Source organism: Pristis pectinata, chromosome 5 (genome assembly GCF_009764475.1).
Source record: "Pristis pectinata isolate sPriPec2 chromosome 5, sPriPec2.1.pri, whole genome shotgun sequence".
NCBI lineage: Eukaryota > Metazoa > Chordata > Chondrichthyes > Rhinopristiformes > Pristidae > Pristis > Pristis pectinata.
The window spans coordinates 100,661,264-100,805,442 of NC_067409.1; the positions used below are offsets into that span (position 1 = coordinate 100,661,264).

At 40.8% G+C, this 144,179-nt stretch overlaps 1 protein-coding gene across 4 annotated transcripts; it reads right to left on the bottom strand.

Annotated features, from left to right (window-relative positions):
* Positions 1 to 34,801: 34,801 nt before the first annotated feature.
* lars2 (leucyl-tRNA synthetase 2, mitochondrial) lies at positions 34,802 to 102,905 on the bottom strand. 4 transcript variants are annotated; one of them, XM_052016164.1, is made up of 21 exons: positions 102,868 to 102,905; positions 99,996 to 100,246; positions 98,792 to 98,920; positions 91,768 to 91,859; positions 85,420 to 85,480; positions 82,909 to 82,998; positions 81,317 to 81,460; positions 78,961 to 79,068; positions 78,531 to 78,690; positions 74,145 to 74,249; positions 73,002 to 73,117; positions 71,792 to 72,075; positions 66,681 to 66,779; positions 64,730 to 64,867; positions 60,761 to 60,864; positions 59,010 to 59,192; positions 57,728 to 57,897; positions 53,911 to 53,988; positions 48,089 to 48,200; positions 40,298 to 40,425; positions 34,802 to 36,194 (listed from the first exon to the last, which is right to left on the bottom strand). In XM_052016164.1, exons 2-21 carry the CDS (start codon positions 100,227 to 100,229, stop codon positions 36,015 to 36,017), a joined length of 2,715 nt encoding a protein of 904 aa, XP_051872124.1. In that variant the 5' UTR covers positions 100,230 to 100,246; positions 102,868 to 102,905; the 3' UTR covers positions 34,802 to 36,014. The 4 variants fall into 4 exon arrangements, with proteins under 4 accessions (XP_051872124.1, XP_051872123.1, XP_051872126.1 ...); XM_052016163.1 differs by having other exon boundaries at positions 34,821 to 36,194; positions 102,873 to 102,885; XM_052016165.1 differs by lacking the exon at positions 48,089 to 48,200 and having other exon boundaries at positions 36,062 to 36,194; positions 102,873 to 102,885.
* Between the last annotated feature and the right edge of the window lie 41,274 nt (positions 102,906 to 144,179).

The following is a 144,179-nucleotide window of genomic DNA, read 5'->3' on the forward strand; positions in this document are numbered from 1 at the left end:
ATGCATTAGGAAATGAAATCTGCAAAGTGAAAAGCAAAAATAATGTGATGTTGGAAATCTGAGCATGTCAGACAATATCTCATCGCATCATACAGCACTGAAACTGACCCTTCAGCCCAGCAAGTCCACGCCAACCATCAAGTTCCCATTTATACTAATCCCATTTTATTCTCTCCACATTCCCATCAACTTCCCGCAGATTCTGACACTGCACTGTACTCACCTACACACTAGGGACAACTTACGGTGGCCAATTAACCTACAAACCCACAAGTCTTTGGCATGTGGGAGGAAAGTATTTTCTGTTTTTAAATCTGAAATTAAGGTTGACTCTGAAGTGGCCCAGAAAGTCAGTCGGTTCAAGGGGAATCATAGAGTCGTAGTATGACGGTACAGAAGGAGGCTATTCAACCCATCCTGTCTGCACCAGCTCTCTACCAGAGCAACTCACTAGCCCCTTCTCAGTAGCGTCACTAATTTTTCTCACCACGTAATAATCCAGTTCCCTCTTGAAGGCTGGAATGGGACTTGCCTCTACCACTTCTGCAGACTGTGCATCCCAGATTCCAACCACATGCTGCATACAAAGGGCTTTCCTCATCTCACTCTTAATTCTCTTCCCCTTCATTTATTCCTTTGACCTCTTGTCCTGAACCCTTCCACCAAAGGGAACAGCCTCCCACAGTCCAGACCCCTCTATATACTTCTATCAAATCTCCCCTCAGCCTTCTCTTCTCCAAAGAAAACAGTCCCAGACCAAGGGAGTAACATTCACCACTCTGGCACCACTCTTGCATCCAAATAGCACTGAAAGACTATGGTCAAGCCCTGTTGACTTGCTCCAGTTCTCCCCTCAAAATCCAAGGATTTATCCTTTTCACTTGCCTATTTTAAGTTTAGCCACCATTTCTAATGCCTCCGTGCTATCAAATTTAACATATCTCAACTATTTCAACCTTCACTAGTCCTTTGGAAGCAACCTCCTCTGTGGTGAAGACAGATGCAACATACTCATTTAGTACTTAACTGTGCCTTCAGAATCCATCTGCAAGTTCCCATTTCTGTCCTTAATAGCCCCACTCCTCCATGTGCGATCCTTTTACTATTTATGTGCATATAACAAACTTTTGGATTTCCATTTATTTTGACAGTTAATTTTTTTGCATATGCTCTCTTTGCCTCTATTCTTTTAGTTTTCACTTCACCTCTGATGCCTTTGTAATCAGCCTGGTTCTTGCTGGCAAGCAAAAATTTAAAAAAACTGCAAATGCTGGAAATCTAAAAACAGAAAATGCTCGAAATACTCTGGAGGTCAGGCTGCATCGGTAGGAAGGGAAACAGAGTTAACATCTTAGGACAAAGACCTTTCATCAGAACTGGGAAAGCGATGAAAGAAGCTTGTTAAGCTGCAGGGAAAGGTGGAGATGTCTCTGATACGGTAAAACTGAGGTGACTATGGCTCATTATATTAGCTCAGCTTGTTATTTTGCCCCTTTTTTTTAATCCTCTGGGAGTCTGTGACTACACCCAGCCTGATCTGCCGGGCACAACTTCCTGCTCTGTGTTTTTGGCATTTTCTGTTTTGCTTTGACATGATAAAGAGTCTTCTGCTTTATCTTCCTCTGCATCTCTTCCATAAACCAGGGGGTTCTGGATTTGTTTATTCTTCCTTTGCTCTTTGTGTTGTATGTGCTTTAACTGTACCTGAACCTTCTCTTCCTGAAAGGCAGCCAATTGTTCAGTTACAAATTTACTTGTCAAACCTTGGTTCCAATTTACCAAGGCCAGATCCACTCTCACTTCATTGAAGTTGGCCTCATCCAATTAATTACTTTTATTTTGGATTGCTCCTTCTCCTTTTCCACAGCCAAGCTAAATCTTACTTTATCACAGTCACCATCTCCTAAACGCTCCCAGCTGAAACTTGGTGTATTTGACCCACCTCATTTCCAAGAACCTGATCGAGCAATGCCTCCTTCCTTGTTGTACCAGAAATATATGGCTCTAGAAACATATTGTGAAGACATTTTAGAAACTCTTCATCCTCTCCATCCTTAACACTATTACCAGTCCTGTAATATTCCTTTTAATCAACACAGCCACCCCTCCCCCTCTTTACTTTCCTTCCTGAACATCTTGTATCCAGGAATATTTAATGCCCAGTCCTGCCCCTTTTTGAGCCAGGATTATGTTATTGTCAGCAAATCATATTCCCATGCAGCCATCTGTGAATGTAATTCACCAACCTTATATACTGCACTCTGCACATTCACATACATGTGCAGTAAACACATTTTGTGATATCACTTCCATTTTTATTGACCCCACTAAATCCCTTAAATTGTCCAAGTCTAGTTTGAATTGTCTCCCCCATTTTCTTTTTGCTTTTTTGCCCTTTACTCTATTATTTTTCCTGACTCTAACTCAATTTGCTGCTGGCCCCTTATGCTTGTACATACTGCCCCTTCACAATACGCTCTGTGATTTCCCTGCACTATTACCTTTTCCTTTACGAATATGCACTCACTTCAACCCTTACCTTCTGTTGACACAAGAAAGACTGCAGATGATGGAAATCTGGAGCAACACACAAAATGCTGGAGGAACTCAGCCGGTCAGGAATCATTCATGGAGGGAAATGGATAGTCAACGTTTCAGGTCAAGACCCTTCTTCCCCTTGTTTTTTACTTCTACTACCTCAATGCACTCTGTACTAATGTATCTGCACTGTGTAATGAATTGACCTGTACGAATGGTATGCAAGACAAGTTTTTCACTGTACCTCGATACAGGTGACAATAATAAACCAATACCAATGCTGCCTCAACTGCCAAATTCCTCCAGCATTTTTGTGTTGCTTATCTTCTGTTTCTAGTTGAGCTTTTCTCCCATCTGATTTGAACCTCAGGATATTGGTTTCCTAATCCCAAAGTTATTAATTGAATTTCACGTTCTCATCCGCAGTGGTAGAATTTGAAATCCAGATCATAGTTCCATGCCTCTGTCCACCAATATGACCACCCTGTTCCCATAGCTACATTTGAGTAGACACGGTGAATATCAGCTGGTTGCAGGGGTTTACTCTGTTCAATAAGGCCGAGATGATATTGACTTTCTTCCTTTTCTTTTTAGTGTTCTCTTTTGTAAACTTTTGAGTGATTGGGAGAACAAAAAAATGTGACAATGAAGGGTTATGACGAATGCTAAATTTTCTCCTCGAACTTCACACCCTTGCAAACCCATCAGAGCAGTATATTCTCTCTTCAGAATCTGAATGCAATAATGGGCAGATTTGTGGTTGTCAATCCTCAGTATGCTTGTAGAGATCCCAAAATCCAATGTAAACAGAATTGGATTTATTCAGATAGCCAAATTCATTAGTCCTGCAGTGATGACATGCAAAGAAAGGAATGTCTTTAGTTGCCAGTGATAAATATCTGTGAGATTATTGACCATTTGTTGTATTCAGCTCCCCCACATCCAGTTCAGCTGACTTCAGAGGGTGTTTTTCTCCCCTGAATAACCTCAGTTGCTCACCATGAATAACGCCACAGAGCTTCTGCTTGATATTAGCAAACTGTGCATTGTCACCCATCCATTATACTCCTGATCCCACACAAAAGAAGGTGTGCTTTATCACAGATGAAAAAACAATCAGAAAGAAACCTAAGCAATCCTTGACCTAAAACCTAAGCAATCCTTGACCTGAGGCCTCATTTTAACAAACATTGAAACACACATATGAATTAGGAGCAGGAGTATGCCACTCAAGCCTGCTCTGACATTTGAATAGATCATAACTGATCTGATTGTAAACTCAACTCTGCATTCCTGTTTAGCCAGGCAACCTTTCACCCCCTTCCCTATCAAGAATCTATCTACTTCTGCCTTAAAAATGTTCAAAATACTGCCGCCAGGGCCCATTGAGGAAGAGAATTCCAAAGAATCACAATCTTCTGAGAGAAACAAAAACAGCCTCATCTCTTTCCTAAATGGACAACCCCTTACTTTAAACAGTGACCCTAAATTCTAAGCTTTTCCATAAGAGAAAACAGCCTCTCCTCATCCACTCTGTCAAGCCTCCTCAGGATCTTACATATTTCAATTATGTCACCTCTCACTCTTCTAAACCCCAGTGGGGAAACTTACAAGCTATTATTAAATGCTAATTGACCTCAGCCAGCACTTACTTAACACCAATTAGAATTTGTGGTGCAAAAGGACTGCACCTTTACAAGAGAGCAGTTAACCCCTTTGAATTGCACAGTGTTAAGTGCCAATCCTTATAAAAACAGGTGTTAGATAGCATTACATAGAACGTACAGCACAGAAACTGGCTGTGGTTCAACTTGTCCAATAATCAGCGTTGATGCTCTTTGAAGCCTCCTTTCTCTTTATGTCATCTCCCCAATCAGCATAACCTTTCATTCCTTCCTCCCTCATAAAATTGTCTAGTGGACCTTAATAGGAGATTAAGTTTGGGGAAATCCAGTGAAATTTAATGCAGATGGCATTTAATACAGGGAAGAGTGGGATTTCATTCTGACAGAAAGGATGAGAAGAGAGACCATTAATTGAATGGGACAGAAAGTCATCAGGGTATATATTCACAGATTATCAACGATAGCAGAACAAGTTGAGAAAGCTTATGCTAAAAATGTAGGATCCTTTACACTCTGGATCAACTTTGATAATAATTTTCAAAAAGGATTTCAACATCATTGGATAAACGCTCTTGATAAGGAATGTGTAACATGATGAGGAAAGAGCACAGAATTAGGATTAGGATATGTCATTGAAAGGGCTAGCACAACTATGGTGTACAGAAGGGTCTCCTTTGCTTCTTTACGTCAATGCTATCCTTAATTGCATTTATGTTAATCACCCCAGCCATACCTCAGGGTAGTGAGTTGACCTTAAATTCCTTATTGGACTTAATAGTCACATAACATTTATGGATTCAATTTACCATAACCTGTCTCGTTCAACTTCAATATGAGGGATCAATGGGGGTGGGGGTGGGGGTGGGGGCGGGGAGGGGCATTAATGTGAAGCAGTCTAAGGTGGTTTTGGAGTGCTTTACATGACTGCATTGAACATGGCAAGTCATCACATAGCAATAATATGTAATAGCAATAACAGAGAACCAGCTCAGGGAGGAGGATGGGGAAATTTATATTCCTGGATAGAAGATACTGGAAGGTAATAGTGTTCGTGAACAGTTGAGGAAAGAATCTACTTGCTTCAAGTTAAGGAACATAAAAGCATCTATAACCCTGGAGCAAAAAACAAACTGCTGGAGGAACTCAGCAGGTTGAGCTGAGTCTATAACCCTAATGGGTATATACAATAGGGTAGCAAGTAGTGGGAAGGAGAGAGAGGAAAATTGCAGAAAAATACCAGAACTACAGAACAGTGTTAAGAGGAAACTTCAATTATCCCTGGAATAGTAAAGAGCAAAGCCTGGAAGGAATTCCTGAAATAGATGGAAGGGAATTTTTTCCACTCCAGTGACTGGATCACAAAATGTCGGGTAGAGCAGTAGAGCACTGAGACAGTGCAGCATTGTCAGAAGTGCCATCTTTCACTTTTGATGTTAAACCAAGGCTCTCTTTTCTCTCTCAGATGAATGCAAAAGATGCAATATCAATGTTTCAAAAGGATCTCTCTCCAGTATCATGGCTAATATTTATCCCTCACTCAATGTCACTGAAACAAATTCCATTGCTGTTTGTGAGAACTTGCTCTGCAAATTAGCCACATTTCCTATGATGTAGCAGTGATCACACCTGACCACAAAGTGCTTTAGGATGACAGGATAACCTGAAAAGAACATGGAATGCACTATATAAATGCAAGTGTATATTCTTTCTCTTGATCAACGTGTTCACTGGAATATACCTCACTGGATGAGCAAAAAAAACACAAAGGCTTATTGGTCACCATCCCACTCGAGGTCTAGCATCACTGGTTGATTTTGGCTCAACTCCCTACGTGTTAATTTCACCATGAATATAAAGTGGGTTTCTCATTTTGCAAAAGGAAACAATGGACAATTAGCTGCAATTTATCACCCCAAATATGATAAATCAAAATCAAGCTGCTAAATCAGGAATGAATTTTGTATTGGGGTGAATGGAAGAACAAAGCCCACAAGTCAATACAAATGTACAATATTTCGTGCCGTGGAGTACACAAAGAATTCATTAAGAAGAGGGACTGAAGAGTTTAAATAATCCAAAGATGCTGGAGTGGAATGTGGAAAGAATGTCTCAATGACAACGAAGGACCCACCATCATCAGGAGTGTGCTTCTAGCTCTTGTTGGGAGGAAGCACATCCACTGGTGATTCAGCTTTCAAATAGCACAAATTCTACATGGCAGTCATCGGAAATTCTACATGCATGTGATAAAAAGCAGAGTGATATAGAGAACAGAAGGCCATTCAGCCCATCATGCCTGTGCTGACTCTTTAGTAAAGCCATCCAATTAATCCCACTCCCCTATGTAATGCTGATTCCATTGCAACTTCTTTTTATTGATTTCAAGTATTTATTCAGTTCTTATTGGAGTGCTATTACTGAATATTTTTCCGCTGCTCTTTCTGGCAGTGCATTTCCAATCATAACAACTCTGGTCCTTACCTATTCCCTGGGTCTTCTGGCACTTGGCACTTCTGCCAGCACTATTCAGGATTTTGAGTAATTTGAACAAATTTCTTAAGCTTTTCCACTCTAACAGGACAAGTCCTGCTTTTCCAGTATCTTGACTTAACTCAAGACTCATAAAATTTTAGTAAATCTACATTCTATCCACCCAGGGGATGCTAGAATGACATGAACAACTGTCCATATGACAATCAGAGAAATCTTCATTCACTCCTTCAATAGAAAAACTTTGTGAGAATCAAATGTCAGCTTGTACCCTAAACCTTCTACCTTCAAAGCAAGAGTGCCTCCCATTGAGTCAGACAATCAAATATCAACACTGGTTAACAAAGTCATTTAAAAAAAGCAAAAGGATTCATTTCTAGAGGGATCAAGACAAAAAGAAATTGTTAGATTTCTATACTTCAGAGTATTGGTTAGATCATGCTTGGAGTCCCATCCATTGACCTAATCTCTGTATTAGAGGAAAAGGATATGGAGGCATTGGACAGAGTGGGAAAAGATTTATAAAGTTGATATCAGAACTCAAGCTTTAATATCAGATAAAAACAAACAGACTGGGATCCTTGCTCATGAAAAAGAGAAGGCTGAGATATACATTAACGAAGTTGATTTCTGAAAATATAAGTAGTCAGTGTGAGCTATGGTGACCTGCTTATTTGGTATTCCAGCTAACGATCTTCTCAGTGTCTCTGGCAGTTGGTCATTTGTAGGAGATAGTGACCTTATTTGAACAATATAACAAATGAATACAAAATTCCTTTGAGGCCCAGTGTGTTAAATACCAAACTGTTACATTCTTATCACTAAAGCTCACTGGAAAGATGACAATTCTGCAATCTTTATCTTTGCTCAAATTGACACGATATTTGGTAATATTTAGATAGCTGACAAATCATAGAATTTTAATCTATCTACTTGACAATATGCATGATTTTATGACTGATTAACAAAAACTCAAGGAGTAAGTACTGAGAATAAGATTGTTCGGGAAAGACTTGCAGGCTGCATCAAACTAACCTCTGTCAGGAAGTACAAAAAGTACAAAATATTAAGTGGAATAGATGGAGTGGACAGCCAGCGCCTGTCTCCCAGGGCACCAATGCTCAATACAAGAGGGCATGGCTTTAAAGTAATGGGTGGGAAGTTCAAGGGAGATATCAGAGGAAGGTTTTTTACTAAGAGTGTGGTGGGGGCATGGAATGCGCTGCCTGGGGTGGTGGTGGAGGCAGATACATTGGTCAAATTCAAGTGATTGCTAGATAAGCATATGGAGGAATTTAAAATAGAGGGATATGTAGGAGGAAGGAGTTAGATAGTCTTAGGTGAGGTTTAAAGGTCGGCACAACATGGTGGGCCGAAGGCCCTGTTCTATGTTCTTACAAAATAGCATTAGGATTTACTAGCTTCTCTGTCGTGTAATTCCCTTTTATCCATTGTGGTTCAGAAATAGCCCTTTTGCCTCAAAGTTAGAAGATTATGGGTTCAAGTTCCTCTCCAAGGAGCTGAGCACAAGAGCCTAAGCCAACACTCCCAATGTTCCTTAGACAGCAGCTTCTAACCCCACAACCTCTACCAGCTAGCGGGACAAAAAGCAAAAACATGGGGACCCCACCACCTGGAAGTTGCCCTCCCAAGCCACACACCATCCTGACTTGGAAATATATCACCATTCCTTCACCTTCACTGGGTCAAAATCCTGGTCCTCCCTCCCTAACGGGGAATACCCACAAGGACTGCAATGGTTCAAGAAGGCAGCTCACCACCACCTGCTCAAGGGCAGCTAGGGATGGGGAATTAAATGCTGGCTCAGCCTGTGAAGCCCATGTCCCTTGAATGAATAAAAAATTTAAAGTGCTGGGGATGCCTATTCATTGTGTATGTTCACCACTCAACTTGATGGGTTTTTAAACAATAGGGGATTGAAGAGATATGGCAATTGAGCAACAAAGCAGCATCGAGGTAGGGAATTGGTCATGACCTTGTAGGAAAATGAGTGGGCATATGAGGCTGTATGGCCTAACACTGTTCTTGTTTCTTGTGTTCTCTCTTTCTCTTTCTTCTTCTTTATGTGTAGATATAATGGCACTCAGCTCACATTGGATTGAAAATGCAGAGCACCTTATCTCTTGGTGAAGCATTTGAGGAAACAGTTGTGTCACACACCACACACATGGGTGCCAACGAGAGCTGTTAACAGAGTGCAGACTGGCCAGCTATGTCTTGAATCAAAAATCTCCCCCTTAGTGACATGTGGCCTGTTTGCCGAGAAACTACAAAACATTATGAAGAGAAACTACTCTAATTTTATACTCAATTTCCTCGGTGGAATTTCTATTGGGTGAGTAACTGGCTGACAAAGACAGTTCCAAATGGAATCATTGGCTTTCAGCCATTTGAACTGAAGTAATTTGCAAGCTTGCACGAATGCACTGAGTTCCAAACATGTTGGCAGATTCGAAGGCTGAAATCTGTTAGTTTGCTGGCTTCCAAGGTCCAGATTTGCTGGGATTCCCTTATACAGGATCTGAAATCCTGCTGATTTCAATAAATATTCTAAGGCCTGGAAAGGAGATGACGTTATTCTTGGTTTTAAATTATCTTGCTTCAAAGTTCTTAATTATCTCTAAGTGGTTTTTAAGTGTTACATTTATCTGATGTTTTCATATTTTAACTTTATATGAATATAGTTGTTGTGAGAAAGGTTCTTTTGGTATCTTAAAGATAAAGGTCTGGACACAGTCTTTGTAATTTAAAAATGGTTTATTAACAAAGACAAACGCGGGGACAGAATGAATGGGAACAGATGCACACGCACACACTCTCAAGCAGGAGATCATGAATGTGGAGGGAAATCACTACAGAGTGTGAGGTGCACACACACACACACACAATAACTGGGTACAAATGATCAAGGAATAAACAATACAATGTTTGGACACCCTGATTCTGGACAAACATTGGCTCTTTGGTCTCGGGAGTCACAGCTTACCTCAACATCCTCGGAGACAGAAAGAGAAAGAAAAACCAAACATGCAGCACTTTTATGCTGCTGGGGGGCTGGGTGGCCCAGCAAGGACAAAGGTGTTTTAAACGGGCCAATAGTAGATGTGCTCGAACAGACCAATCCGAGTGGTCCAGCAAAACAAAGGTGTTTACCTAATGGGGCGGAGCCGGGCCCCTGATTGACAATGGTATAGCTTCCGACCTGATAGGCAATGCTATCATCCGACCATGGGGGTCAGTAGTGTTGTCACTGTCATCTGACCCCTGGCCTTTCATACTACAATAGTACACAGGAACAGGCCCTTTGGCCCACAATGTCTGTGCTGATCCCGACACCAATTTAAACTGCACATCTGCATGCACATCATCCATATCCCTCAATTCCCTTCCTGTTCATGTGCCTTTCTAAATGCTTCTTAAAGGCCACTTTCATATCTGCTTCCACCACTTCCCCTGGCAACGAGTTCCAGCTACCTACCACTCTCTGTGTAAAAAACTGGCCATGTAAATCTCCTTTAAACTGTCCCCCTCTCACCTTTAAGCTATGCCCTGCAGTAATATGACATTTCCATCCTCGGAAAAAAAAGACACTGACCGTCTACCCTTACAATGCTTTTCATAATTTTATATACTTCTATTAGGTCACCCCTCAGCCTCTGACACTCCAGAGAAAACAATCCAAGTTTGTCCAACTTCTCCTTGTAGCTAATACTCTCTAATCCAGGCAACATCCTGGTGAGCCTCTTCTGCATCCTCTTTTGAAGCCTCCACAAGTCCTGTAACGCAGTGACCAGAACTGCACACAATACTCCAAATGCGGCCTGACCAAAATCTTATACAGCTGCAAAATGACTTCCCAATTTTTATACACAACACCCCGACTGATGAAAGCATTATTTTTTTTTAATTTTTCAAAATAATTTTTAAAATTGTTTACATACATTTTAATATATTTTAAATGTCTATATGTCAAAGGCATTTAAAGTATTAAAGTGACAAAGCTCTGTTACCAGCAGTCTGGGGCTGTCAGAGTGTTTCAAGCACAAGGCCTCCACACTTCACTGCCATTCAGACCTCGCTGCCAAACGCAGGCCCTCTCCATCCTGCTCTGGGAAAGGTGGGTGTGCAGGGACTGTGGGCAGCAATCTGGGTAGCAGGCCAGGTCCAGCTCCAACCTGTTTACTACATCGTGGGTATTGTAGCACACTGAGTATAATACTGGATTAGTAATCCAAAAGTTTTGACTAATGTTGTGGAGACATGAGTTCAAATCCTATCAGAACAGCCAAGTGCTTCAATATGTTAATCATTTACTTTGTTAGTTAAATCTTGATAAGACTGTCATTAAATCTCATCTGGTCCACTAATGTTTTTGGGGAAGGAAAACCACTATCCTTGCCTAGCAATTGAAGTGGCCTATTGGGTTCAAGAGCCTTTAGGAACAATAAATGCTAAAAATCAAGACTACAGATGCTGGGAATCTGACAATAAAGGCTAGCCTTGCCGTTGGTGCACAGATTACTTGAATAAATAATTTGTGAAAGACTTATAGCATAGAAACAGAGCATCCAGCCTCACAGGACTCTCCATCAACCTTATCCCCTTTATTTTAGCCCTACATCACATTCCCTTTTCTCTTATGTAATTATTGAGTTTCCTTTTGAATCAGTCTGGGCTCTCTGGCTGAACCACTTCCTGAGGGGATGAATTACACATTCTCACAGCCCACATTCTAAAAAAAAGTGCCTATTTCTCCACAGCAGCTACCTTGTATTGATGGCCCAAGCTTCAGATTCTCCTGTATAGAAACATTCCCTCCGCATACCACTTCCAACCTAGTCACATATAAAAACTTGCATTTCTGTAGAAAACTACCATGACCTCAGCATGTTTCAAAGCACTTCAAAGAAAATAACTTCCTCTAAAATCCAGCCACTGTTCTAAGGTCGGAAACACAACAGCCAACTTGCACATAGCAAGTCATGTGATGATGACCAGATGATTGGTTCCAGTGACATTGACTGAAGGATACATATTTGCCAAGACACCAGGAATAACTCCCCTGCTTTTATTCAAGATCATGCTGTCTGGTATTTTTTATTTTCATCTCAAAGGAAGACAGGAACTTACACTAGCATCTAATTCAAAAAAGTGAGCCCTTTTGACAGTGCAGCACTCTCACAACACACCACTGGATTTCTGCATTCATGCTTGGAGCAGAACTTGAATCCAAATCTTTTGACTCAGAAGCAAGTAGACTAACCAGAGCCCTCTATAACTGCATTCTTTCCTACCAAAGTAAAGGGCACAAAGCTCTTCAACCTGTCAAGATTGAACACATCTCTGTGCATTGAATTCTGGAGTGCAAATTAAAGGGAAGGTGGCAAAACTCCACACTAATTTCAGGGATTTTCCAGTATTTATGCACCAGTTGGCATGGCATGCTTTGCTATTGTCCGTATTATGAAGCCTATGACATAGATTGAATTTCAGTGTAATTGTGTTATGCTTGGTTATAAATTGCATGTAAAATAAGTTTGCCTAATGTTTATAGATAGTCCACTATCCAGAAGAGGCATGTTAAAAAGTGCATCTGCAAGATTACAGCATCTAGTAAACACATGAAAGGCTTCACTATCTGGTTTTTGGTTCATGACATTGCATGATACAGGTGAAATCCTTACTTTAGGGGATGCAAGGTATATTAATGGCAGTTTTTGGGACATGGAAAATACTTAATTCATACTAAGGCATGGGATCCAGGGAAACTTGGCTGTGTGGATTCAGAATTGGCTCGCTCATAGAAGACAGAGGGTGGTGGTAGATGGAGCGTATCCTGCCTGGAGGTCGGTGGCCAGTGGTGTTCCGCAGGGATCTGTTCTGGGACCCCGCTCTTTGTGATTTTTATAAATGACTTGGATGTGGAAAGGTGGGTTAGTAAGTTTGCTGACGATACAAAAGTTGGTGGTGTTGTGGATAGTGTAGAAGGTTGCTGTAGATTACAACAGGATATTGATAGAATGTAGACCTGGGCTGAGAAGTGGCAGATGGAGTTCAACCCAGAAAAGTGTGAAGTGATACACTTCAGGAGATTGAATTTGAAGGCAGAATACAAGGTTAATGGCAGTACTCTTAGCAGTGTGAAGGAACAGAGGTATCTAGGAGTCTACATTCGTAGATCCCTCAAGGTTGCCGTGCAGGTCGATAGGGTTGTTAAGAAGGTGTATGGTGTGTTGGCCTTCATTAGTCGGGGTATTGAGTTCAAGAGCCACCAGCTAATGTTGCAACTCTATAGAACTCTGGTGAGACCACACTTGGAGTATTGTGTTCAGTTCTGGTTGCCTCATTATAGAAAGGATGTGGAAGCTTAAGAGAAGGTGCAGAGGACATTTACCAGGATGCTGCCTGGATTGGAGAGCATGTCTTATGAGGATAGGTTGAGTGAGCTAGGGCTTTTCTCTTTGGAAGGAAGGAGGATGAGAGGTGACTTGATAGAGGTGCACAAGATGATAAGAGGCATAGATTGAGTGGACAGTCAGACACTTTCTCCCAGGGCGACAATGGCTAACATGAGGGAGCATAACTTTAAGGTGGTTGGAGAAAGGTATAAGGGGGATGTCAGGGGCAAGTTTTTTTACACATAGCGTGGTGAGTCCATGGAACGCACTGCCAGCAGAGGCTGTGGGGGCAGATACATTAGGGACATTTAAGAGATTCTTGGATAGACACATGAATGATAGAGAAATGGAGGGCTATGTGGGAGGGAAGGCTTAGATAGAGCAGGATAAAATGTCGGCACAACATTGTGGGCCAAAGGGCCTCTACTGTGCCATAATGTTCTATGTTCTATGCTCTATATCTGAAATTTGTAACTGTTTCTGCTCATATGATTTTGGATAGTTTTAGAAACATAAGTTGAAGGAGTTTGAAAAAGAATAAATTTAAACCAGTTCGTATGAGTATGTGTCCATGCAGCATAAAATAAAAATGATAGAACAGTTTATCAGAGCTCTGGACTTAAATTATGAAAAGGCATGCTTGGGGCAGATTGATATTAATAAAGAATCAAGTAGTATCAGTAAAATTCCTTAGTTTTGGCTAAATTATTTATTAGGTCTTTTGAGATCACAAAGGCCAACAATTTCTGGGGCAATTCCCATTATTTTCCTACCTAAAGCTATCCATCCAGTTTTGCTTTGCATTGAAACCAACATGAATGATAATACTCCTGTCTTCTACATTAACAGTTTACATGAATATATTGGATATGGGTGTAACTTCCAAGGCCAGCAGTCATTGCTTATCCTCAATTATCCCTGAGTTGGTAGTGGAGAGGTGCTTTCTTGAACTGTGCAGTTGTTCAAGTGAAGTTATTTTCACAATGCTGTTGGGAGAGAGTCCCAGGATTTGGATGTAGAAACAATGGATGAACACTGATTTAATTCTAAGTCAAGATAGCATGTGAATTGGAAGGAACTTGAGGTGGTGGTGGTGGTGATTATATCTGTCTGTCTTCTTTGTCTTTCTGCGTGGTACTAGCCTTGGGTTTGGAGTTTTCCTTGCAGAGACTTTACCAAGTTGTTGTAACTCATTTTGTAAATGGTACACAGTGTAGTCATGGTGTGTCAGTGGTAGAGGGTGTGTACTTTTTGAGCAATGGATAGGGTGCCATTTAACCTGGTCACTTTGTCTGGGATGGTGTGGACTGTGTGTGTCATTGGAGCTGTACTCATCCAAGCAAATCAAAAGTACTCTATCACATGTATAACCTGTACCTAATTAATGATTTTGGCCAGCAGAAGGCAAGTCACTTTCTGCAGGATACCCAGCCCCTGACATGTGCTTGCAGCTTGAGCCTTTCTGCCATTCAGTACGGCTGATCGTTGATCCAATTCCATGAACCTGTTTTTGTACAAGGTACTTTAAGATCTTCGGTTCTTAAAAATAACAAGTAGCCAAGGATCAATTGTCATTTGTGGAAAAAAGTTCCATACTTCAACTACCCTGTAGGTGCAGAAATGCTTCCCTAACTTTGTTTTTCGAGTCAATACAGGACACAGGGCATTGCTGGTATTTATCGCTCTTGGCTTGCCGGGCAGTTAAGAGTCAAACACATTGCGGTGGTCTGAAATTACATATGCTCTGCTAATAAAAATCAGCATTGCATTAACTTTGTTTCTTATTTTCTTTTCCTATCAATGACATTTTAGTCATTCATGTAGGTGGATCCCGAATCTCTTTGGTCCTCCATTGCTTTGATTTTGTTAATGTTGGTCTCCAAAGAACATTTTAAATTGCCAATGAAAACTATGTAAAATACTGTTATTTTATCTGCTCTTTGAACTTGCTTCTGTCCCTCTTTCTTTAAATAAACAACTCATAGTTCAGTCTGAAAAATGTGGTCTGTTAGCAACATGTTTTTCTGCCCGCTGGTGAAATCAGGAACATAAAGTGATCATTCTCTGCTGCTTTCAGTAAACCTTGAGCAGTAAACATGGGGAGTCATTGCCCTGAGGCACAAAACATTCCATTCAAAATGTGTATACGCTTTGATTCATCTGGGACAGGGGTCTGCTCACAGAAACTATCTTGCAATAAGCACCAATAATGTGTATGGGGGAAATGATCCAAATTTCAACAATCCTGAATTTCTAATGCCAGCTACCTAGCCTGCTGAACATACACATATAGGGATGTAGATGTATAGACACTGGAGGAATACATACCACAATCTGGGCGACATGATGACAGCATCACCACAATCATTTCCTCACAGGCTGTTTGGAAAAATAAACTATTATTCACAATTGAGAATAATTGCAGTTGTAAGTAATTTTGGGAAGGTTGTGGGTGGAAGGCAAGTTATGTTCACTGACAGTGAGCGATGTAAGGGGTTTCACATCAAGCTTTACATCTAACTCATGCATATTTTTAAATACTGGGGCTTGAATCTAATGTTTAATTTTAGTCTAAGTTGTGGCTTGCATTTGACATTATTTTTCCTTCACCGCTAATGATTTTAAGATTTAGAACTCACCTCTTTGTTCAGTTGGGCAACACTTCAGCTGTAAAATTCCCACCCTTGTTTTCAGATATCTATATGACCTTGCCACCTTGCCCCTCCCTCATTATCTCCTCCAGCATTTAGACTCAAAGTCATAGAGAGAGGCCCTTCAGCCCACCCAGTCCATGCCAACCATCAACCACCCATTTAAACTAGCTCTACATTAATCTGACTTTTATTCACCCCACGTTCCCACCAGCTTCCCCCAGACTCTATCTACACACTCGGAGCAATTTACAGTGGCCAATTAACCTACCAGCCCCCATGTCTTTGGGATGTGGGAGTAAATCAGAGCATCTGGAGGAAACCCATGTGGTCACAGGGAAAACATGCACCAGACACCACCCAAGGTTGGGATTGAACTCAGGTCTCTGGCACTGTGAGGCAGCAGTTGTACTAGCTGTGCCACTGTGCTGCTCACCAGATTATCTGCACTCCCTTCTCTTTGCTTAATCTTTTTTATATCTTAAGTAGCTTAATCGTATTTGCTAATCCTCCCATGAAGCACTTGGAATGTCTTGCTACAGTAAAAGCACTATATAAATAATAGTTGCATTTTTTGTTTCAAAAATCAATGTGAAACACTTTCACTGCATTTCCCTGATCTCTTACAAGGTTTCTGTCAATAGCATATAGATCTTCTCTCTCAATTTATTAGATTCAAGACAACTGCTCTCTTGAAAGGTAGGACATCAAAATCAGTTTGCTTTTCGTTTTGTCTTTTACATCAGAAATCAGCCCGATAATGCAATTGGTATAGTGACCAGAGGTGAACTGAGGAAACACAATGAGATGCATTGGTCTGGAACACTCTTCCCGTAGGTGTATTGCAAGGAGACTCAATAGCTTGCGATGGAATTGGATAAATACTTCAGAAGTTATGAAGAATAAGAAAGGAGTGGGACTAATTGGATTGCTCTTTCAAAGAGCCAGGACAGGAACGATGGATCAAATGCTCTCCTCCTATGTTGCATCTTTTTGAACTCCATGTGTCAATGATTATGTTGGATTCTTCTGTCTTGTGAAACTTAGGATAACTAAGTTAAACTCCACAGGTCACCTTTGGTATATCCCAGCATATGTTTCTGAAGCTCAGTTTTCATTGTTTGAGAACATGAGTAGAACTAGAAGCAATGGGCCACCTGGTTCCTCTGGCCTGCTCCATCATTCAATAAGATCCACTTTAGTCCCATATTCCCACCCATATCCCTTGATTTCCTCTGTCCGAAAGCCTATTGATTTCAGCCTTACATATACTTAATGAACAAGCATCAACATTCCTCTAGAACAGAGAAATCCAAAGATTCACAACCCTTTTAGTAAAGATTTGTGCAGCATTTCAGTCCTTTATGCTGATATTATACTCCCTCGTTACAGATCTCTGGATAAAATTAATTCTATCTGTAACAGCTCAAAGTAAGTGTGCTATTTTTAATTGTTCATTATTTACTTGGTCCTGGTCAAATCACGTAGAAGCCACGGCCAAGAAAGCTCACCAGTGCCTCTACTTCCTCAGGAGGCTAAAGAAATTTGGTTTGTCCCCTTTGACTCTCACCAACTTTTACAGATGCACCATAGAAAGCATCCTATCTGGATGTATCACGGCTTGGTATGGCAACTGCTCTGCCAGGACCGCAAGAAACTGCAGAGAGTTGTGGACACAGTCCAGCGCATTACGGACACCAGCCTCCCCTCCTTGGACTCTGTCTTTACCTCTCGCTGTCTTGGTGAAGCAGCCAGCATAATCAAAGACCCCATCCACCCAGAACATTCTCTCTTCTCTCCTCTTCCATCAGGTAGAAGATACAGGAGCCTGAAGGCACGTACCACCAGACTTAAGGACAGCTTCTACCCCACGGTGATAAGACTATTGAACAGTTCCCTTATACAATGAGATGGACTATGACCTCACGATCTACCTTGTTGTGACCTCGCACCTTATTGCACTGCACTTTCTCTGTAGCTGTGACACTTTACTCGGTACTGTTATTGTTTTTACCTGTACTACATTAATGCACTCTGTACTAACTCAATGTAACTGCACTGTGTAATGAACTGACCTGTACGATCAGTTTGTAAGACGTTTTTCACTGTACCTTGGTACAAGTGACAATAATAAACCAAAACCAATACCAATACTTATGGAATGTGAGCATTGCTGGCAACATCAGCATTTACTGACTAGGCCTAAATGCTCAAGAGATGGTGGTGAGTTGCCTTCTCAAACCAATGCTGTCCTGGTGAAATACTCTAACAGTGCTGTAGAGTAGGGAGATCCAGGCTTTAGACCCAGCAATGAAGGAACAGTTTATATTTCCAAGTAAGATGGAAAGGGGAATTCTATGTATACTTGTGAAAGTGTCACCGATGACTTGGAGTGCGGCTTTCAAATTGCATATTTGTAAACTTATGTAATGTAAATGGTGACAGGGAGTGCAGGTATCGGAGAGCAGGATCACACACTTCATGTTGCAGTTTAGAGTCACTATCATCAAGAAGTGCACTGGACACAACCTTCACTGTGTGACAATTGCAAGGAAAATGTAGAGGGCTGCACCAATCACTGTGCGTGGCCTTTGTCGATCTTAATTTCCTTCAAACAAGAGGTGTTATGGAGAATCCTTCAGAAACTTGTTACCATTCTATATTTGCTATACAATGGCATGAAGCTGTGATCCTAACCATTGGGTCTACCAGACCCAAACCCCAAACAAATTGGAACTAAGGCTGTGACATTGCACCAACCCTCTTCTTTACCTTTCTTGCTGTAGACAGTAGCTCATCTCCAATCAGCTCCTCACAGGAATGGAGTTAATCTACAATATAAACAGGAAATTGTTCAATCTTCATCATTTCCACTCCAGGGCCAACATAGTTCTAACCTCAATCAAAAATTTACAGGATGTGGACAATGCTCACATAATTGCACATTTGAAGGCTGAGTTCCAAGTCATCATTGAGTCTTTCACTGAAGTATGCAAGAGAATGTTGTTACTCTAAGCACTTGGTAGACACAGGTCATGTACCAAAGTGCCACCAGTGATTAATATCCATAAGGAGGCCTTTGAAAATATGGACCACTTTCTATATCTTGGGAACCAACCCTCGGTGGAGGCAGACAATCGATGACAACATTTATAATCACTTACAGTGCAGCTACCCAGCCTTTGACTGCCTCAGGAAAAAGGTGTTTGAAGACCAAGACCTCAAAATTAGCGGCAAGTTCGTGGAGCACAAAGCAACAGTTATTCCCATTCTGCGTTATGCTTCGAAGACATGGACAACCTACAGTTGTGAACATCTCCCAGGGACAGACTCTGTTCTTGCTCAACCAGCTCCAGCTCATCTACATACCTGACGTCAGACTTCTTCATCAAACCCTCTACTCCAAGCTTCATAGTGGCAAGAGATTTTCAGGAACACAGAGGCATTCTCAAAATCTCCTTGATGAAATGCAACATTCTCACCAACTCATGAGAATCCCTGTCTCATAGATACTCAAAATGGAAGAACAATATCCAGGAAATCACTACGCATCTTGGTTCTTTGTGAGAGAAGCACATGGAGGCCAAATGAAAACAGCAAAGGAGTGCACGTCATTGCAAGCTCCCCACACGCCAGCCCCATCGAGCTGCAGCTGCCCCACTTGTAGAAGAGACTACAGGCGGCACATTGACCTTGTCCGCCAACTCAGAAATCAGAGAACTGGATTGGAAGCAAGTTATTCATTATTCCGAGTGACTACCGAAGAAGGGTATCCAAACTGACTTCTATATCATATTCCCAAAGACTGTTGTCAAAAGCATCTGTCACAATTGACATTCATCAGTTTAAGAAATGTGACCATATAATAAAATTTCAGAAGGCAATAAGTTGGTTTAATGTTTGCCTGGAACACCTCAACCCAGGGTTAGTCCACACACAAGGTCTTTCAGACACAGATGTTTGTAGCTGATGAAAGGCAGTTTTTGCAAAGGCCACCAGAAAAATAGTATTTAAGGAGCACCAGTTTCTACTTGTGCACCATGTTTAATGTGGCAAAATGACCCAACGGTGTTCCTCAGGAAATTTATCTGGCCAAAAGGGATGGTGACCCACATGGAGTTATTCAGGCAGGACAAAACCCTTACTCAAACAGATTTTGAGGAGCACCTTAAAGGCAGACCTAAGGAGAGGATTAGGGATGGAACCCCAAAGCTTAGGGCCACGGGAACTGAAAGAGTAGCTTGTGAATAGTAGAGCAATTGAAGTCAGGGAAAATAATGAGCATAGAGTTGGATAAGCACCAATATTCCAGAAAGCTGAAGGGCTGGACCAGAGATTACTGCAGAACATTCAGCAAGAAGAGACTTTCCTGTAATGCCCCACACAGTCTAATAACCTGCTGCTTCCTGCCATCGAACTTTATCAAGAGTGGCCATGGAACCAAACCAGAACAAATAGTCATTGCTTTTGGTGGGGGGATTAGGGGCGCAGTGGAATAGGACAATATTGATATAGAGCAAAGGAAGAGATAGAAAAATGCACAAACATACTGCCGCAGAGTACATAAAAAATGTAAGAACAATTCCTAGATGGAAATGGAAATGTATCCCTGGTGATATATTATTGCTCATAATCAATTATTACTGATTGCAGCAGCCTGAGCGAAGTGAATTAACTAATGTTTCTGTTGCCAGTATCCTATTTGTTTCTGCAGCACTGATAGAATTAGAACATAGAACAGTACAGCAGAATACAGGCCCTTCGGCCCACAATGTTGTGTCGACCTTTAAACCTCACCTAAGACTATCTAACCCCTTCCTCCCACATATCCCTCTATTCTAAATTCCTCCATATGCCTATCTAGTAATCTCTTGAATTTGACCAATGTACCTGCCTCCACCACTGCCCCAGGCAGCGCATTCCATGCCCCCACCACTCTCTGGGTAAAAAATCTTCCTCTGATATCTCCCTTGAACTTCCCACCCATTACTTTAAATCCGTGCCCTCTTGTACTGAGCATTGGTGCCCTGGGAAAGAGGCATTGGCTGTCCACTCTATCTATTCCTCTTATTATTTTGTACACCTCTATCATGTCTCCTCTCATCCTCCTTCTCTCCAATGAGTAAAGCCCTAGCTCCCTTAGTCTCTCCTCATAATGCATACTCTCTAAACCAGGCAGCATCCTGGTAAATCTCCTCTGCACCCTTTCCAATGCTTCCACATCCTTCCTATAATGAGGCGGCAGAATTCTTTTCTGGAGTTTCAATGGAGTTTCAATGCGGGATGCCGCTGGAGACTCACTGCAATGACCTTACACAGTTATTTTGTAGGCAAGACAGAAAGGAACAGAGTTCCTTAATCTTCCACTGGAATATAGCATCTGTTTAACAAATACTGCAATTCTCGTAAAGGAAATGGAGTTTGGCTAAATACCTACCCTTAAATGTAACTGTAATTTAAAATGAAGAGTGGTGAAATGCATCAAATACTGTAATATAATAACAGAGGGAAGTGTGCAAAGCATGAGAGACCTCTGTGAGCTCCAAAATGTGTTGAATGAGTGAATGTGGAAGTTACACTGGCCTGTTGCTGTCTTTTGCCACATCCTATGGGACATTGTGGGGATATTCCATCAGCTTTAACTCAAAAATGTCTTTGGGGGGCAGAAAATAGATGCTTATCTTATTCTAATTGACTATTCACTACTCTGTCATGCATCTAATACAACTCAAAATAAACAAAGATAAGATTCATGAAAAAAAACATCTCTGACCATCAAATCTGAGTCATTTCTATGTACGGAATTAAACCTGCATTTTATGGACAAAACAAGAGACAATTTTTCCTTTTGGTTTTATCCCATTTGACTTGGTTTTAAAAATAAGCTTCAACTCTATAGACATAGTTCAGTACAAGAGGTATTTCATCCCATCTAGTTTGTGCCTGTTATTTTAAAGAAGAAACCAGCTGCTCCCACTCCACTGCTCTTCTCTCATAGCCCTAACTTTTTGGTCTTTTTCAAGTATTTCTCCAATTCCCTTGTTAAAGTTTCCATCGAATCAGTGCCCACCAAACATCAAGCAGTTCATTCCAAGTCCTAACCACTTGCAAGGCAACAATGCTTTGCTCATGTCTGGTTCTTAAATAAGCACCTTCAGCTAAACTTCAGCCTGGAACCATCTAAAGACATTATGGTATTGAATGGCTCTACCAAATCTCTCAGCCTGCTCTGCACCACAGAGAACACCAGGTTCTCCAACTGATTCCAGCAGCTGCACATCTCTCATGGGTTAGGGAGAAAATCCACATTCAGTAATTGCTGCAGTTTGTTTTGTTTTGTTAAACGCAAGAACTTCAAGGAAAAAAAACTCCCCCATTAATGCTTCTCCCTGGGTCCAACAAAATTCTTTTAAAGAACATAATATTGAAATTTCAAGTCATTCCCTAATCGTGACTGAGATGAGTATAGTTGATCTGTTCATTTGTGGGAGCATTGCAATTGAATTGCATCTGTTCTTACTCAGTGTCCACTAAATCTGTCTAATCATCTACAAGTCAGTTGTGATTTCCCCCTTTTGACAGCATTAAAAGAAAAACGTCCATTCTTATTGTATATTTTGTGTCCCTTTTAGAATGACCGAAGCTTTTCCAGACAATGTACTTAGCAGGATCCTACAAATAGCAATGTGACAAAGACCAGATAATTATGTTTCAGAGATGTTGATTCAAGGATTAAGTATTGGCCAGGTCAAGGGTGTGGGGGGGGGGGGGGGGGGGGGGGGGGGGGTGGGAGGGGGTGGGTGTAATCTGCCAAGTGAATTCTTCAAGCAGAACTCTTGTGAGCCACTTAAAAGATTGATCTACAAAAGAGGCTCAAGGAATGGGAGGATCAGTATTAACATAGATAAAAAAAAGCAGCAAGTCATGGTAAATGATCCAGCATCATTCCTACTTGAGCCCAGAACAAGGAAGATCTCTTGAGTAGTGAAGCTTGGTTGATAATATTGATTCCCAAGCATACTAGAATACAGAGTAAAATGACAAAATTTGCCCATGTTGCCAAATGTGTAGGTGATACCAATATATGAAAAAGGATGCAGACAAGATTCAGCCCACAACCACCTGTCTCAGAGTGACATGTAGTGAGACTGGGCAGATGGAGAGAAATGCAAAATGATATATTTTGGCAGAGCAAATGGAGAGAGGTAGATATAGAAGAACTTGGAGGTTCAGGTATATCTGGGAAGTTGACAGGAAATAATGAGAGAATAATTGGGCTTCAGAAATATAGGGTATGGAACTGGGTACAAAACCAGGGAAATAGCACTGAACCTTCACAAAGCTCTAATTAGACCACAACTAGAGCAACTGTCTGGTCACCACAATTTGGGAAGGACATGAAGATCATTGAAAGGGTGAAGGGGAAATTTATCAGAATACTGCCAGGGATGAAGGACTTTAATTGCAAGGTCTTTTTGGAGAAGTTGGGATTATTTTTCTTGAAGCAAGGAAAATTGAGGTCAGATTTGATGGAGGTGTAGAAGATTATAACAGGCTTGGATAAAATAGACATGAAAGATTATTTCCATTAACTGATGGCACACAGACTAGGAGAATTTGATTTAAGGTTTTACACAAGGGAGACAGAGAGGATGTGGAAGAATTTTTTATGTAGCGAGTGGAAATGATTTGGAACCTGCTGGTTACAAGAGTGCTGGGAATGGAGATGATCAATGATTTCAGAAGGAAATTGGATAGGTGCTTGAGGGAAGTAAATTTGGAAGACTATGGGAATGGAGCTGGTGAATTGGATTGTCTGGATTGCTTTATAGTCCAGTACGGACTCAATGAACCAAATGGCCTTCTTTTCTGCCACAGTGACTCAATGAGAACCTCTCTGTTCTCCTTCAAAATGAAGCAATATGATCTTTACGTAGACATGGAAAGCATTCAGACCCTGTATTAACATTTCATTTGGCATTTCCAACAGTGTAGCACCCCCTCAGTCCAGGGGTGACAGCCCAGGACACTTGTGCTTAAGTCACTGAAGTTGGACCCACCCAACAACTCTCTGACTCAGAATGGCATGAACTGAGCAATAGTTGCCACTGGATCTTTATCCAGGACTAAGTGGCAGCTAAACAGCAGAAATATAAACATTGGACCTTTCTGAATTGCAATGCTCATTTCTAATCGGGTAGCTAATCCAATGTATCTGTGGGGTCATTCAATGACTAAAAGGTGTTGGGCTGTAGATCACACTTCTGGTTCAGGCATTTAATGAGATCAAAGCTGATCTGCCCAGGTGCAGTCAAAGAACTGCCCCATGGGAATGTGAGAAAAAAAATGAAAAGGAGACTATCTCACCAGCTTAATAGTTCAGGATTTTAATTGCAAGGTCTTTTTGGAGAAGATGGGGTTGTTACTTGTGTGCTGTTAAGAAAACATCTGGAGGGAACTGAAGTCTTGTTATAAACAGATTTCTTACAGTTCTGAAGAAAATTGGGGAGGAACGTTACTTTCAAAACTCAAAGCTTTTTTCAACAATCCTGACACGTGCATGAACAAAGAAACCAAATAAGAAAAAAAGCACTAGCAGCTTAGAGTTCTGACAAAGTTAGATGTACTGAAGATTTGCTCCTGAGAATTATGCTGTGACCATATAGTAACACAACTCGCTCCATTCGTTTTATATGAGAGGTGCATTCCTTTCTGTAAGACTTCAGATTTTCCGTTATTTTGTGCAACACACATTTATGGCATTCTAAAACACTCCTCGCACCTTATTTGGAACTCCTCTCTAACATAACTTACAAATGGCTGCCAAACAGCTCTGTAAAGCTGGCATCCTCAGTGTCTGGGTATTTATCTGGATTTACTTCATTAGTCATTGTAATGATTTTATAGCCTGTTGTTGCACTTCCCAAACTATTAAGTTCAGCATTTATAGAAAGCAGACTGAATATTAGCCCATTTCATTGAAATCCTTTGGACCTCATTGATACTGATTTTTGAAGGGAGAATTGTTTTGCCTACAGATATACTACTTACACTTATTTATAATATTATTTAATGAAACCCCTCCATTTTGACTCTTGGAGACACAAGAGACTGCAGATGGTGAAATCTGGAGCAAAAAAATGATTTGGAGGAGGAACTCAGCGGGTCAGGCAGCATTTGTGGAGGAAAATGGACAGTCACCGTGTTTTGGGTCAAGACCCTTCCTTTGGACTGAAAGGGTAGAGGGGAGATGGCCAGTATAAAGAGGTGAGGGGGAGGGGTTGGCCAAGAGTTGGCAAGTGATAGGTGGTTATTGGTGAGGAGGGGTTGATGGCAGATGGAGTCAAATGGGGGAGAGAGGGGTGGAGATAGCGACTGAAGCTAGGAGGTGATGTGCAGATTATGAACTCTGATAAGAAAGGAAGGTGAAGCATGGAACCAAAGAGAGGGATGGTGAGCAGATGGGAACACTGGGGGGGGGGGGCAGGGGGCAGGGAGGGTGGAAAACAATGGTGTGTGTGGGAGGACCAGAAGGAGAGAGAAAGGGACAGAGGGGGAGTAGGTTACCGGAAGTTGTAGAATTCAATGTTCACACTATTGGGTTGAAGACTGCCCAGGTGGAATATGAAGTGATGATGAAAAGGACGTTGACCGCCTGCTTTTCTCCACGGATGCTGCCTGGCCTGCTGAGTTCCTCCAGCATCAGAGTGTTTTTCATCCAGATTCCAGCATCTGAAGCCCCTTGTTTCTCGAATATGAAGTGATGTTCCTCCAGTTGGCATTTGACCTCATCCTGGCAGTGGAGGAGGATGAGGACAGACAGGTTGGTGTGGGAATGGGAAGGGGAATTAAGAGCTGGAGGAACTCAGCGAGTCAGGCAACATCTATAGATGGAAATGGACAGTTGATGTTTCGGATCAAGACCCTTCATCTGGAGATTCAGGGTGAAATAAAATGGCTTGGAACTAGAAGCTCCAGATTCCCTTCCCACCATCCAGGAACCCAAGCAATCCTGCCTGCTGAAGAAATGATTCACTTGCACTTTTTCAATCTAGTGCATCACATATGGTGTTCATAATGTGGTCTCTGCAGTGGAGAAACCAAGAGCTGGTTGGATGACTGGTTTATGGAATACATCTATTTAGTCTACAGTGGCAACACAAAGCTTCCAGTTGCCTGTCACATTAATTCTGCATCTCACTCCTGCTGTGTCTGTGCCCCCCTGCACCATTCCACAAAGACCCAATGTAAACTTGAGGAATGGCACCATCCCTTCTGTTTGAGCATGTTATTGTCTTCCAGATTTAAAATCAAATTCAGCAATTTCAGGGAACTCTTTTTTTGTATCAAAATCATCCACTTCTGCTGTAAATGCTATCCATCTGTAATACTGGCCGAGCTCTCCCATCCACAGTCACTGCTTGATGTACTGGGCAATTCCAGCATTCTCCTTTTGGTTTTAATTCCAGCAACAGCTCCAACCTCCATTTCATAACTTTATCATGTCCCTTTGTTTTCTTTCCGAGTGCTCTCAATTTATTAATCAAATGGCTCTATAAACTTTGGCCTCATCAGAATTATTCCCTTTCTTAATTCCATCCCTCTTCCAACCTCTCTGCAACCACAAACTGTTTTTTCACTTTCCCAATTCTCTTTACATGGGAACCTGCTGAGTGCTTCCAGTGTTTTCTGTTTTTATTTCATTTTGTCACGATCCAGTTCCTGCTTTGCATTGAATCTTGCTGCTTCCAGTTTGTCACATTGTTTATCCAGCAATCAGCACTGAAGGAACAGAAATCTTTTCCAAAGGGAAAGGGGGAAGACCAAAGCTGTCCTTTTTGGACACACACACTGCCCTCCAGGTACTGACTCCATCCTGACAACCGTCTGAGCTTAAACCAGACTGTTTACAACTTTGGTGTCATGCCAGATCCGGAGATACATTTTGTGCATCACATTCATGATATCACCTCAGCCATCTATTCCCACCGCCATAACACTGCCTCAGCTCATCTGCTACTGAAACCCACACTCATGGTTAGTGCCTCCAGAATTAACAACTACAGCGCAATCATGGACATCCTCCCTCCTTCTATTCCATTAAACATGAGATCATACAAAACTCTGCCGCTCACTTCCAACACCCAGCGAATTTTGTTCTCTCGTCAACCAACACTCGCCCTGTTGAATGGTCCCTTGATTTTATAATTCTCATCCTTAATTTTAGCTCATGTTCTCAACATCATCCTCATCACCATGAAAACACTGTCAGTCCCCCATCAGCAGCACCAATACCTTGTACTACCTTAATGCACTGTTGTAAAGAATTGATCTGTATGCAAGACAAATTCTTCACTGTACCTCGGTACATATGACAATAATAAATCAATTTACCTACCCCACACCAATCTTCTCCTCCAGCTCTATGACCCTCAGAGCTCTGCAGTGCTGGTTTTTTCACCATCCCTAAATTTAATCACTGCACCATTGGTAGCCATGCCTACAGCTGCCAAGGGCCTAAGCTCTGAAATCCTCTCTGTAAACCACCCTGCCTCTCTAACTGTCTTTTGGACTCATTGCAGCCAATTTCTATGACCAGGGTTTTAGTTATCTATCTCCACATCTTCTGAAAATCAAGAAACTGCAAATGCTGGAAAACTAAAATAAAGACAGAAAATGCTGGAAACTGTTAGCAGGTTAGGAAGCATGCATGGAAAGAGAAACAGAGTCCATATTTCAGGTCAAAGACCTTTGGGCAGAACTTGACCTGAAACATTAACTCTGTTTCTCTTTGTACAGATGCTGCCTGTTACCTGTATTTTCAGTTAATATCTTCTGACGGCATCAATTTCTATGTCATAACATTCCTGTTACTGCATTAAATGCACTGCACTAATGGAATCAGCTGCTGTCATTATCTTACTTGGAACCTCTACTGTATAACGTTCGATTCACAGAAATTTCTAGCACAGTTCATTTCGCAGTTAAGATACTCTTCTGAGAAAGATGCCTACAGATGGGAAATGGTAGAAAATATTTTGTTGAAAGAAGGGAATTACATTTCTGTTACCAAGAGATCCTAAAGTGGTTCACAGCTAATTAGACAGCATTAAAGTATAGTGACTGTTGTACTGTAGGAAAGACAGTAGCTAATTTGCATCTAGCAAGCTCCAGTAAACAACACTGTGATAATAGTCATAAAGTCTGTTTTGGAGATGCTCATGGAGGGATAAATATTGCCAAGGAAACCAGGGAGAACTCTTCTTAGAAATAAAGCCTTTGGATCTTTTACACCCATTGGAGAGTAATTGAGGCCTCAATGCAATGTCTGATCTGAAAGACAGCATATCTGACAGTCTAGCACTTGCCCACCCTCCCCTCCTCCCCCCACCCCTACACACACACACACACACACACACACACACACACACACACACACACACACCCCCCAACCACCACAATGCTGCACGGGGAGCATTAGCCGAGATCTTTGAGCTCTAGACACTAGAGCGGAATTCAAACACACAATGTTCTGACTCAGAAGTGGCAATGTTACCCACTGAATCACATCAGTAACTGGTAACAACAGCATCAGAGGCAGCTGTTTCTGTCAGTATTGTTCAACATTTAGCTTGAAATATATTAGGTCTGTGTCATAATTTTTAAAAAAAGTATGACTGTGAGTTCAAAAGTTATTGTAAATACCATGAGAGACTTTGAAGTTAGACATCTGCATGTAATTATATTTGCATGACTAACATTACAACCTTACAATGCAGTGTTTTGCTTCACAGTAAAAAAATACACAAGCAATGCTCACTAAGTGTGGTTTATAGACTGGTGTCTACTTTCTGACAAACAGGCTGGAGGCAAGGGGGAAATTGCAATGACAAAAGGGATCAAGCATCTTTTGAGAAGGGTGTTGGGGGTAGTGATGGCTTTCTTTGGAAAGGGATGGGAATGGTATCCAAGGAGAAAGTATCATTTACAAGATCAGTTTGCAGGAAAAGGAGATGAGGGATCAGCAGCTTTAATGAAAATGTGTTAAGGAAGTAGGAATTGAGTCTCATGGACAAACAGAGTTATGAGAGAGCATGATTTTATTCTGTTCAGTGTTGGCTTTGCTGACTTTAACTGTCTTTGAGAAGGTGGCAGTGGGCTGCCCTTTCTTAAACCTCGGTAGCCTGCATATTGATGGTGCAACCCCTTCTGTTAAAGTGTCCCAGGGTTTAGACACACCAACATTAAAGGAGCAGAAACGTATTTTCAAAACACCCTGACCTATCTAATGCATCTTATAGCGAAGCCCAATGTAAGGGACAACATTCCTCTTCTGTCTGGGAACTTTGCGGACTTTCAGATTCATCATCAAAATCTACAACTTGAGGTAACTCACTTTCTCTCTCTGCGTCACAACTGGCAATTTCTGCTTCCACCTGTGCTACTAGGTCAGTCTTTATCTTTCCATTGATGTTGCCTAACCCGATGGTCGTATTACTTAGTCCTGCATTTCACACCTTTTCAGGTTCCTTTGTACTCTTGAGGAAGTGAAGGGTTAAGAATTGCAACCATACCTATAACTGGCAAACAAAATATATATATATGCATTTATATTTCTTTAGCAAGGACTGGCAAGCTGCTGACCCACTAGTTAGGTTGGAATGTTAAGTATGTTAACTGCCTTTGTTTCGGGTAACGAACCATTCCGATATGTCAGACGGTGGTGATACTGAGTGTAATTAACATCGAGGTGAAGACTTGGTCTGAACAATGAAGGGTGATACCTGCCTTTGAAAGCCTTGATTATAACTCAATTATACTAAGACAAAAGGTGTGATAGCTGTCTCGGGATCTCTATAGCTTGACCGAAACTCACGGCGCCATTTGCATGGGATGTACGTGACAATTCCTGTATAAATGCCTGTCTGCCCTTTGTTCGGGGAGAACTCGGGAAGCGACTCTTAGTGAGTGTTGAAGAGAATTCTCCTAGCGGTGCACTGCTAATAAAGGTATTTGTTCGAATCGACCTTGTGGCACTGTGTTATTTACAGCAGACGGAAAGGGAAAATTGATTTTGGGACGACACTCTCATTCTCTGACAGCCTTCGTGTCATACCTTTATAATTTTCTCTCTAATCTCCCCATTAATCCATCAAACTGATGATCTCCACAACCTGTCCCCATAGCAACCATGGCCTCATCCAACCAAAGATATTCCCTTTGTGCTATTTATCCCTCCCCCCCACCTTCTCTCTTTCCCAGTCCTGACCAAGGATCTTTGATCTGAAATCTCATCTCCGTTCCTCTTTCCACAGATGCTGCTTGGCTTTCACCTTGCTTTTTATTTAAAATTTCAGATTCCGAGTATTTGCAGAAAATATGGAGATAGAGAATATGGTTTCCAAAAGAACAAGCAAAAGCGGAAAGATAATGAGGTGAAAGGTTGTTAATCAAGGAAAGTGCCAGAACATTGCTGAGTTGCAAGATAAAGAGGCAGTGGACAGTAACATGGAATTGATTTGGGATGAAATCATGAACAGCAGGGGGTGGAAGACGTGGCTGGGAATATCGACCCCCAAAATGTGACATATCAAATGGGAATTATCAAGGGCATTTCTCTCTTCCTAACTTCCCCATTTGGAATTCTATCAGATTGTTAGTCACTACCCACTAGGAGATCTTTAATCATAAGATCCCCTATTAATCCTTCCTCATTACATCAGACCAAATCTAAAATAGCCTGTTCCTGGGTAAGCTCCACAACGTACTGCTCTAAAATGCAATCCCTTACACATTCCACAAATGCCTTTTCTACTATGCCCTTGTTAGTTTGTTTTGCCCAATCCATATGCAGCTCCCTTCAAACACACCCTTGCTATTTCCCCATTTATGCTCTGATGTATTGAGAGGTGACATTTTGAGGGTCTACAGACAATAGCTAATCATTTGGTAAAACTGAATATAATTAAACCTAATCAACATAGATTTATGGAAGGTAAACCACGTTTGACAAATCTGCTCAAATTCTTTGAGGATATACGTAACAAGGAGAGCTGATAGAGGAACTTGTAGATGGAGTGCACTTAGATTTCCAAAAGGCATTTGACAAGGTGCCAAGTAAGAGACTGGTGCACGAATTAAAAGCCTATGGCGTCAGAGGAAGTGTGTCAGAGTGGATTAAAAACTCACTGATTTATAAAAAAGTGTTGGAATAAATGGGTCTTTTTCAGATTGGAAGGAGGTAACTAGTGGAGTACCTCAGGGATCAGTTCTTGGCCTGCAATTGTTCACTATTCACATTAATGACTGGGAGAAAGGACAGGTTTCCAGATTTGCTTATAATAGGAAAGTAGGTGGAAGACCATATTGTGATAAGGATACTGTGATATAGATTGATTAAGTGAGTGAGTGGGCAAGAGACGAGCAAATGGAATCTGATGTGGGAAAGTGTGAGGTCATGAACTTTGGGAAGAGAAATCATAAGGCAGATTATCTAAATGGAGAGAGACTGTAAGTGAGTGAAGTGCAAAGTGATCTAGGTGTTCTAGTGCAGAGGTTTTCAACCTGTAGTCCACAGACCCCTGGGGGTCTGTGACGGGTTGTCAGGGGGTCCGCGAGCAAGCCAAGAAAAAAATGGAAAAGCGACCTGTTACAAAGACATAGCTTACTCCAGTTTTCCACTATTCAGAAAATCAGCCATATCTATTCTATCTGTTATAGTCGACAATCTTAGAGACTTAGACAGTGTTCCCTTCTGGTAAGCTGCCGCTTAATATTCGATTTGTGTAGTCAAGAGTAGTCAGTAGTGTTCACTACTCACTACTATTCTGTTGTGCACTGTAGTGTTAGCGAGACTGAGTGACGTTGTTGGTGTGCCTTAATAATATTGCTTACTTACCGTGCATTTACGCCACAGTGACGTCACTGTTAAACGAAAAGTGTGCAAGCATGTAAATTTGAGATTAGTTTTGATAATTTTGTTTATCAGTAATAGTAATTAAACTGTCCAGCGTGTATTGCTGAGTATGGAGAAATTTCTGAAGAGAAAAGCTGACCAGAAACGGGAAGATTCTGATGACGAAGGGGATAAGGGTGACCGAAAGAGAAAACAACGCAAGTACAATCCAGAATACATTTCATATGGCTTCATCGCAGTGGGGACAAATGCGGACCAACCTCTCTGTGTTGTGTGTTTGCAAACACTGTCCAATGATGCAATGAAACCAGCGAAATTGAAGCACCATTTAACAACAGTGCATCCAGATATTGCCAGTAAGCCGAAGGAATATTTTGAGTGGCAAAAGGAGCTGTACCTCAAGCAGAAAGGCAAAATGACAGCCTGCACCACTGTAAATGAGAAGGCTCTTCGAGCATCATATTTGGTAGCATTACGAACAGCACGTTCCGGAAAGCCTCAGACAACTGGAGAAGAGCTTATACTGCCTGCAGCAGTGGATATGTGCGAAGTTGTATTGGGAAAAGAATCCAGTCAAAAACTGAAAAGCATTCCACTGTCTGATAACACAGTAAGCAGAAGAATTGGCGATATGGCAGAAGATATACAGAGCCAGCTGATAGCACGTCTTCATCAAGTCAGATTTGCGATTCAGCTCGATGAAAGTACTGATGTTGCCAGTGCTGCGCAGTTGTTGGTTTATGTTCGATATTGCTGGGAAGGAGAGGTTTTGGAAGACTTTTTGTTTTGCAAGGCGCTCCCAGGGTGTACAACCGGCGAAGAACTTTTCCGTGTGCTTGACACTTTTTTTGTACAATTGTCATTGGTGTGGACACAGTGTATTGGAGTATGCACGGATGGTGCTGCCGCAATGACGGGACAGAAGTTGGGTCTAGTCGCACGAGTGAAAGTAGCTGCTCCACATGTAGCAGCAACCCACTGCATGATTCACCGTGAGGCTTTGGCTGCAAAGGAAGTGGATGAAAATCTTGCGGGTGTGTTTTCCACGTGCATTAAAATCATTAACTTTATCAAAGCCAGGCCGCTCAATCATCGTTTGTTTGAAAACATATGCCGTGAAATGGAAGCCGAGCATAAGCATTTGTTGCAGATGGCTGTCACAAGGCCGCATTGTGCAGTGTGTATATGAATTGCTAGATGAACTGCTCATTTTTCTAAATGAGCATAACGGATCATTGGTACAGTTCTTGACAGATGAGATGTGGGTTGCCAGATTAGCTTATCTTGCAGATATTTTCAATATTTTGAACAGCTTAAATCTATCATTGCAAGGACCTGGCTCAAATGTTCTGAAAATGCATGACAAAATCAACGCCTTCCAGAAAAAACTCCGTATCTGGAAGGGAAGATGCGAGCAAGGCGTCTATGATATGTTTCCGTTGCTGGCTGATTTTCTGACAGTGAACGAGACTAAGACGGAGGCCATTGTGAGCACCGTTTTGAACCATACTCAACAGCTGTTACATTATTTCCGTGAGTATTTCGGCGACCATGACACGAGCATGTTTGATTGGATTCGAAATCCGTTTGAACGCATGCTTACTGATTTAACTGGACGTGAACAAGAAGAATTGGCTGAACTGTCATCTGACAGGACTTTGCGCTTGCAGTTCAACCAAATGTCACTATTGTCGTTCTGGAAAGCATATTCCCAGGAGTATCCACTGCTGTCCGGCAAAGCCGTCAATGTTCTGTTACCATTTGCAAACACTGACTCGTGCAAAATAGCATTTTCTGCAGTCACTGCCATGAAAACCAAATACAGATCAAGACTGAATATTGGGGATGACATACGCGTATGTTTGTCGCACGTACCACCACATTTGGACAAACTCTGCAGTGTAAAACAGGCACAACCTTCACGTTGAACTGAACACTGAAAGACACCGCTGGTAATTATCGGTGATTGAAATAGTCACTATTTAATTTTTAATTTAAGTGCTGTATGCACGAATTATCGATTGTTTGATTTTGTGGGCTTTGGGGGTCTGCTGTCTAACAAGGACATGTTCTGGGGGGCCGCAGCATGAAAAAGGTTGAAAACCACTTTTCTAGTGCATGAATCACAAAAAAGTTATCAGGCAGGTCCAACATGTAGTTAAGGTGGCAAATAACATTTTGGCTTTCATTGCACAGGGGATGGAGTTTAAAAATAGGGAGGTTTTGTCGCAATTGTGCAGGGTGTGGCAAGGCCTCACCTGGAATACTGTGTTCAGTTTTCGTCCCCTTGCCTAAAATAAAATATAGTAACATTGGAGACAGTATAAAGGAGATTCTCCAGGCTCGTTCCTGAGATGAGAGAGTTGTCCTATCAAGACAGACTAAATAATTTAGGCCTGTATTCCTTGGGGGTGACCTTATTCAAACATACAATATCCTAAGAGGGTTTGACAGGCTAGATGTTGGGATGTTTTCACTCGTGAGAGAGTCTTGAACAAGGGGACATAACTACAAGAAGACAGTCACTTAAAACTGAGGAATGCAGACATTTCTTCTCGCAGTGTGTGGTGAATCTCTGGAATTCTCTGCTCTGGCAGGTGGTGGAAGTTGGGTCATGAGAAGTATTTAAAGTGGGGGTGTATAAATATTTGATAGGTGGATGAAGAGGGATATGGAGAAACAACACAGAAGTGGAGCTGAGGCCAGCATAGATTGGCCATGGTCATGTTGGATGGTGGAGCAGGCTGGAAAGGGTCTGATGACCCACTCCTGCCATTTTCTTGTGTTTTCTCTCTTTCACAGTTCTGATGGTCTGAACCCTGAAATATTAACTCTGCTTCTCTTTCCACAGATGTTGCCTGACCTGCTGAGTGCTTCCAGAATTTGTTTTTTTAATTTCAGATTTACAGAATCTGCAGTTTTGTTTCATTCTCACAATCATGCTTTTCTACACAATGCTTGTATTTAGAATGAAACTGTATTTAGAATGAAACGTGTGATGAGTATTTTAAATGTAATAATTGTAGGGTTTCATTTGTAGCAGAGTAGAAGGCTCTAAAAATTAGAGCCATCACTTTTTGGTGTGAAATTAGGAAACACTTTTACACAGGGGAGGGTAGTAGAAATTTGGTACAGTAACAAATTGGGTTAGAGGATCATGTTCAGTGTTCGAGAGATTCCATAGAGGTTTATTGGATCCACAATAGTGATCAGAAAATGAAATGGTCAGATATACATCAATAAAAAAATGTTTATCTTCACAGTTTTCTGATAATGAAATAGGATCAAATAACATCAAACAACATTGGAAAAAAAAGTAGTAGGTACACTTAGCAGGTTACGCAGCTTCAGTACAGAGACAAAAGGGATTAATGTTTCAGGTCAATGCCCTGACCTCTGATGATCACTGACCTGAACCGTTCTCTCTTCACAGATGCTGGCTACGTGTTTTGCATTTTGAGATTTTCTGGTTTTAATTCTGATTTCCAGTATCCATTACTGTTTTGGTTATGTACAACACACTCGGTTACATAGAACTACCAAATTTAATCAGATCAAACAAATGATCACAGCAGTTGTCTCTTCATAGATTGCAGAAACTGGGGTTGGGGAAGAGGTTTCATTCCCACTCATAAACTATGACTTTGCTTAACATGTAAAAAAAAAATGGACAGATGCATGAACAATTAACAGATATATAATTTTAGTAATATTACTTCTTAAAACTCCCTTGATTACTATTTAATTACCTCATCATTTAAAAAAAACCTAGTATTTTGTTTTACTTAAAATGAAGTTCATTGCGTTTACAAAATAATTGAAGATGATTAGAATGTAAAAACTGGAGAACATTGGTTTGGAGACTGTCTAACCTTGTTAAATAATACACCCAAAATGCTTTGATTACACAAACCAACAACTTTAGTCTCATATAAAAACAGAAAATACTCAGCAAAAGGTCATTGATCTATAACATCAACTCTGCTTCTCTCTCCATGGATGCTGCCTGATCTGCTGAGTTTATCCAGCCTTTTCATTTTTATTTCAGATTTCCAGCATCTGCAATTGTTTATTTTCAAATTTCAGTCTCCTGCTCAATGCAGCAGACTGTCTTCTATCACATGTCCTTTATTCCAGCCTGGAGGAGTGAATGATCAACATCATTTGGTTTTGTCAAGGAGATGAGGCATCTCACTGCCTTGTAGGTCGCAGCCTTAACTGAAGGTTTCCAGGCTGAAGAAAGCAGCTAATAGCAGCAAAATACAACCCATCAACTCAACTTTCTTGGTTAATTTGAGGGCGCAGCTCTCAATATCCTTCCAATATTTAAAGTGATGATTTTACTCACACCTGTGGCAAGGCTTCACTAGAAAGTTTATTCTTCCACTAAGAAGTTGATGAGAGTGGCCCTGGGAGACAGGATGGCTTTCTTGATGGGGCGCCCCCGCAGCTGCCTGATCCCCAGTTCGCTCTGAAGGATCAGCTCCTGCACCCGCTCTGCATCCTTGACAACTTGCTGGGGCATATCTACCGATCCGCAGACCTTGTTGTTGATCTGTTGGGGGGAGAATTGGGACATAGCTGAACAGGACAATATCGGTCACAGACATGCTTACACTGCATTACCACTCTAATATCAGCAAATATGAATTAGATGCTAAAGATTCTTTCAATATTACGGTCCTTTGCAGTCAAATTCCTCCAGAGCACCTCAAAGTGACTTCCAAGATTCCCACAGTAGGGCCTTGCCCACTCCTGATTTCCTCCCCAGTGTCACAAGATCATAGATATTTAAGGTACAGAGGGAGACCATTCAGCTGTCATGCTCATGCCAGTTAAAGAAAAAGTTATCCAGCCTAATCTGCCTTCTCGGTGCTTTGTCTGTCACCTTGGCACATCGAGAGCTTTTAAAACTGGTGAGTGCCTGACTCCTTTCAAACAGTAGATTCTGGACCCCACCATCTTTTCTTTAATTACCCTCTAATCCTTTGAATAATAAGCATAGTAGTAGAAGAAAAAGGTCCTTTGCATTTTTATACGCCAATTAAATCTACCCTCAGTCTGTCCTATTCCAAATCTCCTGTTTATATTAAGTGCAAGCATTCCAAAGCTTCACTTATTACTGCAAAGAGAATATGATGAAAGTACCACAGTATTTAGTTAATGCTTGGCCCTCTGAAATCATGCTGGCATATGTCCTGTCAGTACATCTCCATCATCTATGATTAAAACTACACGCAGATTCAGAATATGCCACAGGACATCCTGTTATCCACTATGTTAATACCTTGCAGCTCAACAGAAATGTGGATCCAAAAATACACAGACATGCACAGATGTGCTGTCCATATTCGGTTCTCTTCTCACCTCCATCTCTCCCATTTTCTCCCCATATTATGTTGTTTCTATACTAAAAACTGTTCCAACCTCTGGCATTCTGCCAGTGTTCATCTGTGAATTTAGGCAGTGACTGACAGATTACTCAGTGCTGGGGAATTTCAGCCAAATCCAGTCCTGCCCTTGTTCAATCTAAATTATGCCTGCAGTTCATCACAGGATCGGTGGGAAGCAGGCAGAGATGAGGGGGTCAGTACAAGTAAGAAAGGAGGGAAAACCACGCTGGTGCAAACATTCCCTAAATTGAGGGGATTCAGGTAAATTGTTGCCCGCAAACTATATCCTTTACCCACTGCCCAGTCCCCAACTCCCTGCAGCCTTGGCCATGATCAGCAACCCAGAGTAGGTCAACAATTAAATCAGGTTTGTAGCTAAATTCAGCAATAATGTCACCACAATGCCCGCCCAAAGCAACGACGACAAGATAAAGCTACATTTTGTTCTGAGAATCTCATTCCTCTGAGATCAGTGTGGTAAAAAGTGTGCGGTTGTATGTAGAACTCCATCTGTTTGGTTGAGGTGATAGGTTAGTATCATACATTTAAGTCCAGTGTTGATCAACACTTGATTCACTCAGATGTGAGAATAGAAAAATACTCTGATCAGACTGCATTTGGGAGTATTGTGCGCTGTTCTGGTCAACACAATATAGGAAGGATCCGGTTGTGCTGGAGAACGGAGAGGAGATTCACCAGGATGTTGCCTGGATTGGAGGACTTTAGCTATAGCGAGAGATTGGACAAATGGGCTTGTACTCCCTGGAGCAAAGGAGACTGAGGGGTGACCTGATAGATGTATATAAAATTAAAGAGGCATAGGCAGGGGTATAGTCAGAATCCTTTTTCTATGGTAGGGATATCAAAAACAAGGTGTCATAGGTTTAAGGTGAGAAGGAGATTTGAGGTAAACAATTTTTTTTTAAACATAGAGAGTGATCACTGTCAGGGGTGGTAGAATCAGACACAATCATTACATTTAAGAGACATTTAGACAGGCACATGAATAGGCAAGGCATAGGAGGACTGTGGGCAAATGAGATTTGTGTAGATAGCAAAAAGGTCAGCATGGATGTGGTGAGCTGAAAAGCCCATTTCTGTGCTGTGTAACCCGATGACCCTATGAAGGTATGCAGGGATAGGAAAGAGTTGATTATACTCTGCAGGATTGAATCCAAACATGGGACTAAGTTATGATTCACAAACAAATTTCTTGTGTCTCAACAGGGCAGGGTCACAGGATCTGCTGAGGAATGTTGGGTGTGATTGGAGTGGATTGCATTTTCTACTTTCAATAGTCTTGAGGGATTTCAACAAAGCAGAAATCCGCTGACAAGTTGAGACATGGATAGATGATAGTTACACAGATTTAGGATTTCAAGTTCAACTCTCGAGAGGAACAGAGACTCAAGAGACTAACATGAAAGGAGCCTTATCCAAATGTCATGTGATGATGCAAAAAAGTAGATTTGTGAAAAATAAAGTCAGATGCACATTTTAAGAAGCAAAGTTCATCCAATGTCCACTTATTTTGAAACAATAACTTTAATATGGGATTATGCTATTGCAACCACACACAGAGTGAAAAATCCTCCAGACATAAAAACATCCATAACTCTTGATTTTGAGATGATGGTCTATCATACGAGGAGAGATTGAGTAGACTGGGCCTCTGTTCTCTAGTGTTTAGAAGGGTAGATGCCTGGAGGAGTATCCCATAGCTAAAGAGTCAAGGACCAGGGTTCAGTTTCTGAATAAGAGGCCATTTAGGACTGAATCATGGAGCAGTCTCTTCATTCCAAGTGCAGTGAATCTTTGTAATTGTTTACCCTGGTGTGCTGCGGAGGCTTCATTATTGATTGCGTTAAAAGATCAATAGATTTTAGAGGGATCAAGGGATATGAGGATAGAGCAGGAAAATAGCAATGAGGTAGATCATCAGTCTTGATCTTATTGAATGCTGATGCAGGCTCTAGGGCCCAAAAAGGTCTACTCTTGCTCCTATTTCTTATGTTCCTTCAAAACCTTATGCCTAGAAAGTCAAATTCTGCTGAAGCAATGCCACCGCTTTGAAGAGCATTGACTTGTGTGAGAGAAGACCATTCTAGGCAAAGTTTTTGGCATCACAAGAAATTTCTTTTAGGAAGCAATTTGGACATGGCAAACTCTCACAAACAGTAATGAGATAATGACCAGATGGTCTGTTTCTGGTGATGTCTCAGGTTCAAATACTGGTTAAGACACCAGAGATTACTCCCTGATCTTCAAATAACCCCAAGGAATCTTTTCACATTCAACTGAGAGGCCTGAATGAGCCTCGGTTTAAAATCTCATCTGAAATACACCATTTTTAACAGTGTGGTACTACCTCAATACTGCAACAGAGCTTCTGCCTAAATCTTGTTCTCAGATCTCCAGAGGGCATCTTGAAAAAAGTATTGTTTTGATACACATGAAGATAGTCACGGCTATTTATTAATTAACCCAACTAGTGTTTCTCTGATAGTTTCAGCACCTCAAGGTTCTGACAAAATGTATTTATTGCAACAGTGTGACCAATTGTGCAGGCCATTAATATGGTATCTGATCCCCATGTACGGAAGTAGCAAAATCTGGAAATAAAATCCCAGATCTACCAAGACCCGGAGAATACTCTGACCAAGGGAGGGGACACTGTTAGTCATTATAAGCTAGAGCCACAACAGCAAAACCACATTCCCTTCCTCTTCTGGGAGGAAAATTTACACTTGGGAAAGAGTCATCTCTCTTCTCACTTTTCTCCAGATGAGATGATTATGATTCAGACCATGGATAGCAAAAGGCTGCCTGCTCCATATTCTACTTTCAGAATCAAATGATGAATGAGAACATAAAAAAATCTATCTACTGTCCCTTGGAATCGGGGAATTATGACCCACTCACTGATGGACCTCTGCCTCCAACTCCAGGTACATGGATTTGGGCCATAGATCAGCCATGGTACAGAATGGAAGAAATTGCAACTGAACAGCCTCTGCCTGTTACTTCAAGACAAAACTCAAGTCAATGGCTTGTAGCTGTTAGCATAGGGCATTGTATCATCCAACTTGGAGATGCAAGGAGGTTTCCTTGGGAACAAAATAAGTTGGAACACATCAGATAGACTTTAAAAATAAATAGCAACAAATTCAGTGGTGCAAGAAATATAACAGAGGAATGGTGCAGGAATTAAGGGCTATACATGGGTGTACTGCGTGGAAGAGCTGTTTCACACTTCTGCTCTTACCCTTACTATCATCTGCACAGTGTCTGGCTGCTGCAGATACTTTGGGTCCAGGCTTGGCCATTGTTGAAGGAGCACATCTGTGTCCCACTGATAGTGAGAGATAAGTTTATTTTGAACACTGGAGAGACCTGCAACACAAAGAAACACATTCATTTGTGCATCAATAGAAAAGCAAAATTGTAGTTTCCCAAAAAGGCTTCAGCTGGTGGTGGTAGCAGCAACACCTTGAAGGAAATAATGTTTATTTCTCACAGAACTGGATTTTCAAGCTATGAGACTATAGAGTATCATGGTACCATTCCCTTTCAACATTGTTCAATGAAATCCAGTTCATACAGACTCTGAATGGTGTGACTTTAATGTGTACTTCTGAATGTTTACAACTTAAAAAAAGAACTTACTTTCCTTTAGCGTCTTTCACGATTCTTTACAGCCATGAAGTACTTTTTAAAGTGTAGTCATTGCTGTAGATGTAGGAAAAGTAGCAGCCAATTTGCAAAACACAAGCTTCCACACAAAGTTTAATTTGTATTGGTCAATGGTTACCCATTCTTCAAGGATATTCTTCTAATTAATAAACCACACTAACTGGAAGGATTGAGCTTTGCATTCTAGCGAACCAAATTTGGATATAGTACTCATATAAATATAGTAGTCACTTGTGTTACGAGCTATGTTTTAGGATTCAGGTAGATAGTGTTGGATTCGACTGTCTTAAGTAGTATTTTTTTTAACACGTATAGTGTTTAATACACCTCAAGTGGCTTACAAGGAACGACTGCTTCCTAGCTTATTGGTTCGTCCATCAGGTAAATACGAGTTTTCTCATTGGTTGGTTTTGCCACAGGTAACTAATAGGTTTTCCGATTGGACTATTGTTAGCTAAGGAGTACCTCTTATCTCAGGTATAAAAGGTGTCATTTTTTTGTCAATCACTCTCTGGCTCTCTTCCCCCGCTGGCCCTAGCTCATTTTTAGTTCCTTTGTCTCGGCTCATCTCCCAGTAGTAAAGCCAGTGCCATGTGCTCTGTGACTGTTTCTTTGTTTTAAACTTTTCCAATAAAACTTTGTGAAGTACCAAGTTGTTTTCAACTCATTCTTAGAACCCTGAAAGAACCTGTGGATTCGAAAATAACCAGATCCGACAACAGGTTTAAATGCTGGACTGGGATAGCATTTAAACAATTCTACTAAAACCTTTCACTCCACACTCACTCAATCATGTTTCTCTCCACCTCACACATTAATTTCCTTGATCCTTTTTGTCTTGTATTTTTAATTTTTCTTTTTCCACTCTTTAGAACTTCTCAGGTCTACTGTGATGAAGTTGGCACTGCTGGCAGGTAGTTTCAAAATGTGGACATTGAAGTCAGATGTGGTAAATGTAGACTTCTGCTGCTTGAGTATTTCCAAACCTGGTGTCTAGAGGAGTATCAGGAGGCAGGGGACAAGGCTTTGCTGGAAGAGTCAACCATCACCATAATTGTGGGTTGGCAGGTTCTTGCCAAGTACAACATTAGTGAACCATTTGGGAAATTTTCATAGCCAGATTTGATCTGGATTGTGGCATGCAGAGGGTACCATCAAACTTACAGTACAGACTAGAACTATTAACTCTGGAAAATACGGCAACCTTGTGCAACTAATGGAGAGAGCAAGTTGGCATGGTTGCCTCTGTGAAAACATCTCATGTTACCAGAAGGCCTCTTCAAGCAAATATTATCAGAAGGTTAAGGAGGCAATTAGATCCAATGCAGAGGAAGGAAAAGGTGGTGTGTGAAGTAACGTGAGATTCCACGGGCAGCCTTATTGGATGAAATCGGTTTGCTTCAACAGGTAAAAATTATATTCTTGAACCCAGATAGATTTATTGTGTCTTGTAATATCACCTAAGCTCAAGAATGTTTCTGAGCAAAATCTCTTTCAAAATACCTTGCTGAACTCATTTGCAAAGCAGGACAGTGTGATTATATAAGGAACAGGACATGAGATAATTCAAAGGAATGGGCTGTGTAAGCACATGTCTTCACTGAGTAATTCAGTAATTTGCTGCAAATAGAAGCACTAATACATCCTGCAGAGTCTTGTGGTGATCCAGCTTGTTGTGTTCGACAATCTTGGGGAATGATGCAACACTTTCAGTTTCTAAGTTAGTCACTGTGGGAAGGTAGAAGTTCATGAAACCCAAACGTCTCCGCAATAGAAGACACAAGAAACTGCAGATGCTGGAACCTAGAGCAAAAAAACCAAACTGCAGGATGAACTCAGCGGGGTCAGACAGCATCTGTGGAGGGAAATGGACAGTCGATGTCTCAGGTTGAGGCCCTTCATCTGGACTGAAAGATAGAGGGGAGTCATCTGTTATAAAGACGTGCAGGGAAGGAACAGAGCAAAAACTGGCGGGCAATAGGTGGATCCAGGGGAGAAGGGATGATGGACAGATGGAGGAGGTAAGAGTGGAAATAGCGACAGAGGCTGGGAGGTGATAGACGAAGGCAACAAAGGGCTGCAGATGATGGGATCTGATAGGAAATAAAGGTGGAGCATGGAACCAAGTAAAGCAGGTGGGGTGGGCAGATGGGAACAGTAGGGAGAAGGGGACCCAATGGGAGGAATGTGTGGGTGAGGAGCAGCTGAGGTGGGTGGACGAGGGGAAAGAAACAGGTTGTTAGGGGGCTGGGTGTAAGGTGTAGTGCCAACTCATAACATGTCGTGTTGGCATGGCAGCTTCAGAGCTTCCTGCAATGGGACGATACATCAAGAAATCAGGCTTATAGTTCAGTGTGATTTTCCATCTATTAATTTGAAATTTTATTGGCCATTGTAACTTCCATGCCAGCAATGTTCACTAGGCAACCAACTTGTCAACCCAACCTTTTATTCTATCAAACTGCAACTGTGAACAACAAATGATTAGGAACAGACTGAATATATTTTATCAGATAGACTGTTGGCAGATGCAAGGGAAGACAGAACAAGTTGAGGAAACTTCATTTTTAAAACCCTGCACAGTCCTCAAACTGTATGGTGCCCTTTTTCATTATTACGTAAATAAATCCAACCCATTTAAATTAAAATCAGCTGTTGCTCAATGGGAAGCACTCTTTCTTCTGAGTCAGAAGGCTCTGCATTCAAATCCCATTCTAGAGTCCTGCAAGCAAAGATCTAGGCCGACACTCCAGTTCAACAGTGAGGAGGTGCTGCAACGCTGAATGTGCTGTTTCTCAGGCGAGATGTTAAACAGTGGCCCATGTGCTCCTTCCTTCAGGAGTGCACGACACAATTTTGAGAAGAAACCAAGTTCCCTCAATTCTTAACTCCCAATCAGCATTTCTGAAACAGATGATCTGGCCATTATCACAGAGCTGTTTTGGGAGCTTGTGTGCAATTTGGCTGCTGCATATCCTACAAAACAACAGTGATACATCTCCAAGTTGGGAAATTGGGGGGGGGGGGGGTGTGGGGAAGGGGGAAAAACAACACATTTAGAACCTCTGCAAGTACCCTGTTACTCTGCTGAAAATTTGCTTTTCCCTATTCAAAAACCTACTCAATACTGAACAACAACTGCAGAAGCATCGTCATCTGAATTCTGCCATTGAATGTCAACAGTCAAACATCCTTACTGGAACAGCATTGAGAGACAAAAGAGAAAGGATGCCACACACCCTCCACATGATCACACAGTGCCAGAAAAATACTCAAAGTCGTTCAGGAGCTTCCCCATGTTAACAGGCAGCCAGTCCAACTGCTCAATTACCTGCAATGAAGTATGGCAGGTAAACTTGCAGACCTAAAACACCAAGGGAAGCATGGGCATTAGGAAAATTAAAGTACCTAGAAAGACCTAAACTTCCTCTCGACCCAAAGTGGCCAAGTGGGGCAATACTACTCGTACCAAGAGCTACAATTGCAGTGGGGGCAGATCATGTAACACCTTTGGTCTGCCCATTTTTCAATGACAGGCCATGCACAGTCGGGATCTAGCCCAGGCCAACTCTCAAGCTTTGAGAGTTTAGTTGATGGACATGAGGAGAGGACCTACACTTCAAATGGTACTTATCTGGTTGTGAATCATTCTGAAAGGGATGTAAAAGGCACAAGAGAAATGTCTTTTTTACTCATTCAATATAGTGAAAATAGATCAGAAGGATTACTTCCACGAAATATATTTATATGTTTTCTAAAAATTAGCAATTTCTGCTTGAACAATTACCTGAGAGATTAAGGCTAGACTGCTAAAAACAGATTGACCCAGCAGACTTTTAACAAAACATTTAACATGGCCATTTCAAAAGAACTGATAGTAATAATGGACTAATCAACACTAACTGGATAGAGTTAAAACAACTATGTGGCCAAAGGCTTAACACCTCTAGTTATTTATTGCCACAGGCTCCAAATATTACTTCACAAGTGTATGGCTACATTCTTGTGCTCAATTTTTGTATTTTGGCTTTCAAAAATTATTAAAGCTCACTCCAGGAGAGTCAATTTTATTTAATTATTTTGTGAATGAAAGGTTAAACCTTGTGTTCTTTAATTTTCATCCCTCTAAATTTATTAAATAATCTCCAAAGAATTAAAGCACAATTAGTGGCCAGTAAATTACCAGATTATTTGTGTAACAAAAGAACAGACCATAGAAATATCACTAAATAGAAAAGCTGATTCAAATATGACAGTCTGAAGAAGAGATTGGGTTAACAAAATTGTCTGTTAATAAACTACTGCAAACAATAAAAACAGGGCCTGGATTTTGCTGGCAGTTTATCCATCTTAAATGGGATTAAGTTTTAGAACATGAAGTTAGGGGTTCTGACCTTGCTGGCCAAGCACTGATGGTTATTTCCTGGTTGCACTCTGCTGCTGGACTCCACAGTTACACTGGGGAATATTTTCTCAGATACTGCTCCATGCTAAGATCTGGAGCAGGATTTGTGAGCCCAATCATTTGAATGGCACTTGTATGGTTACAAGAAAGAAAGGTAAGTTGCATTCTTCTTCTTAATTATTTCTGTTCACTTAAAAAGGATTTTTTTTAGACAATTTGTATTTCAACATTTTTAAAAAAATAACTGTATTTTAAATATTGTATCAGTTTTAGAATTCTTAAATGTTCCTTTATATCAGGAAACTTCAGATGCTTTTTAAACCCTTGACAGCTTTGACAGAGTTGGGCGGCGTGGTCTTTTCATCTGTCGAGTTTTGTAGTCAGGCCTTGTTTTGGCCCATTCACATGACCCGATTACACTGATTGAGGTCCATGAGCCACACAGGATATTGCCTTCCAGCTCTAGTACTGTCTGAGCCTGCAAAATCCATACAGATCTAGACCTAATATGTTTGGACTATTTAGGAGTGCGAGCAGTAGGCTCAAATCTGGGTCACATCTTTTGAAGCCACTTCTATATGGGAAATAAGTAACTTTACTGAAAGGGGAAGAAAGAAGGTCTCTGGCTGTCACACTTCAGTGATGTCACATTCAGATTTTCCACTTGTGCTAATTTAGTTTCAGAAGAAATGCCCCAACAGTGTGGGTGGCTGGGACTTGTGATGAGGCTGCTTTCTCAACTGTATTTGGACTTCAAAAATAATAAGAGAAGGAAATGTAAGATAAAAATAAAAGAAAGCAATTTGGAGTGAAAATAACTTGAAGTTCATACTTTGCTCCAAGCAGCAAGCAAGGGAAAAATACTTCTAAACAGGATCTGATTACACTCAACCAGCAAGCAGAATCAAAAAAGTAGATTAAGAAGATTTTTTTTTTACAGCAGTACAGCCAGTGTACTAGTTGGATATGTCTGGTGCTGCCTTCTCTAGAATTTAGCAAGCTTACTGACAATATAATTAAATAACTTACATGAAAAACATTACAACCCTCTATTGGGGCTAGGGATGTATTATTATGTATTGACACTGCACAATGCTTGCTTTGGATGCACAATTACTCCACCTCAATTTTTATTCAATTATTTACATTACAATGTTTTTATCTCCAAAAGTAGATTTGCTTTTGAAGTGGAATCAATGTGTAGACAGCAAGCTGACAAAAACAGCTATGTTGAACAGTAATGTGATAATAAGCATTTCTATTGATATTAATTGAATGATAAACATTGGTCACAGCTCCCCTGCTCTTCTTCAAAAAAGTGCCACAGGATATTTTAAATTTATCCAAGAGCCGATGGACCTTGGTCTTACCTGAGAGACAGCACTGCCATGAGTGCAGCAGTCCTGGAGTCCAAAGGACTGGACTGCCCTGGTGGGTCAACCTAGATTTTCCACTCAACTTGAGCCCAGACAGAAACAAAGGAATGTTCACAAATGAGCCTCAGCTGACACCTAATGGTGGTTGTTGCAGAAAGCAAGAACAATAAGATGTGCAATGTAGAGGTAACTGTTGTCCTGCGATTTGATTAAACAAATTGTCAAGTTGAGGCATAGCAGACACTAAAAATGACCTTCAGTTAGGAAGGAGGAAGAAAAGAAATAAAAATGCATCCAGATTTCCTGTTATTGTATGCAAAGCAGCAGCTGGAAGTCATCTGGAGAAAGAATAACTCACGATTGATCAACTTTAAGATAGCTTGGCTCTCTGATGAGGAGTTCAATAGGACATGGGAAAATGACAAACATATGAATGTACCTCAGCACAAATCACACATCAAGACACACACCCTCTTGACTTGAAACATATGTTCATTCAAGATCATTGGGTCCAAATTCTGGAACTCCCGACTCAATACCTCCAGTGCAGTGATTCAAAAGGCAGCTCGTCACCTCCTCCTCAATTAGAAACTGAAAATAAAGCCAGCCTTAGCAACAACACCTACATCCAATGAAAATTATAGATGCCTGGGAGCAAGAAAAGGCTACCATTTAGTGAAAAGGAGTCTTGACTATTAACATGTGTCTTCTAGTTTAATTTAGGCTATGAGCAGGCAAGTTTACATTGCAACACCAGCACAAGCAAGTCTAAGTAGGGCTTTCCCCTTTCGACACAGCATTCTTTATGATCAGAAGCTGGGCAGACAAGAATTCAAAACACCTGGCAGCAATGACAAGACCTGCGGGAAACCAAATCTCTGTTGCTGCTGACAACATGAGAGCTAGATGCAAGGTCACACTTATCAAATCACTTATAGAATATCAAAATATCTATTCAAAACAATCAGAGATTAGGCATCCAATTTTCCAATATCTCCCAATGACTTTTCACCATTTACATGCAACAGGTCAGAAGTACATTGGAATAATCTCTGCTTGCTTGGCTGAGTGCAGTTTCAACAACACACAAAAGGCTCATCACCATCGAAAGCAGCTCCCTTGATTGGGATCTTCTTCAGCATCATTAACCTTCACTCCCTTCAGCATTGCTGCCAGAATGAAACAATAACAAAATCTACAGCATCAGCTCTTTAGATCATCACACAGACTTGTGACTTTGATCACCTAAAAGGACAAAGGCAACAGCGCAAGGGGACTCCATCACCCTCAAGTTACCTTTCTTGTTGCACACCATCAGACTTGGTAAAATATTAATATCCTTTCATTGTCACTGGATCAACATTCTGGAACTCCTTATCCAATGGACGGTAGGAGTACCTTCACCACACCAACTATAGGAGGTCACGAAGGCAGCCCAGTAACACCATTCCAATAGTGGAAATATAAATTCAAAACACTCAATGATGAAGTCAATATTACACTCATGGACTGGGTTTATAACTTTTCTTGACAAACACAGTGCTTTCTTGTAGAAACATAAGAATTGCTTTTTCAGCTTTACCTTTCCATAACTCTGATGCCAGATGTGGAGCCATAGGAGCCACCATAATGCACAAGGCAGCTAGAGCTTCTTCATATTCACTGCTATGGAGAATTACTCGAGGACTAGCTTGCTGAAAGAAAGGTTAAGAGGAGAAGAAAAATAAAATCTTCAATTACTGTATGAACTTGGAACCAATTCTTTCAAGAACATAAGAAATCAGAGGAGAGGGCCATATCACCACTCAGCAAGAACACAACTGATCCTCCACTTTCCTATTCATTGCCCATACCCTTTGATTCCCCTATCGCTTAAAAACTTATTAAATGCAGAAATGAAAATGATCAATAACTGAGCATTGATAGACCTCTAAGGTAGAGATCTCCAAAGATTTATGACTCTTTGAATAAAGAATTTTTTCTCATCTTTGATTCCAAACAGCTAACTTCTTAACCTGTGATTTTTCCTCCCGATTTCTAGAACTTTCAACCTGAAGAAAGACCATCTCAGCATTTGCCCTATCAATCACTCTCAGAGTCTTATATATTTCAGTAAGATAACCTCTGATTCTTCTAAACCTAAGTGAATACAAGTTTATCCTGTTCAATCTCACTCCATAGGATAATCTCTTCATCACAGAGAAGACTCAAGAGAATGAAATACATTTCAGCACATCACATCATCTCCATATTTCATAGCAATTCACTCGTGGGTTTCTTTTTACACAACACAGCTCCTGTGCATTACTGAGGGAGTGTGCTGTCGATCAAGATCCAGGCTGGGCAAGGATAGCAGATTTCCTTACTAATTATGTCAGTTCAGTAACTCCACTATTGCTATTAACAATAATAGCTTTATATTCCATAGTAATTCAATTATGTGGAATATGTAAACTTTTGCTGTGGTGGGATTTGAACCTTACCCTCAGATTCTGAATTACTAGTTCCAAAACAATACTACCATAATACTGCAACCTTAATCTGTCCTGGTGTAAACAAAGGCAAGCCAGATATTATCATCATTTTTTTTTTGATTCTTAGAATAACTTCTGCACAGCAGATAGCGATTCTTCATTTTTGTAAAACAATCCAATCAATCACATTCTTTCACTCTTGGAGAGCCCAGCTAAGTTCTGTTCTCCATGTGCCTGTCCAATTTCCTTTCTAAGGTCTTGATTTACTATGTCTTTACTATCCTAGTGGACAACAAGTTCCAAATCATAACCACTCACTTTTCTGCATCCTCCATTGGACCTTCATATCCATCCTGAAGTGACCAGAATTAGATACAATCCTTCAGTTGTGGCTCAACCAGTGTTTTATAAAGAATCAATATATGCTCTTTGTTTTGTATGCTGTCCTCTGTGTAGTCCACAATTCCAAATGCTTTATTAGTTCTGTCTTCTCCAGGGCCTTTTCTTTTGGATAAGTGGGAGAATGTGGAGAGGTGGTGTCAGAAACTACCTACAGTTGCTACTGATAGGTTGGGTTGCAGGGTAAATACAGCACTTAGTCACTCTATTTTCACATTTCACCACCCCAATCAATCACATTACCCCCGACACCACAACTAATACTGTCAGGTCCCTTGTCCCTTAACCTTTCACTGCCTTTCTTTGCAACACTTCATTTCAATGACCCTTAGAAAGCTTATACAATTTTTCCTAATGCCTCCTCTGTCACCTGTCTTATACTTAACCAAGCACAATCCATCACTCATCTACTCATGCCATATTTTATTGCAAGGATGGAAGTGTCATCAGGGGTTGCTTCCTCCCTCAATAACTGCTGTCTTCATTGAAAGTCTGCCAAAATTCAATTTTATTATAAGTTAAAGAAATCAGAGAAAAAAATTGCTCTTCTGCATTTTTCTCTTGCATTGTTCACCTCTACAGACCATGTTTCATTTCAGAAGAGCATATGATTTGAAATGACCTTTGCCAACTCAGGTGGAGATAATTAATTGACTCTGATGTTAAAATTTAGCTGGTGTTTGCTGAAAGCTGAAGTAACATTAAAAGACTGGTTCCCACCTTTCTAGACAGTCTCTTTCTCACCCACTAATTCATTTATCATTCCTTTAGTTTAATAAATTACTTATACAGATTTAGAACATAAAACTTACAACTGACATGCAATGGGAATATTTATATTCTTTTTCACAATATAGCCTCACTTGTTATTTAAACCATAAATTTGTCCTCATTTCCCCAAATCATCTGAAGAGGAGCTGAAGGGCTGAAAGCGCTTTAAAGTAAAGATGACTGAACGGTGCAGCTTCACCTTGGAAACTCAATATGTTACCAATGTTCTTACTGCACAATCCAATTTTGTATCAGTTATGGTTCTGAGCAAAAACATTAAGCCCCATTCTCACTCACTGAAGACAGGATACAAAAAAATACAATGGCTTGATTAAAATTATATTTTTTAAAATTTCATCTGTAAAGGAATTCTGGATATTTGAAATTATTGTTACTGAGATAGAAATGGAAACAGAATTTTTTTCCAGGAAGCATTTTGAGTCATACAAGGGAATTCTGTGGCCAGGTTAGACAATCTCAAAATAGCCTATTCATTGTAAGACCACATCTATTTAGGAGTCTCCGTGTGATAATTTTAGAACAAAAGTTATCGATCATGATGAAATAGGCTCTACAGATAGAGTTTTTAATGAAACAAATGCCTCAGGGCATTTTATATGATCAGGAACATCAAGCCAAGTAACATGCAAAGAATAATTGTTCTATTAAATTGCAGATATGCATTGTCTTAAGGCTAAAGAGTTTAATTGTTAAAGAAACCATGAATGAGTTCTTACTGAGGTCAATTAAATGGGACAAAGACGTCTGATGAAATCTCATTTTTATCCATAACTTATCATGCATTCTGCCCACATCAAGCACCACCTGCCTGATGTCTCAACTTTGACAATTTCCCTTCACTTTCTCCCCCTCTCTCTTTCCCCACCTCCAACATAAATTTCAAAGTCTTGATTCCACTCACTTCAGGTCTACTGGTCTCTTCCTGTGCAGAAGGCGTCTTACAGTGATTCTTATAAGGAGGGAACGTGCAGCAGAAACTGAGCAAGAGATGAAAGAGGAAATGTACAGAGGACTTGCAGAAAGCACAGAGAGAAAGTCAAAGACACAGCTGAAAATAGGCTTTAGGAATTTGGTAAGAGGAAGTAGAAAAGCAGAGGGAGCTTTGCAGTGAAAGCTGGAAGAATTTAACTTAGTGCCTTTAAAGCCTTGACCACCAGTGATGAAGTTCAGAACCAAGAAGAAGCCAAACGTAGAGGAATGCAGGAATACCAGGTAGACAAGAGATCACAACCATGGGCGATCACAACTGTAGGGCAGGATATAGCCCTGGGGGTGGGGAGGAGGAATGAGGGTTGTGAAGTCAACATGTTGGGGGTTATGAAGTACAGAGGGAACAACAGACAACACAAATTGTTGTCTAGAATTACTTACTGCAACGTTTGCGCTTCTCAAAATCAGTTAAATACAAAACAACAAAAAAACTACCATGTTTAAATTTGCACTTTCACACATAAGAAATATTTTCCAAGTTTAACAATATATTGAAGATATTTCCAGCAAGATAATGAAAACAGCCCTAATAACTGGGACTTAGAAAAAGACTGAGAGGTTTGGCCTTGGGGAATGAAACTTGCAGAAATTGCATTCTTTGAGGAGCTCCTTGAATAGAAACCAACTGAGGAAACTTAATGAAACATATCAAAGGAGATTAGGACTAACTGCATCCATTGAAAAATGTCATCAGACATCATATAAGGCAACATGTCAGTTGTTAATTAGCTATAGCTTTAACATTTTCAAGGCCAGAAGTTCAGTGCCTTGGATATTTGTCAAAGAGGTTCCTTTAATTATTGTTGAAAAATATAGTCCTTATTCCTCAAACAGAAGCTATTCCCAAAAGACTGCTTTCCCAAGTCAAAAAATACTTTCACAGACTTGTTTATTCAACTGATGTGGAAATGAGTGGGAAAGAAGACAAGAATGCAGAAGACACCAACATCTTCCTCATTACCTAGAACAGAACTTGTGTTGCAGTTTATTGCTAAGGCAACTGCTCGAGCAACTTCTTTTTAAAGTGGTTCCTTAAGAGTTGATAACTTGCAGCTATATTATGCATTACTCATAATGGAAATCAAAATCTGGAAGGTTAAGGGGGAGAATTAAGGAATGAACAGGACAACGTAGAGGAAGGAGAACAAAGTTGTATATGAAACAAACAGTGCGTGTTTCCACCTTAAGCTGTTAAATTAGCCCCTGAGAGAACTTCATGGAGTAATTAATTGGAACAGGATTCATTCCATCTGTTGAGTTACAATTGGATACCCATCAAAATAACAAAACTTCAAATATGGCCACTAAATATGGCAATCACACCTGGAGGCAGGTACCCGAAAGGAAAACAAAGATAAACAGAATCAGGCAAACTTTAGAAATATGGAGGAACAGGATGCATTAAAATAACAATAATAGAAATTGTAAACTGTCTTTTGTGATTTCAAAGCTGAAAATCAATTGAAAGGCTAACAAAATATAATGGAAATCGCAATAGAAGTTGAATTAAAGATAGAATTTGCTAATTCAACAACAGTTGTGCAGTGTTATACCTTGAAGAAACCTGCTGCAGAGAAGGAACTGACTAATAATTACTAATATTCTGCATGTAACTGAAGTTTAAATCAGCAACTCAAATACTGAGCAGACAGTTATAGAAAAGATACTTAGCCCTTCGGTAATATTTCAGAAAAAATCCTCAATTCTCTATTCTCGCCATTTTTTCCTGTTAGGGTTAGTTTCGAGAGGCGTGTTTGATTTGAGGTGGGTGAAGGGAGAGGTGGTGCAAGTCGGTTTCAGCTCGTAGCAGCTTCACTTTCAATTATTTGTGCCTTACCTACCACCTCACTACCACTGCACTTTCCACCCTACGATCCTTGCACCATTCTCCGATTGTTATCCTCTCCTCATTCCTATCACTACCGCTAGCTCCTTTAATTTGAGCTACCTACTTAATTCAATGGGAATGAGGAGTGGATTATCTGGAAGACTTTTTTCTGAACATGTGTAAACCTCTGCATCCTCTTCTTCAACAATGTTACTCACATTTATCCTCCATCTACTAACTCCAACCTCAGTGGCCTTGGACCAAGAGCAAGACAGATGAAGGGTGTGGTAGGGAATGTGGGGAGAATGAAATGGGATTAATGTAAATGGATGCTTGACACTCAGTGTGGACGGTGGATTGAAGAGTCTCTGTGCAGCATGAATTGATGTGACCTCCCTCCCCATCTCTATTCCTACAGCCCTCAACGGTTTTTATTTTCTTAAAAGATTAAACTTACTTGTCTCCCTAAAATTAATTCTGATTACGTGCATTTTGTACCTGCTACTCTTTATGCTTTTAACGGCCTAGCTAAACACAGGAGAATGAAACCAGGACTTGCTTCATGTCCTCTTGTAACACTACAGCAAGAAGCTCTTCATCTTCTTTTCCTCCCTGTGGGGAATTCCTGGCTACCATCTGGCAGACAAACCATTGTTTATTAAACTTCACTTTCAAAAGTGCAAAGGATAACACCATTCACTACTGAAATACAAGTTATTTGAAAACCATAAAAGGTGTTAAGAATAAATTCATTGAAATTTAATTTCAATTCAGCATTAAATATTTTAGTTCTTAACAACATTGAAATTCAAAGCTGCCTGACAGATGTTGTGCCCTTCCTCTGACTGAGATACTTACAGTCAGTTGTACTCACTAACTTCCTGCTTCTTTGCGCTTAGAGATTTGTGGAACTGCACTTACTGATAAAGTGTTCGTGAGGCCCATTAGCCGGGATATTGCAGCATTCAGCAGGAAATCCTCGGTCATGTAGCTGGTTACCTAAACATATTTAAGTAATGGAAACACAATTAAAAACAATTGTTGCAATGCTTGGCCAGCTGAGTGGAAATTGCAGCCAGCTCTCCTCTGCTCTAGAAACGGAGACAGACATTTAGTGTAGTTTTACCCTGGTAGGATGATTTAAAATAATAGTTGGTTGATGTCAAATGTGGCACAGTGTGCCATCTTTTGGAGGAGACATTAAAAAACAAAATTGAGGCCCTGTCTGGACACTATTTCAAAGGAGTTATTGTCAGTGTTCAGGTGAATATTTACCCTTTAAATTATCTGAACACTATTACACTACTATTTATGGGAACTTGCTGCATGCAAATTGTAATTGTCTACTTCTTTTCTACACTACCATAAGATAAGATAAGATCTTTATTAGTGACATGTACATCGAAACACACAGTGAAATACATTTTTTGCGTAGAGTGTTCTGGGGGCAGCCCGCAAGTGTCACCACGCTTCTGGCGCCAACATAGCATGTCCACAACTTCCTAACCTGTACGTCCTTTGGAATGTGGGAGGAAACCGGAGCACCCAGAGGAAACCCACGCAGACACGGGGAGAACGTACAAACTCCTTACAGACAGTGGCCAGAATTGAACCCGGGTCTCTGGTGCTGTAAAGCATTACGCTAACCACTACACTACAATTCCTAAGTCATTACTTGGCTGTGAAATGCACTGTATCAGCCTATGGTCACAAAAGACATTTTAGAAATGCAATTCTTTTTTTTATGAATATTGCAATTCAGAATGTGGGGTTAAGTTCACAATGATAATAACCAAAATAAAACTTGAGCAGTTAATCATCACTCACAAGAACACAGAGATTACCATTTTGGCTTGCTTTAAATTTTTGATGCTATTAAGTTCTATTTTATGTCATTCACGGAGCAAGCTTCATCACTGATAGGCAACTATTCATCCAGAATCTCCTAGCCAAAGGATTAATGGTTACAAATGATCACCGATTACCCCCATTTTTCCCTGTTATGCTGGCAATTTTCTCCCTTCTCATTTCACCTGAAAACGGCAAGAATTAGTTGAGCTTTAATTTCAAGGGCATCCTTGAACTGGACAAGTACAAGCAGAGATATCCCAGCTATCTCCAACTCTCAATCAATGGACATAAATGCTTTTAATAACAGTTCCAGTAGCAGAATTATTGGTAATCAGAAGACACAAACTTTCTCCAGATACATTCCCACATTGAATAATTTCTTCAATTCCACTTATTTTCTCCAGACCTAAAGAGTAGCTATGGGAACTCACAGGAGTTCAAGCTATGCTCATCTGTTTGTGGGATATGTCAAACACAGTCTGTCTTTTGATCCTGGAACGTCAAAGGATGAGAGGTGACCTGATAGAAGTATATAAAATCATGAGAGGCATAGATAGGGTAGATAGAGTCTTTTTCCCAGGGAGGAAATGTCAAATACTAGAGGGCATAGCTTGCTTCAGTGCTGAATTATTCCATAACTATTAACAACATTCCTTGTCATAAATCCTCCACTGTAAACCAATAGCTCAAAGGCTAACTATCAGGCTGCAATGGAGATCAGCCATTTCCGGTATAGAACAAAAATAACTGATGATACCTCCACAGTATGAATGTTTTTTCTGTAAAGTGCAATGAACAATCTTTATTTCCATTCTTCCCTCTTCCAAGATCGCTCCCATCTGCTTTATTAGACCCTTCTAACAGTTGTGGAAGGTTACTTGTGTCCTTTCTAGTGAGGACAGAACCAAAGTATTTGTTTAATTGCTTTGCTATTTCTTTGTTCCCCATTATTAATTCCCCTCTTGTTGACTGTTGAGGGTCTACACTGGATTTCTTTAATCTTTCTTTTTCTGTATTTGTTGAAGCTTTTCCAGTCCATTTTATGTTTCTTGCAAATTTACTTTCATGCTCCATTTTTTGCTTTCCTGACCAGTGTTTTTGTCCTTTCTTGCTGAAATCTAAACTGCTTGCAAACCTCAGGCTTGATACTTTGACATTCTCATGTGACTCATCTTTGGATCGCATGTTCTCCTTAACTTCTTTTGTTCACTGTGGTTGGTTTGCTTTTCCTTTTGTATTTTTATGCCAGGCATGAATGTTTAGATGCTACTGAAAATCAAAACAAACTAGATGCTCAAAATCTGAAATAAAAACAGAAAATGCTGGAGAAACTCAGCAAGTCAGGCAGCATCTGTGGAATGAAAATAAGTGTTAACCCTTCAGGTCTGAGACCCTCCATCACATAACGTAACTGTTGCAGCATTAATTCTTTAAATGTTTGCCATTGATAATCCACTGTCATGCTTTTTAATGAGTCTCCGCAGTCTGTCATAGCCAACACACTTCTCATCATAGTTTCCTTTGTTTAAATTAACGGTCTTAGTTTTGGATTTATCTACTTTACTTTCTAGTTCCACTCTTCCCTTTTAGACCTTCTCACATAGCACAATACTCAGTCTACGTTACCTCACAGGCTGCTCCACATAATGAAGAATTCTGGAAGGCAAAAAACTAGGAAGTAAAAAGCTTCAATTCTTATGAAGAATTTCAAACATCTTTATAAGAACATTAAAAACTTAAAATAACCTAAAAGTTAATTACTTCAAAATCCATAAAATTTTGAAATAATTATCATGAGGTAGACAAGACTCGAAATGTAGAAATTAGCATGCAATTGCCAGAAAGGTTAAGTTATGACTTGGTAAACCTTTTAAAAACACAGTTGCATCTGAGCTAACATTGCCTTGAATTTTCACATCACAGTGGGAGCAGTTTCTAAGTTCACATCATATCATTTACTTCTGAAGGTTGAACTAGAGGATCCTGCGACAGGGAACCAAGTAGAGGAGCAAAGTATCAATGAAAGCATCTTCCATGTTAAACTGGATTTGTGCACAGTCCAAGAGACGCTGTCAGATAAATTCATAATAAAATGGTTCCTAGATTTTGCTATATACCTGATTTTCACAATCCTTTATCCATAAGGTTCCAGTTCAAGTTATCTCACAAGTACCATTTTGTGCTTTGTATTCAAGAGCAGATTGATTCACGGAAGGTCTCATTTCAGGCTTTGGTAATTTTTATCCCTTTTGTGGGGGCATATTTGCTTGGAAAGATGGTAGGGAATAGTTGAAAACAGCATGGAAGCAGCAAATGCACAAGTACCCCACACAGCACCAGCTTGTGCCTCATCACTGAGAATTCACCGGCAAGACCGAATTGGTCAGTCCTAACCACAAGAAATAGAAGCCATTGTGCCTTGAACCTACCCTACATCTCAATAAGATTGGGGCTGAGCCAATAACTCCATGCTATTTGCCAGCCTGATTTCCAAACATATATCAATCTCAACTCTGAACATAATTAACAAATGAGTATCCACATATCTTGTAGTGAAGATTCCAAAAAATCACAGCCCTGAGTGAGATTTACATTGGAACATTAATATCAATTTCATGTTAACAAATTATTTGCACTCAAATTATCATTGTGGGGAGTGGAGGAAGGGAGAAGAATAAAGGGTGGAGAGAAATTTTGGAAGACATTTCATAGCTTCTTTTTCTTAACTATTTACAGGCTCTTCAGAACATAGAAATAATTGATCATCACAACAGGACAGTTTAAAGTATCCATTTTGAAGGAGGGATTCCTCAACAACCCCAATCATTCGATGTTTGAGACAAACTATATGAACTGGTAGATAACCCAGTTAATCACACATGCTTACTTGTGAAACTGTGTAGTTTTTGCTCTGCCATAACTTCTTGGCTTCTGATTTCTCCTTTTCATTGAGGAGGTCCGGACAGGGGGTTATTCCAGCACTCCGAGCATCAATCAACTTTGTGACCAGGGTCCAGAGACGCACTTGCCACCTCAGCACACCAGGAATGGCATCCGCTGAGGGTAGAGAAGGACAAACTAATAAGTATTCTGCAGGGTGCAGCATCCAGCGTCCTCAGGTCAGCTCAACATGCTTGGCTGTCAAAGCATTAGCACATATTAGTTTCTACTTGTGACTCTGTGACTTCCTCATTCTCAAGAATCTGTCTGATGTCCTTTTAAAATCATTGACAGAATCAGCAGCTTTTCAGGTTGAGCATGCCAAGTCCTGACAACTCCGAGAGAAGAAATTTTTCTTCATCAGTCACCGATTCATTGTCTTCTATTTGCTCCAATCAGATCACCTGCAAATAATGAGGCCTTCACCATCCCCTCTCAGCCAGCACTGCCACCATTGTGTTGTTTGGGCTCGCTGCCCAATCAGAAACATTATCTTTGTTCTCTCTACCCTCCCCCTTCTCTGCAACTTAAACCATGTTTGATTTCTAACCTTTCTCAGTCCCAATAAAATGTCATAAATCTGAAATGTCCGTTTCCCCTCCTGCTGTCTGATCTGCTGAGCATTTCTAGCATATTCTATTTCGATTTCAAACTTTCCAGTATCTGCGTTTTGTCGACTCTATGAGCCCCAGTGAATCATTATACTCTCAAATCTATATAAAATCTGCAGTTTTTATTCCTAATTCCCAGTTTTTATTCCTAGGAGGGGAGTGTCGCTGGCAAGGCTGGCACTTTCTGCTCATCCCTAAATATTCTCATGGTGGTGGTGAGCCACCTTCTTGAACTTCTGCAGTCTGTGTGAAGACTTACCTACACTCCTGTGAAGTAAAAATACCAGGTTTTGGACGCACTGATAAAGAAATAAATGGTAATAAATGGTGATAGATTTCCTACTCAGGTTGGTGTGTGACTTGGAAGACAACTTGCAAGTGATAGTGTTCCCATTCCAATGCTTCCTTTGTCAGCTTCGGTCACAGAGATCATGGATTTTGGGGATCCTATTAAAGAAGCCTTGATGAACTGATGCATTTTGTAGTCAGTACACACTACAGTCATACTGGTGGAGGGAGGGAGTTTCATTTATGGTGAGAGGATGCTCTGTCCTGGAAGGTGTCACACATATCAACAGCAATAAGATATCTGTTGGCTGCTTGAGCTGAGTCACTTACTTTTAATGTCCCATAGAATGTCCTGCTCAGGAGGGGCAGCGTAGAGAATATACAGGCGCACAGTATCAATCCCATACTGCTGGACGACCACTGCTGGGTCAATGCCATTATATTTGGATTTGCTCATCTTTTCCCAGGTGATCTGGAGTTTCTCTGAGGTCCTAGCATGAACTGGATCAGGGCCTTGTAAGAAAAATGAAGACAGCAAAATAGAAATAAATACATTTTCTGAGGTCAGTCTGTCACGTCCAAATATTATGCCAAGTTTTTGGTTTAATTCTTTACGAGATGTGGGCGTCACCCTCAAAGCCATTATGAGTTGCCCATGAACAGAGTGGCTTGCTGGGCATTTTCATATGTTTGAATCAACCATATTGCTATGGGTCTGGAATCACATCAAAGCCAAACCGGCAGGGGTGATAGATTTCCTTCATTAAAGGACATGCGCGAAACAATTAATTTTTGAGATAATCCAACTGTTTCATGGTCGCTGTCACTGACACTAATCTGTCAACCTAGATATATACAAGTAATTAACAGAAGTAGAATTTGCCAGCTGCTGCGGTGGGATTTCAGCTTCTGACCCTCGTTCCAGTAACATAACCACAATGTTGTACTCCATCTTTTCCTGATAAAAGCAGAACTGGGCTGATGAATTACCACAAAGCACAGACACTGTAAAACACACATCTTAACTGATACTGATCAAAAACACTTGAAAAATATATAGGTTTTCAGGAAAAGTCAATTAAGTTGTTTGCCTCATTACTCTTCTAGTTGACATAGTGATCATTCCCCCCACCTCAAAGCTTGTTCCTCAAACTGGAGCAGACTAATGATGGAAAATATCTATTCCATACAATAACCTTGTAAAATCCAGCAGATGTCAGCCAGAGTAGCAACAGATATCAGAGGTGCCGGATACAACTATATGGACAAGACAGGAGGATGAAACCAGCTTTGATGAAACAGGGGAATAGATCTTGGTCTCCGCATGAAATCTGTACCATAAACTGAATCCAACTGCCTTTGCTCCATAGGCATTTATAAATTTACCCAGCAAAAGTCTGTCAATCTTAGGCAGAGTGGGGGCAGCCAAGGGAGAGGGAATTAGCATTTACAACAAAATATATTCAATAAAAAGATATGCTATAGTCCAAATTGTTCAATACAAGCCCAATGCACAAGGCTCTTGGTTGAGCAGCAACTTGATTTAAAGTTCTCACCCTTTTTTTAATAAATTCCTCCATTAATTCCTTCTTGTCTGAATTCTCCTCCATCCCTGCACTCTCCGATCTTCTAATTCTGGCCTTTTAAACAACCCCGAATTTAATTACTTCACCATGCTTTCATGGTGATAGCCATGCCTTCAGCTGCAAAGGCTCTAAACATCGGGATTTCTTGCTAAAACCTCTGTCCCTCTACATCTCCTTCCTCTTTGAAGATGCTCTTTAAAACCTACTGCTAATCTAATCCTTTGTACATCTGCTCTGGTAATATGAGGCGTGGCATCAAATTCTGTGTTTGATAATCTACAGAAGTGCCTTGGAATGTTTTTTCTTCTTTACCTGTGTTATATAAATTGAAACAGTTATCAAAATAACCTCAAACTATTTGGGCAAAAGGAAAATGTATGACAATGTGGACCCAGTAATTTAACGTGCAAACATATAGTTCAGGATCCAAAGCAGGTGGTTTTCTTTATACATCCACATAAAATCATTGGCACCTTTCCTTATCCAACCACTTACCACTGAAACTTATTTCTTCTTTCTTCAGATACTGGCCATTCGATGGCAACCGATAGGTCTTCCCCTTGATAAGTCCATGAACGAGGAGTTTGTGGAAAGGTTCCCTGCACCCAGACCAGAGAATGGGAAAGCTCAGATTATGCAAAAGAAATCAAGTGACCAGAGAGTGACAGATGAATGACATTTATTGCAACACTATAGCAACTTTTAAGTAGGAAAACGGATAAAAAAAACAAACGATTATCCTCACCGGGAATAGTTGGCATTGCAATCGATTTTGCATTAGGAAGAGCAGAGACAACAGAAATTAAATTCAAATCAAATTAAAATGCTAAAAGGAAACACTTCTGCCAGCTGCAATCTCCAGCAATCCACCCTCTCAGATCTGCCCTTGTGCTTTCTCCTCTCTTCTCCGCATCTTAAAAATGGTTTCACCACTCATTTTTCCCAGTTCCAATAAAAAGCCCCTGTCCTGAAACATTAATTCAGTTTCTCTCTCCACAGATGCTGCCTAAACTGATGAGTATTTCCAGCATCTGTATTATTTTCTTTCATACTAAAAGACAACTCTGCTTTGGCTTTCCTCTTGATACTACATTCTGCAAAGACTCATTTATCAGTCTTGGTAGTGGCCAGAAGAGAATGGACAAGTTCTTTTCGAGCATGGAAGAAAAACAAGTGGTTCCAGGTGTAACTTGGTCCTCAACCCTTTTATACACAGATGCAGAAAAGGCCTAAGATTATGTGGCTAAAACAGAGAAGGTAACCAAGATTTTATTTTTTAAAAAACCTTCAACTGTTTCACCTAGTCCAGCTAAACAAAAATATAACTCAGCTGAAAGTGCAACTTACTGTAAAGTTAAACTCACACACGACCATACACAAGGAAGTTGGAGCAGGAGAAGGCCATCTGACTCCCTCGTGCCTGCCCCACCATTCAATATAATCATCGATGATCCGCCTCAGGCCTTCTCTTCTGAGCCAGTTCCTCAAAGCCTTCCATTCCTGATGTGTCAAAAATTAATCTACCTCCCCTGTAAGTGCCTCCAATGGCCTGGCCTGCACAACCCACTGGGGCAGAGGATTCCAGAGATTCACCATCCTCTCAGAGAATAAATTCCTATACATCTCAGTTTTAAATGACTGCTCCCTTGTAACTATGTCCCTACATTCAAAATTCTCCCACATGTGGAACCATCTCAACATCTACTCTGTCATGCCCCCTTAAGATCTTTTACATTTCACTAAGATCACCCCTCATTCTACTAAACCCCTAAGCTGTCTGTGATAAGAAAAATTAGCAAGGAGAATCTCTTCTGCACTGCCTTCAATGCTAGCATGTCTTTTCTGATCTAAGGGGACCATAGCTGTATACTTTCCTGTACAAATGGAACAATATTTTTCTATTTTTAAACTCCACCTCCCTTGCAATAAAGGCCAATATGCCATTTGCCACCTTGGTTACGTTCTGCATCTTTCTGCGTTTCATACGAGAGCACCTAAATCCTTCTGTACTCAACTCAATTGCAGTCTCTTTCCATTTAGATAATATTCTGCCTTTTGATTCTTCCTGTTGAAGGACATGATCTCACACTTGCCTGCACTAAATTCCACTTACCAAGTTTCTACCCACTCACTCAACCTTTCTATATCGAGTCTAAATATGCTCTTTGCCACATGCTCTCCCTCCTGTTTCTGAGTCATTAGTGAGCTTGAATAGTTTGCACTCTGCCCCCTCCTTCAAGTCATTAATAGTGACAATAAAGAGTGATCCTTGGAGCACTCTTATGAGTTACATTTTTCTAGTCTGAAAAACACCCATTTAATGCATCCCCCTGTCTCTTCTGTGTTAACCAGTCTTCAATTCATGTTATAAAAACCAAAAATGCTGGAAAAACTCAACAAGACAGGCAGCATCTTTAGTTTCTATTTCAGATTTCCAGCATATGCAGTTTCTTTTGATTTCCAATTCACATTAACACACTTTCCCCAAAACCATGGGTTCTTAGCCTGTGCATCAGCCTTTTATATGGCACCTTTTTGAATGTCTTCTAAAAATCCAAATACACTACACCTACAAGTTCCCCTTTATTGACACTACTCATTATATACTTGAAGAACTTAAACAAAATTTTCAGACCTGATCTTCCTTTCTTAAAGCTGTATTGACTAGGTTGATTGCATTAAGATTTTCTAAATGACTAGCTATTTCTTCCATGATTATGGTTTCTGGCATGTCCTGAACAACTGATGTTAAGGCCACATCTGATTGGTCAGATGAGGGATGTATAGATTGCACTCCAAAGACTTGAGCCCAAATATTTGGCTTACGTATAGTGCCAAGGGAGTGCTGCACTATCAAAGGTGTTGGTGTTTTTCTGAGCAGGAGCCCTGTCTGTTCTCTGATGGATCACGTAGCATTATTCTGAAAATGAGCAGGGAAGTTATCACTGGGTCCCTGGTCAATTTGCTTCCTTCTAACATTATCACACAAAGACCTTAATTCTTCATTATCACATTGCTGCTTGTGGGAGCTTATTGTAGGCAAATTATCTGTTGCATTTCCTAATCTTCAAAAAAATACTTCAATGGCTTGAAAAGTACTTTATGAAATATCTATCTGGCAAGCAAACTCCAACAAACAACAACACGATAGCTGATTATTTGTTCATTGTTCCGTGATATTGAGTGAAGGATAAATTTGACCAAGACGTCAGAGGTAACACGCCTGTTCTTCAAAATAGCACTAGATCATCAGTTATGCATAACCAAGGATGGTGCAGTCGCACAGTTAAGTAGAGCTACTGCCTCACAGCTCCAGTGACCCAGGCTCAATCCTGACCTTGGGTGCTGTCTGTGTGGAGTTTGCACGTTCTCCCTGTGATTTCCTCTGGGCACTCCAGTTTCCTGTCACAACCTAAAGACATGCGGGTTGGTAGGTTAATTGGCTACTGTAAATTGCCTCTAGCACGTAGGCGAGTAGCTGAATCTGCAGGGATTTCATAGGAATGAGGGGAGAATAAAAATAGGATTAGTATAAATGGATACTTGATGGTCAGCATGGACTCAGAGAGCCTGTCTCCATGTAGTATAACTTTGGCTCTTTAAGACAGCAGAGTGACCTCATTTCAATATCTCATCTGAAAGAAAGTACCTCCTGCAGTGCAGCAGTCCTTCAGTGGTGCTCTCAGGTCAAGAGTTTTTTGCTAAATTTGCAGTCAAGTGCAGCCCTCCTCCACCAGAAATTCATTCCAACCAACTTGTACATTGTCAACAGGTGTTCAACTCATTCTTCGTTCAGTTTAAAAATTCATAAAAGTTTATGATGGCCACAGTCACGGCTGTTGAAAAAGGCACACCCGAGGTTTATTTTATCAGAATTGAGAAGAAGGTCACTGCCAAATCATATCCTGAAGGACATCCTTATAAAACTTGTGATGTCATTTATAAGCTTCTTCCCACTGGAGAAAACATAGGGGCATACAGCTCAAATGCCCCGCCTAGGGACAAATACCTGCTACTGCAGCTGATGGTTGAGAATCTGGAACAATCAAACCACAGCAACTCACTCAATAACAAATATCCTCTCCACACATCATGGCACATTAAAACAAACACACGAGCTCAATTCCAATGGCCAAGTGTGACATATGGGTTAAGAGACTATGAAACAGTTGGGGAAAAAAAAATTCACAGGAACACGAGAGACTACAGATGCTGGAAATCTGGAATCACACACAAAATGCTGGAGGAACTGAGCAGGCAGCATCTATGGAGGAAAATGAACAGTTGACGTTTTAGCCCGAGACCTTTCGTCAGGACTGGAAAGAAAGAGGGCAGAAGCCAGAATAAAAGAATGGGGGGGGGGGGGGGGGGGAGGACCACAAGCTGGCAGGCGATAGGTGACTCCAGGTGTGGGGGGAAGGTAGGTAGGTGATGCTTACATTTTTTGAGTAGAGATGAACTTGCCTGTATTTGACCATGTTTTGATCATTGCAGAAGTGACTAATAAATCTTGCATAGTATAGATGCATAACAGCGTGCTCTTTCCCTCCAATGTACAGATCTACAGGCATCCAGAAGTCTGCTAATGAACTGTCAAAGGGCCTTAAAAATAAGTAGTTACAGACAGTTAGCAGTTATATTCACAGCACAGGCATGGTTTTAGAAGTATACTTGCATTCACACTGCATATGTATTCCTTGGTTAAGCCAAACATTTTTGTTTATACACTGCCCAACCTCAATTTTCTGGGATGACTCGTTGCCAAGCAACTAGATGAGAATTTACAACACATATCAGATTATTACTGTTGTTGTTATCTTTAGTGGGATACCCATTTACAGCCACATGTATTGTAACTGAAAACATTTTACTGCCTTGCCATTATCCTTAAAGGGATTTCAGGTGGTAAAATCATCCACATCGAATAAGACTTTACTTACACACACCATGAAACCAAACTGCGCAAATGTGCCTAACCCATTCCCTGACCAAATACATAAGAATGAATTACTCCCCTATTGCTGGTTCCAGGGCTTAGTGAATTATGGTGCTTTCTTTCAAAATAAGTACTCAAATACTGGAAGAAGAGGAGCCATTCAGCCATTTGTTCAATGAAATCATGGCTGATCTGTAACCTAACTTCATATAAGCCCCACAAGTCTTAACACCCCACTTAAAAAAAAACTAACATGGAGTTACTATTAACAGTTGGCACATCATCAGTTATGAGTGGAGGAGGAGACCCCAAATTCCTACCTTTACTCCTGGCTTTAATTTTTAGATTACGATCCAGAGTCCCAGATTACCCGACAATGGAAAGAGTTACTCCCTCCTCTACCCCATCAGTTTCTCTGAATGCCTTCAAAGCTTCGATCAAGCCATCTCTTCTATATTCCAGGACACAAGCCAACTCTGTGTAATCTTTCTCCTTATGTTAACCTTTGAAGTTGAGAGTCATTCCAGTAGAACCACTCCAAACACACTCCAATGTTAATATGCCCCCTCTTTGGTCTAACTTTGCACTTATAACAGCATGATAACATTGAATTGTTTGATACAAACTAAAAAAAAGTGCAAAGATGCTCTATGTGAAGACTTGCATCCAAATTTAGCCGGTATATAAAGGGACGGAGGTTTATAGAAGTTTCAGACTACATTTGGAGTTCTCAGCACCACACTTTGGAAGCTAAAGGGTTAAATCATGAGGTCAAGTTGCATAGACTAAACTTGTATTCCTTTCTGTACAGGTTATGGGGTGATCTACTTGAAGTGTTTAAGATGGTTAAAGGGTTTGATTGGCAAATGGAGAGAAACTACTTCCCTTGATGCCAGGTCTAGAACAAGAAGAGATTCCTTTGAAATTAGAGCAAAGCTGTTCCGTGGTGATGTGAGGAAACCATTCTGCTCAAGGGATAGTGCAAGGCCTTAACACTCTCAGAAAAAAATCTGAAATCTGGGATAGATAAGTTGTTAGGCCGGGGTCTAAAGGGACACAAAATCAAGGCAGGCAAATGATGGAAAGTACAGATCAGCTACAACCTAACTAGGTGGAAGAACAAGATACAGAGGGTCTGCATCTTTTCTAAAGATAGTGGGCAGACAAAGAAATTTTCTTTCACTTCGGGACCGGTGGGGGTTGCAGGGATGGGTTGGAACTCACGATCTGAAAGGGCATGGAGGCAGAAACTCTCATGACATTTAAAAAAATCTCAAGAAGCATTTGATGAGCAATCACTTTCAGAGAGCCAGAGCTGAAGAGCAGCATTAGCCTAATAGCTTTCTTTTGTGCTGTAAATTATTATGACTCAACACTGCCCCAGACTCTAATGGAAGTTCATTCTAGCAAAGACTGTGGCAGAAAAAGGAGGGAAATATATTCACTTTATTATATAAAGAAAGTCATTTTCAAACTCACTTCTGACTGTTATGAGGATCAGTATATCTGTAGTAATACCAGGCTGAATCCACAAAGGTATCCATGGTGTCGGTCTCCCGTTTGGCAGGGCCCTTACACCTGCACAGGAATAGACAAGTTGTAAACTCTGCAAGTTTTGCAGCCAGCAGCTAAGCAACATTACAAGCTAAGCTGCAGCAAGCACCATAAGAATGCAGCAACTTCACCAACTGCAAGCAAATGATTGGGAAGAGAGAAATCTATCAAGAGCCAGAATAATCTCCAATAAAGACCCTTTATTTGCTACACTCTTCAAATGCTGCTCAGCAATCAAGTGTACTCCAAGAAAACAATTTATATTTACTGTAAAACTACAATAACCTGTTATCCAGAAATCCTGATGGTTTGGCATCTGGCTCAACGGATGCTGATTGCCACAACCTCTTTCACTCATTGGGGCCCCAGTCGCACGCTCCTTTCCAGTCACCCGCGTCCCAGTTCCCTTCCACTTACCAGGGCTCTGCTGCCACACTTCACCTCATTCACCAGGGCCCTGATTCCTGCGCTCCCTTGAAACTTAGCTGGTTCTATTATCCGCACTTCCTTGAAACTCACCTGATTCTGTTTCCCACACGTCCCTGAATGTTTCCCATGCTCCCCTTAAACTTACCGAGTTCACTGGAAAAACTTATTATTAAACTGTATAAAATCTAAAAGGTAGTGAATTCAATGTGCATTGGAGTATCAACAGAATAACATCCAGTAGTCAAGAAAATCTGCTTGTTTGGCACAAATATCCCAAGTGTGCCAGTATAACAAAGTTTAACTGTATATGGTGCACGTGACATAGTAAAACTTGCCCCGAAGCATCATGGGAATCTCTTTGCACAAAACTGATACTGAGCCACATGAGCAGGTATTATGGCAAGGGAACAACAACACGATCAAGAGAGTAGACTTAAGGGACATCTTAGAAGTAGAAAGGCAGCAGCACTTAGGGAAGGAACCCCAGACGCTAGGATCCCAGCAGCTGCAAGCACAGCAGCCAAAGATGGAGCAATTAAACTTGGGATGTGCAGAAGTCTTGAACTGGTGGTGCAGAGAGGGTTAAAGGGCTTGAGGCAGTTACAGAGAAAGGGAGGGACCAGATCATGGAGGTATTATGAAAAAGTGGGCACGATATGCAAATAGGAATTGGTGTAAGTTTGAACAAAGGCAGCACAGTTTTACAGTATATGAGGCAGACACTACTAAATCTAATATTGAATTCAGAAGAAACTTTTACACCTAGAGAGTAGTTAGAATGTGAAACTTACTTCCACCAAGAGTAATTGGGATGACAAGTACAAATACATTCAGCCTGATAAACACAAAATGGTATATTCAAGTCGAAAGAACTTGCTGTCATAGCAAGTTTCAGGATGTCCCAAACTGCATTGGAGCCAGTGATATGTATTTGAAGTGTGGCCACTGAGCAGAGAACACAGCAACCAACCTGCTCACAGTGTGAAATTTACCAGATAATTTCTTAGTAATATTCAGCGAGGGATAAGTATTGGTCAGGACATCGGGGAATAACTGCTCTTATTTGAAATAGAACCTTGGCATCATTTGTCTGCACCTGGAAAATCAAATATGGTCTTGGTTTATCATCTCATCTGAAAAGGATCCAACTCTTACAGTGTAGTGCACCCTCAGTACTGCCAAGAATTTTGTGCTCAAATTTCTGGGATGGAACTTGAACTCAGTCTTCTGACTCCAAGGCAAGAGTGCTACCCATAGAGTTATAGATGACACTTGATAGGAATGAAAAATATTACAAATCTTTCAATGATCCACCTCCTGTTCTTTACTGGCAAATTTGTCTATAAATTATTCACTCTGCTAAAAATAATACAATTTCACAACTTTGGATGCTACTTAGCCTACCACGTCAGTTTTAGTTCACTACCCAACCCAAAATGAGTCTCATGGGGTCCGACTACATGAATCCAATTCAGGTCAGGTCATCTTTGAAAAAATATTTAGTTCCTCAGACTTCAGTTGAATTGAACTGGGCTCAGAGCTGCCTCTTCTTTATACTTAAATATTATCTTGCTAGTGGATTGGGACAAGTTTTAAAAGAGAGAAACTCAGAGGGGTCAGGAATTCCCAGTGCTTGCTTGAGTAGGAGCATGTTGCATTTGCAAGGCAGTCCAGGAGTCCTGGTGCTAGTCAGGTAGCAAGATAATTATAGACACTGGGGCTCAGGTTAGTTGTCAGTCAGGTTTTAATTATGTACCCAAACTGACCTCTAATCCACCTAACCCTGTTCCCCTACAACTATTTAATTATTCTGGCACCAAAATATTTTTCTGCAAAAATGCTTTTAAAATTGATGAAGGATTTACATCCAACACAGTTTCTGGTAGGGCATTTCATTTGCTAACAATCTTGAGTGTTTAAGAATTTATCTGATTTCATTGTTTCATCTTTTGATGAAGATGTTAAAACATTATATCCTCTAGTTAGTAACCACTAACCAGTAGGAATACATCTCTCCATATCTTATGATGTTAGTAACCTTAAGGACTTATCCTTAAAGTCCATACTTTTAAAATGTTATAGTTAAAAATTAAGTAAGTTTTTTGTTAATGTCCAATGAGGCAGGATGGCCATAGTGACAATGATTGTGCTTAGCTTTGAACATAGAACACTACAGCACAGTACAGGCCCTTCAGCCCACAATATTGTGCTGACATTTTATCCTGCTCTAAGATCTAGCTAACCCTTCCCTCCCACATAGCCCCCTATTTTTCGATCATTCGTATGTCTATCTAAGAATCTCTTAAATGTCCCTAATGTATCTGCCCCCACATCCTCTGCTGGCAATGCATTCCACGCACCCACCACTCTCTGTGGAAAAGAACTTACCCCTGACATCCCCCTTATACCTTCCTCCAATCACCTTAAAATTATGTCCCTTCGTGTTAGCCATTGTCGTCCTGGGAAAAAGTCTCTGACAGTTCACTCGATCTATGCCTCTTGTCATCTTGTACACCTCTATCAAGTCCCCTCTCATCCTCCTCCCCTCCAAAGAGAAAAGCCCTAGCTCACTCAACCTATCCTCATAAGACATGCTCTCCAATCCAGGCAACATTCTGGTAAATCTCCTCTGCACCCTCTCCAAAGCTTCCACATCCTTTCTATAATGAGGCGACCAGAACTGAACACAATACTCCAAGTGTGGTCTGACCAGAGTTCTATAGAGCTGCAACATCACCTCGCGGCTCTTGAACTTAATCCCCCGACTAATGAAGGCCAACACACCATACACCTTCTTAACAACCCTATCAACCTTTGGTTATCAACTTGATTTCCAAGCAAGTATTCAGCAGTAAACCTGATATTAGACGACATACCCAATACGAGGTAACACTTTTAACAACATAAGTGATCTCTTACAATCAACAAATCTACCAAAATACTGTCTTGGCAACATAAACACAATAGAGTCCTTGTTTTTACTCCAAACTTTGTTGATAATATTTTCCCATCTGTGCAGCTAAGTCAGTACAAATTAAACAACTTACTTTCACATGCTTAAATGGAGAAGAAAAAAGAATGATGAATACACACTGGAATTTACTGTGGATTGCAATTTATAATGCTTTTCACATCAAGTGACTTTCCAAAAATTTCCTTTTGTGATTGCAAACTATCAATGAAAAGTCATAGGGTTATATAACACCGAAAACAGGCCCTTCAGCCCAACTCGTCCATGCCAACCAACTTGCCTAATTGAGCTAGTCCCATTAGCTTGCTCTAAACCTTTCCTATACATGTACCTGTCCAAGTGTCTTTTAAATGTCATAATTGTACATGCCTCTACCACTTCCTCTGGCAGCTCGTTTTGTACAGAGGAATCTTGGGGTCCAAGTCCATAGCTCGCTGAAAGTGACTGCACAAATTGATAGGGTGGTAAAGAAGGCATACAGCATGCTTGCCTTTATTAGCCGAGGCACTGAGTTCAAGAGTCAGGAAGTTATATTGCAGCTTTATAAAACTCTGGTTAGGCCACATTTGGAGTATTGCATTCAATTCTGGTCGCCTCATTACAGGAAGGATGTGGAGGCTATGGAAAAGGTGCAGAAGAGGTTTACCAGGCTGCTGCCTGGATTAGAGGGCATGTGCTATGAGGAGAGGTTGGACAAACTTGGGTTGTTTCCTCTGGAGTAGCAGAGGCTGAGGGGGGACCTGATAGGGTTATAAGATTATGGGAGGCATAGGTAGAGCAGACAGCTGGTATCTTATTCCCAGGGTCGAAATGCCTAATACTAAAGGGCATGCATTTGTGAGGGGGGAAGGTTCAAAGGAGATGTGTGGGGCAAGTATTTTACAGAGTGGTGTGTGCCTGGAATGCGCTGCCAGGGGTGGTAGTGGAGGTAAATACGATAGAGGCGTTTAAGAAGCTCTTAGACAGGTACATGAATATACAGATAATGGAGGGATATGGACGAGTAGGCAGAAGGGACAAGTTTAGTTAGGTGTTTAATTACTACTTTAGTTAGTTTGGCACAACATCGTGGGCCGAAGGGCCTATTCTTGTGCTGTACTGTCCTATGTTCCTTATGAGCACAACCCTGTGTGTAGAAAAACTGGTCATCAATGAACTGTTAAATCTACACCTCTTGTCACTAGTCAGTTGTGGCTCTGTTGGTAGCACAATCACCTGAGTCAGAAGGTTGTGGGTTCATGCCCTTGTCCAGAAATATCCAGAGTTACACTCTAGGGAAGTATAGTACTGTTGGATATTAAACAGTTGGAGTTCTCTTTTGAAGAAGTGACAAGAGGTTATTTCCATGTCCGGGAAAATGATTATCCTTCAATCAACATTACTAAAACAGATTATCTCGTGATTATCACAAGGCTGATTGTGGGAGCTCTCTGTTCACAAATTTGGCTTTCTTATTTCCAACATTACAATACTTCTACAACATGTGGGGTTGACTAAAAGTTGTGAAATATATCACAAACACGCAAGTCTTTCTTTACTTAATGTTCAACCTGCTATGTATTCTCTTTTTATTTCAATAAACTATTACAGCAGCTTTGAAGCTAACCCGTTGAGGAAATTAAAATTATTTACTTACTTGGGACAGGTACAATTTAACCATTCAGAGGCTGCAGATAGTGGGGAAATTCCTTTGGCTGTAAATGACTTAAGCTTAGGTAAAAGAACGGGCAGATCTTCAAAAGGGACTGGCACAGTGCCGCAAGACAGGCAATGGATGATAGGAATGGGTGTTCCCCAGTAACGTTGCCTGGATATCAACCAGTCACGCATTTTTGGACTTGTAAGATAGCCACCAATTCCAAGGTCTCTTGCACGCTTCAGTATGGCTTGAGTTGCAGACTGCCTCTCTAGTCCTGTAAACTGAAAGATTACACAGCCTGATTTAATATTAAAAATAAATCATCGTGATTTAATTTTTTTTTCCAGGATCTTATGTTGCCCATTTGTTTCCCATCTCTAATTGGCCTCAAGAAGGTAGTGATATGCCACCTTCTTGACCTGCTGCAGTCCTTCTAGTGAAGGTACTTCCACAGTGCTGTTGGGTAAGGAGTCCCAAGATTCAGACCCAATAGCAATGAAAGAATGATGATATTTTTCTAAGGTGGAAAGGTGTGCAATAAAAACAGAAAATGCTGAAAATACTCAGCAAGTCAGACTGCATGACTGCAAAGTGCTGTGGAAAATCCTGAGGCTGAGAAAGGTGCATTAGAAATGCATTATTGCTTATTTTTGTTGTCAGAGCTCTAACTTCTAGAGTAAGAAAACACCTTGAAGACCATACTCTATTGACCAGAGAAGACAATTCACTTATTAGCATACCATGGGCAGGACAAGCATATACCTGCCATCACTCTCTGCCAATGGAAAACAGCAGGTTCAGGGAAAGTACATGCAGGTAAGTATGCAACTGGATTTTCCACCAAAGCCTGGCAGCACCACGCTGACATGTTAACTAGCTTGACATGTTCAGCATTCAGTAGCCATAGAAAAGCACAGGACAGGAGTCACCAGTCAGCACGTCAAGTCTGTGGTGGCTCGCACAAAGAGCAATCCAGTTAATATCATTCCACTGCTCTTTCCCCATATTCCCCCAATATTCTTCTACCTCAAATCTCTTTTGAAGGCTGCTAATAAATCTATTAGCAATACCATATCAATTGGTATCTGTAAACGCATATTGTATAAAAGGTATTTCCTTTATGGAAGCATTGGAAGCAACGAAAGCATTCTAGTAAACTTCTTCCACACACGGTCACAAAGACCCAAAAGGCAGCTCCAGCACTAACCTCACCAGAATTCTGTAACTGTTCTGTGCCATCAGGTGAAGTTTCAAAGACCTCCCGCCACGGCAGACCCAACTTTTGTGCAACTGTTGCATCTTCTGGATTAACACTTGGAATACCTTTGTTAAAAAAAACACAAAAATGTAGGAAAGATTAACAGCACAATATTAAAGAAACATACTTGCTGCCATAATTTTTTTCTATTTAAACAGCTGCCTAATTTCTTCCCTTTGAACCACTTCAAGTCAGCACTGGTTGAGAGCTGTGGCTCAGTAGGTACATGTAACTAATACAGATATCTTATCTTGATCTTTAAGTCAGAAGGTCGTCACTTCAAATCCTATTCTGGAGACCCAAGCATGCGAGTCTCAGCCGAGTACTGAAGGTGCTCTGTTCTATCAGAGGTGCGATGTTGTGAGATGTTAAAATGGGACCCTGACAGCTTGCCAGGTGAGCTGAAAGATGCTATGGCATTATTTCAACAAGAGTAGGGGAGTTCTCACTAGCATCCAGGCCAATATTTATTCCACAATCGATATTTCCACAATTACCTGATCGACATCACGTTGCTATTTACTAAGCACAAATCATAGTTGTGGTTCCCACAATACAGTTATAAAGCTATTTGTGGTGACTCAAACAATGCTAAAGGAAAGTAAATCCCTCTTTTTCATTCCAGTTCCCCCTCCCTCCCCAGTGTAATTGAGGACCATGCAGTTACTGGGATGAGGCCATTCGCTCTATACACACAAACCAATATGGTAACAAAGGATTATACTCTTTCCTCCAACCCCCAGCCCTGTCACAATGGAAGTATCTCATTGTACTTAATGCCTACACGTTCTCAAAGTTGTCACAAAATGGAATAAATGGGCATTAGTACTGCAAACAGACCACTCATTCTTGTTTTCAAATCCATCCATGGCCTGCCCCTCCAAACCTCTCTAATCTCCCAATCAGGACTTAATAGTTTATCTCCAAATTTAACTGCTCCGCCACTGGAAGTCGTACCTTCAGTTGCTAAGATAAAGTAAATTCAAAAATCACACAGTTTACCTAAGAAATTTACTGATTTACCCAGGAGATAAAACAATCTAGAATATCTCTCCCTATCAGGGCAAGTTAAAGCAGAAATATATGCTTTACCTATGACAGTGTCGAGATGACCTTCAAACTCTTTCTTGGCTGAAATAACAAGAGGAATCTCTTGACCATTTAAAAGATTCACACCAGTGACTGGAGTTTGACAATCTGGAAATCAATTAGTAATGAATCATGGTTAGGCTCTTAAAACATCAATTTCTTTTCAATACGTATGCAACTGTTTTTCTGAGTGGACTTCATCTCACACAATCAAGAAGTTCCAGCTTTCAATAAAAACCTTGCCTTTACATTTCTGGACAGAGCAAAATACAACTTGTACTTCAAAAGAAAACTCCAGTTCTAAACTATTAGCTATAGATAGCCATTATAACATTCACGATTATACAATAGTTTAACTGACCCCAAAATTATGGTCATTGGCTTTTCGGGAAAATGAAAGCCAATGCACAACCGGTCATCAAAAAGAATATGTAATCAAAATGGAATTTGATCCATTTAGTCACATTGAGGCAGTAGCTCAGATTACAGGAATAACAGATCTTTTGTACGTTATAAACAAAATGGCTAGCTTTCAAGTGCCAACAAAACAGAAAGTATCTTGTAATGAGATGTATAAAACACCAGCAAAATTCCTGCAGTCCAATTCAGATGTAATGAATGTAGTTTGTTAATGTGTGGATAAACACAATTTAGTAGATCACACCATAAGAAAGACTACTGAAAATATTTATGGGCAAATTTCACTTTGCTAACAAATAAATATTCTGACATGATGTTTTCATGGTAATTCACAGGAGGAGAGAAACTTTAAAAGGTAGAGTCTGGGAAAATACCTTCCAGATTGTTTAATTTTTCTGCCTGAATCATTTTGCTGGGACTGGAAAATTAATGCAGCTCAGCTGGTTATGGGAAACCACACTACAGCACTTCCTTCTGATGACATAGAAGTATTTTTCTATTACAGGCACTTCCTGATGAAGGTACCTTCTGACAAGATTTCCTTGATAATTTTTGAACATTAATTCTATTATAGGGAAACAGACACAATTGGAATTTCCTAATCAAACAACACTGCTTCACAAACATAACCCTGTTTTCAATTCTGAACGGTATGGTATGGCATTGGGTTTCTTGCATTAGCAGCATTACTGTTCTATGCTCAGGCAAAAGTTGACTCAATGCAAAACAACTTCTCACCTACAAATCAAGTGTCAGCTAAGAGTCAGTTGCTAGTATTCTAACTAAGTCAGTCCCTATTACACTCCCAAGAGCTGTGAGCAAAATCCCAGCCTGGTATTCAGCACTGAGGGTGCGCTACACCGTCAAATATATATGAACCAAGCTGAGGCCGTTTAAGGTGAATGCAAAAGATCACATAATACTATAAAGGGTAAGGAAGATAGCACTAGTGCCCTGGACAACTCAATGCATTACTTGTGTACTTGAGACAGGCTTTGAATGACAAGAATTAAACAGTATTATACAGCATTTGTTACCTCATGCAAATTAAGCATGTTTGATCAACAGAGGCCACCAGCAACATCCGAAAAATCAGCTGGTTTCTATAAAATTTGTAAGAATTACAAATTTTATCGAAACATTTATAGTTTCTTACTCCCTCCTCTCTCTGCCAATTGCCCAAGCTATGTTTCTGAAAACATCAACTCGTTCTCAGGCGCAGCTTCAGGGGTTCCAACAGCATCAAGTGGCTACAGGAGACTGGGCATCCTCTGGCCAGTTACCTACCTCCTTACATCCTGAAGCTTTTCCTCTATCTGTAAGGCACAAGTCAGGAACATTGATGCCTGGATGAGTGCAGCTCTAATAGATCTCAATAAGCTCCACCTGTGCTAAAGCAGCTTATTTGAAATATAAATGGGTGGAACAAAGGGGATGTGTGTAATAGGGTGAAATAATGGAGCCATTAGAATCAGAACCAGGTTTATTATCACTGTCTTATATGACGTGAAATCTGTTGTTTTGCTGCAGCAGTACAGTGCAAAGAAATAAAATTATTATAAACTACAAAATAAATAAATAGTGCAAAAAAAAAGGGAATAATGAGGCAGTGTTCATGGCTTCATAGATCATTCAGAAATCTGATGGTGGAGGGGAAGAAGCTGTTCCTGAATCATTGAGTGTGGGTCTTCAGGCTTCTATACCTCCTTCCTGATGAGAAGAGGGCATGTCTCAGATGGTGAGGGTCCTTAAAGATGGATGCTGCCTTCGTGAGGAACCGCCTGTTGAAGATGTCCTTGGTGGTGGGGAGGGTTGTACCCGTGATAGAGCTGGCTGAGTTGTTACGGACTCAGTGAAAGTCCCTTTAAGATAGAGAGTGTGTGTGTATGTGTGTGTGGGGCGTGCTTACGTCAATAGAAGATAAAGGACGTAATGACGTTGTTGAAGAAGGAGAGAGAAAGAGAGAGAGAAGGGAGAGAGACACCAGCCTGCTAGTTTTCTTGCGTCTATCTGGTGTTTTGATTATATATGTTAGATCAGTCACTCGAGATTCAATAACATAGGGTCCAGAAAAACGAGCTTGCAAGGGATTATTTTGGCTAGGGAAAAATACCAACACCTTTTGCCCCACTGCGAATGTCCTAGGCCGAGCACGTCTATCAAAATATGTCTTCATTCTTATCTGGCTTGTTTTCAAATTCTCTCTCGCTAGCTGGCAGACTCTCTCCAACCGAGTTTTAAATTTTTGGACATAGTCCAACAGACTCAAGTGAACTTCCTCATTAACCCATTGCTCTCTTAACAACTCCAAAGGTCCTCTCACCCGATGTCCAAACACAAGGTGGCAAACACAAGCTCAAACGGACTAAATCCGATTGACTCCTGGATCGATTCTCTAACAGCAAACAAAAGTAAATGGATACCTTCGTCCCAATCCTTGGTGTTTTCAAAGCAATAAGTCTTCAGCATATTTTGGTTTTTCAGTTTCGATGGAACAATATTTGGTCTAAATTGGCCTTCCTCAACATCAACATCAGGACTCAGTGAAAGTCCCTTTAAGATAGAGAGTGTGTGTGTGGGGCGTGCTTACGTCAATAGAAGATAAAGGATGTAATGACGTTGTTGAAGAAGAAGAGAGAAAGAGAGAGAGAAGGGAGAGAGACACCAGCCTGCTAGTTTTCTCTATCGATGGATGAGAAACAATAACTGTGTCTGCCACTGAAATCCATGTATGGAAATTGGAAGTAATCCGGTGGAGTTCACTCTGTTGCTGACCTGTAGAAGGAAACAGGTATTCGTGTGGACGGCCACGATTCGGATGCTTTTCGGGGTGAGGAAGTCACTACCGAGTAAACACTGAAGTGTCGTTTGGGTTCCATCGTGGAACATTTGGATTTCATAATTACTCTCTCTCTGTTTCTCTACATCTACATCTCATCTTCAGACAACGGTGGTTGTTGAAGAAGCCTTTGCTCATGTTTCACCTTATGGCTTGCGGAACTGAATTTTAAGAACCATTCCTGGACTTGGAGTTTGGGACTTTGCCACACACACACAAAGAGTTTAGTTTTGGGGTTAACGTTCGAGGTTTAACATTTTTGAATTCTAACATACTAACATTTTTACTTTTATTTTACGTATTACCATAAGTAGTGATTAATAAAATAGTTTTTAACGCTGAATCATGTTCAGTGTGTTTCTATTTGTTGCTGGTTCGTGACAAAATCTACAACCCTCTTGCATTCCTGTGCATTGGAGCCTCCATACCAGGCTGTGATACAACCAGTCAGAATGCTCTCCACTGTATATCTATAGAAATTTGCAAGAGTGTTTGGTGACAAACCAAATCTCTTCAAACTCCTGGCAGAGCCGCTGGTGTGCCTTCCTTATGATTAAGCTTCTTTGTGTTACGCGTTGCTAATGTTATGATGTTAATTTTGTTAATTTAATGACATTATTTCACCCTATTACAGTCATTCCCTTTGTTCCACATATTGCCCTCCTCCACCTTCTCTGCTACATAGACTAACTTGCATTCTTTCTCTTAGTTGTGATGAAGGAACCATTAACCATTTCTCTTTCCACAGGCACTGCCTGCCTTGCTGAGGTTTTCCAGCATTGTCTGTTTTTATTTCAGATTTCCAGAAAATGCAGTTTTTAAAAAATTTTCATGGGCAATTAGCGCTGGCCTTGTCAATGATGCCCACATCACAGAAAAAAATACATAAATAGATTCCTTGACCTTGGCAAAGTGACAATCTCTCTGTGAGGATGAAGAAGGGAAATAGTTTCATACCTAAACCTTTTTTCAATTCTCACCCAAAGTCCACAATCATTTTCCACCTCACTTCATCTTCCCCTACTTTTAAGAGACTCAGGGGTTCCCAAACCTGAATATGGAATCCCATCCTAGGAATAATAAATAGGTTTAACAGTCTTGTTAACACAGGGGTTTCCACAAAACCTTACCTGTGTCAGATATGAATTGCTCTTGAAGCAAATGTTTCAGCTTACTGTTGCTGTGTAGCAATCTATGACTAGGCAGGATAGATAGATGTGACGCTCCATAAATGGCATCTGGAAAGAAGGCATATGCAGCAAGCTTTTCACCAATGTGTTTTCCATTCACCTAGTTAAAAAAGATTCACACTATTTGAATCGTACAGTAATTGGGAGCTTCACAGCTGCAGACCGTATTTAAAATATTTACATTTCTACATTCAATCCTTCGCCAACATAAAAAAAACATTAATTCAACTGTTTTACTTGGTTAACATGTATGAAACAACAAGCCAGAGTTTCCCACATCTGCATTTCCCAGCCTATGATCTTCCATCCTCTCTAGTGAAAGGACTGGCAAACAAGAAAATGGAGGAACTCAGCTTAAAGCTGTTTATACCTTTAATTCAAAGTCAAAGTAGCATCCAGTGCAAGCACCAATCCAGTTTGCTTGCATTTCTTTGACACCATACCAGTCAGGAAGGTCTTCTAGGGCATCCAGCAAAGACTGTAAAACATAAAAGTCTGCTGAACTAAAAGTTTCTAAAATATTGAATCAAAAGTTTGTAAAGTAATGTATCACATATAGAAATAGATTCCTTGACCTTGGCAAAGCGACAATCTCTCTGTGATGATGAAGCAGGGAAATAGTTTCACACCTAAACCTTTTTCAATTCTCACCCAAAGTCCTTACCTCCAGACCAGCCTTACCTCATGATTCTGGCCAAAGTAAAACTTCTAATCAATGAATATACCATATATTCTGTTGACAAATGAGTCAAAGATGCTGATCTTACAGGAGGAAAGAAAGGTGGAGAACCAGAGGTGTTTAGACTGAAAAATGCAGACCTTGGTGTCCTTAAAGCTGAATGCATTGGTGGTAAATTGTAAAAACAGGAATGATAAAATAGCCATCATTAAAGGAGCTTAAAGATCTTTGAGGATTATTTGGTTGGAGCAGGTCACAGAGATGGAAAAGCTGACCCCATGGACAGAATTGAAAACAAGGGCACTACTCAATGAGGAGCCAATGTAGCTGAACAAGCTCAGAGGTTATAATGAATGAGACTTAGTGAGAGTTAGGGCACTGGCCGCAGAGCTTTGGTTGATCATAACTTTACAGAAGGTATAACGGGGAAAGAAAACTACATATGTTTGATGATAGACAAGTCTAGATATAGCAAAAGCCTGGACAAGCATTTTAGCAGATGAGTTGAGATGAAGTGATCATGTAATGCCACTGAGATAGCAATAGTGGGTCTGAGCAATGATGCAGCTATGTGGTGTGCAGCTCTTCTCAGGGTCAAAATATAACTAAGGCAGTGAGCAGCTTGGTTCAGTTTTAGATAGCTGTCATAGAAAGAGTGCAGTCGATAGGAGGGGAACAGAGTTTATAATGGGACTGCAGACAATGGTTTTGATTATTTCATATTTCAATTCATTCAGAACGAGAAGGTAGATGTGCAGTGTTACAACATAAAAATAGTGGAGATGTCAGCAGGGGTGGATTGAAGTAGACATGCTGTCAGGTTGTGGGCAACATCCAAATGACAAAGAGGTTCTGTTTGATTGGTCAGTCCACCTGCTTTTTGTATTGGTGCAGATTGGTTTGCTGCATGTCTCCACTATTTTCTGCTTTTGGTTCAAGTCTTTAGTTTTTGCCGATTGTTACTCTTTGAGTAATCTTAATCCTCCCAATTACCATCAGAATACTTAAAGTCTTTCTACTCCTTCTACTGCAAACTAAATATCCACAGTTTTAAATTCATATTCAAATTAAGAATAATCCAGAGACTGAAGATCATCACTCTTGATCTGTTCTATCTTCATTAAGATCAATTAGACTAGAGAGCTTGTACTTATACAGGTCTTTCACAGCCTCTGGATAAGCCTTTACAGCAAAATATGTACTGCTTTATTAAATGGAGCTACGGTTGCGATTTAGTCGCATTGGACATCAGAAGATCCTAATAACAGTAACCTAATCATAACCAGAAGTTGCTTTTAGGTGTTTGAGGAATACTAAGGAGAAAGAGCAGTATGGGGTTTATATATTTATCTGAGAGGGCACAGGACCTTACATTTAACATCATCAGTGGAATACTCCCTCTGACTACAATGGTGTCAATCAAGATTTTGTGCCCAATAACCTTCAAAAGTGAGAGCATTGTGACTGACACCAGAAAATGTACCAACTAAATACCCTAAACAGACAAGTTATGTATATAATGCAGATTTTACATATACTTAATTTCATTTAAATTTAATTTTTTAAAATTGGTTTATTATTGTCACATGTACCAAGGTACAGTGAAAAATTTGTCTTGCATACCGTTCATACAGATCAATTCATTACACAGTGCATTGAGGTAGTACAAGGTAAAACAATAACAGAGTGCAGAATAAAGTGTTACAGTTACAGAGAAAGTGCAGTGCAGGTTGACGATAAGGTGCAAGGTCATAACGAGATAGATTGTGAGGTCAAGAGTCCATTTTATCGTACTAGGGAACTGTTCAATAGTCTTATAACAGCGGGATAGAAGCTGTCCTTGTTCAGCTCTTTTGTATAGTCCAGATTATCATTCAGATAATTTAAAACAAATTCAATTGGCATAACTTGCTAGATTTAAAAGCTTATCCAATGATAACTTTTTGTTCAAACCAAAAGAAGGATTTCTGTGAAAGGCAGCTTTTTATTTATTCTAGGTGAGTGAAAACACTGCATGCCCAGCTCTTTGTCCCTGCCACATGCTCACCTTAGCATAATTTGTCGTCCTTATGAACCACTGTTTGAGGTACTTCTGTTCAACTTTTGCCCCAGAGCGCCAGGAGCAGCCATTTTCATCCACTTGCTCATCTGCCAACACTGTCTGATGCACTGGGTCCCAGTTGACCAATCCCTGAAAAGCAATGGAAAATGCATTACAGCACAATGAAACGAAATTTATAGGTTCATGAACTGATCTGCATGCAATTAATTCAGTACACTGACTCCAAACTTGTGCTGGTGGCAAGCTACCTTGCTAAGTGGAAGGGTAGTGTTGCCTCAGGGGAAGAAATAAAACGGAAGGGATGGGAGAAATATGGCAATTGATTAAACCAGGATTCTACCAAATATTGGCTCATATGGCACAGAATGACTTCTCCTGAATTTGCTCAGATCAACCTGTTCAGCAAAGGCTAGGAGGTAACTCTGATTAGCAACACACCACAGATTGATCAGAGGAATAAGTATACATTCCTGTTTTAACAATCATTAAACCTGTAGTTCTTCCCATAATAGTGGTGCTGACCAATGGCTTCCATGTGGCACTGCTTTTAAGCTTTTTGTTTGCAGGCAGCATTTCTTGTGGTTCAAAAAATGGTGGTGAAATGGTAGTCACTGCCTGAAAACAGTTTAAAGGGAGAAAGTGTTATCCCATTTTTAAAAATACCTGGATGAGAACTTGATGCATTGTGGTTTACTGCACTGAACCTTGATTTTAGGCTAAGGACTGAAATCTGAGAAGTGGGACTTGCTCATATTTTAGTCAGCTTGGACAAGAATGATCACATTTTGTACCTTAAGTTTCTCGAAATTCTAAATCACTCTAAATGCATACTACTAAATTTAAGATTACGTTGGATTAATCCCAATATACTTACCCCATCAATATTTGGATATTTTAATGTCAACCACTTGAGCACTACCATCATCAATTATAACCCCTAACCTTCAGATGAAACTCTCACCTTCCTCACTTTAATGTGTCCATGTCTAGCAGGCAACATCATGACTCATTAGTACAGACATTTCCATGTACTGAGACTCGGTATAGTCTGCACTAGCAGCCCATAGCAGTAATACAAATAATCCCCAAGATATATAATACTATCACAAGGAGTCATTCCTCATCCATCCGTTCTGCAATAAATAAGATGTGTTGAATGATTTCAAAGTTACAAATAGCTTGAGTAATGTTTTTGTAATATTTGCATCACTCCATTGGATCACAATGTGCAGCACAGGAATGAAGAGGAAAAGTTACTGAACAAGCAGTCTTTTGATACAAATCCACATGATCAAATCTCACCATGGCAGCTGGAGAATTATTAATTAAATAAATCAGGAATAAAAAGCTACATTCAGTAATGATGACCATACAATGGTTGTTAAACACCCACCCAGGTTTACTCATGCCTTTTAGAGAAAGAAATATGCAATCCTTCTCAGTCCTACCTGTGGTTGACTATTAGTAACATTCTAAAGAGGAACACTATGCTACTTAATGCATGAACATTTGGGAATGCACAATAGATCCATGCTCATATTTCATTACTGAATAAATAAAATGAGACTGCAACTCACTTCCTTTTGATAAGCCATGCCAGCCACAAACAGTTTGAGGAAGAGGAATTGTGTCCATCTGTAATAATCAAACTGACTGGTGGTCACTTCCTAAAAGGAGAAAGAGAAGAACAGATCAAAACACAAGTAAACAAAATTACAACCCATTTTAAATGACCATGTATGCACCTAACAATCACAGTAAAATCAGCTTCCAGAAAAAAAAAAGAACATTCAGCCCACCATGCTAGCTTTTTGTAACAGCTCTGTATCAGATGTGCCTCAGTGGCAGAACTCCCACCAAGTCAGAAGGTTAAGGGTTTAAGCCCAACTCCAGTGACTTAAGCACAAAAATCCAGGCTGGCACACTGGTACAGTAGTGAGGGAGTGCTGCATTATCTTTTGGCTGAGATGTCAAACTGGGACCTCTTCAAATCTCTCAGGAAAACACAACATATCACATGGCACTATTACAAAGAAGAACAGAGAAATATTGGTATCCTGGACAATAGTTACCCCTCAATCAACAATACTGACAAAAAAAACTATCTGGAAACTTGTTGTTAGCAATTTAAGTTTGCTGTGTGCATTTCTAGCATTATGTGAGCAATTATAAAATTCTGGAACAGTCCTCTGGATCCTCTCCAAGGATTAACACTCTAAAACATTTATACAAAAATCAGCAACAGAAAGTAAGGACTAACCTTTGATCTTAAACAGATTTCCATAAATTGCTTGCTTTTATAATCTATGCATGTGACCCACGAAGGTCATACACACCCTTGAAAGTTATTCCATTATTTATAATAGTAAGGTCAAAAAACTGCTTTTGTCTGTGGTTTTACACTGTTTGCACCCCCATCGGCGATATATAACAAGTCATGGAAATGACATTTGCACAACTCAGCATGGCATCAAGCTAGAAAATTGAGAAAGGTAGTAGTCTGATTCTACACCGTGCAGTGATCCCATCAGACATAATGTAGAATTTTTGCCCACAGTTTTATAACTATGCAACTTTCCTAGAAAGAATTCAAAAAGAAAATATTAGCTGAAAAGCAACAACAGAATATAATGCAGAATGGAGACTTTTATTTAGACATAGAGTTGTACAGCATAGAAACAGGTCCTTTGGCCCAACAGGTCTATGCCAACCATAAAGTATCTATCTGAACTAATTCCATTTATCAGCACTTGTCCATAGCCTTAGTGATTAAAGTAATTGTCCAGACGCTCCTTAAATGTTGTGAGAGTACCTCCTTCCACCACCTTTTCAAGCAGTGTGCTCCAAACTTTAATCAGCCTCTGGGTGGGGAGAAAACCTCAAATCCCCTCTAAACCTCTAACAAATGAATGATGTCTCTTACATTCACATTCTTTGCTTCAAAAGCATTAGACTACTCTGTACTCCTTCCACTTCTCCAAGTGAAAGAACAATAAATCACTTTGCCATTTAAGTGCACTGGCCTTAATAATGGCACAATTCAGATCGCCTGGTCGCCATTGGGTACAAAGTGTTGGTTGGCTATACCTTGCCCAACTCTTCCACCCTAAAGAGCAATGAAGCAACCAGAATTTGGGTGATTCGAATTTCTCCTATTTTACTGCTCAGTTGACATCCCTCTTGGGGAATGTACAGTCTTGTTACAAAAATACATTTCTAGATATTGTTTTACATTCAGTCAGAAATTTGTATCTAAAGGAAGAGAAGGAAAGTTCAAAGCTTGTTGGGCCTGTTCTGTCATTTAATAAGATTGCAGCTAATCTGTAAACTGACAAGCAAAATGGAAAAAGAGCCTTTTCTGCATATCCCTTAATATCTTTGGTTAACAAAATAAAACTAACAATCTCAAAATTAAAAATCTAACCTACGATCAATTGCTGCATGTGGAAGAGAGTTTCTAAATTCATTGTTTCCTACCTTCACGCCTAAAAGGCCTGGTGCTAAATTTTAGATGATGCCTTGGTACAGGACTCCCAACTAGCAGAAATAGTCTCTTTCCACCTTATTATCTTGAAAATATCAACCAAATCATCCTTTATGCTTTTAGAATCTTAGTTTGTGCAATCTCTTTTTGTAATTTAACCCTTGAAATACAGGAGAATGTTACACGGTTGATATAATGAATAAATTTACATCTCTGATGATTATAAACTCTTATTTTTTATATATGCCATATGTTTCCTTCTGAGATAGAAAGAGGCCACTTCAGCACATTGAGTTGATAACAGCTCACAGAGTAATCCCACTCTGTAACACATTCTCCCACATTCCTATCAATACCTTCCAAATTCCATTCCCCACCTACATGCTTGGGGCAATTTACAATGGCCAATTGATCTACCGACCCACACATCTTTGAGATCTGGGAGGAAACCCATGCAGTCACAAGGAGAATGTACAAACTCCACACAGGCAGGATTAAACCTGGTTTCTCACCATGCCATCCCTTTAACTTTTAAACCTGCATGACAATTTTCATTATTTTTTAAAAAATAATAATTTCAAAACCAACTGTTGTCATCACTCACCTTATTCCAATCAAAACACAGACCAAGTCTATGAAGTTGCTCTTTCATGTGTGCGATGTTACTGGAAGGAAACCATATTTAATGGAAGTTAGTTATATTTTGTCAACATATATGCAAATACACTTCATTAAATAATAGATATTACAACAATTAAAGTGTTAGATAATCTGCTATGTATAGTGTGTTGCTTAAAAAAGAGAAACAACCAAGCATGAACATTATGAACAGTGGGAAGATTCTTCATTGACATGGTTGACTGCAACTGCGACAACATTCAAGAAGCGTGACAACATCCAGGGCTCAACAGTTTGATCCTCCCAATTTCATTCATTCAACACTACCAACGTTATAGCTCCAGTGTGAACCATCTACAGGTTCCACTGCAGCAAGTCAACCAGGCTTCATTGTGGCACTTAAACCCATGATGTCCTCTTTCTAACAAGACCAGGATTGCAGACACATAACCTCGTGAAATACAAGGGACACCAGTCTGAAGTCTTAACACACAGCTATGACTAATCCAAAATGTAGGTTGGTCCTTTTATTAAAAATTTCTTGTGTTTTCCTTTCCTTTTAAATTGAACCAAACCTCAGGAACCACAAAGCAGATAGTGGTTGAATTATTAATGATTCTTTTACTTTGTATAGTTTCAGAATCACAGGACAAATGTCTAAAAAAGGGAAGCCTAGTCCCCTTTTGTATTTTATTAAAGTACAATAAAATAAAAATGAATGTTATCACCCACCCCAACAGTCTTCCAATGCACCTGAACCTACAGGTGTCAGATCAGTCCTCCAGAGAGTAAACTTACAGAAAGCATCTGGCATGGATGGAGTCGCCAGCCATGTCCTCAGAACCTGCACAGATCAACAGGCGGGGACATTTTCAACCTCTCCCTACTTAAATCTGAGGTTCCTAACTGGTTTAGGAACACCACCATCATCCTGGTGCCTAAGAAAAACAAAGCAACGTGCCTTAATGACTACCACCCGGTGGCTCTGACATCCACCATCGTGAAGTGCTTCGAGAGGCTGGTCATGGCACACATCAACTCCAGCCTCCCAGACAAACTTTGCCTACCATCGAAACAAGTCCATGGCGGACACCATCTCCCTGGCCCTACACTAATGTCTGGAGTATCTGGACAGTAAAGACACCTACGTTAGACTATTGCTTATTGACTACAGCTCTGCCTTCAGTAAGATATCTTCATTAGTCACATGTACATCAAAACACACAGTGAAATGCATCTTTTTGCGTAGAGTGTTCTGGGGGCAGTCGCAAGTGTCGCCACACTTCCAGCGCCAACACAGCATCCTCACCTACCTTTGCAATGTGGGAGGAAACCGGAGCACCCGGAGGAAACCCACGCAGACACAGGGAGAACGTACAAACTCCTTACAGACAGCGGCAAGAATTGAACCCGGGTCGCTGGCGCTGTAATAGTGTTATGCTAACTGCTACACTACCCTGCCTGCCCATATATAAGTACAAGCAAACTCATCTCCAACCTCCTAGACCTGGGACTCAACACCTCCCTTTGCAACTGGATCCTTGACTTCCTGACCAACAGACCGCAATCAGTAAGGACACACCTCTGCCGTCCTCAACACTTGTGCCCCACAACACTGCATTCTCACTCCCCTACTTTACTCCCTATACAGGCAATACTGTGTGGCCAGATTCTGCTCTAACTGCTCTAACAATTTGCAGATGACACCACAATAGTGGGCCAAATCTCAAATAATGATGAGTCGGAGTACAGGAAGGAGATAGAGAACCTAGTGGCATCGCGTCATGACAACAACCTTTCCCTCAGTGTCAACAAAATAAAACAGCAGGTCATTAACTTCAGGAAGGGGCCAATGAACACGCTCCTGCTTACAGCAACGATGCAGAGGTCGAGATGGTTGAGAGTTTCAAGTTCCTCGGAATGAACTTCACCGATAGCCTGTCCTGGTCGAAACAAGTAGACGCCATGGCCAGGAAAGTGCACCAGCGCCTGTACTTCCCCAGCAGGCAAAAGAAATTTCGCATCTTCCCTTTGACCCTCACCAATTTTTATTGATGCACCATAGAAAGCATCCAATCAGGATGCATCATGGCTTTGTATGGCAACTGCTCTGCCTGAGACCGCAAGAAACTGCAGTGTTGTGGACATAGCTCAGCACATCACTGAAACCAGCCTCCCCTCCATGGACTCTGCCTACACTTCTCGCTGTCTCGGTAAACAGCCAACATAATCAAAGACCCCACCCATCCAGGACATTCTCTCTTCTTCCCCCTCCCATCGGGCAGAAGATACAAAAGCCTGAAAGTACGTACCACCAGGCTCAAGGATAGCTTCTATCCCACCATTATAAGACTATTGAATGGTCCTCTAGTACAATAAGATGGACTTTTGACCTCACAATCTACCTTGTTATGGCCTTGCACCTTAACGTCTGCCTGCACTTTCTCTGTAACTGTAACACTTTATTCTGAATTCTGTTATTGTTTTCCCTTGTACTACCTCAATGCACTGTTGTAATGAAATTATCTGTATGGATAGCATGCAAAACAAAGTGTCTCACTGTACCTTGGTACATGTGACAACAATAAACCAATTCTAATTCCTGAAGTGTACAATAGAAGTGGAAAAAGCAGCTGTTTGTACATTTTTAAAAAAATCATTGTGTTACAGCCATGCCACATAATCTTTTATTATGTATACTAGCTATTGGTAGTCAATTGGAAATAAATAAATAAATAAATTAGATAGATATTTAGAAAGCTATCTAATTTCATGAAAAAGAGTTCTTTTGGGTGAATATAAGTTGTCCTTTATCTTAGGGTGGTAATATCATAAACATCTTTAACATTGGTTCTCCTCCTCCCCGACCAATTACCTTCTGAGCTTTCCAAAAGTACGAGCTGAATCCTTCCTTACCTTTTGTTTATCTATAGCCAATCATATGCTGGAATCCTCTGCAGATGTTGATACCAAATTTGTGAACCCCAAGACCATCTCAGTACTATTAGATGAACCAGAATATCTCCCAAAGGACCATTGGCCCTATCCAAGGGCTTGATTTCAGTTTGCAATCCTGTACTCGTCATTGACTACATCTTCTTCCCCACCTCTTTCACAAGACAGAACTAATTCCATGCAGTGCCATAATACTGTTGAACTAAGAGATGCAGTTCAAATAACCTAGACCAAAGTCCACTTATGCTTCTCCTGTTAACCTTCTGCAACTGTTGCACTTTCCCAGGACTCTGTCACCTCCAGACTTGGCTTTTCCAACATCCTTTCAATTAACCGTCTGCCCTCAGCTCTCACAAAACTGTCTGCATCCTCCCCAGTGCCAAATCCCAATCACATCATTCATATCTTCAGTCTTCTTCTTAGGTAGTTCCTAAGACTGTCTCAAATATTGGCTTCCCTGACCAGGAAGACATCCAGGCCACAGTGGTAAATGTGCCAGATCCTACCCACTAGACGCCCAGGGGTGCTCACTGACCTACACTAATGTCAAGTCTCAGTAACATTGGAATTGTTTGAAAAAAAGATTGAGATCCTCATGATTCATCATTTTTTTATTCATTCGCAAGGTTAGGGTGTTGCCTGTGTAGCTGCATTTATTTGCCATCCCTAGCAGCTCTTGAACTGAGTGGTTTACTGAGGCATTTCAGAGGGCACTTATCTTTGGCTGGATGTTAAGCCTGTGATCTAATATTGTTAAATTAAGAATAATCCACGTTGCTGTGGGTTTGAAGCGACATACAGGTCACACTGGCAGCAGATGTCCTCTCCTGAAATGCAACCTACCAAATGGGTGTTATTGTAATTTCATAGTTACTATTATGAATGCCAGATTTTTTTTTAAAAATCCTGATTAATGAACTAAATTTAAACCAACTTCCATAGCAGGATTTAAATTTGCATCTCTCGATCAGTTCAGGCCTCTGCATTACTAGGCCAACAACTTTAACTACTATTACTACTATACTTCATCTTACCTTTCTGGTGCCATATGATACAATTCAAATGGAGTTCTCCCCAGTAAATAGTCTCAAAACTATACCCGATACATAAATTGCCGATATTTGCAGATTAGAAATTTTTTAAAAGCTACTATACCCTCTTTTCCGACACCATATAAAACTGAAATTACGGAAAAAAATTATAGGTCTTAATCCTTATCAGAAGGGCTTGATAGCAATAATCTATGATTTAATTATGAAACTATGTCCAGAATCACTGGACAAAATTAAGAATGAATGGGAAAGTGAACTCCAGACATCTTTACCTGCAGAGACATGGAAGAAAGTTCTTCATTTAGTTAATACATCTTCAATGTGTGCCAGACACTCTTTGATACAGCTTAAGGTGGTTCACAGGACCCATATGTCAAGAGATAAGCTAGCCCGTTTTTATCACCATATAAATCCTATATGTGACAGATGTAAATCGAATGTGGCTTCTCTGACACATATGTTTTGGTCCTGTCCTCTTTTGGAAAAATATTGGAAAGACATTTTTAACATTATCTCAATTGTATTGAATATTGATTCACAACCTCACCCTATCACTGCAATTTTTGGATTACGAAGGATAGAGTCTGGCCATTTATGTGCTTCCGCTTACTGTATGATTGCCTTTGTCACATTAATGGCCAAACGATCCATTTTGCTTAAATGGAAGGATCCAATACCCCCTACTACTTTTCAATGGTTCTCTCAAACTATATCATGTTTAAACTTGGAAAAAATTAGGAGTGGTACTGTTGATCCTTCGCTTAAATTTGAAGATATTTGGAGTCCATTTATTCAATACTTTCACATGATATAGATCCCCTTTCAATAATTTTTCAATTTAGAGGAACGGAGTTGATGACATAATATTGCTCTGTTTCTACTGAGAAATTTCAGTCCAGTTTTTTTTTCTTTTTTTTTTGTCTTTTTTTTTGAAATTTACTTTTTAGTTTGGTTTGATATATTATTTACAATTTTTTATTGATTTGGGGATTTTTTTCTTTCATGTACACAATAAATCTTTTTCTTTCCTTTCTTTTATATTATATTCATCTACTAAGAGATTGGGAGATCTAAAGTTTTTTTTATATTTTATTATTCTTTATGATTATCTATGCCATGATTGTTCTCTTGATCTCTTTGTATCACATGTACAATCATCGATGTTATATATTAATCTGTATTAATTTGGAAACTAATAAAAAGATTGAAAAAGCTACATAAATTGTTCCATGGCCTTAACCTACACTCAATTCTCAAACCTCAGCAGTCTTACCTCTCCTCCTGAGTGCTCTGGTTTCCTCTGCAGCCCTCACTGCCTCTTCTCAGTGGTAGTTTTTACCTCCTTGGCTCTATTCTGAGACCTCTACCTCTGCCCCCGATTCCAAAAAAAACCTCTAAAGTCAACCATGCCTTTCTTCAACCTCTGAGGAACCCCTGAAAACACCAGTTGTGAAGTACTTTAAAACATTTTCCCCATTACAACACATTATAATGGAATAAACATTTTATAGCTCTTTATTCATCAATTTCAAAACATCCCAAAGTGTTTTACAGCCAAAGAATATTTGAATTATCATCTTTGTAACATAGGAAATGCAACTGGCAAGTTGAGCACCAGTAACAGCAAAGTATCTTGCATTTAATTTAAATTTCCCTGTTCCTAAAAAGAGTATCATGGGATTTTTTTTTGACTTCCAACTGAGAGAGCAGATGGGTCCTTCACTTAACCCCATTGAAATATCCTTCCAATATTAAATCAGAAATGCTGGAGATACCCAGTAAGATGAGCAGCACTCTTGCAGAGAAAAAAAGTTAACATTCATCAGAACTCTGCTTCTCTCTCCACATTGTTGCCTCACATGCTATGTATCCAGAGCATTTTCTGTTTTTATTTCAGATTTCCAGAATTTATTTTGCTTTTGACATATCCTTCTATTCCTGTTTTAAGTCACCTTAAGTGCATCTGTACTACTATCACCAAGGCTACTACAACAGCAATTTCCAAAAGCTGCAACCTCTACTGAGGAGGACTGGCATAACTGATGCCTGGGCAGCAAATCCCCCTCACAGACACTCACCATCGTGATTTAGAAATCTATTGCCATTTCCTCACAGCTGCCGGATAAAAATACGGGAAATCCATACCCAGCAGTACTGTGGGAGGACCTTTGCCTGACATACAGCAGTGTTTCAAGGTGACAGCTTACTGCCACACCTCTAAGAACAATATACTGGACATTATCTGATAATAAAACAGAAATTGTGAAATCACTCAGCTGTATACATTCTCATATCTTCAGTTATGCAAATTTATGCACTTACTTTACCTTTTTGTCCACTCTTCTGGATCCAAGCCACGCTCAATTGCAGCATTTTCTGCTGGCAAGCCAAATGCATCCCATCCCATTGGATGCAAGACCTGCAAGTGACACAACCAGGTTACAAACCTCCCTACTATTAAGATAAGTATGCCTTTCCTTTAAACATCTTTGCAGTTGTCTGTGAAGTTCACAGTCACAACCCAGTGTGTTTATAACAGCCTCTCATTGCTAAGATATTCTTCATGAGAGACACTGTAAATCAAATACATCCAGTCTGCTTTAAAAATATTAGAAAGTCAACTTGTTCCAGCTAATTCAGAAAAAAAAACTGGTGTCAGTAAAATTGGCCAGGAAAACTGTAGAATGTTATAAAAACCCATGTGGTTCACAAACATCCTTCAGGAAAGGAAATATGCCATCTTTACTCAATCTGATCTATATTTGACTCCATACTCATAGCAATAAGGCCAACTCTTAAATGTCCTCTGAAATGACCTTCAGATCAAAAGCAATTTAAGGATGGAAAATAAACATTGACCTTGCTGGCAATACCAACATCCCATGAAAAAGTTTTTAAAGAACTCAAAGGTTTTTTTTAAATGAAATTTAAAAATTTGGCTCAATGAAAATTAACATTTTTTTCCTAAATTACATTTGGTTACTTTATGATATGATCAGTGTTTCCTTGCATGCACATTTCAAATTGCAGCAACGTTTCCATGCTTGCATATGTTGTATAAAATCAAGTTGCATAATGTTTTCTATATTAATAAGAGATGGTAATTTGCTGAACAATTAATTTCACCTATTCGTATTTCATTTAAGACTACATGCAGAGAAGTGCTTGCAGCTCTTCAAATTGAAACCTACAGGTAAAAACTTTCATGGGAATTGTAAGTAATACCTCTCTGGGCTATTTACAGTGGCTCTCCTTGCAACTAGCCAAATGTCCAAAACAGGCAAAGGGAGCATACATCATCTAATTCTTTTTAGCCCAGTTACTTTTCATTGTTGGATGTTTTATCCTTCTTACGTCATCAAATATGGCTCTTATTTCCCTTTGAACATCCTGATTTGTTGGCATTGCAGCAACCTTAGTTGCTTATCTTAAAAACACAAGAATCTGCATTTAGATAGTAAAATGTCCTAAGATATATCAAACAAAACTTGACACTAGAGCCATGATCAGAAGTTGGGGGATTTACAAGGACACTCTTTTACAGACCTACATTTATCATTTGGTTTAAAAATAATGTAAAAGATCCTCCTGTTTTCTTACATCATTGTCTTGGGGTTCTGTGAGAATGGCACAGAGGTGACCTGCTGTGCAGATTGATCCTGAAAGAGACCCCAAGGAATAAGGAGAGGATTTTATTTTTAAGCTTGGTCTTTTGTCTTCCAACTTTTTGTGTTGCCTTCCGCCAAACACCACGATGTGAAGGCTCGGAAACTGGAGAGATAACTGATCTCTAGAAGGAAAACTTGTTTGAGGTCTCAAGCATATTAAAAGACAATTCTGCCTTGCCACAGAATAGGGATCCTTTATAACCTATTTACATCACAAATGTTGGGTCTGGTACTATCTCCCGAGATTACTGTCTAAACAAGATAGCTACTGAAAAGATGTTTAAAAAATGCTTGCGTGTACAGCTAAGGCTGTGCACAACATACAACAATATTAGCAATCAGTGTAATAAATGCCCCCAGAACCTTTGCAGACTGTATCCTGCCCTTCTTCTATTTTCCTTAGACTTAATAAACTTACTAAGCATTTGCTTTTGTTAATTAGTTTGGTTTTATTGCCAATAATTGTTCCTTTTAGCTGGAGGTATATATACTACCTAAAGCATTATTTATCATTTGGACTTTGCTCTCATTGCCTTCACTTACCTTCAGGCTGTTTTCATTTCTGTTGTTATTATTTGTGCAGAATCCCAAGATATGTCAGAGATTTCAAATGTCTGCTCGACATTAATTTCCATTATTGAGAATGATGCCTGATTACTCATAGTGCATCAACGGTTGATACTATCATTCAATAAGCAGTTGTGTATCAAGTTCAGTCTCAAATTGGTGAACTCAAGAAAAATTAAGTTGCAGAATTCAGAATAAAAAGAAAATGGAGCCACGCTTTGCAAGCTACTTGTTGCTATAGTTTATACTTGTTGGGGATCTTGGGTTGTTTGCTACACAAAGGTGAACAAGAAAGGTCCAACCTTTGAGATTGCTAATCAAATTCTGGGCTGGGTATGAAACTAGTTTCTTGTGGTTAGAAAAGATTTTTGGTGATTTTACGTGAGGAACAACTGCAAAGGGAACAGCAAAAATCAGAGTTGGGCTACTGTGCTTCATATTTATCAGTAAATTGGCCAAAGTGGTTTGTCTACTGATAAGATGTACATTAACCTAGTAATGCTTCTTGTGGAAGAAGGAAAAGGAAAGACAACTAGACAATATCACTGGCAGAAACTAAAAGGAAGCATAAAAGATATGTGCAGCTATTGGGAATCTATGTGTTAAGAACAGAATACAAGCAGTGTTGATGTGAAAGTGGAAAATGGATCTGCATGTGGTTGTTGGCTTTCAGCATGGCTAAGTGTAACAGCAAGAATATGGTAAGGCCCATCTCCAAGCTTATTTATCAAATAGGAAGCAAACTAAAGCTGCTGAGGGAGGGAGGGAGGGAGGAAGGAAAGGACTTGAGGCTATAGTGCATAAGTCATTGAAATTCCATGACCAATTACACAGTCTACTGGAAGAGCTAATATGCGAAGATGTATTGTGGGACAATGTAACAGAAAGATTATCTTTCGTCCCTTTATGATCATTGTCAGACCACATTTAAAATACTGTGCCCAGTTTTAGTCCCCCTATACGGTGGGAAAAAGGTGGTTTTGAAAAGGGTCACTTAATAAAACCAACTTTAAGGGTCGTCTGTTATGCAAAGGCTTTTTACTTCAGAAAAGAAAAAAATAATTGAAGGCTTTCAAATAATATAAAGGATTGAATGTGCTGTGGATAGGCTATTAAAAGTGAGAAAGATTAATGGGGAAATGAATGTAGCATGCAGAGGTTGGGGCAAAGAAGAGAAATATGTTCCAGTGTTTGGTAATCAGGCAGCTTGGCAAGGCTCCAATGTTTCTGCTTTGTTTTAGCCAAATTTCTGTATGTTTTGTCTCCACTTGCTACTTATACGTGAGCAGATTTTCTACACTTACATGTGTTTTGTTGAATGTAATTGTGATCAATACTGTACAAATGTATTGTCAAGAAATAAGACAATTAGAAATGTAGGTACACATTTGCACTGTACCTACACTGCACCATGCAAATATTTCTCAAACAAAATCTTCAAGCTAGCACTTTTCTAACACCTACAAGCATCATAAAATTGTGCAACAATTTTCCTCAATATTATGCAAAATTAAAAAAAAGAATTGGTAGATTCTGACATTTAGTTTTACTTTCCAACAGTATCATTAAAAGAGATTCAATTGTACTTAAGCAGCACACAAAATGCTGGAGGAACTCAGTGGGTCAGATATCTATGGAGGGAAATGAACAACATTTTAGGTCAAGACCCTTCATCAGGACTGGAAAGAAAGAGGGGAGATAGCCAGTTTCAAATGGTGGAGGGAAGGGGTGGAGCAAGAGCTGGCAGGTGATAGATGGATCCAGGTGAGGAGGGGGTGATAGGCAGATGAAGGAGGGGGAGAGTGAAGAAGCTGGGTGGTGACAGGTGGAAATGACAAAGGGCTGAATCTGATAGGAAAGGACAGTGGACCATGGAATAAAGGGAAGGAAGTGAGCAGGGGAACTGGAGGGAGGAATGTGTGGGTGATGTCAGATCGAGAGAGCGGGGAGGGGAAAGTGGTGAGGTGTCGGGGCCGGTGGATAAGGGAAAAAAGGGGGACAGAGGGGAGTGGTTACTGGAAGTTACAGAAATTGATGTTGATGCCGTCAGGTTGGAGACTACCAAGACAGAATATGAGGTGCTGTTCCTCTAATCTGCATCTAGCCTCACCTTGGCAGTAGAGGAGGCCGTGGACAGACATGTCGATAAGGGAATGGGAAGTGGAATTAAAACAGCTGGTCATCAGGAGATCCTGGCCAATATGGCAGACAGAATGAAGGTGCTTGACAAAACAATCCCTCGATCTGCATCGGGTCTCACCAATGTAGAGGAGGCTGCACCAGGAGCACTGGATGCAATAAATGACACCGATGGATTCACATGTGAAGGACGGCCTCACCTGGAAGGACTACTTAGGGCCCTGAATGGTGGTGAGAAAGGAGGTGTAGGGGCAAGTGTAACACTTAGCATGGTTGCAGGGATAAGTGCCTGGAGGGGGATTAGTGGGGAGGGACGAGCGGACTAGGGAATTGCGGAGAGCGCGATCCCTGTGGAAAGCAGAGGGGGAGGGGAAGGGAAGACGTGCCTGATGGTGGGATCCCATTGGAGATGGCAGAAGTTGCGGAGAGTGATATGTTGGATGGGTACGCTCATGGGGTAGTAGGTGAGAACGTGGGAACTCTATCCCTGTTATGTCTGAGGGGGATGGGGTGAGGGCTGCATCGTTGGCAGTGGGACGGAACCCCATTTTCTGGAAAAAAAAGAGGACTTCTCGAATGTCCTTAAGTGGAAAGCCTCATCACAAGAACAGATGAGGCGGAGACAGAGGAAGAGAATTGCATCTTTGCAAGTGACAGGGTGGGAAGAGGTGTAGTCGAGGTAACTGTGGGAGTCAGTGGGTTTGTAGAAGATGTCAGTGGATATTCTGTCACCTGAGATGGAGACAGAGAGATCAAGAAATAGGGAGAGAGTACAATTCAATTGTAATGTATGTATATTAAAGAACATAAATTGTACTTTGGAACATCGCCCAGGAATCTTGCAAATCACTTGGCTGCAAATACCCTAGGTTTAGCTTTTTATTTAAGATTGTGGAATCTTGTAATATATGACTACCTCTTTTAACAGACACTGCCAATTCTAATCACATTTCCTGTCCTTTTCACAATATCATTTATACTAATATCACAGTACAATATCAACCCAATTGCATTAATCACCAATTAGTTGGACATTCTCCCAGCACATTACCTGGATAAGGATTACTCAGATTTTTTTTTAAGAATACAGATTTCAAACCATATAAATCCAGTCAAGCTTGAAAAAGACATTTGCAGAGAGGAGAATATTTCAATGATGAAGTTAGATGAATGCCTCACATCTACCTGACAGACACATCTAATTATATCAGTGATTTTCAGCATTGTGGAGAGTCACTATTTCAGAACAAAGTCTCAGACTGGTGAGCTGCTCGACTGACATCAATCAGGGGTGAAATCAGAAAACTACTGCACATTGTGCAGTGATTATTCAGCATCTAGACTCATCTCAATAGCACAATATAAATTCGAGGGAGATTGCAGAAAAATGGTTCTGATTAATTACCAACAGCTCAAGGCAACACTTGGACATAGAAGAGAGGCTAACAGAAACAATGTCACAAATAAGTTGGGGAGCACAACGGCACAGCTGGTAGATCCACTGCTTCACTGCACCAGGTTCAATCTTGAGTGTTGTCTGTGTGGAGTTTGCACACTCTCCCAGTTACTCCAGGTGCTCTGGCTTCCCCCCATGTCCCAAAGATGTGCAGGTTAACTGGCCACCGTAAATTGGCCCTTGTGTAGGTGAGTGGTACAATCTGGGAGAAGTTTATGGGAGTGTGGGGAGAATAAGTTCTTGGGTGTCACCATCTCAGAGGATCTATCTTGGGTCCAACACATTGATGCAATCATGAAGAAGGCACGCCAGGGGCTCTACTTCATTAGGAGTTTGAGGAGATTTGGTATGTCACCAAAGACTCTTGCAAATTTCTACAGATGTACGGTGGAGAGCATTCTGACTGGTTGCATCACAGCCTGGTACGGAGGCTCCAATGTGCAGGATCGAAAGAGGCTGCAGAGGGTTGTAGACTCAGCCAGCTCCATCACGGGCACAACCCTCCCCGCCATCGAGGATATCTTCAAGAGGAGGTGCCGCAAGAAGGCGGCATCCATCATTAAGGACCCTCACCACGCTGGACATGCCCTCTCCTTGTTACTACCATCGGGGAGGAGGCACAGGAGCCTGAAGACCCACATTCAACTTTTCAGGAACAGCTTCTTCCCCGTCATCAGATTTCTTAACGGTCCATGAACACTACCTCATTTCTCCTCTTTTGCACTATGTATTTATTCTATAACTTAGAGTAATTTTTATGTCTTTATGTCTTGCACTGTACTGCTGCCACAAAACAACAAATTTCACAACATATGTCAGCGATAATAAACCTGATTCTGATAGTGGGATTAACATAAGATTAGTGTAAATGGGTGCTTGATGGTCAGTGTGGACTCAGTGGGCTGAGAAACCAGTTTCCATGCTACATCTCTCTATAACTCTAATTTCAAACTAAGTTGTTAGAGATAATGTACAGATAATTCAATTGCATTAATCAATGTTTCTTAAAACACAATCAAAGAACTAGTAGGACAGTTGGGCTGCATACCTGTGTCAGTCCAAACCTATAATGTCATACCAACATAATGTAAGCTGAAAGGCAAATGCTAGTGATCTGAAAGAGAAACAGAAAATGCACAAAATATTCAGCAGATTGGACAGTGTATTAAGGAGAAAAACAGAATTAATATATCAGGTCCAGGACCTTTCATTAGAAGTATGGAAAGATAGAAATCAAACACGTTTTGAAATGCAGAGGGGTGGAGGGATGAGACCAAAAGAGATTGAATGACAAACTCAGTTATCAACAAAATAAATCGGAATGTCTTGGTTTAGTGCAAGGTGATTGGCTAATCTGTTTGGTGTGATCTTAAGAGTATAAACAAGTAATCAAGAAGCATCACTCCCTTATCTCCCTACAGGACTGTAAATGATAAATACCATGGAGACATCTCCAAAAACGCATACAAAATGCTGTTAACATTTTAAACTCAGACAGATATTCTAGTGCAATTCAGTTACCTGATATCCACGCATTCTCTGGAAGTGGGCCATGGTGTCACTAATGGTGTACACTCGAACATGCCCCATGTGGAGCTTCCCAGAAGGATATGGGAACATAGAAAGCACATAACACTTTGGCTTTGATTTCTGTGAGAAAAATAAAGATAATCTATGAATTATTAGACAACAATAACTCAGTTTTGAGTTTACGATGTTCTGCATGTATCATTCACTAAAACATATATTATTTTTTAATAGAAACTTGGAATGCTTGTAGATTAATAAGTTACCACGAGAGAGAATACAAGGTAATGATGTTACATATACCTATTTAACTTGAGGCACCTCATCAGATAACACTACAGTCATGTGTTATTTCCAAACAAGTACATAAACCACATCAACATATGTTCTGTTTAAATCAAAGCCACACTCAGTTCTTTGAAACTTAAAATTAATCTACTCGAACATGTTCTGCTGAAAGGTCATTGACTTAAAATAGTAACTCTGAAAAATTAATGAATGCTGGAGGTAGTGTACAAAGCCAGGATGCTGATAATATGGGAAACTCTTGAATTCAGCATTGAATCCTGAAAGATGCAATGCACCAAGTTAGAAGATAAGGTGCTAATCTGCAAAATTACTTCAACCTTCATTGGAACAGTGTCAGAGGCCAAGAACAAAGGTCAAAGTGGAATGAAGAATTGAAGTGACAGGGAACTGGAAGTTCATGGTCACTTTTGGGGGCTGAAGAGAGGTGTTCTGCAAAGTGATCATTCAATCTCCCCCCTCTCCACCCACACCCCACTTTTTCTGCAACTAAACCATGTTTTGTTTGTAACTTTTCCCAGTTGTGATGAAAAGTTGATAACCTGAAATGTTTATTCTGTACTTCCTGCATGTTCAACATGCTGAGTACTTCCAGCATCTTTTTTTTGTTCCTTGTCAAATGGATCTTTGTTTTTGCACTGTACCTGTCTGGTAAGGGAGAACAGATCATTTATAGCTTATACATTGGTAAAACATTCAGCAAGAATAGAGACATTTCAGGACATGAACATAACTGGTAAGTCTGTCATTTATCGTTTATCCCTCAGGTTCTAGGAGCTGAAGGGCTACTCTTGTTTCTACGTTCTTTCCTACCTTAATCTCAGTTTGACACAAGATTGCGTTTCAAACCTGCAAACATTCTATATGTTTTTTATTAAAATAAAATACTTACATCAGTTTCGGAAATAATTTGATAATGCTCCTTTATTCTCGAATGCCAATATTCTTCTACACTTTTCCGTGTTTGAGGTCGATAATCTCTCTCCCATATCCCTGTCTCACTGTAAATATTTCTGTTGCATCCCAGTGCTTGCCTTCCATTTTGCTTCAGTAAACAGTGCCTTCCACAGAAAGGTCTCCTCCAGCAGAAGGCGGAATGGCTCAGCATCCACAACACAGCCTTCATCTTTTCAAATTAGGTGCCTTTAAAAACCAAATAAAAAATTATCATAACAGGAAAAAAAATGCCATCTCACTATCACTAGGATTACTTGAAGGGAATACCATTTGTTACAAACCAGCAACAAAAGAAACACTCCAAGTCATGTATAAGTGTTTAAAACTACTTTATTAATAACTACTTATGATAATAAGAAAAATAAAAGTAAAAATGTTAGAATGTTAGAAGTAAAAATGTTAAATCTTAAATATTAACCCCAAAAACTAAACTCGTAGTGTGTGTCTGTGGCAAGTTCCCAAACTCCAAGTCCAGGAATGGTTCTTAAAGTTCAGTTCAGCAAGCCGTAAGGTGAAATGTGAGCAAAGGCTTCTTCAGCAACCACTGTTGACTGAAGACAAAGCGTAAATGTAGAGGGAAAATAGAGAGTAAGTGAGTAAGGGAGTCAGTGTTTACTCAGCAGTGACCACTCCACCAATATCTTCCTCACCCTGAAAGGCTCTCAAATCGTGGCCGTCCACACAAATACCTGTTTCCTTCTACAGGTCAACAACAAAGTGAACTCCACTGCTTTGTTCCGAAGTATCTGCCACCCCGAAAAGCATCCAAGACGTGGCCATCCACACAAGTACCTGTTTCCCTCTACAGGTTTATGACAAAGTGGACTCCACCGGATTACTCCAAAAATCCATACGTGGATTATAGTGACAGGCACAGTTATTGTTTCTCATCCATCGATAGAGAAACTAGCAGGCTGCTCTCTCTCTCTCTCTCTCTCTCCTTTGACTGACTCCAACTGACTGCTTCAAAAACGTCATGACATCCTTTATCTTCTGTTGTCGTGACCACGCCAACACACACATACACACACGCACCACTATGCTCTACCTTAAAGGGACATTCACCAATAGTAACCCAGTTCGTAACACATTGACGAATTTAAGAGAACATCAGATAAGCAAATGATGGAAAAGGAATTGAAGGACATGAGAGGGATTGATTAAACAGAAATGTTTAAACAAAAATGTTTTGCAAAGTGGCCATCCAATCTGCATTTGGTTTCTCTTTGCAGAGAAGGCCAAATCATGAGCACTGAACACAATCCACTAAATTGGAAGAAGTCACACTTCACCCGGAGGGACTGCCTGAATCTGAGTGGTAGGAAAGGAAGGAGTAAAAGGACAGGGAGTGAATCTTTCACATTTGCATGGAAAAGTGGTCTGGGGAATGGTTGGTGAAGAGGGAAAAGTGGACAAGAGATTGACAAAGAAAATGGTCCCTTCAGAAAAGTTAAAGAAAAGGTATCTCCTGTCATTTTAATTCTTCATCCCAAACAAATTCTGATCGCTCTATCATTGGACTCCTACATTTCTCCAGCAATGCCCAACATAGGTTTATCATCTTTTGTCTTGGTAGATCACAGCCCTCAGGACTTAATTAATAAACAGAATTTATCAATTACAGATAACCCCTTTTATCTCCTTTTCCACAGATGTGACTAGACTTTTGCTTCATTTTTATATTTTGCTCCAATTACTGCTTTATTAAAGTAATTATTACCTTGACAACTTTGGTTAGCACCCTATCACAGACATTCATTCTGTCCCTCCACCCCTTCTCCTCTTTGTAACTTAAAACACATTTGTTTTCTGATTTTTCCATTTCTAATGAAGGTTTTGTTTTTACCCAAAGCATTGCCTGTTTCTATCACCACTGGTCCTATCTGGCTTGCTAAGTGCTTCCAGCATTTTTGTATTGGATTTCCAACAACTGGAGTTTTTACAGTAATCCACTGGCATACAACTGGAGGAAGAACAGTAACACCATAATACATCCTGCCACAGCAAACACAGATACCTCTGGAAGAAGCTGCCATAGAAACCACACAGCAATCACAACTGGTATAGCAAGGATTATTTCTTTCTGCTATTGGTTATGAGGTTCACAGTCAAGGCCAACATCAAGACCAATCCTAAGTATCCTTAAAGATAACATTTTTTGTTATTTTTTTAAATACTAGGGAATAGCACATAGCAAGAATGGTGATTATCTGAAAATCTGAATTCAGTGTCGAGTCTGAAAAGGTGTATGTGCCAAATCATAAGATTAGATGATGTTCAACAAAATTACTTTGAACTTCATTGGTGCACTATTGGAGCCAAGGATGGATGTCAGAATGGGAAGGGAAATGAAAGTGACAGGCAACAGAGGGGTCGCCTTCCAAACACTCGCAGTATTCTTCTTCACAATTACTATTTTTCACTTGCTGATGCGAAATTTAATTCCTACGTTACCGCATCCAATGTTCCAGGGGACTGGCACAGTGGAGCAAAATGAGCTTAGTCCCGGTACCTGCCTTTCCTCAGCCCTGACCTCCTGCTGGTTTGGTGACGGGGCAGAGCCACTGCCAATTCACAAGGATTAAACAAGGAGGGGGATGAATCATTAGAAATAAACAGGACTCAGCCTCACTCGGGGGGGGGGGGACTAAATCCAACGTCACTGTGGAATCAAACACAGGATCGGGTTGGAGAACCAGTCTCCTTTTCACTTGCTCCCATCCCCTCTCCTGGCCGCGGTGATACTCTGAAGATGTTTTATGTTGTTTTGGGGGTTTCTTTGCTGAATCTGCCGCCCTCACACACACCTCACCGTCTGGGCGCCGCCATCTTCCCCGCTGGCAACGAAACTTTATTTAAACCCCCCCTGCCCGAGCACAATCTTTATTGACACCAATCGCCGAGCAGCTTTTGAGGCGCAGGCGCGTTGGCGGCTCCCTGTGGGGATGGTGCTCACGTGGTCTGATCCACTCCGGGGCATCGGGACGTGCAAACAAATGGAGGAAAATTGCAATAGCAATAAAACATGATCTTTTAATAAAAATCATTTACTCTTCGTTTCTGTGCCAGGTTTGCAAGATGCGTTTCAAAATAAGGGTTTTGCGTTGTGTTTACCATTGGACGGGGCTTGTTCTCTTCTCTGGCTGGGGTTCTGTGGTCCTGCAAGTCTGCTGTTGGCTGGGAGGGGAATTCGGAGGTCAGCAGTGAGCATTGCAGTACCACTCTCGATCCATGGTGTTTGTTGAATAACTGGAACAAATCATGTCCCAGGGTCATTCAGGCCAACAGTGGCTTGGGAATTGATCCTTGTAGGTCAGACGCCTGGGACTGGGGAAATTACATAGGGCAAAAGACATCATAAGGGGGTAACCACTCCAATGTGGGACTGTTGCAACGTTTTCCCTCTTTCCTCCCGCCACTCATTTTCCATTCCTCCTTTCCTATCCTTCTCCCAACTTCCACTAGCTTCATCCTGTCCGCTCCCTCTTCCTGAAGCAGCAGTGCCCGACAGTTAATTGTCTTTGGCAGCTGGCCAAGCTATGCCTCGAAGCTGGACAGGTGTCAGAAGTTGGATATTTAAATGCTGGGTGTTGTGAAGTTGTGGGCAGTGTTTATGTCCCATTGTGCTGGATTGTTCACAGTAGTTGCCAGGGTTCCTGCTGAGAGGATTGTGCTAACTTGAGGTAAATTTGAATGTTCATGCTATGTTTTTTCATATTTTTTTACATGAAGTTGTTGGCCATTCAATCCATTGACTCCATGCTGGTTCAGGGTATTCACATCAGTCTGTTTCCCCCACTTATTTCCCTGTAATCAATTCTGTCTCACATAACTATTACCTCCCCCAATTCTCTTGTCACCCACTTGGGGTAGTTAACAATTAACCACCCAACCAGCAGTAAGTGAAATTTTTTTTAAAAATCTGCAGATGCTGGAAGTCTGAAATAAAATAAGAAAGTACTGAAAGTGATCAGCAGGTAAGACAGCATCTGTGGAAAGAGAAATAGAGCTAACATCTAAGATCTTCTGTTTTCACTACCAACCAGCATGTCCCTGGAGTGTGGGAGGAAGCTGGATCACACAGGGACAACCAAAGCAGTCAGTGGGAAGAATATGCAAACTCCACACACACAGCACCCAAGGTTAGGATTGAAACTAGGTCACAAGAGGTGTGTGACTGCAACAATAACTGCTGCACATTTCTGCCTGCCCTATTTAAACATAGAACAGTGGAACACAGGAACATACCCTTCAGCCCACAATGTTATGCTGAACTAATTAAGGCAATGACCCCTAGTTACACTAATACCTTCTGCCTGTACATGGTCCATGTCTCTCCAATCTCTGCCTATCTAAGACCCTCTTAAACACCTCTGATTCCTCCACCACCACCTCTGGCAGCACAGTCCAAGCACCTCTGTGTAACAAAAAAACTTGCCCCGCACATCTCTTTTTGAACTTTCCTCCTCTCTCTTTAAGTGCATGCCCTCTGGTATTAGACATTTCAACCCAGGCAATAAGATACCGACTGTCTGTCTACGCCTTTCATAATTTTATAAACTATCAGGTCTCTCCTCAGCCTCACTGCTCCAGAGAAAAAACCTAGTTTGTTCAACCATTTCTTATAGCATATGTCCTCTAATCCAGACAGCATCCTGGTAAACCACTTCTTCACCCTCTCCATAGCCTCCACATCCTTCCTATAATGGGGCGACCAGAACTGAATGCAATACTTCAGAAGCAGCCTAACCAGAGTTTTATAAAGCTGCAACATAACTTCCTGACTCTTGAACTCAGTGCCTCGGCTAATAAAGACAAGCATGCCGTATGCCTTCTTTACCACCCCATTGACTTGTGCAGCCACTGTCGGGGAGCTATGGATTTGGATCCCAAGATCCCTCCATACATCAACGCTGTTAAAGGTCCTGTCATTAACTGTGTATTTTCCCCTTACATTTGATCGCCCAAACTGCAACACCTCACACTTGCCTGGATTAAACTCATCTGCCATTTCTCCACCCATGTCTGCAACTGATTTATATCCTGCTGTATCTTTTGGCAACCTTCTACACCATTCACAATGCCACCAATCTCTGTGTCACTTTTGAAGTCATTGGCTATCTGGCTGTCCATTCATTGCAGAATCCTGGCCATTGTATTTTTCCTGATCTGGGACTCAGTCTTTGTAGGTCAGGTGCATGAGATAGGAAAATAATAAGGGAACTAGGTTGCTCAATATTGTTTATGTATATAGGATGTAGAGGAGAGGCTATTTTAAATACAAGACATCCATGGACTATGTGCAATCCAACTGTACCCCTGATGGGAATGAGTAGCACTCTCATCTGTATCCAAAGGTTGTGGTTCAAATCACACAGCAGAGATGAGCACTAACATCTAGGCTGACAGAACTATTTTAAAGAAAAACAGGGTAGTTTATTCCTGGTCAGTGTCTATCCTTCCATTGGCATCACTAAAATAGGTTGTAATGTTTTGGTACTTTACTAATTGGTGCTGCATTTCCCACCTCACAACTGTAAGCAAGCTGAGAGTGATAGAATCATGGAGCACAGAGACAAACCCTCGGACTCATCATGTCCATGCCAACCATCAAGTACCCAACTATACGAATCCAGCCCTTGGTCTGTAGCTTTCTTGGCCTTGCTGATTTAAATGTTCATCTGGATACTTATCAAATGTTATGAGAGTACCTGCCTCCACCACCTTCTCACCTTTGAGTGAAAAAAAACCTTAGATTCCCCTCTAATCTCTCAGCCTCCTCGACTCTAGGGAAAGCAAATCCAGTCTCTCCTCATAACTGAAACACAACCAAAGAACTTTGGGCTCTCATGAGTCTGCAAAAAGTGCCAAAGGTGTCTATTAAGACAGATGACCCTTTTTACCTCTCCTCAGAACTCAAAAAATTCTCCACTCCCTGGCCCCTGCACCAGGTCCCTTACCAAACTATAGATCCAAGGGCAAAATACTGCTGCAAAGACTGGAAATCTGAAATAAAAACATTGATTAGTAAACAAGTGAGGCAACGTCCTTGGATGGAGAAATAGATTTAATGTCCAGCTGATAACTCTGGGGGTGCAATATTCTGTTAACCTATGGGAAACACAGAAGGAATTTGTAGCACATATGTTTGGCATTTTAATACAGCCACGTCTTGATCTTTTCACTTCCAGGTTTATTGTCAGTTAGGCAGCAGCAGGCAAGATGAAGACATACAAGGTACAAAAAGATTGTATTACCTAAAAGGTCAACCAAAAAAATAGAATTGGGAGGAGTTTAGAACAGGAAGAACTTTGACAATGAATTCAGGATGTTCACTGCCCTCAATGATGTACAACTTGGCACTGTAGAGTCAGAGAGATCCTTTCCCCAGTAAAGAAAGAAGATTTCCATCATAGCTGCCAGAGGAAGGTGGCCCAGAAGGTCAGCAGTAGCAACATTGTGCCGTTCTTTTTGATTCTGCACAGAAGGTTGTTTAAATGATGTAATCAGGTAAGGAAGGCTAAGCTGCACACCACTTTGTTCTAACCCCTTTGAACTCCCATCCAGCAAGAGTGTGGCAGTGCCTTCATCATCCAGACCCCAGAAAAGGTAGTTCACCAAGGGGACAAGGAAAGTTAGGGATGGACAATAAATGCTGGCATTGCTAGCAATGCTCAGATGAAAGAGTGAAAAATAAATCCAACTGCAACCAGGCTGTTGATTGTGAGTATCATAGAGCACAATTTTCCAGGTACCCTTTGAACAAACCAGATGTAACAGATGTGGAAGGAGGATTTTGCATGTGGCAATGATACATTGCAAATCGGATAAGGATTATTCTCTCTTAACATCACTTCATCTCCTTGTTGCCCTCGATTTAAAGATTTAGTTTTGGGGTCTTACTCATTTGGTGTGAATCTTACATGTGGGTTTTAAAATGACACTACAGAATTTTGATACATCTCATTACCAGAAGTCAGTATTTCCTCGGCTTTAAAGGGACATGAGATTCATTAAAGTGATAGTGAAGCTTTATTTATGAAGAGTAATCAGTGAACCCGGGTCACATTTCTTTCAAACAGAGAAAGTGAGGAGTGTTTTCAAAATTGTGATAAATCAGGGAAAACCAGATTACCAAACAATCTGCATTCACTTTGCAACAATTCCAACCTAGTCATTAAACTTATAAAACCAGCAAATTGTTTGTTGCCCCAGATTCCAGCATCTGTAGTCTCTTGTGTCCCTGGATGGGTAAATTTTAAACTCAAGGTCATTTTTGGCAAAAGAGAGAAAAGATATTGTGTCAATCAGAAAAAAAATTACTTACATTATTGGGTTACAAAATGATTAGGTTACAAGATATAAGAAGGAACAGAATTCATGGTAATTTTTAAAATGAACATGAATAAATATTTGGAAAAGGGGTGTGTAAAGCATTCAAAGCAGTCTGCAAACCCACATCTGGTGAGCCACAAAGTAACTCCAAACATTTCCATTCAGCACATGGCAAAGCTTCAATTGCTTGCTCCTGCTCTTAGTGAAAATTCATGTTGCAAAGATAGTTTTTGACTGTGATTTATTAGTGATGTTACTGGTCTAAAGATGTAGCAGCGGCATTGTACTGACCATAGCAATGATCACTAATACTGCCTTCTAGTCCTGCCCACTATGACCACTTGGCCTGACTATTTGGCCTGACCATTGTACTGCCCACCGCTCTGTACTTTGTACTAATGCTTGTACTGACAGCTTCATTGGCCACTTGTATTGCCACCACACTGATTACTATTCTTTCCAATTGTCAAATCACTTGTACTGACTACTCGTATTGATTACTGAACTGATCACTTGTATTGGCCGCCAAATCTGACCAGAATACTGATTGGTTATCATGTCCTCTATATTGACCACTGCATTGTCCTTACAAATCTTGTTGCAATTTTTCACAATCACATGAGACCTGCTGCTGAGCTACAGAAATAGTCCACCAGTTTAACTGATTGTTATCACAGCAATGAGGTTAATACTTTGAGCTTTTAAGGCACTGAGACCCTTCCAAATCACTGCAAATCATTCACAGAGCAGATGTAATGGATTGATGCAAGCTGTTGCCTAGGTTGACCCTTAATTGGACTTTCTCTGAACTATATTTAGATAGAATTTAAGATAAATTGGTTAGAGTCATAAAAGTACTCCTCTGATTAATGAATTGATGGCTATATATATGTATGCTAGGAATAGTTTAAGCTTACCAGAGGTTCAGCTGTGCCAAACTAGTTCTTTGATAAATCCTGCTAACAGCTTTCTTTACTGAAATGAATGGAGACAAAGATAAACAAGTGGATTTGACAGTAATTCTTGTGTCAAATTCTTGTGGACTGCAATCCCATTTTTTTTTCTTCAAAAGATGTTTAGCTTGCAAGGTGAACATCTGAGTTTTAACTCCCATCTTAAATTTCAAATCCAAAATGGTCCTAGGTCTGCTTCATTACAACATCCAGTTGTCTGTTAAGCAATGCCAGCATTTTTAGCTGTAGTATTCTGTTCGGCAGCCTATTCCACATGTCGATCACTGCTGTGGCAATCAATCCTAAAATTATCTTTGAATTGTTTAAATCTTTGTACCTTCTTGTGCAGTGTATTTTAGTGTAATATTCCAGCTTTTCTTTATCTGTTTCCTTTGTAGCCCTGCACATCTGTCAAATAGCTCCCTGACCAACTTCTCATTTTCCAGCCTTCTTAAACATGAGGTTATCTAGAACTCTGCTGTCAGTGTTTGCACATCCAGTCCAATTCTCCCCTAAGTTCACTGGGCTGCGTTGGGTCTTGATTAAACTATTTCATTTCACACCCCTGCATGGCCTCACACCTTTTATTCATTGTTAGTATCTTCAGCCAATTATTGCTACTGCTATTTTCCTATATTTTCTCCTCAGATCCCTGAAACAAGGGATTTGCCTCTCATTGTCCCACATGACAGAAAATTATAATACATAGTACACATCCAAATCAGAAATGGTATTGAAATAACTGATGAATTTTAAAAAGATTGAGGGCCACCAGTAGATGCAAAGTTACATGTGGCCAATCAATGCAGAGCAGCAAGTGGTGAAGCCAATAATGTGATCAGCCTCATACCTCTGTCCTGCTGCCCAACTTACCTCTTGCCTTTTCATTCATCACTAGCTTTACTTGCTTTTCTGGCCCATTTCCCTCCTCCATTTACTTCTGCTGTTCCTGTTCACCAGACGCATGAGTGAAGGCAGTTGGCAATCCCAGAAGCTTTGCCAGCTTAAAAGACCCTGATGGGTCTTTTAAATGGCCTCATGTCACTGCTCTCTGTCCCAGCACTCATCTGCAGAAAGCATCAGCCTGGGTTGGTTCCTTTAGTGGGATATTTGTGGTCAAGTTTTCAGCAGCCTGTTTAATGTACTTAAGATTCTGCTTAGGGACAGTCTTGGATTTTGCTTGGTGTCATATGTAGGCTCCTATTTGCTTACAAGGGCCACTGTGAATGCTCCACAAATGCCAACCCAAGAGGCAGCTCAAACACTGCAGGGGAAGCTGGATGATATATCTATGTGGGCAGAAAAATTGCTAATGGAAGTTAATATAATGAAGTACAGCTCGCAATTAGGCATAATGGATGGTGCAGATTCTGCGAACAGTAGCAAGAAAACTAGTAACAAGTGATGGAGATTGAGGAGTCTCATCAGATTCAAGGCTAAGCATGTTCATTGATTGCACAGCAGCATTCAGTGAAGTCAATTATGTGTTCAAGTATATATTAAAGGACTAGAGGGTAAATCATAAGACATTGATCCTCTGTACATTGATTTGCTAAGTTCCTTCCTGTCTCTGGCTAGAGTTTGTGACAACTCTCTCAGAACTGTAAGTCTTCTAGGGAAATTAGGGCCAGGAAGATCTCCTGGATCACTCAAATGGATCAAAAAGGAATTTCCCAGAATATGACATTCAGTTTCAAATGAACATTTAAATTGAGCTTTCATCTGCCCTCTTAAAAAAAAATTCTAAGTGGTCCTATAGAGTCACACAGCATGGAAACAGGCCCTTCAGCCCACCATTACCATGCTGGTCATCAAGTACCTATCCACTCAAATACCATTTTCTAGCAATAGGCTTGTGGCCTTGTATGCCACAGTGTTACAAATGCTCATCTAAATATTTCTTAAATATTGTGAGAGTGCCAACCTCAGGCAGTGTGTTCGAGATTTTAGACATCCTCTGGGTGAAAAAACCTCCTACAGATCTCTCAAAATCTCCTACCCCTTAATTTATGCCCTCTCTTTATAGACACCTCTGCTAATGGGACGTTTCTCTTTATCTTGTTATTCTTATTATCTTATTATCTACCCTATCTATACCCCTCATTATTTTGTATGCCTTCCTCAGCCTTCTACACTCTGTAAGCAAAACAAACCCAGCCTATCCAACCTCTCTACATAACTGAAATGTTCCATCCCAGGCAGTGTCCTAGTGAATCTTCTCTGCACCCTGTCCAGTGCAGTCATGTCCTTCCTGTAGTGTGGCTGCCAGCGCTACGCACAGTTGTGGCATAAATAATGTTTTGTGTATTTGTACCATAACCTGCTTGCTCTTATATTCTATGCCTAGGCTAGTGAAGGCAAGTATTTCATATGCCTTCTGAACTACCTTATCTGGCTGTGTTGCTGTCATCAGGAATCAGAGTCACAGAGCAATACAGCATGGATACAGGTCCTTCGGCCCAACGAGTCCATGCCGACGATGGTGCCCACCCATCTAGCTACAATTCCCATAAACCTATCCAAGTGCTTCTTAAATGATACTATTGTACCTGCCTCGACCACTTCCTCTGCGGCTCGTTCCATATCCTCACCACCCTCTGCGTGAAAAAGTTGCCCCTCAGGTCCCTTTTAAATCTTTCACCTCTCACCCTAAATCTATGCCCCCTAGTTTTGGACTCCCCTACCCTGGAGAAAAGACTGTTACCATCCACCGATCTATGCCCCAGTGATGTTATAAACCTCTATAAGTTCACCCCTCATTCTCCTATGCTCCAAGGAATGAAGACCTATCCTGGCCAACCCCTCCCTATAACTCAGGCCCTCTAGTCCTGGTAACATCCTCGTAAATCTTTTCTGCACTCTTTCCAGTTTAACGATGTCCTTCCTAAAACAGGGTGACCAAAACTGCACATAGTACTCCAAGTGTGGCTTCACCCACAACTTATACAACTGCAACGTGCACAACATGTCTGATTTTGACGGATCGACCATTTTGAAAGTGATACTTGGCTTTAATTTGACTGTGCTCAAAGTATTTCTCTGATGTATTACTCTTTGTATTGTTACAAGGGCAGCATTAGGAAGGCAATTTTTAGTGGATTGTCCTTATTGACTGAAAGGGATTAGATTTCACATCATGTAGATGAGTGTCCCATGTAGGGCTTACCGAAGAGAACTAAATGGGGTGTGTGGGAATGGAGTGTGTGTTAGGGTGTGTGTGGGGGCTGGGGTGTGTGGGGGCGGGGGATGGGGGTAGGGTGTGACGGTGTGTGGTATGGGTGGGAGGGATGGAGTGTGTGTGGGGGTGGAGTACGGAGTGTGTGGGGGGTGGTGTGTGTGGGGGTTTGGGTGTGGGTGGGGTGTCCTTGGACATATGCACCAGGGTCCCTCTGTTCCTCAGTACCCACTAGGGTCCTACCACTCATTATGCATATCCTAGCTTATTCATCCTCTCAAAATGCATCACTCCATGATTTTCAGAATTAAAATACATCTGCCATGTCTTTGCCCATCTTACCAATTGATCAATATCATTCTCTATACAAAGACAATGCTCCTCCATATTTTAACCAACATAATGAACAGCAAGAGTCCCAGCACCAATTCCCATGGTACTTCACTGGTCACAAGCCTCCACCTTCCACCTCCTATCACCAAGTCAGTTTTGGATCCACTTCGCCAAATTTGTCTTGGATCCCATGGGCTCCAACTTCTTAGACTTGTCTTGCATATGGGAACTTGTCAAAGGCTTTACTGAGGTCCAGGTAGATTACACCAACTGCACTAACCCCATCAACATATTTAGTCAGGCAGGTTCTGCGCTTAACAAGGCTGGACTGACAATCCTTGATCAAATTCCCAAACTTCCGGTAACCACTCCCTCTCTGTCCCCTTTCCCCTATTTTTCTTTTTTTTCTCTCTCCTTATCCAACTGGCCCACATCACCCTTTGTCCTACCCCTCCCCCACCCTCTCTCCATCTGCCTATCACTCAGACAATCCTCCTGCTGGTTCCCCTCCTCACGTCCCTCCCTTTATTCCACGCTCCACTGCCCTCTCGTATAATATTCCATCATCTTCAGCCTTTGTCACTTCCACATATCACCTCCCAGCTTCTGACATCATTCCCACCCTCATCTGCCCATCATCCCCCTCACTGGATCCACCTATCACCTGCCAGCTCTTGCTCCACCCCTTCCCTCCACCTTTTTATACCAGCTATCTCCCCCTTTTCCAGTCCAGATGAAGAGTCTCGACCCGAAACGTTGACTGTCCATTTCCCTCCATAGATGTTGCCTGACCCATTGAGTTCATCCAGCGCTTTTTGTGTTGCTCCAGATTCCAGGATCTGCAGTCTCTTGTGTCTCCGTTTTGATTCATTCCTGCCTCTTCAAATGCAGATAAATCCTGTCACTCAGAACTTCTCCCAATAATTCCCTGTACTCCATTATGATAATTGAAAAAAAGAGCAGGGGAAGTTTTTGCTGATGATTTGCCAATATCTATCCCTTGCCCAAAATAACTGAAAAACAGATTATCTGGTCATTATTTTGTTGAGCAAGGTTTCCAGTTACAAATTGGCTCCTACATTACTTACTCTACAGAAATACTTGAAGCACATTGATCATAAAAGACGTGAAAGGGTTTATGGAAATTTTTTTCCCCATTCATTTAACCTGGGGTTTCATCTGGTTTCTCACCTCTCTTGCAGTTTTGATGGTGCGGTATGCCAGAGTGGTTTTTACCCATCATTGTTTATGTTTATGCAACAATTCCAACAGATCAACTGAGTCTCATGGTGGTGCAACAGTTATTGCGGTGGCCTCACAATCCAGGGACATAGGTTCCATCCTGACTTTGGGAGCTTTCTATGTAAAATTTGCTGCTTCTCCCCATGACCATATGGTTTCTGCTGGACGCCCTGGTTTCCTTCCACATCCCAAACACACGCTGATAGATTAAAGGCCACTGTAAGTTAACCTTTAGTGTAGGTAAGTAGCATTGTAAGTGTAGGCAAGTGGATTGAAAGAGCAGTTGATGAGTAAGAGAGAGAATAAGTTGTAAAGGTACAGGGAAATAAGGTGAATGGAATTGACGTGCTGTGAACCAGCAGTGATTCAATGGGCCAAATGACCTCCTGAGTTGAATTCAATGACCATTGGATATGGGCGTTGTGTTTACAACGCACTTTTGAAGCTGTTAAAAGACCAAAATCACACCCCAAAAAGAGCATAAATATGAATTATTTGGGACCAGCATTGTCAAACATTTGGTTCCATGGTGACATAAGAACCTGGTTAAAAGATTCATCTTTATGTTCCTGCATTTTCCAGAAGGTAACAGCGATAAATTTAAGAGTCCTTAAGGCATCCACTTTATTCTCCAAGGTGCCTGGTGTTGATGGTAATCATACATCTCATTAGCAGTACACAAGTAAAAGTGACTCAACAGGACTACAATAGATGATGTGTGACATTACTGAATAATACATTGTATATATAATAAACACTAATTATTCACACTTCTATACGTACTGTTCAAAATAATAGTGATTCGTTTTATACATGTCTCCATGTGGTATATTTATTATATTCAAAGTTCTGCTCTCTGCTTCTTGGCAACGTCATTTAGTAATCGAGTATAATGTGGGATAATGTGATATTGTCCATTTCGGCAGGAAAAAAAATTCAGAAAGAAGCATATTATCTGAATGGTGAGACATTGTAGAGTGAAATGCAGAGGTATCTGGATGTCCTGGTGCATGATTCACCAAAAGCTAAAATGCAGGCTCTGCAAATAAATGGAAAAGATAACAGAATATTATCATTTATTGCTTGGGGAATTGAATACAAAAGAGGGAGATTATGCTTTATTTATACAAGGTGTTTTTGAGACCATGTCTGGAGTACCATGTACATTATTACTGTGCTAGTTACCGACCAATCAGTCTATTCTCAATCATCAACAAAGTGATGGAAGCTGCTTTGAAGCAGCACTAGCTCACCATTAACCTAATCGTGATGCTATGATCGGATTTTGCCAGGACTGCTCAGCTCCAGGCCTCAGTCTTGGGTCCAAACATGGACCAAAGAATTGAACCCAAATTTTCAGTACCCAACAATGTACCTGGCCGGGTACTGAAAACCTGTGCCGACCTACTGGATGGAGTGTTCAAGGACATCTTCAGCTTCTCACTGCTGCAGTCTGAGGTTCCCACCTGCTTCAAAATGGCAGCAATCATTCCCGTGCCCAAGAAGAGCAGAGTGAGCTGCCTCAATGAATATCGCCCAGTAGCACTCACATCTACTGTAATGAAGTGCTTCGAGAGGTTGGTTATGGCTAGAATTAACTCCTGCCTGAGCAAGGACCTGGACCCACTGCAATTCGCCTACCGCCACAACAGGTCTACAGCAGACGCAAACTCAGTGGCTCTCCACTCTGCTCTAGAGCACCTAGACAACTGCAAGATATGTCAGGCTACTGTTTATTGATTACAACTCAGCATTCAACACCATCATTCCCTCAGTACTAATAACCAAGCTTCAAAACCTGGGCCTTTGTACCTCCCTCTGCAACTGGATCCTCAACTTCCTTATAGCGAGACCACGGTCAGTACAGATCGGTGATAACATTACCTCCTTGCTGACAATCAACACAGGTGCACCTCAAGGATCCATGCTTATCCCACTGCTCTACTCCCTCTACACTCATGACTGTGTGGCTAAGCAACACTCACACACCATCTATAAATTTGCCGATGACACCGCTGTTAGTAGAATCTCAGATGGCGGTGAGGAGACATACAGGAGTGAGATAGATTGGCTGGTTAGGTGGTGTCACAATAATAACCTCACAATCAGCATCAGCAAGACCAAGGAACTGATTGTGGACTTCAGGAAGGGGAAGTTGGGAGAACACACACCAGTCCTCATTGAGGGGTCAGCAGTGGAAAGGGTGAGCAGCTTCAAGTTCTTCAGTGTCAACATCTCACTGGACCTATCCTGGACCCAACACACTGATGCAATCACAAAGAAGGCACGTCAGTGGCTCTACTTCGTTAGGAGTTTGAGGAGATTTGGTATGTCACCAAAGGCTCTCACAAATTTCTATAGATGTTCGGTGGAGGGCATCCTGACTGGTTGCATCACCGCCTGGTATGGAGGCTCCAATGCACAGGATCGCAAGAGGCTGCAGAGGGTTATAGGCTTAGCCAGCTCCATCACGGCCACAACTGTCCCCACCATTGAGGACATCTTCAAGAAGCAATGCCTCAAGAAGGCGGCATCATTGAGGACCCTCACCATCCGGGACACGCCTTCTTCTCATTACTACCATCAGTGAGGAGGTACAGGAGCCTGAAGACACACACTCAGCAATTTAGGAACAGTTTCTTCCCCTCTGCCATCAGATTTCTGAACGGTCCATGAACCCATGAACACTACCTCATTATTCCTTTTTTAGCACTCTTTACTCTTTATATATTTTTGTAATTTATAGATTTTATGTCTTTGCACTATACTGCTGTCACAAAACAACAAATTTCACGTCCTACGTCAGTGATAATAAATTTGATTTTGATTCTGATTCTGAACTCCAGAGGTGAGGTGAGAATGACTGCCCTGGACATCAAGGCAGCATTTGACTGAGTGTAACATCAAAATGCTCTGGTGGAACTGAAGTCACCGGACATCAATAAGAGAAATCTGTAATGGCTGGATTCATACTTCACACAAACAGAGATGGCTGTGATTGTCAGCTGTCAGTCATCCCAGCCCCAGGAGATGACTGCAGTCATTCCTCATGGAAGTTTCCAAGGCCCAACCATCTTCAGCTACCTCATCAATGACCTTCCTTTCATGATTGCATAACGTTCAATTCCATTCGCAATTCCTCCACAAATGAAGCAGATTATGCCCGCATCTAGCAAGACCTAGACAACATTCAGGCAGGGGTTGACAAGTGGCAAGTAACATTCACTCCACAAAAGTTCCAGACACTAAACATTTCCAACTTGCACAAATCTAACCACCTACCCTTGACATTCAATGTTGTATCACCACCGAGGCCCCCATCAATATCCCAGGGGTCATTGTTGGCCAGAAACTCAACTGGACCAGCCATATAAATACTGAGGCTTTATGAGCAGCTCAGAGGTTCTTCCACTATCTACAACGCACAATTCAAGAGCGTGATGAAATACATTTCACTTGGCTGGATGAATGCTGTACCAACCACTCTCGAGGAGCTCGATATCATGCAGCCAGTTCTGATGAAGAGTCCCAGACCCGAAACATCAGCTCGTTCTCTTTCTACTGATACTACCTGACCTGCTGAGTGTTTCCAACATTTTCTGTTTTTATTTCAGATTTCAACTATCTGCAGTTTCTTTTATTTTCATAAAGCGGCCCCCTTGATTGGCTGTCAACCAACCACCGTAAACATTCATTCACTCCACCACTGCTGCATGGTAATTGCAGCGTGTACTGTCTACAAAATACACGACAATTACTCACCCAGGCTATTTCACTAGCACCTCTCAAACCTGTGGCCTCTACTCCTGAGAAGGACACCACCATCCTAACTTGGAAATGTATCACCAGTATGTCATCATTACTGGGTCCAGATCCCGAAACTCCCTATGCAACCTTAACCAGAAGGACTGCACCTGTTCAAGAATCAGATTTATTATCACTGACATGTGATGTGAAATTTGTTGTTTTGCGGCAGCAATACAGTGAAAAGACATAAACTTACTATAAATTACAAAAGTAAATAAATAGTGCAAAAAAAAGGAGTAATGAGGTAGTGCTCATGGATCGTTCAGAAATCTGATGGCAGAGGGGAAGAAGCTGTTTCTAACAAAGCAGAGCCGCTGGTGTGCCTTTGTGATTGCATCAATGTGTTGGGCCCAGGATGGATCCTCCGAGATGTTGACACCCAGGAACTTGAACCTGCTCATCCTTTCCACTGTTGACCACCCCCCCACCCCCTGCCTGCTATCAATGACCCCTCAATGAGGACTGGTGTGTGTTTCTCCTGATTTCCCCTTCCTAAAGTTCACAATCAATTCCTTGGTCTGGCTGATGTTGAGTGCAAGGTTGTTGTTACAACACCATTCAACCAGCCGATCTACCTCACTCCTGTAAGCCTCCTCATCACCATCTGATTTACCACCACCTTCTTAAGGGCAACGATAGATGGGCAAAACTTGCCATCAAAGTGCAGATTGCAAAGATGCATTTAGAAAAAAATACTGGTATCCTCATTCAACTACACAGTGGAAGGATGCCATCATTGGAAGCAGTTCAGAGATTTACCGGTTGAATATTTGGAATGGGTAGGTTGTCATGTGAATAAATGCAAGACTGGCTAGGCTTCTATCCACTGGAGTTTAGCAGAGTGAGAGGGGTCTTGATGAAAATATAAGATCCCATGGAATATTTGCAGGGTGGACATAGAGAGGATGTTTGTTTCCTCTTGTGGGAGAAACTAGAACTGGTGCTCACTGTTTAAAAATAAAGAGTGGAACTATGGAACTACAAGAATTTTTTTCTTGTAGTTCCATAGAGCACCACCAGCTAGCTGCAATGCATTGTTTAGCTTGCTCCTGTCTTCTGAGTCCAGGGGCAGGGGTGAGCTCTCAGGGCAGTTGCAGGTGCTACTTCTTAGGTGGCCCCTCGGGATTGAGGATGACTCACTTTCCCTGCAGCTCTGTGGGTTCTGAAATGACTAAAGAGCTACAGTATGTGTGGGATCCACTTGGCCCATTAAGCTTGTTCCGCTATTCACTAAGATTGACGATGATCTACTACAAGTGGAGCTTGGCAGTGGAGTTGTTTGGAATATCGTACATCCTTCTGCTATTGCTCACTTGGCCTCTACGTGCTCCTGTCAGAGAGACTTGAAGTGCTCAGTGCTTTCTGAGATGCTTCTCTGCCCTTGACAATGAAGGTTAAGCAGTTTCCTATTCATTCTGTAGATTAACTCCACTCCAAAAGCTTGTTGAAGATGAGGTGATGTATTGCAGCAAAATTGTTTGGGAAGCAGTTGATGCAGCAACACAGCCTTGCAGAACACCAGTCTGTATTGGGATTGGGTGGGCCTTTGGTGAGGATCATAGCTTGCACTTCATCGTGGAACACAAAGGCGGTAGAAACAAATTTTTTAATGCCACCAAATTTGCAAAGGAGTTTGCATTATACTTCTTGGTTGACAGAATCAACAGCTTTTGTGATCAAAAAAGGCCACGTACAGTGGTTAATGCTGGTCCGTGGATTTTTCTTGGATTTGCCAAACGGTGAAGGTTATGTCCATTGTGCCTCTTGATGGACAGAGTCTACATTGAGACTGTGGAAGGAACTATTCAGGCAGGAAAGACTATTGAAGAGGATCCTTGCAATGACTTTGTAACAAAAAGCAAGGAAAGTCCTTTGTAAATTCTATGTTGGATGTCTCCATTCTTGCAAATGGTCACAATTATGACATCTCTGAGATCGCTTAGCATGCTCTCTCCTCCTATGATCAGAGAGATGAGCTCACGAATTAGCACCTGAAATGCTTCTGCACCATGTTTTAGTACATCAGTAGGGATTTTAGAGGCCTTGTTATTGTTCAGTAATTGAATAGCCTTTGCTCAGCTTGGTTAACATCAGGGTTATAGGTTCTGTGGGATGAAATCAAGGGCAGTCACATCAAAGGTTTTTGAAGCACTTCTTCCAGCAATTGCAGACTGTCTCACTATCACTTACAAGCTCTTCTTTCCAGGCTCTTAAAGGATGGATCCTTGGGTGTCTGTGCTGTACATAGTTGGTTATGACTGTGGAATCCTGTCGTGGTTGTTGGCAGATTATCAGATGCACTGATGTTTAAACCCTTTTCGTGGCTCTATTAAAAGCACAGTGGGTAGTAGGGGTAGGAAGGGATGAGCTCAAGTGTGTAATAGATGGAGCATGATCCACCACACTGGCTCCCTGAATGGTGTAAGGAAATCTGCTGATTAAGCACATTGGAAACTGTCCATACCAAATTGATATGGGAGCCTGGGGAGCATGGTAAACCTGGAGTATGTAAGTTCAAACCTATTGTAGAAACTGGAATAAATAAATCCTAGTTGTTTTGGAACTGATATCAAACCAAATCACCAGGACACCCATATAGTTCACTTAGGACCTACTGTGAATTTCAGAAAACTAACCTTGCTGGCAAAGCATGCAAAAATGTTAATCATACTCTAAAGGGATTGGAGCATAAAAGTAGAAATTCTTCCTTTGGTTGGATGTGCTGAATGCAAAATGTAGGAGCTGTGCTGGGTGTTACACTCTGCTTCCAGAATTTGGTTCCTTTGATGTCAACTGAGCATATTTTGGAAGAAGAATACTAGACACAGCTTCTATTGGATGTTGAGCTCAAGCAAAGGTGGATAACTTTCCAGCCTGAGAAGCCTTACTGCAATTATAAAGGTCCTTGGGTGAGACCATGCCTGGAGAATAATCTGAAAGATAGCTGTAACTGCTGTAGAAAGGCTGCAGTGAAAGTTCACTTGACTAACTTTCAGGTTGAGGAGAGATTGAGCATACTAAACCTATATTCCCAGGAGTTCAAAATAATGATAATAATAATCATTGAATGTTATTAAATTCTTAAGGGCTCATAAGAATGAATACTGTGAGGATGTTTCTCCCAGCTGTGCCTAACGGTCTCAGAATAAAGAGGAGCTATTTAGGATAGAGCTGAAGGGAAATTTCTTCATGCAGGGGTTGTGAACCTTTGGAATTTTCTTCATTCGGAGGTCTAGCTGGTCTGTCAATGAGTACAGAAGGAATTGAGATTTCAGTATTATGCAAGAGGTGGAATTGAGAAGTTCAAGCCTGATTTAATTGAACAATGGAGCACATTTGAGGGATCAAATGTCCTTTCCCTGTTCCTATTTCTTCTGTTCAAATGTAACCAGCCAATGCTACATGTTCTGGCTGCAGACCCAAATGTCATGATTGATCCACAGCCTCTCAGAGTGAAGGGTGGAAGTAAGTGCAGCACTGGCATTGCCACTCAAGTCCCATGGCCACAATATTCATGGCTGGCTAAAATTGAAAAATCATTGCCAAAAAAATGTTTGCCATTTCTACTCAGAATTACAGGATGCTTTTCTTTAAAATTTAGTTCCAGTATATTCAAGGATATGTGAAAGATGACAGATAATCCTTGCAAAGACATGAATATGTGGGGTGAGCCAAATATCCTCCTCCTCTTCATCTGTTGTCTCTTCCCGTGAATCCTTAATCCATTCTGGTTTTCAATTAGTCCCCTGAATAAGGAGCAACATTAGAGTAAATAATTTATTTTGCTACTTTTCACAAAGTCTTCAATCTTCTTTCTATCCTCACCACCTTTCATTTTTTTTTCAAAATGTATTTCATTTCCTCTCTGTCTTTTCCTCAATGCCAGATAGAATTTTCCTCCTGACAGCACTAGCAGTTAACCCAGCAGGTGTTTAGATAATATTCACAACGAGGTTGCAATCAATCAATGTGCGATGGCCCACTGAGTTCATCTACTTTGGCACTTGTCAGTGATCTCCACATTGTAGTCTTCAAAGACCAGGACTCTGCTCTTATTTGCCAATATTCTTTTGAAGATGGCATGGTTTTTATATCGGGTGACCAGATGAAGGAATACAACATTTGTGGAAAGCATGCTGATTAACAGATCATTGTTCATGATGATAAAATGCCAGGTTATAATTGTTTGTGTCCAGACTTTATCATATCCAAAATATCACATAATAGAATCATATAGCACCGAGGGAGACCGTTCAGCTGTCGTGACCATGCCAGCTCTTTGAAAGATCGATCCAATTGGTCCCATTCCCTCCCTCTATCCCCAAAGTCCTGCAATTTTTTTCACGTGTTTCCTACATTATTTCAGTGACTGGACATCATAAAGTACTTCAGTGGCTGGGCCAGCCTACCATGCAAGGTCATAGAGTCATACAGCTTGGAAACAGGCCCTTTGGCCCAACTCGTCCATGTCAACTGTGTTGCCCAGCAAGCTAGTCCCATCTGCCCGCGTTTGGCCCATAGCCCTCTAAACCCCTCCTATCCATGTACTTATCTAGACGGCTTTTAAATGTTGCTGAACGTGCCTGCCTCAACCACTATTTCTTGCAGCTCATTCCAAATATGCACCATGCTTTGCATGAAGAAGCTGCCCCTGATGTCCCTTTTAAATCTCTCACCTCTGATGTCTTGCCAATGTATGCACAACTAGAAATGTGAAAATGTGGAAAAATAGATCAGAGAGGGTCATATTCAATGGTCTGTTTTATTTTGGAAAATAATGAATTGAGTATGATATGATTTTACCTCTGCAGAAGACAAAACTTACCGTAGAAAATTGTTCATAATAAAACAGAAAATCCAACTAGTTTTAAACTTATTTACCTTTAGACTGAGGTTTTTATTTTGAGCTATTCCCCTTAAGTCACTGGGATGGGTGATTGAGTCTACTTTATGAAATAGATAGGTAGGAGTAGCTTTAAAGAGGGAATTCAAGAGCTTATGGGTTAGGTAGCTGAAGATACAGTCGCTAATGGTAGACCAATTAATTTTGGAAATGCCTATGAGCCCAAAATTGGAGGAGCCAGAGAGCCCAGATGGTTGTGAAAGTGGAAGATGACAGAGATTGGAAGGGGCAAGTCCACAGAGGGATTTAAATATGAAGAACATGAATTTTAAAATTAATATATGTCTTAAATTTTGCACTTTGCAAAAACCATTGTGAGTGGGTGTCAGGAAGCTTGAATAGCAGTGCACCTAATCTCTCAGCCATTAAAATTAATTGCCAGAATACACAGAGTGCCACGGATCAAATTCTAGGGCTCCACAGAGGTTCCAGTCTCTGTTCCTTACTCAGTCCAAGTGCTGCTCCAAGTTGGGAGAAACACTTCACACAATTTTCCTTCACAAATCTATTTCAATAATTACTACTGTATCTTTAATGAGATTTTCTATTGAATCCTTAGATTTTTTTAATGAATGTTCTTCCAAAATAATATTCCATTCCCCCCATTTTCAGTTCAAGGTGAAGTTTGACTAAAGGTGATGATATTAAATGGCATTGTCATTTCACCCTTGTATCCAGTGGGAACAATTTCCCCCCCCCACCTCCCCCCCCACCCCCAAATTATGGGAAAGCATCCTTACCAAATAGCATATACAAATTCTTAAGACTAATATGTGATGATTCAATAAAATATTCATATTCAAGGCTCAATTGAGATTGCTGGATCTTAAATCATTTCTAAACTCTTAGCCTGAGGTGTGATGAAACATCAACGGCATGAGTTTCAAGCAGCAATCCTGCATTTTCAGCTGTAGCTCTCATTTTACCTGAGTCGGAAGATTGTGGGTTGAACTACCATTCTCGAGATTTGAACATATGGTGACACTTCTTTGCAGTACTGAGAGTGCTGCACATTTGGAGGGTGCCATCCTTTGGATGGGATGTTAAACTGAAGCCCTATCTGGATGTTAAGGATCCCATGGCACTACTTTGAAGAAGAGCCAGAGAATTATCCTGCTGCTTTGGCCCACTGCATATATAATGGCCAATGTCGTTATTCCATCGTTGTTTTTAGGAGGCTAATTTGGCCATCTGGAATTAGCTTCCTTACGTTACAACTGTGACTAGATGTTGGGCCACTGAAGGACCATCCATGACATTGTCCTGGAATCTTTCTGACTGTTGAATCTTACAATCATCATTTGAAGAATTAACCACTACCATTCTGCCTGTCATTGGAAAGACCCTTGACTTTGGAAATTGGGCAGAGAAAGAAGACTAAATTTTAAAATCACTTCTACACAAGACCTTTTTTTCTTTTCCTTTTTCGGTTTAGGAATGGTATAAACCATAGAACATAGAACAGTACAGCATAGTACGGGCCATTCAGCCCACGATATTGTGCTGACCTATATAAAACTTATCCCCATTCAATCTATCCCTCTCTCTACTTCACCTCGCATAACCCTCTATTTTTCTTTCATCCATGTGACTATCTAATAGCCTCTTAAATGACCCTATTGTATTGACCCCTACCACCACCCCCGGCAGTGCTTTCCAGGGACCCACCACCCTCTGTGTAAAAAAAAAAGCTCATCACCCTTATTCTTAACACTTCTCACATTAAGGTAAACACATTTCAACTTATCTAACTGATTGCATTTATGCCCCGTCTCCTGCCTAACCTTCCTCACCTTCTCTGTACACACCGCATCTACTTCAGCCCCAACTGATCCATCCTCTAATCTGACACTCCGGTTCCCATCCCCCTGCCAAGCTAGTTTAAATCCTCCCCAACGGATCTAGCAAACCTGCCCACAGTAAGGAGCTGCAGTTGGACGCACTTCCTGCAGGTGTAGTCATCAGGGACACTGGAGGTTTCCCTGATTTCCCACATCCTGCAGGAGGAGCATACTTTTGCTCTGACTGTCATTCCCACTGTTCTATACAAAGAGAATTACAAATAACAGTAAAAGAAAGACAATCTACCAGAAGCCTTTGCTCACCTATTCCACCTCTTCATGCCGAAGCCTCTTTAGCCGAAGCCTCAGCTCCCCACTCTAACACTGTCCACTCCAACAATGGCCACTCCAAAATGGCCGCTCCACTTGGCCCTAACTTCTTTTTACTGGCTAATTAGCTAATCAACAGGCCTATCAACTCGCTGCAGCAACAAGAACAACAACAACGGGCCTACCTTATCGAACTGCTTCCCACTCTCGTTCTCGTTCTAGTTATGTGAAAAGAATAATATAAAATACATTTTATTATTGAGAAAGCGATACTTGTGAATCCAGTTAATGTTCTCAAATATTTTCAGATGAAGGATCCTTTTTAAATGAATTAATAATCACAGAGCTCTCTATCTACATTGTAATAATACTCATTGTTTGAAAACACTGCATTGAAAGAGTGTTCTATTTACTCTTTAATGAAAATGGGTATTTAATTTCAGATCAGATTGGAGTTTCTGGAGGGTTTAAACTAGTTTGCGAGGGGGATGGGAACCAGAGGGGTAGGTCAGAGGAAGAAGGGGATGGGGAAAAGTCAGATCTAACAGGTAGACAGGCTTTGAGGAAGGAGAAGCAGGGTACAGGGTATAAAAGTAGAAAGGTGGATGGGCTAAAGTGCATTTACTTAAATGCAAGAAGTATCAGAAATAAGGGTGATGAACTGAGAGCTTGGATAAGTACATGGGACTACGATATTGTGGCTATTACAGAGACATGGCTGACACCAGGGCAGGAATGGATATTGAATATTCCTGGTTTCCAGTGTTTTAAAAGGGATAGGGAGGGGGGCAGAAGAGGAGGAGGGGTGGCGATACTGGTCAGGGACACTATTACAGCTGCAGAAAGGGTGGATAGTGTAGAAGGATCCTCTCTAGAGTCAATATGGGTGGAAGTTAGGAACAAGAAAGGAGTAGTTACTCTACTGGGGGTATTCTATAGGCCCCCTGGTAGCAGCAGGGATGCTGAGGAGCAGATTGGGAGGCAGATTTTGGAAAGATGCAAAAATAACAGGGTTGTTATCATGGGAGACTTCAACTTCCCAAATATTGATTGGCACCTGCTTAGTGCCAAAGCTTTAGACGGGGCAGAGTTTGTTAAGTGTGGCCAGGATGGATTCCTGTCAAGTATGTTGACAGGCTGACTAGAGGGATTGCCATATTAGATCTAGTTTTAGGTAATGAACCGGGTCAGGTGACAGATCTCTCGGTGGGTGAGCACTTGGGGGACAGCGACCACTGCTCCATAAACTTTAGCATTGTCATGGACAGGGATAGGAGCAGAGAGGATGGGAAGATATTTAATTGGGGAAAGGCGAATGATGAGGCTATAAGGCTAGAACTTGAGAGTGTAAATTGGGATGACATTTTTGAAGGGAAATGTACTGTGGAAATGTGGTCGATGTTCAGGGATCTCTTGCAGGATGTTAGGGATAAATTTGTCCCGGTGAGGCAGAGAAGAAATGGCAGGTTGAAGGAACCGTGGATGACAAGAGAGGCGGAACAACTAGTTAGGAAGAAGAAGGCAGCATACATAAGGTGTAAGCAGCAAGGATGAGATAGGGCTCATGAGGAATATAGAGTAGCAAAGAAGGAACTTAAGAAGGGGCTGAGGAGAGCAAGAAGGGGACATGAAAAGGCTTTGGCAAGTAGGGTTAAGGAGAATCCCAAGGCTTTTTTCTTGTACGTGAAGAGCAGAAGGATGGCTAGAGTAAAGGTAGGTCCGATTAAAGATAAAGGTGGGAAGATGTGCCTGAAAGCTGTGGAAGTGGGTGAGGTTCTCAATGAACACTTCTCTTCAGTATTCACCAAGGAGAGGGGTCTGGATGACACTGAGGACAGTGTTGGTGAGGGTATTGTTCTAGAGTGTGTAGATATCAAGAGAGAGGATGTGTTGGAGCTGTTAGAAAATATTAGGACAGATAAGTCCCCGGGGCCTGACGGAATATTCCCCAGGCTGCTTCGTGAGGCGAGGGAGGAAATTGCTGAAGCATTGGCTAGGATCTTTGAGTCCTCGTTGTCCACGGGAATGGTACCGGAGGACTGGAGGGTGGCAAATGTTATACCCTTATTCAAACAAGGTAGTAGGGATAGTCCAGGGAATTATAGACCAGTGAGCCTTACGACTGTGGTGGGAAAGCTGTTGGAAAGGATTCTTAGAGATAGGATCTATGGGCAGTTAAAGAATCATGGTCTGATCAGGGACAGCCAGCATGGCTTTGTGAAGGGCAGATCATGTCTCACAAGCCTGATAGTGTTCTTTGAGGAGGTGACCAGGCAGATTGATGAGTGTAGGGCAGTAAATGTGGTCTACATGGATTTTAGTAAGGCATTTGACAAGGTTCCACATAGTAGGCTTCTTCAGAAGGTCAGAGGCTAAGGGATCCAGGAGGGCTTGGCCGTGTGGATTCAGAATTGGCTTACTTGTAGAAAGCAGAGGGTTGTGGTGGAGGGAGCGCATTCGGATTGAAGGGCTGTGACTAGTGGTGTCCCACAGGGATCGGTTCTGGGACCTCTACTTTTTGTGATATTTATTAATGACTTAGATGGGGGGGGGGGTGGAAGGGTGGGTTAGCAAGTTTTCAGATGACACAAAGGTTGGTGGTATTGTGGATAGTGTGGAGGGCTGTAAAAGCTTACAGAGGGATACTGATAGGATGCAGAGCTGGGCTGAGAAGTGGCAGATGGAGTTCAATCCGGAGAAGTGTGAGGTGGTACACTTTGGAAGGACTAACTCCAAGGCAGAATACAAGGTTAATGGCAGGATTTTGGGCTGTGTGGAGGAACAGAGGGATCTGGGGGTTCATATCCACAGACCACTGAAAGTTGCCTCACAGATGGATAGGGTAGTTAAGAAAGCTTATGGGATGTGAGCATTCATAAGTCGTGGGACCAAGTTTAAAAGCCGTGAAGTAATGATGCAGCTTAGCAAAACTCTGGTTAGACCACACTTAGAGTACTGTGTCCAATTCTGGTTGCCTCATTATAGGAAGGATGTGGAAGCATTGGAGAGGGTGCTGAGGAGACTTACCAGGATGCTGCCTGGATTAGAGAGTATGCATTATGAGGAGAGACTAAAGGAACTAGGGCTTTACTCATTGGAGAGAAGGAGGATGAGAGGAGACATGATAGAGGTATACAAAATATTAAGAGGAATAGCTAGAGTGGACAGCCAGCACCTCTCTCCCAGGGCACCAATGCTCAATACAAGAGGGCATGGCTTTAAGGTAATGGGCGGGAAGTTCAAGGGAGATGTCAGAGGGAGGTTTTTTACCCAGAGAGTGGTTGGTGCGTGGAATGCGCTGCCTGGGGTGGTGGTGGAGGCTGATATGTTGGTCAAGTTCAAGAGATTGTTAGATAAGCATATGGAGGAATTTAAAATAGAGGGATATGTGGGAGGAAGGGGCTAGATAGTCTTAGGACAGGTTAGAAGGTCGGCACAACATGGTGGGCTGAAGTGCCTATGTTGTGCTGTATTTTTCTATGGTTCTATGATTCTGTAGCCTCTGGAAGTTAAAAGGTTGAGAAGCAATTTGATAGAAACTTTCAAAACATTAAGGAGAACTGATAATGCAGATAGAGGTTAATTCAGCTGATTGGAGAGTCAAAAACTAGGTTCACAACCTCTCAGGAGTGATGTTAGGAAACACTTCTACATGCAATGGGTGGTAGAAGTTCTTCTTCAAATGGCAATTGAAGATCGGTTAGTACTTAACTTTAAATCTGTGGTTGATCAATATTTGTTAACCAAAGGGAGTTGGTGTAAAGGGGGAAAGACAAGGATGTGAAGTAAGGTTACAGACCAGCCATGTTGAGGAGCTAAATGACAAAGCAGATTCAAAGGATTAAATGACCACTTTCTGATCCTACGTTCTTGTCTGTCTGTCTTTGGAGTGAAATCTGACAATCTCAGGGCTGAGACATTTGACAATTGTGGCACTGAGAGAGCATGTGCAGCTTACCTCCACTTTGTGTGGCAGGGTATTAGATCTAAGGGTAATGGATTCCATCTGAGAATCTCTGTGCGTGGGGATCCTTCCATTGTTTTGTAAGAGTGGGAAGGGTGAAAGGAAGGGCTATGAAGGCATTTCAAACTGATACAAACCTAAATAAAGAAATCATACACAATTGCATTCAACATGCTATTGGAGCAGAATTCATAATACTTTCATTTTGTCGATCAGAAAAATGGAATTAACATTCAGTTAATTTTTAAAATAGATTGAGTTATGTATTGACACAGCTTTCAGTACTGCAACTTTTATTACACTGTGAGAAGTGTGCCAGAGGCTCTAAATGGACCAGACAATTAGCCACATTCACAGGAGTGCTGTATTCTTTATGTACCTCATCCAATCAAGTGCACACATCTGGGAAATGAAAGTCATCAGGGCCTCTTGATATCATGAGATAGGGGAAGTACTACTCTTTGTTCTCTGTAGCATAGGCAAAATACCGTGGATGTTCGAAATCTAAATTTAAACCAGAAAATGCTGAAAGTTCCCAGCAGGTCAAACAGCTTTGATAAGATCCGATGACATCATCATTCTGACATACTAGCTTTCTCACCAGAGCTTACTTGGTTAAATCCATTTTTGGAGTTGAACAACAACAATAACACGATACAAATATATATAGTGCCTTTAATGGACCGACGTTTCCCAGGGCACTTAACGGGAGCATAATCAAGCAAAATTTGATGCCAAACCAAATAAGGAAACCCTGTGGTAGATAACCAAAAGCAATGGTCAAAGAGTTTGATTTTAAGGAACATTTTAAAGAAGAAGGGAGAGGTAGAAGTGGAGAGTTTTAGGAAGGTAATTCCAGAGTTTAGGATCGCAGGAGATGAAGTCAGAACTGAAAGGTCATAAAGCTTATTCTCTCTCCTCAGATACTGCTTGAATTCCTGAGTATTTCTAGCATTTCATCTTTTTATTCTGATTCCATTGTCCATTGCCAGCTGCCCTAATTAGGGATGTGAATATTGGGAATTCCTAATGCAGCATAAAGACAGCTGTCTTCACTACCTTACCCCTCTGACAGTTCAACCCCACTATTTTCACATGATGCACATATCCTCAAAGGCTAAGGTAAACAGGCGACACAAGAGACTGCAGATGCTGGAATCTGGATCAACACACAATCTGCTGCAGGAACCAGTCCTGATGTAGGATTTCGACCCAAAACATTGAAAATTCCTTTCATCCCACAGATGCTGCTCGACCCACTGAGTTCTTCAAGCAGATTGTTTCTTGCTGCAGGCTAAACTAGACACCTCCCTGAAGATTTAAATATAGAACGTAGAACAGTGCAGCATAGGAACAGGCCCTTTGGCCCACGATTTCTGTGCTGAACATGATGCCAAATTAAACAAAATCTCTTCTGCCTGTACATGATCTATATCCCTCCATTCCCTGGAAAAACCTGTTAAACACCACTATCATATCTGCTTCCACCACTACCCCTGGCAGCCTGTTCCAGGCACCTACCACTCTCTGTGGGGAAAAAAAAACAAGCTATGCACATCTCCTTTAAATTTTCCTCCATTTACCTTAAATGTATGTCCTCTGGTATTTGACATTTCTACCCTGGGAAAAAGACACTGACTGCTTATCCTACCTATGCCTCTCATAATTTTATAAACCTATCGGGTCTTCCCTCAGCCTCCGATGCTCCAGAGAAAACAACCCAAGTTTGTCCAACCCCTCCTTATAACACATGCCGTCTGATCCAGGCATTGGTTTGGGAGACTCTCCAGCAATGGCAGGAATATGGAAGAACAGGAGGGAGGATCTTGTCCACTCAGGTGCTTGACAAATCAAGGAGGATATGATGGAGATCGTGGAGATTGGTCTCATTCAAAGAATGCTGAGGCTTGAATGAGTGGCCTGCTGGGATCTATCTACTACACTTTATTTTCTCACTAAAATCATATGCACAACATCTGACTGATTGAATTTGCTTTTTGCAACTGAACATCAGTCTTTACTTAATCCTGCCTTCATATGCTAATCCTTAGAACATAGAACACTAGAGCACAGTACAGGCCCTTCGGCCCACAATGTTGTGTCGACATTTTATCCTGCTCTAAAATCTATCTAACCCTTCCCTCCCATGTAGCTCCCCATTTCTCTATCATTCATGTGTCTATCTAAGAGCCTCTATATGTCCCTAATGTATCTGCCCCCACAACCTCTGCAGGCAGTGCGTTCCATGCACCCACCACTCTCTGTGTAAAAAACCTTCCTTGTTCTTTGTGTTTCTTTTAGCTGAAGCAAATGCTGGTGCAGCTATGTGCAAAATATGGCAAAGGAGTGAGGAAGTGCAGGTAGTCTCCAGGAGAGTAAAAGATGGTCAGCAGAAGAAAAGTTGTATTCATGGTGATGCAGCACCACTGGAGCCTAGTTTAATGAGCACCAGTTCAAAGACTGACACCATGCATACTTTAGAGTGCAGGCTAGGCATGTCTAGTCTGAGGGGTTCAGTGAGAACTAATGTGGAGGATGCAGGCAAGGAAGTAGCACAGTACAGGAAGTAACTTTCCAGAGGAAGAGTATGCATCTTACATCTGCCACAGAAGATGCTGTTCGTGATCCCAAGAGTAAAAGGTTGATTTCTCAACACTGAGATACTGTCTGTGCATGAGGCATCTTGCCAGTAAGCTTGCACATAATAGCAGAGCATGAAGGAATCCATCTCCAATATGGAAGAGGACATTTCAGTATGCCATTTAGACTATCCATACTTGAATGGAACAGCCACAATGGACTCTTTGGTGAGAATGCAAACAAGTTTGTTGGAGGTCAGACTCCTACCATTGTCCCACTAGGGATCAAGGATCTCCTCAGCTTGTTGGTGTGTTATCTGTACAATACAGTGGATCAGAGGATAGGAAATTGTCTGAGTTGTAGACCAGGTGCCTGCTCCTATCCATCGGGTTGCTGGTCCTGGTAATGAGGACATAAAATATTGTACTGTGATCTAAACTGTTTTGAAACCCTTTATACCAAACTGAAAAGTGTTCAACAGCAACACTTTCTGTAATTTTACAAAATCATTGAATATCCAGTGGCTAAAGTTCATTTGGAATTTTATGTCAAGTATGGGTTGTCTAAATATTTCAAGGAAAATATTTGCTGGGACAGGAGTCTGGCCAATTCAGCTGTATTTCATCGAGATTTTCTGTAGCTGTAAGAAGGACTGTTCATTTACCATCCTACACGTAGAGTCTAAATTTATCCTTCACGACTCTTTTTGGATTCCTGTTTGTCACATTATTCTTGCTTCTTCAGTTTTATTTGTGCAATCAGTGTCTTTGGATGCCAGAAATAATCATGCTCACAGGGAAGTTTAAATTAGCAGAATGTATTTTCAGTGCAGTACAGATTGAGAGTGAACTATCACTGCCTGACCCCATGAATAGATGTGCTATAATGGATAGACTCTCCTTGAATCCATTCTTAGTGGAGTATTGAGCTCAGCTAGTTAAAACTTGACATTTCATTAATGCTTATCCCTACTCAAAAATTAATAATGAGGTGCAAAGCACTAGATTTCAATTAATTGATTTAATTGAATTTAAATTCTCCAGCTCTGGACTAATTATTTTGTTTTGTAAAAGGTTTTGTTGTTAAATGATTAGTCCAGAGCTGGAGAATTTAAATTCAATTAAATCAATTAATCTATATATAAAGTTAGTATCAGATTTTGGGTCACCGGGAAACTATTATGATGAAAAACAAACATGTGATTCTCAAGTGTCCTTCAAGGAAGAAAATGTGTCAGTCCCACAGCAATGATTTATATACTTAAATAAATCATTCAATTCAAGGGGAATTAACATGGGGTGGCCTTTTAGCAATGCTCACACTCTCTAAGTACATTATAAATAATTCCTGCATTCCTCTGCTTTATCATAATATAGCTAGCATTCCTCTGAGGGCATTGTACAGTTTCTTGCCATTGCAAGACGCTACAGTTTTCCCACAAAGGACAAATAGAGCCTTCTGTACTGACAATTGAATTAAGAGCCCACAATTCAAAACTACAGTAGTCCCCACTTTGGACCGGTGAGCATAGCAGTGCAACAGTGTACCTGGTGTGCTGCAAAAATCTCACCTGTTTGCATCACCTGTTTTTAGCAGTCAAGGGATATCTCCTCTTCCAACTATAGCAATCAGAATTTATAGAATGCCTTTCAAGAAGTAAAATGTCCCAAGATGCTTCACATGACCATGATCAAATATTAACAAATTTGGACATGAGCCACATTGGGAGATGCTGGGGCAGTGGGGGGGAAAGGGAGTATTCTTCCAAGAGGTAGGTTTTAAGGGAGAATTATAAGTGGGGGAGGTTTAGAGTGGGAATTCCAGAGCTAAGGATCTTAGCAACTGAAGGTGTCACTGCCAGTGGAGGAGAGATGAAATTCAGGGATAGGCAAGAGGCTATAGTTGAAGAAATGCTCATTGCTGGAGGAGTTTCCTTTATGTTTCTTAAAACCTACTTCTTTTTCTAAACTTTTGATCACCTGTTCTAATCTTTCTTTGATATATCTTGATGAGCATGTCAATATTATGCTGAGGAAAAGTTTGCTTTTTTTTGTGTACTGTAGTTTCATGTACATTCCTGGAAATTGTTTAACACCAAACGTCCCTGCTGATGTTGGGAGGTTATTAACATGTTTCTTATTACTGCTTTTTATTGCTATAATTGAAACAGAAACTAAACAAAATTTACAAGTTCTCCCCAAATTTTCTTTGATCACGCTCCTGCATGTTATTTTGCAACATCTTACTGCATTAAATAGTACAATGTTAATATGAGTTGTTACTGTTAGCCTGTGTCCAACCTAATAGGATCCTCTCCCGATTCAGAACTTCCCTCATAATAATGAGAAGTAACTCACATGGGGATAGAAAAAGAAGCATAGCAGTATTGTATTCTTTTAGTTCTGATGTAATGCCACACATTGCCAGGACACACAGAGTCTTGTGCCCTTGATGATGATGTTGATGAAAATCAGAGCCATAGATTCATGCAACACAGAAACAAGCCCTTTGACCCACCGAGTCCATGCAGAGCATCAAAAACCCATTTACACTAATTCCATTTTATTCTCACCACATATCTTTCAACTCTCCTCAGATTCCACCACTCACCCACTGGCTTGGAACAAACTACAATGGACAGTTAACCTACCAACCTGCATGTCTTTGGGAGGTGGGAGGAAACTGGAACACCCGCAGGAAACCCATGCGGTCACAGGCAGAACATGCAAACTCCACACACAGAACACCAGAAGTCAGGATTGAACCCAGGTCACTGGAGCTGGGAGGTGGTGGCTCTACTAGCTGTGCTACTGGGCCACACCATCTTTTCCTTAGTCGCCATGCAGAATTAAAATTGACAGTGTTGGGAGAAGCTTATACTCCTGTACCTGTCTACATGATTGACTCCCAAATGCGTTATAGGCATGGCTTAAAATAATCAGCATTGACCCACCAAGCTCAGGAGTTAAATTAATATCATAAAGGATTGAATCATGTTTACGTGTTGAATTTTTGAAGCAAAGTGAACTTGTATAGAGTTATAATAGAAGTCATTGCCTGGAGGCACTGATGACTCCCAATACAAGCTCACTGCACTGGCTTATGCAACTTCACAATGATTCAATCAGAGTTATTTGCTTCATCCCAGCAATCATTCAAAATAGCAGTAACTTGTCATGAGAATAGCAAGTGATATTCTTTATTTCTTTTAATAAGACTCTTATTGTCGAATCAGTGGGTGGGAGCAACAGGCATGGGCCATTCAATCCTTCAATTTCTTCTGCTTATCTGTTCCTTAACTCTGTTCAGCCATCTTGGCTCTACAACTCTGACTAAACCAAAATCAACTAGTATTAGTTTTGAAGTTTCCTATTGATTCTATACCTTTCGAAACTGGGGGAATGATTTCTGGATTTCCACTACATCGAATGATCGAGCATGGAGATTGATCTGCACTCGCTGAAGGAAACATTGAATCCTTTAATTACCTTAATGAATTAGATCAATCCTTAATCTCCTTTATATGTAGGAATATAAACTTAGTCTCAACAATCTGTTTCCTATAATCATTTAACCTTTGTTGCCGTGGTGTAATTCTGATGAATAATGACTGCATTCCCCACAAGCTCACCAGTTCCTCTGGAGGTGCCTTTCCCAGAAGTGAACACAAAGCTCGAAATGGACTTTTATTTACACCTAACATAATATCTGTTCTTTTTTACTTCAGCACCCTGGACATAAAAGCCCACATTTGTTGCCTTTTTAATTTGTTTTAGTTACCTCTGATTGGTTTTGAGTGATCCTTGCACTTTAAGTGTGTGTGTGTGTGTGTGTGTGTGTGTGTGTGTGTGTGTGTGTGTGTGTGTGTGTGTGTGTGTGTGTGTGTACATGTATGCGCTAAGTCTACAAAGCAAAGCCTGGTCTCTGACTGTCTCAGACCTCCTTGCCACTAAACCAAGACCTCACTCTGTCAAGTCCATATGGTCAATGAAGTGCAACAGCCACTCCATTTTAAAAGAAGTCACACACACGCATCTTCCCGTCCTCAAAACTGGAATGGAAGCAAGCCATCCTTAACCCCAAGGGACTGCCTAAGAGAGAGAGGAATCTCCAAAAGGATTAGAGGGCGGAAGCAAAATTGAGTGAAATATGAAAGGCCAAATCTTTTATCTAATTGTCAGACCTATATTATGCAGTCATGTCATCAGGTGGTATGTAAGTCGTGCACAGTGCAGATGAAAGTAACCAGCACCTCTAGACCTGTGAGACAATCTAAAGCAGAGAAGAAACATGTAACATATTACTGTGGCAGCATTGCAACCACATATACCTGGGACTCAACAAGGAGTTGCTATGCACTCTAACATCATTGTGTATGCAAGCACCAATTGGAGTCTGCATCTTAAAGGATTTCTGCCGGGTGGGATGGAGTAATACATGATTGCACTGAGAAGGGTTTGGGAGATGACAAGATTGTGTTGGGTACAGCTGGGGAGATATCAGGATAGTGTTGGGGAAGGCTTTGGGGATAGCAGAATAGTTTGGGAAGGGATCAGGAGGTATGGAATATTTTAAGAATTGCTGAGGAGCCACATAACACATTTGTCTTGATCAAGCCTCTCAGTTAAATTGGGGTGGCTGCTGAAATGCTAATGTATCCTGACTTGTGCTTTGTTGGGAAGTTCTAAAGATGACTGATCTTTTTAGTTGCCTGTGAATAAATACAATGATGTATCAACATCAAAGGAGTCAGATATTAATATCAAACATTCTGACAATTGGGAATATTCAAAACAAAAGGTGGCATAAAGCATTCTCCAATACTGGAAACTGTTCTGTCAGTCTGAGGACAATTAATTTCTCTCTTTGAATGAATGCAAATAATACCTGGGTTCCTTTGTTTTTGGTTCCTAGTATTTTGTTTTACAATAATGCTGTTGAAAGCAGCAGAGACACCATGGCTCATTAAGCCATGGGTTTGCTTTGAAGCGAATGGGGCAGTGGATAATCAGTGCTGCTTCCTTCCCATTCCTGTGGACCCTTGGGTGAGGAAGGGGTCATCAGATAAGGAATCGTTCTGTTTTCAACAGAAGATTGGACTGAAGTAACTAGTGGATAGCTTAATCAGAAAGCAGTGATGTGTTATTGAGAGTATATAGTCAGATTCCACATTTATGTTGATGATAGCCAGTTCAGCCTCTCCATCAACTCTCTCAACACTCCACTATCAACAAGTTTGTGTTGTTTGTTACTCAACATCCAGTGTTAGATAAGCACAAGTTTTCTCTATTTAAAACTGGAATAAATAAATCATTTGTCTGATAGTTTCCACCCTCTGTCCCTTTCTGTGTCTACCCTCTCCCTGGCCATCAACCAAGACTGAGCCAAACCAATAGCATTATTGATCACTTCATCTCTAGACTTGACTAATCCATTGTTCTTCCACCAACCATCAGAATAAATGATAATCCAGAAGCAAACTACTGCAGATGCTAGATGTCTGAAATATTACTGAAAATGCTTGAATTACCCAGGAGATCAGGAGCATCTGTAGAGAGAGAAACAGGATTAGAAACAGTTTAATAATTTTTCAATTGATGAAAGGCCATCAAACATTGCCTCTCTTTTATCCTCAGATTTAATCTCTTCACCATTTACAGCTGTGCCTTCAGCTGCTGAAGCTTTAAGCTTTGGCATTCCCTCACTAAACTTCTCTATTTCGCTCCCTCTCTTCCTTTCGGATTCTCCTTGAAACCTACCTCTCTGATTAAGGTTTTGGACATCAGCCCCAATATCTGTTTCTGTGTCTCAGTGTCAAATTATGAACATTCTATTGTTAATAACACTTCATGATATTTTGCTGTAGTGGAAGTTGTATCTCTTCTGGTAATTATCTACTAATGAGAGCCTTCATTATTGCTGGCATAAAAAATGTTATCAAAATCTCTGCACCTGCAGTTCAAGATTTGATGTAAGATGTAACCTACATGTCCTTTATCCTTACCCATTACATTGTAAAATTGTAAAAACTATTATTTATACATGTTGTCATATTGGCCTGATCATATCTACAGTGCTGAGGAAGATTGTACTTTACTCTGCTGGCATGGATTTATTGGAATTAATGTAATTCCCCTCCTCCTAAGATATTGAACATGCCAAGCATTTTTAAAAAAAGATTGTTACATATTCCTTTCTTTATGTTACTAAGCAACGGCTGGGCAATTATTTTGCAATTGTCAAACTCCACATTGTGATTTCTCACATCCATTGAAATTGTTCAGAACTACTGAATGGCATAACACAGAGCTTTAACATTAATTAAAAATACAATGTTAAACCGTTTTGAACTGGCATTACATGATGATGTAGGGTTTAAGAAGATTTGGGCTTGAGGAGGACTGTGTTGATTTAGGTGGAGACAGGCAGGACGATTGACTGAAATAAGCAATCATGCCTCATTTTGATACTATCTGTGAGCTGGTAGCTCCAACCAAGCACGGATTTTGCAGTGACAGTGGGAAATCCACTGCCACAACTGTACAAATTAGCCAGCAAATTCTCCTTTCGGAAGGTGGAGAGGAGAGATAACAGCTGAGGGAGCCGGACAACCTGTGTGAGGTTTAGGAGGAAAGTTTAGCCCCTAGCATGGGTCAGCAAAATAATATTAACCCAAACATCATGCTGATTCAAAGTGAGCCTTCAGAGGCTACACCACTTAAAAGGAAGCAAGAAGGATTTTGTAGTTATAAGGTCTTTTCATTATCTCAGGATGTCACAAAACATTTTTCAAGGAAACAAGTACATTTATCTGAAATGTAATCACTGTTGCATTGCAGAAAATAGCAGCCAACTCATGTACAGTAAGCTCCTACAAACAATAGCGTGGTAATAACCAGATAACCTGCTTTAGCAGAAATATATTGGCATTCCTTCAGCATTGTTCAGTCTAAATCCTGTGACTTCCCACCGTTGGAGCAGCTTCACCAGGAGGACTCTGCTAGTTCAGGGAAGAGGCTCACAACCACCTCCCCAAGGGAAATTAGGGATGGAAAATAAACGTTGGCCTTGCCAGTGATGCCCACGTCCCACAGATGATGAATTAATTTAGGAAGGTGAGAAGACCCTCCATTGGCAGGAGTGGCAAGAGCTGAGCTTAGAATTTAAATTGACATGCTGTATGAACTTGCAGAAGTATCTCACCCCATGTGCAATCCATGGCTGTATCTGTCAGAACAGTATTATCGTAGCACAAGGGATACTGGTAGGTCTCTAAAGTTCCCCACTGCCTGTGTGCAGCAGGATGCCCATTGTGCATATTATTTCTATTCTCCTATGGGATGTGGTCATCAGTTGCAAGGACAGTATTTATTGTCCATCATTAATTACTCTTGCACCAGGTGCCTTCGTAGGCATGTCTGAGTTACAATGAATCTGAAGTCACATATTGGCCAAACTGTACATCTCCTTCCCTAACATCCAGAGTGAGACTGCTGAGCTTTTAACAACAATTTAGCAGGTTTAAGATCCATTACCGACTCTGATTTTGAAAGTCCACTCTTATTAATTGACTGAACTAATGAACTAATAGCAGTGAGTGTTTTGAATTGGCTTTTGCTCCTGATATAATTTCTGGGCTAGTACTTCAGCCTGATGGAAAGAATTCTGTATCCTCCCGGTTAGGTTGCAGCATCTGGACTCATGCACTCCAGCCACATCACAGTGAGTAGGAGTCGGAATCTCTGTTTACCTTTCTTCCTGTCCTATAGACTTGGATGTCACTTGTAACTAACTCCTTTCCTCATGAATTTGTAATATTCTGTTCTTAATTTATTAGGATCTGGTGATTAATTATCAATAGATGCCGCCAATATATCTGTCTACCTTTCTTTCATATCCTGGCAGATCAGACATTTTCCTTCGAGCATTTCCTGGATCAAAGTCATTTACAGTAAAGAATGAGGATTCCTGTAAATGTTAGTGATCTAAATCTTGCTAAGTACCAATAAAATATTGTGACAAATAAAATTATTGTCTTTAAACCCTGCACCGTAGCCATTCTGACTCAGTATCTCTGTATTCCGGTAGAAATCCAAAACTGAACAGATTGTACACAACCTTAATGTCAGATTTGCCCCATTTGAGCTTCTGACCACAGCCCACATTATTAGGTCTACCTTTTTCAACCTGGTTGGAGTTGTACTTCCATAAGTCTCCATTCACAAAAACCTTGCTGACTGCGTCCTAACTCACACCATGTCCTGTTCACCTTTCCTTCCTGTGTTCCCATTGAGAAATACTACAGTTTAAAAGTACTTATTCTTGTTTTCAAATCCCTCCATGGTCTTTAAAGTGATTCACCTGTATAGTCCTCTGAGATCTCTTACTCTGTCCTCTTGATGCCGGGTAAGCTGCCCATGTTGTTTCAAACAGAATACCATCTGGTGATATGGCGGACTCACCAAACCACTTAAAATCTTGACAGGAAACTCTAGTTTAATACACACAGACTCCTAAAGATTATCAAGCTAAAATAGTCCACACTTGGGTTCTGTGCATGTGAAGAAACTGGCAAATGAAAATAAGTCCTAACTGTAAAAAAAAGCAAGCACTCCACAGAAAGCATGCACCCAGAAAGTAAAGTATCACGAATCTTAATCCAGCTGAACTGACGTTAAAGCCTTAGCCAAGATGTTTGAAACTGACATTCCTGATATGCTCCTGTCCATTGCTTTGTTAACTCTGCACAAAGTGGAGGCAGAGGGCAGCCTGGCCCAGACAACAGAGGGCTTACTGAAGAAACAGAAGTCACAGCAGAGTGTTGTCATCCACAACACAATTTTACTCCCTGGGCCATGAGCCTCACGTGCCACAGTGGCACCCATCAAGAATCAGCATGGTGACCAAGGCAGATTTCCTCCCTCATTTGATCCTATTCAGCTCAAGGGGAAATTGCCATTTACCATTTGAGAGGTGACTTGATAGAGGTGTACAAGATGATAAGGCATAGATCGAGTGGACAGTCAGAGACTTTTTCCCAGGGCGACAATGGCTAACACAAGGGGACATAATTTTAAGGTGATTGGAGGAAGGTATCAAGGGGATATCAGGGGTAAGTTTTTACACAGAGGGTGGTGGGTGCATGGAACGCACTGCCCGCAGAGGTTGTGGGGGCAGATACATTAGGGACATTTAAGAGACTTTTGATAGACACATGAATGATAGAGAAATGGGGGGGCTATGTGGGAGGGAAGGGTGAGGTAGATCTTAGAGCAGGATAAAATGTCAGCACAACATTGTGGGCTGAAGGGCCTGTACTGTGGGCCACCACTATTTCCACTCTACCCCAAACCAACACCATCTCCACATTTTGTGTAGGATTGCAAATATTCAAATAAAGTCAATGAGTTAAAATGGCAATAGGCCAGACAATGAACTTTCCATTGGCGCTTCCCAGCACGTTTGGAGTTAAAGTATGAGTTAACTGTTGACACAAAACTTCAATCGATGCAATATTTTACTAAGCTTATCTTCCATCAATATTACTTTACTGTTTCTGTGTTACACTCATTAGGCAATGTTTGTAATTTTTTTTATTCTTCCTTAACCATGCAATCAATTCTGAGAGTGCAGATAATAGCAAACCACTTAGTAATACTTCAATAATTCTGCCATCTGTGCAGACTAAGCTTTCCTTCAACCATCACAATTTAAACTGAAAGAATGACTGTGGATTAAATTTTAATCACGAAAAATAGCAACATTACTTTAAGTCTTCTCTATATGCCTGCTGATATAAATAGAACATTGCGGGATGCCAACGCAGTATTTTGATTGACAGGTAACTCTCATAATCCATCATGATTTCAGTAAGCTGTGCTCAGTGGGTGGCACTCAGTCTCTGAGTCAGAAGATTGTGGGTTGAAGCCCCACTCCAGAGACTTGAGAACAAAGCGCTAGGCTGATACTCCAGTGCAACAATGAGAGTGTGGTTGCACTGTCAGAGGTGCTGCTGTTTAGATGAGGCATTAGACTGAAGCATCTCTGCTCTCCAGGTGATCGTAAAAGTTTCATTGCCCTATCTCTAAGAAAATGAGCGGAGTTAATCCCAGGTGTGTAAACTGCTATTTATCCCTTGCTAAATGTTACTGTAACACATTACGACATTGAGGGAGCTTTCAGTATACCAAGTGCCCAGTTTCTTATATCACAACAGTGACTAGATGTAAGAAGTATTTCATTAACTGTGTAGTGCTTAAGGGTGTCCTTTAAAGGGTGTGGAAGGCACTATAGATAGGCAAGCTTTTCATTTTTCTGCAACTCAGTAAATACTGCATGGGTTGCATGCAAGAATTCAGCAACTCATTGAAATATTTTCAGTCAGGTGACAAGGCTAAATCTCTTATCTAACAGCAGAAACAGAGTTAACAGTGTGAAGATTTTCTTTTCATGATATTGTTTCATCGAGTCTGTTCCTTCCAGTTTGCTGTACAACCACATGAGGTCAAAGATGTGACATTTGCGTAACAATTGCAAGGTGCTGACACCTAAGAACACAAGATAAAGAGGAGGCACGTGGTAGATCTGAGCCTGGAGAATATAAATCATATTGGCAGATTTCTCATTCAACTGATCAGCAGCAGAAAAGAGCTGCAAATCATAGAATCATGGAATTGTACAGCACAGAAACAAACCCTTTAGGCCCACTTTGTACACGTCAACTGTGATGCCTATCTATGCTTATCCCATTTGTCTGCATTAGGCCCATATCCCTCTATGTGTTTCCTATCTAAGTAGCTGTCCAAATGCCCTTTGATCATTGTAATTGTATCTGCATCTATCACCTCCTCTGGCAGATAACCACCACCCTCCCTGTAAAAAACATACCCAGGATATCTCTTTTAAATTTCGCCCCTCTCACTTTATACCTGTGCCCTCTAGTTCCAGACTCCCTGCCCTGGGCTTCTGACTATCTATCCTAAAAATGCCCCTCATGATATTATAAATTTCGATAAGGTCACCCTACAGCCTCCTACATTCCAGTGAGAATAAACATACTTTATACATGTATTGCACATCATCTAATTGTATATGAATCTGTAGGGTGAAATGATTTACAAGTATTGACCCATCTTAAAGGTCTTAATTGACAAGAAAACTTGAAGGGATTTAATAGAAATAAGAGTTGCAATTATATCGTACCTTTCACAACCTTGGAACAGTAAAGAACTTTTGTAGAGTAATCAATATTGCAATGAAGGAAACACAACAGCCAATTTGCACAAATCAGGCATTGCTTCAGTGGCAGCAGTGAAAGCAAGGCTTGGATTATATGTTCAGGTCTCAGGACTGGGACTTGAATCCACTGAGCCATGGCTAATACTTAAACTGGCAAGCACTCTCCTATCCAGACTCCTATAGGATGGAAGCATGGAGCAGTTTTCATTGTTTTCCCAGATGAGAGAACTTCTGGTGGCCTTTCCCAGATAAAACTTTTTTTCTGGTTCATAAGTACTAACAGAATGGACAGATGGGTATTCCACAGAGATCCTACAAAACAAAAACAAAATCAGGTAAATGATATAGATGAACATTTTATGCATTCACACAGTCATCTTCCTCAAAGAGTGAAAAACATTTGGAGCAACCTACCAAGTCGGATGATATCATCGGAATATGCAGTTAGGTTAGAGTGGAATGAATCATACATCAGAGCCATCAGTTCATAAGTGTGTTTCAATTAACCAAACCTTGGCCTCAATGTTTTTCAATGCTAGATGGAGTGTCAGCTGTGGCTCAGCAGGTATCTTCCTCATCTCTGAATCAAAAGATTCTGAGTTCAAGTTCCATTCCAGAGACTTGAGCACAATTTTTTTTATTTCAAAAATAAACTTTATTCATAATAAAAATATATACAAAGAAATAAACAAAGTGCAAAGCTCTTTACATTCCTAGTGTCATTTAGTCAATGCTAAACACCACTTTCGTAGTGCTAGCACATTTTTATTCTGTACATAGCACCATTGCCACTCATGTGGCCCCCTGGGGTCCTACATCCTTCCCTAGCTTGAGGGGCTCCCCTGCCTCTCAACGTTCAGTAACGGAAGATCCCTACACCGTAGCGGAAGTTCCCTACGGAGCCTTTGCATTGGCTCCATCAAGCTTCAGTGCATCCCTCAGCATGTACTCCTGCAGCACAAAGAAAGGTTGAAACCCTACTTTGGTGCAGGACAGGAGAGTGCAGCACTGTCAGGGGTACTGTCTTTCACCAAAGCCAAAGACATCATTACAGCACTTCTGTTCTCCTGCCAATTTTAATCTCCCACTTACCATCACTGAAACAGATTTTCTGATCATTTTCACATTCCAGTATTTGGAAACTTGGAAGCAGATTGACTGCTGTCAATATACAAAAATGACACACTTTAAAAGTATTTCGTTGGTTTATTCACTTGGGGATATCTTGTGGTCATAAAAAGTCCTGTAGAAATGCAAGGTCTTCTTATGTTCAGTTTCATTTTATAAAACTGCACAGTTCGAGCCAAAGAATCTCACTTGTATCTATATCCACTACTTTTGAGGATTCTGGATGATTGTTCCTGGAAATAATGGATGCAGCCTGCTTTTTTTCCTTGGAATCATCATTACTGCATTGGAAGGTTTATTCCATGCAGCATCTTTACTGTTCATATATCACCCCTCAATAATCCTTGTGTCAGTCACCCAGATGGCTATATTCATCAGAATATCCGGACTGAATTTCATACAGATCTTAAAATGTGACTATTGCACAGATGTCATGGAATGTTTTTTGTTACTCTTTACCAAATCATTCTGTTCATATGGCTTCTGTTTAACAGATGTTGTGTGAATAGTATGATCACACCTTTAATCAAAAAGACCATTATGATAAAGGTTATATAGCAAAGCTCCTTCTCATTGCCATTTTTTGGTTAGCCATGTGACAAAACTCTCTATAGTAACAGAATATGTTATGATAAACTGTTTCCATGGTCACACAATTTCCCATCAACTCTGCTGAGTGTGATTTATCCTTGATAAAGCAACAACCTCAGTATACCCTACTCTAACAAATCCTTCCCTCCATGTTAAGTAGAAACATTGTGCAAGAGAGGTCAAGATTAAACCAAGTTAATGCACACCTGACTGGAATCAATTTCTCTTTGCCATCTCTTGGTGGCACAGTGGTGCAGCTAGTAAACCCACTGCCTCACTGCACGAGAGACCCGCATTCAATCCTAACCTCAGGTGGTGTGTGTGTATGGATTTTGCACATTCTCTCTGTGACCACAAAGGTTTCCTCTGGGAGCTCCAGTTTCCTCCCACATCCCAAAGACGTGAGTTGAAAGGTTAATTGGCCACTGTAAATTGCTCCTAGTGTGTAGGTGAGTGGTAAAATCTGGGAGAAATTGAGAATATGGGGAGAATAAAATGGGATTATTATAAGATTAGTGTAAATGGGTGTTTAATGGTAGCTGCAGACTCGGGCTGTGAAGCACTCTGGAATCCTTCACCAGGTGAAAGGATTGATACGAATATAAGTTGTACAAGAGCAAAATACTGCAGAAGTTGGAAATCTGAAGTAGAAACAGAAAGTGCTGGAAATAATGAAGAATTAGCCAAAATCTGTGGAGAGAGAAACAGAGTTAATGTTTCAGTTTGATGACTTTCCATGAATCCTGGTGAAAGGCCATT

Excerpts from the sequence above, each read along its gene's own strand:
- lars2 (XM_052016164.1), bottom strand. The coding sequence starts at position 100,229 with ATGAAGGCTGTGTTGTGGATGCTGAGCCATTCCGCCTTCTGCTGGAGG. Across the intron at positions 98,921-99,995 it reads AAATTATTTCCGAAACTGAT|AAATCAAAGCCAAAGTGTTA; the intron begins GTAAGTATTTTA and ends TTTTTCTCACAG. Across the intron at positions 85,481-91,767 it reads CCAGAAGAGTGGACAAAAAG|TAACATCGCACACATGAAAG; the intron begins GTAAAGTAAGTG and ends GTTTCCTTCCAG.